The sequence below is a fragment of the Salvia miltiorrhiza genome, chromosome 4 (genome assembly GCF_028751815.1).
Source record: "Salvia miltiorrhiza cultivar Shanhuang (shh) chromosome 4, IMPLAD_Smil_shh, whole genome shotgun sequence".
NCBI classification, from domain to species: domain Eukaryota; kingdom Viridiplantae; phylum Streptophyta; class Magnoliopsida; order Lamiales; family Lamiaceae; genus Salvia; species Salvia miltiorrhiza.
The window spans coordinates 45,283,632-45,427,810 of NC_080390.1; the positions used below are offsets into that span (position 1 = coordinate 45,283,632).

A 144,179-nucleotide genomic window follows, 5' to 3' on the forward strand; every position below is an offset into this window, starting at 1 on the left:
TCTGTGCATCGATCCAATTTTGCACATTTTTTCATGTTAGATCTAGTGAGATTGGATTCAACTTTATGTCTTTTTGTTAATCTTAATATTCTAATTTTAATTTTGGTTCCACTGTTTCTTAAAAAATTGAGCCCTTTGTTTTTTCGTGGACGTAATGCAACTAAGCTGCCGGATTCCGACCGAACACACAAGTCAAAAGTTTCCAAGCAATCGAAAACCACAAATAAATAGTCACGCCTCCACCCTAAATCCTTCATTATATTAATTACATTTTATTTTTCTACTAATTAATCTCGACATAATCAGGCATCAATTTTGATTTGCTTGTACATACTATATATTATGCCTCTGGAAATTATTCCGACATTGAGATAGATGATCTGACACAGAATATGTCTAGGTCCCCACCATTTTATAATAAACCTTTTGAAACTATCTAAATTGAAATGGTTTCAATATTGCAAATATATATATACCCAACATTTTAATTTGTTGTAGGATAACCCCTAAATTTTTCGGCCACAATCTTTTTTCAACAATTTATTAAAATTTTAATTTTAAACCAATTCTTGTCATTTGGACCCCTTAATTTGAAAACTTAAAATCTAAAATTTGGACTCAGAACATTTTGACATAGTTATTGACCTCCAATTAATACTTTATTAAATCGCAATGAATTTTGCTGGAAAACAAGTATCGGGCGTTCTTGTCAGTTGTCATAGTTGCAACAATTTTCATGCTCAATATTTAGGCATTTGATTGGATAAAAATTTTAAAGGATAAATCTTTACGGATCAATTTGATCCGGATCAGTAGGGGTATAAAAGTCCAAAAAAAATGACTGAAAATGTGTTTTACCTTAAATGCCCCTTATAAAAGTTTATTATTTTAAAATACTAAATTTAATATATTGTGAATATAAATTGAATGTCTTTTCAATTTTCTAGGCCATAAATTAAGTTCAAGAACATATGCACTTAAATCAATACATTGAACATATATAGGATACATAAAATTCGGTGCTATGTAAAATTGAACATTTCATTTAATTTTTTTTTATAAAAAATTAAACAGTTCATAATTCGTAGCATTTTTTATTTAAGAAAATAATTAGTTTGGTATATATAAATAACTTGTTTTTTAATATGTTTTTATGTTTTATCTGACTTTTTTGTTTTTGTAACATTTTTTTATTTAAACACCCCCGATCACTATAAAAAGTATTTCAATTTAAAAATTTAAATATTTATATATTATTATTATTATTATTATTATTATGTTGGATAATATATCTAAATTAAATTTCTTTACATAAATCATTAATGAGTATTGTAACATTATTTATCAAGATTATAAAAGTTTGTAACATTTTTTTATTTAAACACCCCCAATTATTATTATTATTATTATTATTATTATTATTATTATTATTATTATTATTATTATTATTATTATTATTATTATTATTATTATTATTATTATTATTATTATTATTATTATTTATCAAGTATTGTGTATTTTTCAACATCGTCTTGATTTTAGTATTTTCCATGAGATCGTAATTATTCGAAACACAACCAAAAATATAAAAAGTCATAAAATGTAATATAATATATATTCTAATTTAGGATTGTATATATGTATATGTATATCACATAATAAAATTAGAATATTTTGTACAAGTAATTATTTTTAGTATGAAAAAAAAATTGTGTGAGATTGAGCCTATTGTAATCTCCAATGAAATCATGAATAAATTAAGAAGAATTTGAGTTTACTAATTTTAATGTATGTGAGATTGAACCTATCGTAGATCTTGATGATCTAACGGGTGAAAATAATTTATTTTCGGCAAGTTACCATACTAAAAGCTACAAAACTAATACAATCACTGTAGTTAAGCCGTTTTTTCGTATATATTAAGCAATAACTTTTTAATGCATTAAGATATCCACCGAAACAGAATGAAAAGTACACAATATATTTTTAAATTATGTTGGCGATCACTAAAGCTAAAATTGTTATTCATATATATTTGTGAGCAAGAAAAATATATACTTCAATTGTAGCAATTGGACAAGAGGTGACAATTTCATTTACATGTATTTATTTTTAAATATAAAATTTTGACTCTTTATTTTTAGTTAATAAATATAAAAATTAATTATATTTCATACAATATATATATAATTTATGAATTATGTGTATATTTAAATCACTTTACATATTATCAATCAAATGCGTACGAAAACTTTAGCTTAAAGAGTGGTGACATTATTTAATTACCATCATATATAATTTCGTTTTTTGCAAACATATATGAATCAAATATGTAAGTTAAATTTTGGCTTTAAAATAAAATAAACTAAAGCATGTTAATTAACAAAAAAAAATAACAGATTCATGCATGTCATGAAAATAATAGATTCATGAACTTAATTTAATTTATACACTCAAAATTAAACATTTCTTTTCATGAATATTTTATGAAGATTTTAAGTTTTAACTAGGGGAATATAATTCTATCAAAAAAACTAGAGAACACTATTTTTTTTTTTTTTTGATCAGAAAAAATTTCATTAAGATAACTGTGGTACCAGGGGTACCTAAAAATTCAAACAAGAAGAGAGAAAAAAGGAATCAGAGCACCAAGAAATGAAGCTCGATTCCTTTGCAACAATACCAAAAGATTTATTCCAACTCCAAATTCTTCCTTTAATTTCCAGCATCAAGTTTTGGATCCCCCACGTTTTCCCTTCAAATCTGCTCTCGTTACGTCGTTTCCAAAGAAGCCACACCGTGCAAATCCAGACCGCCTTGAGCATGTTACCGCTCTTCTTTCCTTTCCCAAGATGAATGAACCAATTGTAGTGCTGCTCCAGCTTCATGGGTCTCGCTGAAGAGATACCAATCCACTTCTGGATCTCATCCCACACTTGTTGAACTTTATGACAGTGCAGGAACAAGTGGTTTGCTGTCTCTTCACTAGCCACACACCCATTACACCAAGACTCCTCAACATTCACTGCCACGTTTCTCTTAATCAAATTATCACACGTAGCTAACCTGTTTCTCAGACATCTCCAGGCGTGGACTTTGGCCTTATGAGGGATGGGCGACTTCCAAACCGTTGCCAGAAGATCTACTGGAGTGTTTGTTGTGGGCTCTTCAGTTATTGTAGTTGCAATAATTTGATACGCAGATTTTGTCGAGAATTCTCCATCTTTAGTCGCCTTCCAAGTCCACTTATCCTTCTTACCTGCACAAGGAGCAAAAACAGACAAGTACTCGCTCAAGGACTCGATCGCCCCCCTCTCCCTCTCAAACAGCTCCCTACGCCAAAGAAACTCCCACTCCCATTTACCCTCAACCCACCTGCCCGACTCCCCGATGGACGCCTCCTTATTATCACATAACTGGAACAATCTAGGGAAGACAAAGCGTAACGGTTTTTGTCCCACCCACCTGTCTCCCCAGAACTTGGTATCAAACCCATCACCCACTAGACGTGATAGGTTTTGAACAAACCAATTCTCGGACGACCCCCCACAGCCTTCAACAATCTTTGGCCACCATCCCCCCTTCGGATGCCTCTTCCCCAACCTCAACCTACCCTCCTCCCCCCACTCCACCTCCCCAAAAATAGATCTCACCACCCTTGCCCACAGAGACTCCCTTTCTTGAAGGTACCTCCAAACCCATTTCACCACCAAGACTCGATTAAACTCCTCTAAATTTCTAAAGCCCAACCCACCTTCATCAAATTTAGAACAAAGATCACTCCATTTAATCCAAGCCAAAGACTTCGATTCACCATTCCCTCCCCATAAAAACTTGACAAAGATAGAATTGACACGTCTCACAATGGTTTTAGGCATGAGAGAGAAGGAGAGCTGATAGATAGGAATGGCTTGCAACACCGCTTTAACCAAGGTAATACGACCAGCTAAAGACAAATTCCTCACCTTCCAGTCTACAACTTTCTGTTTGATTTTATCGGCAATGTTATTCCAATCACCGACGCTATTGCTTCGGCCACCTATTTTGATACCAAGATACTTGAAAGGCAATGAGCCAACTTTGCATTCCAGAATATCAGTCATCCTCCTTACCTTCGCCTCCTCGACCCCCACTCCAATCAAACTGCTTTTTTCGTAATTCACCTTCAACCCCGAAACAAACTGGAAAAGATGAAGAATATTCTTGACAACAGCTGCGTTCCTCTCACTACCATTAAGGATAAATATTGTGTCATCGGCGTATTGAAGATGAGAAATCAACACATTCTCGCTCCCCACTTCGGCAGGGAATAACAATTGCTTTGACGTTGCTTTCTGTATCAGCGAATGGAGTCCTTCAGCTGCAATAAGGAATAAAAAAGGAGACATCGGATCTCCTTGGCGTAGACCTCTTTCCATCGAAAACTCCCCCGACGGCGATCCGTTAACCAACACATTTGCCGACGCGGAAGAGAGACAGCCATTAATCCACTTCCTCCACTGAGGATCGAAGTTAAGTAATTCCATCATGGCGTCAATGAAATCCCATTCGATCGAGTCATAGGCCTTTGCAAAATCAATCTTGAAAAAGATTCTGCCGAGCCTCTTCTTTTTTGCCTCATTAATCAGTTCGTTCAGTATTACTACACCATCAAGAATGAATCTTCCACAAATGAAGGCGCTCTGATTGTCGGAAATGATTGAGCCCATGACTTCTTTCAATCTCCTTGCGAGGATCTTGGCAATAATCTTATAAAGGCTGCTGATCAACGAGATGGGTCTGAACTCTTCAATTGACCCTGCTTCTTGCTTTTTTGGTATGAGAACCACGAACGAAGTGTTACACCCTCTTGGAATTTTACCATTAGCATGGAATTCCGCCATCACCTGGACGAGGTCTCCTTTGATAGTGTCCCAAGAGGCCTTCCAGAATGTGAAATTAAATCCGTCCGACCCCGGACTTTTGTTCCCGTCGCTGTTCCAGATTGCTTCTTTGATCTCGTTTTCCTCGAAGGGTCGGATGAGCCATCTACTATCATTGTCATCCAATTTTCTTTCCATGAAATCTGAAGGAAATCGCGGCAGATTCCTTTGTCTTTTCTTGAAGAACTGTTGAAAATGCTCCTTAACTTTGCTCTTGACTATCTCCGGCTCTGAAATCCATTGATTGTTGAAGGAAAGCCCTGAGAAATCAATCATCTTCATTCGGCCCGTAATCACTCGATGAAAGAAACTCGTATTGAGGTCTCCTTCCCGAAGCCATTTTCCATTTGTTTTCTGATGTAGCAAGCTTATCTTGTTTTTCATCTGTAGAAAGATATTGGCTTTAATTTCATTCCTTCTGATTATTTCCGACTCTTCTAACCCGAGCGTATCATCCAAAGCATCCAGCTGCGAGAGTTCATCTTTAAGATTTTGGATCCTATGTTCGATGTTGCCAAAAGAGGTCAAGTTCCATTCCTTCAAAGCTCCCTTCAACTTCTTAAGTTTTTCTTTTACTACAAAACTCCTCCATCCATTAACCTTTGTCTCCCCCCACACTTTTTCCACCAGCTGCGCGAACTCTGGATGGGAAGTCCACGCATTGATGAAGCGAAATGGCCTCGGGCCCCAATCCGTTGATTTGGTTGTGAGAATTATTGGGCAATGATCCGACACTGATCTTTGTATCCCCCGACTGCTGGTTGAAGCCCACACTCTAAGCCACTTCTCATTGACAAGAAACCTGTCCAATTTGCTCTTGCAGGCTCCACTTGGCTGATACCAAGTATACTTCCTCCCTTGGGTACGAATCTCCATCAACCCACCCTCTGTAATAAAATTGTCAAAGTTCCTAATTTCTGCTGAAATGTTCATCTCCCCACATCCCATTCTCTCATCCGGTTTCCTTACGGCATTGAAGTCGCCCAACACACACACACAAACATCCTCATTCTGTTCAACAATCAAACCAATCACCTCCCATAGTGCTGCCTTCTCACCCGAATTTGCAGGTCCGTAAACATTAATGAAACAGTTTTTAATATTACCTTGTTTCCAAACTCCGTTGACGATCACCGCTCCTGGAACATTCCAAGTGCTTGATGCCTCAAAAACCTCTCTATTCCACACACTGGCAATTCCTCCCGATCTTCCGTCGGCCATCCGGACAGCGAAATCGACGCTATTCGATCCCCACCAAGCTTTGCATACATCTTCCTTGAAGCACTCCATCTTAGTTTCCTGTAAAAAGCACAAATCGATATTCTGAGCTTTGATGATATCCCTCACATCTTTTTGTTTCATACTGCTTCCCAGGCCTCTAATATTGTAAGACACTATATTCATGGATTCACGATTTGCTCATCTCCCAGCTTTTGAACCTCACTGGCCTTCTCCCTTTGTGCTTCGATTTGTTCAACAATCACTTCCTCCGGCAATTCGGTTGTCAAACCCAATTGTTTCCCCAATTTCCAAATTTCGCATCCTTCGATTTTGTTGAGTAGATCGGTCTTTTGAGGCGCCTCGTCTCGTTCTTTGTCTCTTCTAGCGATCAACTCGCCTTGTTCCCCTTCATCTTGAGCGATTTGAGAGATGAAATCCTTCCATCCACTTTTTTCAATTTCTCTTACACAAGCCTTTTTCTTCTTCTTGTTTCTTCCTTCACCTTTCTTCCTCGGTTGAATGTCCTCTCCCCTGTTTCGCATCGAGCTCTCGACCACCCCGGAAGAGGCAAGAACTGTTGAACTGGACTCCAGCGACCCGAAGACCCAATTCGCGTCATTCCTTTGTGCAGAGACGACGGATTTCCTTCCTAAATTTAGAGCTGCCTCCCTCGGATCCAAAGTTGCGGTAATTGCGGCCACTGAAACAGACAGCCGGCCTTGACTTGTTTGTTGGTTGTCATCGTGACTTGTGGTCCCCTCTTGTTGGACGTGGATAATGGGTTGCTGCGAGATTGATGGATTATTGCAAGGCCCAAGATCATTCCCATCATTCACGTGGTTTGGGAAGTCACAATATTCTTTATGGACTCCCACTTGTTTTAGAACCTTTATGACCCCACAAGGATTCCCCATCTGCGTGAAAAGCTCCCCCAAAGCACCAGAATTATTATTAAATTGTATCCTCCTCTGAGACCCTACTTCCACCCACCCGACATTACCATCCTCGGTTTGGAGCACCCCAGCCACGCTTAGCTCAGGAATCGAAGATGTCTTCTCCTGGTTGACTGAAATATCTTTTTCATGATTGCTTTGTTCCTCTCCGTAACCGATGCATGCCTCCGCCGGTACCTGAGAATCCGCATCCGACGACCAGTCGGACTCGGTTCCTGATTCCTCAAACTCCTGGGAGATCTCCAACTCCGATCTCCTCAAGTCGTGCAATTCTTGGATCCTGATTCTAAAGCAGGCTCCTTCGATTCTACACTCCATCACTCTGTCAACCGGTGCTAGCCCTGTAGAGATTTGGATAAGGGCCTCATCCAATTTCTCTTTTTGCTTTGTTTTTTCGTTGATCTTAAGAACCATTCCGAAACAAGCACTTGCGGTTTCGAAAAACCTAGGACACCATGCGTGAAGCGGGACTCCGCTCCATTTGGTCCAAACCACGCGTTGCTGCGCTACATCCACATACTTCCAAGGACGGTACCATTGGAACCAGAAGTCACGCCATTCGTCGAGCTCCTGTAACGCCTTCTCCACCGTAATCTCTCCGTTATTTTGAATAAGCACAAGATTACCCCCCATGGTTGTCACTTTGAGTTTGCCAGCACACTCGCAATTAATCTCTTCTCTAATATCATCCCAGCAAAAGTCAGACTTGATAAACCCAGAGTATGTTCCTTCCAACCACGACTTTTCCGCTTCCGAAGGTTGGAACTGCAGCAATTTCGTTACATGTGTATCCATACCTTTGTTTCCCACCAAGGCGTCCTTAAAAGTGGTTCCCGTCGTTCGTTTGTTATCTGAAATGATCCCGCTTTTTTTATACTTCGGGTTAGCCTCAAACTTCGTCTCCTGCCTTTGATCGCTTGCCACCTCCTTTTCTCTTTCGAATCTCGGTTTATAAACTCTCAGTTTATAACTCCCAATCCAAAGAGAATTAAGCTTTGCAAGAAGGCTCTCTTGGTCATCAACTCTTTCGAACCTAACAAAGCCAAAAGGCTTACCCTTTAAGTCCAATTTTCTCGGACAATATACCTCGACTGGTTTCCGTACTGTACCAAACTTTCTTCTCAGGAAATCCACGCTACAATCTTTAGGGAGATTATTGAAGAAGAAGGTAGTCATTCCATCCCTTCGTTTTGCCAAAACCTCGCCTCTGTCATGATTCCGACGTCCATCAGCGCCATTCCTCCCAGCAGCTCTCCATGCATGAAGGTTAAGGTTCGTAGGGTTTGGGGAATTTTGATGCCTCACCGGAATACGCTCGGGACGGGACCAACCTACCCCTCTCTTCCTCACCACTCTCCACTCACTCTCCATTTGTGATTCTATTTTCTGAGTATCTAATTAACCCTACTCTCTCACTTTTGTGTTCTTTTTGAAGCATACTAGAGAACACTATTAATAGAGACGTACTTTTTATTTTATTTTTGGACATGGAAATAGTACATACGTATTAATACAACTTTAGTATACTTACTTTGATATCTATGTTTTTATGTTTTGTTTCATATTTTTGTTTTTGTAATATTTTTTATTTAAATAAAGGGTGTGTTTACAAAAAAGAAAAGCATACATAACAAAAATAAAAGTAAAGAAACACTTCAGGAAAATAAAAGTAAAACATGTTAACAAAAAAAATAAAAAACGTCAGATACATAAAGAATATCAAAGCATGATAACAAATGCATGATTGAGTAATTAAATACATTCATGTTGGTTTACAAAATATATTATAAATTAGTCAAACTTCTCATTGAAAATACAAACGTATTTATTGAAAATAATGTTCCCAATAATATATATACATATTTTATTAACATTAAAATGAAAAATACATAAAGGGTAAATATGTCTTTTTATGTTGAACATTAATTATTTTTTGGATTTGATCCGGATCAAATTGATCCAAATAGCAAGGTCCAATTTTAAATTAAGTTTGTTCTAACTTCCAACATAACCGTGCATTTCCTATGATTGCTACAAAGTAAAAAGGGTGGCACATTTTGCATTGTGAAGTAGAAGCTTCTTTCCCATTATAAATAACAAATAAATTAATGTGAAACAATAATGCATCAAATAGGAAACACTCCCTCCGCCCATAGAAAGTGTGTGGTGAAGTAGAGATGATGAGTTTTAATAAAATGGTTGGAAAATATAATTTTAGTATTAAAAGAACCCACAAAAAATAATATTTAAGAATTGAATTCATCAAATTATAAAAGTAAAGATGGTATTTTGTAATTATTACTCCCTCTGTCCGCCAAAAGTATTCCACAATTACTATATTTGGCGTCCGCAAAAAGTATTCCACTTTCCTTTTTAAGTCATGGTCCCACCATCCACCTTTATATTTTATCCTTACAAACACTCTTTATTTACAAAAAAACCCACCCCAAATTCAATCTCAACCACACATCTCATAAAGTGGTGAGACTCTTTCTCCACTACATCAACATCATCTCCAATTTTATTAAACTCCGTGCCCAGCCAAAGTGGAATACTTTTGGCGGACGGAGGGAGTATATTTGTATGAAGTTTAAAATATAATAGAGAATTTTTAATAAAGAAAAACACATTATTTATAGAAGAACGAAAATAACACGAGAAGTAAAATACTATTGCTAGTCAGAAACACAGAAACCCAAAAAGGGGGAAAAGCACATAAAGATTGATTGATGAAAAGGTAAAAGAGACAAGACTGCAACAAGTGATTCTGTGTGCCACGTTGGAGTTTCTTTCTTTCACGTGGTAAAAGTAGGACCCATTGAAATTACATTAATATACTTTTATTAATTTCAATTATAGTAATACTCCCTCCGTCCCACTCCAAATGTCCCATACCTTTTTTGGCAATACACTATCTCTCTATACTTAATATTTAAATAATTTTCACCAACCCACTTTATCTACTTTATACACACTTTATCTACTTTATACCCATTTCTTAATCTCCGTGCCCAAAAGTAAAGGGACATTTGGAGTGGGACGGAGGGAGTACAACGTAAATCTTCGACCCTCACAGTTACATTTGGAGATGTCCACAGCCGGAAACCATCGGTATAGGACTTAAATAGGCAATTTACGATTCGTCGTCGGAAAGGTGATTAATAATCAACCCGTGAAATATTTTGAAAGGGCCGGGCCTTGAATCGACGATTTTGGAGAGGGCTAGAAATCGACGATTTAAGGCCTGAATTGACGGTTAACCGAGTTATTTTTTTGTTTCATTTTTTTTTATGTATTATGTATATTTTTCTTTTAAAATTATGAAATGCATTACATGTAATAAAATTATTTATTATTGAATAAAGTCAAGATGAAATACAATTGAATAAACTATAGTATAAAGTAAACAAAATAAAATTATATTACCACAAAAAATATAAGAAATTTCATATTTTTATTAAATTCAAAGTTAAAAAAATTACATGTACAAATAAATTACAAAAGTCAAAATTGAAATTACAATATTAATTGAATACGTAAACTAATAAACTTATTACAATAAAGTTTCTAAACTATTATACAAACAACTAATTCTAAAATAAATTTATTGCCCTAATAAAATGACAAGGAAAAAAAATATTGAATTAAAGGCTTGAGCTAAATTTTAATATAAATATTAAAATTGAGTGACTTACGTATCTTTATTGAATAATGAAGAATAAAAGCTCACGTAATTATCTTACCTTAACTTAGCTAATCATCAAACCCATAGGCGTCGGATTTTTCGGAGTCGGTGACTTCATCATTTGGACTTTCGTTCGCTTGATCCCTTTGGTTCTCTTGAGCTCTTATGTCGGCTTTGGACCAATCATCAAACAACATGGTGGCCTCCATGTTTCGAGTATCTATGTTGCTTCTTTTTTTCGTCCAATACAATCCCATCAATGCTAAATGTTTGCTCAACCGAGTCAGTGGAGGCCGTAACGACAACTAGCTCTTTCGCCATAATGGAGAGAATGATGAGAAAGTCTTTCTCGTGAATCGACCACTAATATATATAAGACCTCGATTTGATCACATGTGTCTTCAAAAATAGAAGTATTAGACAAAAATATACTTCCTTCGTCCGCGAGATAAACTTCCATTTAATGCTCGACACGAAAACTAAGAAAGCTAATAAACGTGTTGTGAGTTAAATAAAATGGTAGTTGACAAAAGTGATAAAGGTGTTGTGAGGTGGGTCCATTAGCGATAAAGGTAGTAAATATAGGAAATAAAACTGATATAATTGTCCAAAAAGCATAATATGAGTTTATTTCATGAACAAAAATTTAAGGGCAAATGAGAGTTTATTTCGTAGACGACGGAAGTATCTAATTCATTAGTAGATCGGTTGCTACTGTATTGTAATTCAACAATGATGATACAACTTGAATTAAGAGATTCGTATCACAAGCAACTAAGGGGTTGTCATAATTTTGGCTACTATTACTAGCAAGTAATATTCCGTCGCTAACTTTTAAAATTAGAAAAATTACTACAAGAAATTGAGTTTTCGCCCACACACGTAAATGTGGTTAAAGGTATGGTTATGTGTGGGTATAGATAATTACCCACACATAATGCAAATGTCAACATGTGTCACAATAAAAATGTAGAGAAAGGTTTTTACCCACATATATATTTATGTGTGGATAAATCTAATAATATTGTCGACACATGTATATGTCACTAAAAGTGTCTCTTATGTGTAAATAAATATATTTTTATCATAATATAATGCCGATGTGGAAATTATGTAGATGATGACGTGGCATTCGATATTGATACGTCACAATTTATATGTGTAGGTAATTGATATAATATATGTGTAGGTATAAATTTTAATAAAAAAATTAATATTTAAATATTAGGAAAAAATATTACTTTGTGATTATAAATATCAATTTAATTGTGTATAAAATATATTTTATGTAATTTTTTTTTTGTATTTTTATTTCACAATCTGGTATGTGAAATAAAAAATAAAATATAAATACAAAAAACACATGAAAATGCATCTAACACAATTATAACATAGAAATTTTATCAAATAATATTACATAAAATCAAAATAATATGTCAATTGCAAACATTCCAAAACATTTAAATAACTAAGGTGCCAAAAATCTATTATGTGTCTTGAAGATAAACCAAGCTCTTCATCTTCATCGACTTGTCGTATTGCAATCCATTTCCAAGCTTCAACCTAGAAATGAGTATTGAACGAAAATAGCAATAATTAATTAATGGAAATGGTAGTTGAGAGGAAACCACAAACCTCATGAAATTCAGTCAAATAGGAGAAACAGAGGATATGATGAATAAGAACAAAATGGAGCGCAATAAATGAACTGACCTTGTAGTTCCTGACAATCCACACACGCTGGCAAAAGGGGCACTCGTAAAACACGTATAACCTTAAATAAAAAGGGGAAGAAAACAATCAGGCTAAAAAAATTTCAGATCAAACTACACATACAGAATCTATAATCCTTCTTCTCCACATCTGTATGTATGCGTGTGTAACTAATTGAAAGAGAGAGAGAGTGGTACCTAGTGGTTCCATCGAAGAGTGGTGGTGGATCAAGAGAAGTTGAATTGAAGAGGAGCGGAAGAACTTCTTGCACGCGGCTGATGGAGCAGAGCGGCGGATGGTTCATCGATATGTGAGTTCTGTTCTAAATATCTCCTAGTTTTGTGGTTAAGAGGAGATGAAGTGGAGTAGTGGGACTTCTATTGGAGGGAGTTTTGAAAAATGGCGTTAAACTGAAATAAGTTTGGAAAATAGAATGAAAAGATAATGTGTTTGAATAGATTGTAAGATTTGGTTGAGAAAATAAAGGGATTGGAATATATGAAACAATTTTATAATGGAACATAACTAAGTATTAATTTTATTTATTTATTTGAAACAACTTAATAATCGAAAATTTGGTATTAGCATGTAATAATTAATTCCTCCAAATTTAAGAATTAAAAAATTGGCGTCCCAAATAAACAAGGAAAAGAAAAAAAAAAGGAAAAAAAAAATAATTTAAAATACACGTAATTAAGTAGATTACATTTAGTTTGAAAGTTAATCTATGATTAAGTTAAAAAAAAATTCCCACGTATCTTACATGTCAAGAATAAATAATGATAAAAATTTATTACCCACACATAGATAAATTATAATTATGTGTGGGTAATTGATTCACCTACACATTTTTCCAAAATATATATGTGTGAATAATAATGTGCGGGTAAAACATCAATTAAGATTTACATAAATAATTAATTAAAGCCAAAATATAAATGTGGCTAAAAATATTTTCTCACGTTTAGTACATGTCAAGAATAAATAATGATAAAAATTCATTACCCACACATAGATAAATTATAATTATGTGTGGGTAATAACTTTTATTAGTTTGCCACGTTGGCAAAACAAATTCAAAAATAAATTTTGTTACAATAAATAAAAAATAAAAATAATCATAAAATAATAAATGTCACGAAAATATTTTTGCCACACATTTTAAATGTCAATAACTAATGAATTTTTTTTGTGTGCATTACCCACACATTTTGAAATTATGTGTGGCTAAACTACCACACATTATTATGTGTGGGTAATTATGTGTGGGTAAAAACTCAATTTCTTGTAGTAAAGTAAAAAAATTGAATTAAAAAAATTATAAAATAAAAAATGAATTTTCTGTTGTTAATCCATTGCCAAGGCCGAGTCTTTGATGACAATGATTTCTTTTCGTCGTTAATATCGAGTTTGTGATGATGTCAAATTTTTTTCCGTTGTTAATTCGTAGTTAAGTTCGAGAATTTGATGATGTCAATTTTTTCCATCGTTAACTTGTGATTAGATCCATAATTTGTAGTAAAAGTTTCAATATCCTTATCATTTTTATTTGTCTAGACTAATTCTGAAAAATAAACGTCCCATTTGAATTTATTAATATCTAATTAAGATATATCAATCAAAATTAAGATAAATACCCGTGCATCTGGATGCTCCGGATTGTGTCTCTATAATAATTTGGCACATTTTAATTTCTTGAAAAGCGTAAGAAGAATTCATGATTATATACATAAAACAAGTACAGCTAGCCTGCAATTATGTAATGCAACGAACAAGATTCACACACATTCTTCTCGTCGCAATTGCTTATCATCGGATCATATCTCTACGACTGTTAATTTTAATTTTCCCAATTAGGGTGTGTTTGTGTCGGCGTAGGGATTAGCAAGCATGTGAAAGGAACATTGCTCCTTTTGCAGTTTATACAGTTAAGAAAGCCGCCAATTGGAAATTGGATTGTGTCAGCATGTAGTTTGTTTCGGTTGGGAAGAGATCAAAAGATCCCTAACCAAACACACCTCAGGTGGTAATGCATCGAATTACACGCCACCACGTGGACAACGCAAGCTCAGATTCCCTACAAAGGACCAACTACCAAGCATCGGATATTTTTCTCTCACATACACATACATACAAATTTACTATATTTACATTAATTTTGTCAACATTTGCATGACCACTATGTCTATTAACACATTATTTCTAAAATATTCGAAATCCATCTACCTAATTATGATTCGTTCTTTAGTACTAGATCAAATGGTTCAATTCGGCTCGTGAAGTCGGGTGCTTGTGCTCAAGATTTCTCGAATTTAATCACCGAAAATTTTAAAATCTACTAATAACTTAGAGATTAAACGATGCCATACAAAATATTATTAGTAGGATTTATCTTTCTCGTGTATTTTACAAATTAGATTAATTATACTCAATCATGCATGACTTAATTATCTAGCTAGAGCCCTCCTTGTTAACGGTTGTACGAGTTCATCTCGTCATGAAAAAAGAGAGTTTACCCTAACTTTTAAGGCCATCTTTGTGTTATGATTAATAGAAGAGGATCTATTTTGAACGATATATAATTTTGTACAATTCTAAATTCTATCAAATACTCAGTTTATAATTCTCAATAGGTTTCATCCTATGTTGGCTAACTATAATTAATTTTGTTTACTTTGAAAATATTCCAAACTAAATAATAATTAGATCTAAAATTTTAAATTAATTAACAAACCCAAAATAGGATTTCATTAATTAGTTGTGATTTAAAAGTAGCGTGGTGTAGAACTAATTAATTGGACCTTGTCACGGAATGCATTTAGCAGTATACGCGTTACATATAATAATTCAATATAATGTATGATTAATGTATACGTATTTGAAAAGAGGGGGCTTGAGAAGAAAGACTAGTAAAGAAAGCAAGATATAATAGGGAGCTAGGATCGAAAATAGTATTAATTTATTAAAGATAAAGTGGGGGTGGTAGGGGGTGGCCGCCTCCCCACATTGCTTTTTCATTATTATACTTCTCTATTCCCTTTTTGTTCTCTTATCAAAACCCCCCCTCTCACAACTCCCAACCCCTCAATCATCTTCTCCTTTAATTTCTGTGCCTCATTTGTTCTATTTCCTTCCTTTGGATCTTCTGATCAAGGTCCTCCCTCCCTCCTTTATACTCTCTCTCTCTCTCTCAACTTGTTGGAATTAATTAGGGTTTTCATCTTTGTGCAGTTGTATAGTTCTTGATATTTGGAGAATAGGTACACATTTTGATCAAGAATATTGATCAGAAGTTCCAAGGGGAAGGAGATAAGGCAAATGGCACCGGTTTCGCTGCCTCCCGGCTTCCGGTTTCACCCCACCGATGAAGAGCTCGTAGCTTACTACCTCAAGAGAAAGATTAACGGCCGAAAAATCGATCTTGAAATTATCCCAGAAGTCGATCTTTACAAGTGCGAACCATGGGACCTTCCAGGTATGTATCTATTTCATTATAATTAACATCACAAACATGGATATATTATGATTATAGCCAGGAATTAAAAATGTTAATTAAGGTTGAAAATAATTTAAGTAGCAATGAAGAAAGGTATAACCATGAAATGAAACCCCACAGTCAATCACAACAACTATGCATGTAAGTTTGAAAAACCCTTGTACATGACGATTGATTAATATTACTAGCTTTTAGTATTGATGGCACATAAATAAGCACAGACACGTGTGTGTGTGTGTGTGTGTGTTTAGGATATATATGTGCTGCCTGTGTTTTGTGCTTTTAATATATAACTTTCAAACTTAAGTCAAAATATAAGAATTAATATTGATGAGATTTTGACAAAAAAAAGAATGTTGATGAGATTTCCATGCATGAAATTTAACGACTGGGAATGAGGAAGCTTCTTGATGGTCCCTACATATTTTATTGTCATACCGTTCACAAAGATATATGAGGCCATACAAATAATTTCTCTCCAAAGTCATAAAGCAATAGAAAAAACACTCGATTGAAGCATAAGATCCTACTTTAATTTGTCCCTTTTTGGCCTCCTCCCCTTTATCTAATCACACAATAATTCACCCCACACAAACAACCAAAATATACAGATTAGTCGAAGAAAAAATACAAGTAGCTAGCTAGAAGTAAAAAGGTAATAATTAATTGATTAGTTTCTTCATTTTCAAGTATAGCCGAATAGGAAGCTGGATAAAGAATTGTGATCCCATTTTAAGAAGAAAGATTCCCATTCAACTCTCTTTCCACATATATATAATCTGGTTAGTTATGTGAAGCTAGCATTAAAAGCATAAAATAAAGAGCATCGACAAAAGTGATATAGAGATCGATGAGAAGATATAGAGAGACTTTAATTTTTTGTATATATAAAATGATAGTAAGTAATAAAAGTGATGATGGATGAAAAACAGGAAAGTCGTTGTTGCCAAGCAAAGACCTAGAATGGTATTTCTTCAGCCCGCGGGACCGTAAATACCCGAACGGGTCTCGGACAAACCGGGCAACGAAAGCCGGGTATTGGAAAGCGACGGGGAAGGACAGGAAGGTAAATTCACAGACGAGGGCGGTAGGGATGAAGAAAACCCTCGTTTATTACAGAGGCAGAGCTCCCCACGGCGCTCGCACCGATTGGGTCATGCATGAGTATCGCTTGGATGATAGAGAATGCGACACCCCCTCTTCCGGCCTTCAGGATGCCTATGCACTTTGCCGCGTTTTCAAGAAGAGTTTGAATATTCCCAAAGTCGGAGAGAACTACGTCACTCATCCATCCTCCACCCCCAACTACGAGGATCCGCCCGATCCCTCGTGGCCGCACTACTTATCGGAGGAGGCTTTCGCCTTCACCAATAATCCATACCCTAACTGCGCCCCTATCTTTAACCCTCCCTCAAAGGTACTACTAAACTTAATTTCACTATTTTGCTGTAATGTTTTTCATTACTTAAAAAAAGTGTCGTGTCGTGTCATTATCAGGTCGATATAGCACTGGAATGTGCCCGGTTGCAACATAGGTTTTCGCTGCCCCCGCTGGAGGTCCAGGATTATCCTCCGGCCGGTTTTCCGATGGATCAGAGAATGCAGTATTCGAATGCATTCCATGGGAATACAGATCAGCCGGCTGATATTGTGCAGGAGATTCTTTCAGTTGCTCAAGCTTCTCAACAACTTCAAAATCAAGAGACCTTTACTGGAAATTACGCTCTCTCAGATGACTTTTCCTTTCTTCTCCACGCTCCCGACATCGGCTCCTCTAGATATTTAGACAACGTAGGAGAGGGACATAATCAGAGGTCAATTGATATTGGAGACAATGATCAATTCTCCCAAACAGGGAGGATGGTGGAGAATTTGAGATGGGTTGGAATGTCCAACAAAGAACTTGAAAAGGTCAGCTCTCTCTCTCTCTCTCTCTCTAGAAATGAAAAATTGTAGTAGTAAGCTCTAACTCCTATTTGATCATGACAGGCATTTGTGGATGATTTCAAGACAGTCCCAATAGAGAACATTTCCAATATCCCAAGAGACTATCATGATTTCCAAGGTACATATATGTCCCTTGCCCTAATAAACTTAATAGCAATCCCATTTAATTTCAAATATCATTTTCCACATACTATAAGATGTAACCAATTACCATAATACATAAATAGATGAGCGTAAAATAATATATATAGGTTGATTAATTGCAGGAGAAAGTAGCAACCACAACTTCAACACATTCATCAACACTGAAACAAATGACAACATCTCAATTGCCCCTAGAGATGATCACCACAATGTGAGCAGCGACAACTTCTTGGACGACGGCGACATCGACGATTTCTCGAGCACTCCGAACTTCGAGGTGTATGGGAAAGTGGAGGTGAATCACGGATTACTGGTCTCAACTCGTCAGACACCCAACACATTCTACCACAAAGTGGTGCCATCCAAGACCGTGCAAGTCCAAATGAACCCTATTATCATCCCCATCTCCAAATCGGGTTTTCTTGCATCACCTAAGATGGGATCGAGCATGCTGAAGATGATGAAATCTCTAGATGAGGAAGATGGAAGTTCAAAAGGGAGATTGTGTGGTGAGGTGATGAAGAATATTAGGTCTTATGTAACATTTGCAGTGGCATTGTGTGCCATTTGGGTACGAATTGTGACTCCTTTTGCTTGAATTTGTTTTATTTAATTATTAGGTGTACTAATAATTATTAACATGAAAAGGGGGTAAGGTTAGTATACTTTTCAATTTATTTTATTTTTATCTTTTTTTGGGGGCGGCTAGCTAATTGGATATAGGAATATTAAATTGGGGTGGGGGTTGGCTTATTATATTGTAACTCAATGTAATTGATATACTTTGATGAAGTCAAGTATAATTGTATAATTTGAAGATCTCGTTCTTGAGTGATCTTTATAAGGAATATAATCAAATGGTTCAATGTTTCTTTCCTTTTCTTTTTTCAATTTCTTTTTTTATCGTGTTGATATTCATTACTTTGTGTAGAAGTAAGCCATTTCAACATTTTCCCTTCACTATTAGGTCAATTGCAATGTACGTAGTACCTCAATAAATAAAAGATGAATAAATAGTTGCATGCAATGTATCTTTAATTTTCCCAGAAATAACTAAGATGTACAATACTTGGAACTATTTAATATGCATGCAGAATTCTAAATAATTAAAAAGTTATGAAGTACAGCAAGAATCTTTCGTTATTGTTGGAAAACTAACGAATTCCTACTTTCTTTAATTCAATAATTAATTTCTGTATTGATAAACCAAGCAGAGTTGAACTTCCGAGCAATTAGTAATTAATAGCCATTCTCCCTCTCAACTTAAAAAATAAAATAAATAAATAAATAATAATAATAATAATAATAATAATAATAATAATAATAATAATAATAATAATAATATAATAATTGCAGAGTTAGGTTTAAATCTCAACAACATAAATAAATAAAACGATAAAAGACATAAAGATTTGCGTGGTTCGATCATGGTTTTTAGACGTTTTTACTATAGTCAGAGTGTTTACATTTTACATGGTGAAAAAAATCAAAAAGAGCCTCCTAATTCATAACCAAAAGTGCTATTTATAAGTGTAAAATTAGCCCTAAAACACATGAGCCTTTTTAACTCTAAAGCCCATTAATATAAGTTTTTTGGCCTAAACCCATTAATTTGCCACGTGTCCTTGATACTTCTTTAACTCTGACTCGCATCCTCAGATCTAACTTCTCTCTTTCTTTGGACTCGATGCAACTCTGAATTATAATATTCAGCTCTGTTAGACCTGGATTTATGGCTGCTTCAGATTTGCAAGTAACTTTTGAATCTGCACCAATATCAAAATAATACAAATATAATAGTTTAATTATAGTCGTGTATTGCTCATATTTGAGCCTTTTCTTAGAAGGGCGGGGATCCCTAATTCCATCCTCATAATAATAATAATAATAATAATAATAATAATAATAATAATAATAATAATAATAATAATAATAATAATAATAATAATAATAATAATAATAATAAAATGCACATTCTCCAAAACAAAAAATAAATCAATTGTCATTCTTAGGGTGATGAATGGATCGGGTACATGTAACTCGAATCCGAAATACGGATACCCGTATCCAAATTTAATCAATTTTTGGTACAAAAAAAATAATCTTTCTTATTTATTTTTAGGGTAAATATCATGAAAACCCCTGAAGTTTACCCGCTTTATCAAAAATACCCCGAAACTTTCAAAATGTTCTCTAAACTCTCAAACTATCAGATTTTTATCAAATATATCATGCATCTATTTTCGATCACCAAAAATATGATTTGGCTCACCGGATGCCACAATGTAATTTATATTCTTTTTTTTTAAAGATACAATGGCAAAAACGAAGTCGTTTCGTATCATATCATTTAAAAAATCCACTCTGAAATTTAAAATTCACTTCTACCGTGTTTGAAATTCACGCTAATAACCTAGAATTATGGATAAACACGATAGAGTATGGTACGAAACGAAGTCGTTTTTGCCATGTCATTTAAAAAAAATAGAATATAAATTACATTTTGGGATTCGGCGAGCCATATCACATTTCTGGTGACCGGAAAATAGATGCAGGATATATTTGATAAAAACTTGATAGTTTGAGGGTTTAAATAATATTTTGAAAGTTTCAGGGTATTTTTGATAAAATGAGTATAGTTCAGGGATTTTCATGATATTTACCCTTATTTTTATTTCTCGCATGTTTAGACTCAAAAAACAAATATCAAAGTTTCACTAATCAACAACCAAATATCATTCTTAAATCACAATTCACATCAAATAAGTTTCAAAACATACCTCCAATAAAAAATAAAAAATAAAAAAGTCCTAGAAAGGAACGACACAAATTTAATGGAAATGATTGTATATATTGGGAGTAGAGAAATAGTCTCACATAAATGGTATTGTTTCTTTTTGAGGAAACACACCTAAAAGATATTATTAATAATGATAATTAATTGTATTATGGGTCCACCATGTGATGGGGTATTGTCCATAAATAAAAATGAACTAATTTGGTGGACGTTCCAAAATAACAAAATAGACTATTTTTTGTGAACAAATGGAGTAATTCATAAGTCTCAAAACTCACAATCCACATCAACAAGCCTAAAAAAATAACATTATAAAAATAAAAAATAAAATCACAACACTAATTCAAAGCTATCAAAAAAATCAGTCCACAACAAATTTAATGGGTATAGTTAAATTTATAAATTATACTCCCTCCGTCCCATTAAAAGTAGTCTGTATTTTATTTTGGGTCGTCTCACTATAAATAGTCTATTTTCATAAATGGATAAATTTAACCTTAAAAAGTGTAGGTTCTATCATTGTTGATCAATTTACACATTTTCCTTAATTCTCGTGCCGAAAAGTTTTGAGCCATTTATAATGGGACGACGAAAATAATAGTTATTAATTGTTAGGATAATGTGGGTATATATGATCGATACCTGAAAATTTATTAAACCATGTCCGTTAAATGCTCCATTAGCCGACAAATGCGATTAACGAATACTTAAATACCAAACTGTTACTTATTGATTAAAAATGAGTAAATTTGGTCTAAAATCATAATAAATTTTTAAATTTTGGTTTTGTCTAGGTTGCCAATTTTTGAAGAGTGGGCTAACTTGGGCTAAAAGTGGGCCGATTTAAAGCATAATAATATCAGTAATATCAAATATTTTGAGCCCAATAAATAAAGAAACTGCAGGTTTGAATATTTCCTTGTGGGCCCAGTTCATCTCATACCCTGCACTGTAGGTGCCCAACAGCACACCATTGAATTTTCCTTTTCATCAACAAAAATATTTTTTTTAATAAAAAGTGTACTCCACTCCATCAGTTTTATCTAGCTTCAGAGAACACCGAAAATTAACAGCAAAAAGAAAAAAATAGTCTAGTTGTGAAGTGGTTAATGCATGAGTCTAAAGGTGTTGGAGTCCATATTTACATGATCTTTAGAATTATTTATTTATTTATTTCATAAAAATAAAATAAAATAAAGTGAAAAAACAAACAAAGAAAAAAGTAAAACGAGCATGTCGAATATATAGAAAGTATTAGAAACTCAAATATATGACTTATGCTTATTGGTCAAACTGAAGATAGTATTTTTGTGTTTGTTAGCAGAAAAAGCATTAGTAGGGAATGTTGAATACCAATTTGGAGAGATTGCAATTGAAAGTGGAAATCCAGGTAAAGAAATAAGCATATGATGTTGCGGCTAAAATCTAACTGTTTTTGGCTTTGCCTTTTGTCTCCAACTACTTGTTACAGCAACTGCACCCCTTTTGTCAAGGCTTTATCATTTGTAAATTCGCATGCTCTGTTACTACACAGTCTACATGCAGTCTACACTTATATTCTGTAATTTTATACTGTTAAATTATTTGATTTATCCCTTTCCATTTGGCTCTTAATACTTGGTTATACGGGAAGGTGCACATTAGAGAATCTAGATCCTCTATTTTTTTTTTTTTAAGTATTCATTAAAAGCTTGTGGTTCCAATAGTACAAGTGTAAAATTTATAAATTATCCCATCTTTCAACATTTTTTTCTTAATTATCCCGACCTTCCAAATTATCCAAAATAATTTTGTTCATCAGAACTTAGTCTTTTGAAAAGCTAAAAATAAAAGTTGAAATGTTGAACTATTTTTGATAATTTTCAAAAGTGGAAATAGTTTTTAAGAAGTAAAGAAGTGGAAGTAAACAGTATAATAGTATAATACCAATCTCAAAAAATAAAGAAAGCACGATTTTGATTTTTGAGTTGTCTAGTAATAGTGGGAAAGGTGCGCGTCACATGGTATGGAGCAGGTGGAGAAACAAAAATGGGCAGCCGAAAAAATAAAAAATAAAATTGGAAAAAAGAAGATGACAGAAACAAAGGCAAATTTCGGTTCACGGGTCTCTAATGGATTAACCACTAACCAACAATCTCCCTCTCCCTTTTACAGATCCCAAACAATTCTCTCTTCAAATCATTAATATTTTCTTTCTCTCTCATTCACACACACACACACACCATCTGTATATGCATGCGTATTGCTGAGATTTAGAGAGAGAGGTTTTAAAAGATGATGATGATGTTGCATTTGCAGATTTTGTTGGTTTCAAGCTGTTTGTGGGTGTGCAGTTTTGTTGAAATTGAAGCAGCTACTCCAACTGTGAAACTTGGGAACATTTCACAAGTAGAAGATGCAGCTTATTTTAGGATTTATTATGGACAGACATTCAAAGTCATCAAGAATGGCTTTGATGGCAAGAGTTATCTTCTCATTCAGGTTCATTTTCTTCTCTCTTTTTTTTTTCTTATCGCGTTCTTTTTTTATGTTGTACGTCACTTTGTTAATTTTAGTGGCGGATATACAAAAGAAATATGCTAAATTTATTGTTTGATTTTTGGGTTACAATTCCATCTCAACCATATATTATTTCTACAGAAAGTATATATGCCTCATTCCTATATTTAGTTCTACCAAAATACATCAACTATCAATGTTATATACATTGTTTTTCCTTCCAGAAAAATTGTTGTAATTTATTTTTAAATTAAACGAATAGCGACTTGTATTATTTTTCCTCTATTAAATACTAATAACTATATAATGTTCTTTTTTGGGGTGATCAAGTATGCATTACTTATTTTGTTTTTTCCTTAAGATATTTTGCGTCATTCTCATTGAGCAGTGGCCCATTAGAGGACTTCTTGTGCTTTGCTTTGGATCTATGTGGCTTATTCACGAATCTAGCATTGATTAAATACAAATATTATATATATATATATTGTCAAAATGAAGAAAGTGAGGAAAGCCTACTGTACAAACACAAGTCACATATCAAAGAGAAGTAAAATATTTCAAAGACATAAAGTTGGTCCACGACGATTCAACATTTTACTCCAACACTGCGAGGAATATATATATTCTGAATACATAAGTTTTGTACTATACACTTACTCCACCACACACGCACGTCTGTATTTCCAAATTTATATTTGAATACCAACCGTGATCACTATACATTTTAAAATCCATTTTTAAAAAAAAATTTGGGAACTTGTGTTTGTATATACAAGATGTGTGATTTTTTGTTCGAAATAGTTACAGCCGCTTAATTTAAAAGACATTGATGACATGTGAACTCATAATTTTTCAATTACTATGAGATTTGTGCATTTAGGTTAAGAAGGGTTAAAAATGTCCTCATCGACAGTGGTGGTTTGTTTATTCTTTTGGAACTTCATGGTTTCTCTTTGCCCTATGTAATTATCATATAGTATTTTTTTTTATAAACCTATTTTCGTTTCTCAAACACTTATTCTTATCTATAAAAAATAAAATAGAAGATCATTCTCATTCCATTTTTACGAACCAATAATAATAAGGGTAATTTTATACATAGCCTCCATTTTACTCATCATAGCCTCTTATTTTAAATAATTATAGAAAATATTAATAAAATTACTAATTTATCCTCTAACCTTATTATAATTCGTATTAAATTACAACTTATCACTGTATTTGCAGCCCTCATAAACAAATCACGTGTTCTCTCTCTATCACTTCCATCTGAAGCATTTTCTAGGATCTTCATCTCCGATGATTTCATAAAATTTTACATCCATCGAAAATCACGAAATTTGGAGAATTGATTTCCAAATACATATTTTTTTCCTACTGTAATATACCATTCTTCCATTCTCTCCTTCTTCTTATCTAAATTTTTGCGAATTTACACTTCAAAACTAGGTTTTTTTATATTTTTTTTCTAGACATTGTCTCAAATTCATATCAATGGAAAAAGTTTCTAATAGCTTGAGATAGCAAAGCGCACACACACACAAAAAAAAGGGATGGAAAAGGGTAAACGTACTTTCAAGACGTCAATTGCTATTCCGTAATACTAAGGAGACGTCTTCGAATTTTTTTAAGAATTTTTTGATCAACTTACAATCCCAGAACAACAGTTCATTCTTTCTTCCTTAAAAATTTCACAACTCCTAAACACTCAATTTTCTATCAATTATGCAAATGTTTAAATTCACCTGGCTCCAATCAAATATGCAAATATTCAAATTCACCTGGTTCCAATCAAATTTACATTTAAAATTTTTCATTACAATATAAAATTCGAGAGGCTCTTCATTTGCCTAAGGAATAAAGGCTTCATAGATGCGACAATAACTGTTGCGACTACCTCTGAGTGCCTTCTAAGTTCGTATGACACTGCTTTCTAGTAATAAATGTTTCAACTAATTTTTATCAATTCTATGATGAGAGTTGTATATGAATTGACACTGCTTTCTAGCGCAATATTGAATTTGGGAGAGATGATGAAAGAGAGAATATAGGCAGCGTTTGGGGCTATTTATACAGAGAATGAGTGTGGTGTGTGGGGGCTATAGATAAATAAAGTCATTATTTATTAGTGATTTAAATTAGGGTTATTAAGGGTAAAATAGGTAGTTAATAATAATATTATTATTATTTTTAAATAAATGGCTATAGTGAGTAAAATGGAGGCTACGTATATAATCACCCTAATAATAATCCACTTGAGTGGTGATGGGCCTTTGCTCATCAAATGGGCCAAAACTGGATCTTTGAGGTAACAAGTATTTTCCAGCTAGTGCATGTACTAGCTAAATATAGATTTTACAAAGACATCATATTATTATTTTAGTGAATATGAACAACAACAAAAATAATAATAAACATGAATAATAATCTGTTTATTTGAAAATTGAAGTGTCTGGCGAAATTTGTATAAAATATTTATGCAGAATAATTCAAAGATGGCGACTAGAACAAAATACTGCACGTCAAGGATAAAATCATTTGTGGTTCCATTAGCCAACTACTCCATAGACGCCGATTTTTTCCCAGGTAATTAATTGATCATTTCAAACAGACAATTGGTTTTGAGTCACAGTGTTAATTAATGAAGCTGATGATAGATTTTTTTGAAATGCAGTATCATTTTTTGAGGTGAGATTTGGCAAGTTGTGTTGGAGTATGGGAATTGTATGAGTTTGGATAATGAAGATGTGGTTAATTGGTGCAGCTTCTAGGATTAGTGGGGAGTTTGAAGGGTGCTACCTCAGATAATGTGGTGTCTGAATGTGTGCTCAAAGTGTATAATGAGGGACAAGTGCAGCTGATGAACAGAAGCAGCGCGCAGCAGTTTGCAGCTCATTTCATTGTCGATACAAATCAGCCGCAATCCTGCAACTTCGCCACTTTTCTCTCTGCCGGTGAAGACGCTCCTCTTCAGGTCACATTTGCTGCTACACACAAACAACAAATTTCAAACTTATATGCTTATATATGTATGTGTGCAGAGAGCTGAGTGGATCAAGTATTTGGGAGTATTTGCAAATCTTGAAACCAGAGCCAACCAAGTCTATGATACAGTAACTCAAACCATTACTCATCATCTATGTATCTATATATCATAATAATTAATCCTAAAGAAACTGGAGGCATCTTGTGTTTTGCAGATCAAGAAGAACTACATGTGCTTAAGTAAAGCGGCAACTACTAAGAAAGCAGAGTTCAAACCTATAGTGGCTTGGATGCAGTACGATAATGATGTATGTATGTTGTTAAAGAAATTAAAATCTGTAAATTCAAAATTGATTAATTAGTATTGGTTGGTGCAGGGCGTTTGGTCTTTCACGGAAGAGGCCATAAAGCTAAAGGTAGTGAAATTGTCATGTTTATTTGAATTTGGTAGCATATATGTGAATGTGAATGTTTTGGCATGGCAGTACGTGGAGGATGCAGGCGGCGAAAATATTGACGAGTCCATCAACAAAGCCACCTACAACATCTCCACACCAGATGGACTAGAGGCATTCCATGCCATTCTCTGCGTATGCACTCTACTCTAATTAATATGATTATGATTATGATTATATATAATGCATGTATATATGCAGACCGTTGATGTGGTGATTGATGAGACGTACGCCTCCGATCCAACGGCCTACACAGCCTCCACGTTTCTTCAGAATCTCAACATCCAAGATCAATCTTGCTTCGCCTTCATCTCCACTCAAAGCCTCTGGAGGTACGACAAACGACTTCGTAACTCCACACTTCTTGGTAAGTATGTATATCCGTTAATTAATTCTTAAGTTTTTAATAATTAATTAATATTTGGACATATAGATTGGTACGACGGAGCAATTTCGCAGCCTCAGCTAGTTCTTGCGGATCTGATTGAAGCAATATATCCATCCAACTACACCACCACTTATTTTAGAAATCTAGCCAAGGTCCGCTCAACATTAATTCAATTCATAATACTAAATACTTAAAATTAATTAATGTTGCATTTTATTTATGTTGCAGGGAGAAGGAGTGATAAGCATTGGCCCAGAAATGTGCGAGAGGGATACCTCACTTCCCATGGAACCTTCAACTCTAACTTGCCAATGACACTCTCATCCAATCACATAATTTCTTCTCTATCGCCCATTTTCCTACATATTAGCTCTTATAATTCCTCGCTTACGGCTATACTATAATAACTTTAATTTCCAAATGGGTTCAGACTCTCACTAGAAGACCTGGTTACGTTCCAGTGTCAGAATCTTAGGATATCGGCATGTTTTGTAATTCGCAAAAGGGGGAGTATTTAATGTTTTGCAATAATACAATAAGGAAAAAAGTTTAGATATTGTAGTAATATTTGACTTATTTCTCAATAATATCACCATTTTTTATTTATTTATTTATTTATTTATTTATTATTTTTTTTAATATATATATAATTGTATACCACATTTCAATGTTTTGTCGTTTATATTCTGAGGTAAAAATTTCGGTATTGGAAAATTTATCCGGCACGCCAAATCTGATATGATATACCTATATTTTTTGTAATGCATGCATATGCATGTGTATTTTACTCGTCAAAATCTCAAGTGTCACATGCATGACTTTCAATGCTTGAATATAAACCTCGTGATTAATTTAATTGAAAAAATATCGATCTAAAGCTTGTGTACTAATATTTCAAAGACTATATTATTGAATATGATATAAAATGTTTTATATATATATATATATATATATATATATATATATATATATATATATAGGATAGAGTTTAATGGAGACTACTCCAATATATAGAGAATGAAAATCAAATCTTGTGCGTTGATTCTAGAATATCCTACGGTCTTTATTTGGCTTAAATTTTTTATAATTTTCGTTTATTTTATTGCCAAAAGGTTAAGTTGGTCATTTGATTTTCTCTCTCTCTCTCTCTCTCTCTCTCACATACTTGACAATGACGATGCTGCTCCTTCTCGCCGTCCTCTCCGCCGCCGCCGCCGCTGTCACAGGAATTTTGGAGGGAGGCGGGTCGTCGCCGCCGTTCTTTCACACTTTTTTAGATCTGCGCCGATCTCCTCCTCCTCCCACTGCTCCTCGCCTCCATCTCATCCGCCATCCCCTCCGATACCGCCCCCGTCCCCTCTATTCCCTTTTCCCTCGCCTCCCTCTCCAACCTCCGAACCCTAATCCTCCAGCCTCGATCCCCAAAATCTACCACCTCTAGCCTCGATTATCCGGCGGCCGCGGCCGCGCCCACGCGCAGCCTCCAGTCGCCGCCGCTCTTTCCTTTTTGTTAATCTGCGCCGCCCTCCTCCTCCTACTGCTGCTCCTCGATCGCCTCTATCTCCTCCTCCGTCTCATCCGCCGTCCCCTCTGATACCGCCCCCGTCCCCTCTATTCCCCTTTCCCTCGCCTCCCTGCCAACCTCCGAACCCTAATCCTCCAGCTTCCAACATCGATCCCCAAAATCTACTTCCCCTATTTTCAATTTTGAGAGATGAATTTTACTATTTTAATTGGTGGTTTTGTACTACAAAATCAATGTTGGTAAATTCTGTTGGTTTGTAAAGTCCAGTTGGGTGTTTAAAGGTAGAACCTTTGTATAAATTCAGTTGGTTGATTTCTACAAAAATAATGCAAAAATTTGGTTGATTATGGAGTTTGAACCTAATGTTCGTAAAAAATACTAATGAACATACTAATATTTGTTGATATGTTCGTAGAAAAATGAATGAACATACTAATGCTGGATGATATGTTCGTAGAAATTAAAACTAAATGAGCATACTAATGTTCGTCGATATGTTCGTAGAAAAACAAATGAACATACTAATATTCACCTATTACGTTAATTGACGGATCAGGTCCCAGAATGGGAAGAGAGGAATTTTCAGAATTTGTTCAACGTGATCCCAGATTTCAGTGAATTTGAGTGGACATATTTACCCTTTTCGGATTAAATAAATGTAATTAACCAATATTTAATTACAGGAAAAATCAAATCATGAAATTATATGAATCGTTAGATTAAGCAAGATCGACGCACAGAATTTGGTCTTTGTTCTCTATCTAGGGGAATGGTTGTCATAGAACCTAACCCTATATATATAGGGGGCCGCTCCAATGAGACCACCCCCTAATTTTCGTGTAACATGAGGCACGATCTAGAGCATCTAGAGCATTTATTTAAATATGTCCTGATATTGTATTTGAATGGAGATTTTTTTCACATGGTTCGAATCCTGGAGGGAGCAGAATATTTTAAATTTTTTTATTCATCAGTATACATTGCATTGTTCACCAGTATATATGTCTTATTCATTACCAATTTTTAAAATTTTATTTTTCATCAGTATATACATCTTGTTCGTTAGATATACGTCTTGTTCATTAGTATTATATGTCTTATTCATTGTCCTCATGTTACACGAAAAATAGGGGGTCTCACTGGAGCGCCCCTATATATATATAGGGAATGAGTTATACTAAAAATGCTATCTTTCGTAAGAAATAAGAATAATACATAATTCAGTATATAGTGTTGTATAAGCTGCTTATAATGACTGCATAATGAAATTTAATTAATTGATACTCCTTTCATCCCTCAAAAGTTTGTCCCAAGGGAAACGGACCGAGTTTAGATAAAAGCTGGTAAAATTATTTGATGGTGGGATCATGTACAAAAATAGAAAGTAAGTAGATTGGGACAAACTTTTTGGGACCGTAGCAAGTAAAATTTTCGCTTCCTTCAACATTCGAATCCAGATTATATAAAATTCGCCCCCCTCTAGATAAATATTAGCCATAGGATTTAAAAATTAATGTTACAGATTCATTTTCATTTATCATCACATTTGTCCATTTTTATTTTATCTTCTCCCTATATTTGAAAATATTAAAAAGATTTGACTAAGAGAATTTTTAAAAACGAGTCTTCTCTCCACCACATTCCGCATTTTAGTTAATAGTTCAATTGATAAGCTTTCAAGCAGTTAATATAATTACTAATTGATTCATAGTTTGAACGGTTGCTTTCTCTATCTTGTCAATCTGCCTATTTTTTTCATAATGTGTTAATTTTTTGCTAATTAATCAGTCTTTGCCAACTAACTCATTATCAGTTTAGTTGTTAAACACTCTGAAAAAGCGAACAAAATTGTTAACTAATGTATTTTTCCCATACAACAGTACATGACGAGACGATTTTTGTAATTCATGAAGGCTTTTGTAATTTTTAATTGTCTGATTTAGTAATTAATGTATATATTAGTATAATATTTGTTTGAAATGAATCCTATGCCTAAACAAATTTTAAATTATACTATCTGAAAATCGGTTTTTTAGTCTTAGCTCCCTGGGCAACAATTTAGAAAATGAATCAATATGTGAATTATGAAAACAAAATAAACTATAGTGCATTATTTATATATATGTATGTTAATTAATTTTTATTGATCTAAATATGTCAACGATGAATTTTAACTTGAACAATAATGTAGTGCTAACTTAAGTAATAATGTAGCGATTGAATCCTACATAACGTTGTATTTACTTGCCATTGTTATCATGAATGTCAAATGAATTTAATTTTACTTGTGCATGAATTTAATTTTAATTATGTAGCCATATGAATGGATCATTTTTTTGGCCCAAACGAAATTCTTAGAGAGCATCCTCAATGCAAGAGACATTTTGGGGCTCAGAGACTTTAGAGAGCCACTTGCTATAGCCTATAGAGCCACTTCCTCCATAATGCGGACTTTACAAAGGGGTTCTATAGAGTTTTCATCCCATTTTTAAAAATTGAAATCTAAATAAAATTTAAAATCAAAATTTTTATTAAATTTAAATATAAAAATTAAAATAATCTTAAAAAAGTTTTTTAAAATTTATCCTAAAGATTAAAATTAGAGGCTCCATCTTCAACATTTCGCAAATTTATAAGTCAAATTTATATTTTTTATCCTAAATTTTTAAAATTGAACTTATATATATATGGGTGGGCTAAAATAAAAACACTTCTTAGAATATACAATAAGAACCATTTTCAGCCCTTAGATCATCAAGATCTACGATTAATTCATCACCTTGTTGGATGAATTCATGATCCCGAGTTCGAATTTCATAAGTAGCAAACAATTTGAGGCTCGAGATTCAGTGTACCACATTTTATTTTCCACTTTGTGTCCCACTTTTAATTCTGTTTAATTTCTTATATATATTTTCTTTAATTTCAATTTTATATGCTTTAGTTTAATTTTGTGATTATTAACTAGGGTTTTTATTCCATCAATCTAGGGTATATAATTATTTTTTATCATTTAATTTCAGTTTTATTAGCTAATAATAGGTTGATAAATTCAAAGTGATGGTATATACTTTTTAAAAAATTTATTTTTTTTTGAAATAAAAATTAAATATAATTCATAGTATTATAATAAATTTTATTTTTATAAAAAATATTTTTAAAATAATAGATATATCATTGGGACACAGTGGCACACATAAGATTATGGGACACTGAATCTCATCCCCATTTGACAAGTGTTTAATTGGAAAGTTAATAATTGGACTAAAATTATAAGAAACTGAAGCCTGGGAGTACCAAACTTTTTTTATAGCATAAATCTAATAATAATGTTATTTGAATAAAATATATTCGAACAAAATATATTAGGATAAAAGATAATTAAAATTTTTAAAAAATTAATTTATTTAAAAAATTTAGTAAAAACTAAACAAATGATTTAATTAGTTTTTTCTCCACATTATAGTTTTCTTTGTAACTTTTTAATATTTTCATTATTGTTTTTAAGAACAAAAATAATAAAATTAAAAAAATATTAAAAATTATGTATAAAAAAACTACAATGTGAAGAAAACAATAAAACTAACTAAATTCTTTTCAAATTTGAACGAAAAATTTTAAGTAAAACAAGTTTTAAAAATATTTAACTTTTTTCGTCCAGACATATTTTATTTAAATAGCACCGCTCTAAATCCAAACCTCGGCAGCATGAATTCACACACAGTGACAAAAAGTGGACCCACCGTAACTTTTTCTATAGATTTTTTCACTTATCGTAGTTATATAATCTCTTCGTCCACGAAAGAACTTCCTACTTTTCCTTTTTGGGACGTCCACAAAAAAACTTCATATTTATTTTTGGACTATACCCCATCACTTATAAATATCACATTTACTCTTACTTTTCACCTTTTCACCACTCTCAATACTAATTAAAATATTGTTCACCGTTCTAAATACACTTAACAATTTTTCCTCCACTTTCAACACACTCAACAACTTTTTCTTAAAACTCGTGTCAATCCCTCCTAGAAAGTTCTTTCGTAGACGGAGGGAGTATAAAAAGTTTGTGTTAGAGTATAATGTAACAAAAGTTTGTTCGTTATTATTACTATTATACTTGTCTTTTAATAAAAAAATGTCTAAAATGTAACGTAAAAAAACGTCTAAAATGTACGGGAAAAATGTCTAAAATGCTACCGTCGTTAATAAATATTTTAATTTAAAATTATTTTTATTTTTATTATTCCCGTTGTTAATTAATATTTTAATTTAAAATTAATTTTATTTTTATTATTCCCGTCGTTGATCCATCGTTAATTAATATTTTTCTAGTTTTTTAGTTATAAATTATTTTTATAATTATTTTTAATGCACAAATTATATATTATTATTTCTATCGTTATCATTGTTAATTACTAGTTTTATATTTTTCTATTTTAAAAATAATTTTTATTTTTCTATTTAATTTTAAAATAAGTTTATTTTTAATTTTGTATTTTTGTTATCTTCGTTAATCCATCGTTAAATAATACCTAGTAACTTAATTTAAAATTAATTTTATTTTTGTATGTTTTTTTATAGTAGTATTTTTTTTCCTATTCTAAAATCGATGATAATTTCTCAAACTTTTTTTAACGATAATATTAATTATTTATAATAATAAAATTTAACAATTATATTAATTTTTCTATTACTTTAAAATCGATAGTTACTAAAAATTAAGAAGTTTTAATTATACATTTCGGCATAGTTTAATAGTATTGCATAAATAAAATTGTATATTGAAAGTGAGTTTAAATGAATTGATATGTGATATTATATCAATAATTTGTCTCTTCTATATTGGCGACCATTCGAAATAAATTTCAAGGTTAATTGTGTTGACCTAGAACACTATTAAGATGGGTGATCCACTGGAAAGTATTCGAATGTATACACGAGTGAGTGTCAAATACGTTACAAAATTGAAAATAAAATCTGTTCAATTGAAAATTAATAAAATAAAACTAAAATAATAAAAAAAATTTAAAAATAATTAAAAGAACTTCGAATTAACAACTGAAATTTTTGTCGTTAATTGAGTTTTCCATAAAAGGATTAGCGACGGAACGAATCCATCGTTAACTATAATTAACGATAGTGTTTTAGCAATGAAAATTTTCGTCATTAATTTACTACTTTCTTTTGTAGTGTATATATTAAAATTATTACTATAATTAGACCTCTGCTGGGAAATCCTAACTACGTTAGAACTTCATACTCCTATATTATTAGTTTTTCTAGTAAAGCCTAAATTTCAAATAAATATTAAAAAGAAGTCCAAATGTAGAGTTCTTAAATGACCTAACATGTAAGTAAACTGTCAATAAATGACTTCTTTTGGCTAATTAATAAGCTATATATGACTACAGCTTACAGCATCTATTAAACAAGTTGAATGCATTCCAATTAACATACTTGGCGAATATTCATTTCGGAGTTAAAATATCTATTTTACTTAAATAAAAATTAATATTCCCTCCACCCGCCAAAAGTGGACCACTTTTACTATATTGGACGTCCGCAAAAAGTGTACCACTTTCCTTTTATAGAAATGGTCCCACCACCCACTTTAATCTTCTATCCTTACAAACACTCTTTATTTACAAAAAAACCACCCCAAATTCAATTTCAACCACACATCTCATAAAGTGGTGGGACCCTTTCTCCACTACATCAAAATCATCACCAATTTTATTAAATCTCGTGCCTAGCCAAAGTGGTCAACTTTTGGCGGACGGAGGGAGTAGTAGTTATTACTACAAAATAAAAATATACTTAGAGCATCTCCAATGGGTGGGTCTTAGTTTCGGTCTTAGATGGTGGTCCCCACCTAAAACTCACCCCTCTCCAATGCAAAGGTCTTAGTTTTAGGTCTAAAATCCTCATTTTCACCAAAATACCAATTTCAACACATTTTTGCTAAAATATTTAATTTTCATTGAAAATAAAATTAAACATTACATTAAAACTATAAAATTATATAATTTGAATAATTAAAAAAAATACATAATTTAAATAACTAAAAAATTATGAAAAATTAATAATTTAATATTACAAAATTAAATTAAGATAAAAAATTACAAGTGGACGCACATTAGCTTATATTTTTAAGTAGGACACAAAAAATTACAAGTGGACACAAAATTAAAATAAAAAATATCTACCCCACCGACCACCCCCTTCTCTCTCCCCCATCCCGGCTGCAACTCTTCTTCCCCAGTGAATTCAGCCATTTTCGCCCAGCAAAAATTAAGAATCGCGCTTGTGTTACACGCGCAACACACCTCCCCCTCTTCTCCCCGGATCTCTCGCTCGACTCCGCGTCGCACTGCCGCGGGTCGCCAGTGCGCGGTGCGACGCTCGACTCGCTTCGAACCTCCCCTTCGACCTGAGCATTGGAGATGCAGATGCTCTTAGTGCTCGTTTGGTTCAAATAGAGGAATGGAAAGGGAATGGAATCAAATAAAGGAGTGAAATGGTAACAATAACCATTACTTTTATTGATTGTTTGGTTTAACAATGGAAATGAATCATTAATAAGGGATTCTTTTATTTTGTTTCCCATTTATTTTGAGGGGTAACAAATTAGATGATTGGATTACCCTCAAGTAAGGGTAATGGTTAACTCATTACTCAAACCAAACAACAAATAATGGATTCAATTAATTGAATCCATTTTCAATCTCTAAAAACACACAACCAAACGTGGGCTTAATTAGAAATGCTCCTACTAAAATATCTTTTTATTTTTTTACATAACAATAATTTAAAAATTAAAAATCTAAATTTTATTTTACAAAAGTTTAAATTAAAAAGAAAAAAATGGAATCCCCCAAGCCACCCAATTCCCGTCCGACTCCGCTCCATTTGCTATTCGGACGGACGTATGTTTTCTTTTTTTGTTTTTTAAGTTTTTCATTTATTATTTTTAATTTTTATTTTTTTATATTTTTAATTTTTTTATTATAATTTATAAAGATTTATAAAAAATATTATAGCTAATATATTTTAGTTTTATAATAATTATTAATATTTTATTAAAAAAAGTTATATTAACACTTTATTTTGCCATATCATATATGTCGAATAATGGGCATCAATTCAGCATATCATGATCGCCTATATATATGAGCATATTTCATGGGAATTTTGAATCAAATAGATCTGAATATATTACTAGCATCGAGAGCTCAATATGGAGCTCAAGTTGTTAATAGTGGTGGTGCTCTCATCCATATTCTTTTCCACCACTTCCGCAACTATATGCCTTCCAAATCTTCCTATTCCCCTTCCCTTTTGTCCATCACCACCGCCACCACCACCAAGGTCTCCACCGCCACCATCGCCTCCACCTCCGCCCTCTCCACCTCCGCCATCGCCGCCACCTCCGCCATCGCCGCCACCACCCCCTCCACCTCCGCCGTCTCCACCACGGCCATCTCCACCTCCTCCACCGCCGTCTCCACCTCCACCGTCTCCACCGCCGCCTCCTCCTCCACCATCTCCACCGCCTCCACCGTCTCCACCACCGCCACCGTCTCCACCACCTCCTCCGCCCCCTTTATCGCCTTTATGCATAAACTTGCCCATCCCATTGCCAGTCCCAAACCCTTTTCAAAAATTCTGTCCATCTCCTCCTCCTCCTCCTCCACCGCGTTCCAAATAAGTTTAGAGTGTGTTACAAAATAATGTCACCACCAATAACCATACATTCTCACACCTATGTATGCTTCTGTCATAATAATAATAATAATGATACCACTTTTTTTTTTTTCCCAGTAATTAGCTGCTTCAACAAATAAAAGCCACAAGCCAACGATATTGCAATTCTGTAACCTTGTTGAAGAAAATAGCTGGCTAGCTAGATTTAGTTCAGATATCTCTAGCTTTGGACAATGTTATTTCCCATACGGCCGGGATGATCTAGCTAGCTAGTTACTAATTTCAAGAGCAAGATTGTAATATGTACTTTATATACAATAAATAAATAAATTTTACGTGTTTTAATTTAAAAGTTGATTAATGTGCACGCTCCCATGCACATTTGAAAGTTTGCATGCAATATGGAATAGAAACTACCTACATTTTACAAAAGTGTCTATCAAAACTATCCGAATTTCATATTCTTTATACCCATTTCTTTTTAATTATTTTTATTTTTGTTGGTTACAAAATATCACAGAGTAGAATGTGATATGTGTCAGTAACAAATCATTGTATCGTTGACTGTACGATAATTTGTACTCTCTCTGTCCATTAAAAGTGGGGCACTTTAGCTGGGCACGAGATTTAATAAAATTAGTGATGATTTAGAGTGGAGAAAGGGTCCCACCACTTTATGGGATATGTGGTTGAGATTGAATTTGACGGTGGATTTTTTGTAAATAAAAAGTGTTTGTAAGGTTAAAAGATTAAAGTGGATGGTGGAACCATTTCTTTAAAAAGAAAGTGGTACACTCTTTGCAGACGCCCGATATAGTATTTAATTAGGTTCTATTTTATTTGTCTTGATCAACAAACTCTGAATTTGGCGCCAAGAAATTTGTATCTAATGAGTAACATGTGCCGAACATATGCGCTAATAACATTATTTAATTTTCTTTATGAGGTTATGGCCAAAAAATACACGAAAATTTTAAAAAAAAAAGTTATAATTTTCACCTAACTTTCAATTAAATAAAAAATACATGAATTTATATTTTTGTTGCATGACGAGTCCAATTTTTTGTGCTTTTTTGTGTCGTGTCTAGGTCTAGATCAAGTCGTTTTTCTTTATTTTTTATTATTTTGTGTCTGGAAGGACACACTGATGAGGCAGGACTCGAAGAGGCTGGAATGGGCACAATGAAACACTTATTTAAGATCTGAGAATGAGCTGGAGATAGGGCTGAAAATTGGGTCAGGATCGGGTACCCTACCCGAAAAAATCGGGTACCTGATCCCGAATAAGCCTAAAACCCTATACCCGACCCTGACCCCGATTAAAAAATTGGGTACCCTAATACCCAACTCGGGTATTCGGGTACCCTAAATTACCCGATCAAAATTGAATTTTTCAAAGTCAAACTATGAAAATCGGGTATTAGGGTACCCTATTACCCAATTAAACCTAATTACCCGAAGGTAATCAATCTCCTACTGTAATAATTGATGGCTTGATTCAATCAAGCTAAGTGTTTAAAGCCTAATTTTATTGATTATAATTTGAGTAAATTGAATGGCATAAATCCGAAAAAAGAGAAAGGGTGAAGCAAACCAAAAAAACAAAAAAGAACTCTGTAAAAAAAAAAAAAAAAAAAAAAAAAGAAGAAGAACTTAAGAAGCATACATGTTGGAGCTCAGAGGCGGCGCGGTGGTCTGGTGGAGGCCTGGAGTGCTACGCGGTGGTCCGGTGGAGGCCTGGAGCTCAAAAGCGTCGCGCCGTCGGCTGTGGGAGGCACGCAAAGGGAGTGGGAGGGTACGACGAAAAATGGAGATAGAGAGTGGGAGGCGGGCGGAGGGAGACGACAAGCGGGCGAGGGGCGCCGGCGCGCCGCTAGGTCGCTGGCCGGAGGTGGGTCGCGGGAGGCAGGGGGTGGGACTATAGGAGGGGGGACGCTGGGTCCCTGAAGTTTTGCCGAATTTGCATTTTTTCCTTGACCTTCAAATTTCTTGTTAAAATCCTTGAACTTAATTCTGATTCTCGTTTTTCCCTTAATGATGTTGTCCGGCAACTAATTGCAATGACGTGTCACCTATGTGGCAAGCTTGTGCTAAGTCATTAAATTAGGACCAAAACGTCGTCGTTTTATACACGAACAGTCCCTTCTTACTCCTTCTCTGTCAACGCCGTCAGAATCGCACACAAAATTCTCGAAGAGTAAGCAGCGGGGAAACCACCGCCCCACGATTCAATTTCAAAACGAATTGTCCAAATCTCCGACGGAAGAAACCGAATAAAATCCAGCTCGGCAGCTTCCAACCGAGGTTCTTCATTGAAATCGACGCACTCGGTGTATAAAATCCTAGGTAAATTGAATGATGAAGGCGATTGAGCAGAAGGTGTGACAGGGTCGGGGCAATTCTGGTAGAAGAAATTATTGGTCGGGGCATTACAGGCAACGTAATTCTCAAGAGAGACTAGTGCACACAGAGTAGAAATGCAGCGGAATAAAAGAACACAAGTATGTGGACAAATTTCTTCAAGTTATAAAGTAACTTGAAGAAACCTGATGGCAAAAATAACTAAAACGAGAATGAACAACTCAGTCTAATACCTTTACAATGACTTAGGTATTGAACTCTGTGACACTCTCACTAAGAAACAAAAACTGAGTTCAAGAGCTATACTCCGAAACTCGAGCAAACTAATGAATTCTATAAAGGATGTTAACTTAACACTCAAAATAACACTCGTACACAGATCACTCAAATACTCGATTTTGCTCTTCAATTTTCGGTGATCTGAACTGAGGATCTTCCCCAACTTTAATAGACTCTTCCAGCTTCCAAGTCGTGGGTTAAGTAGTGGATGAAGAGATGGTTGTTGTGGTTTGTTGGAGACAATCCACTTAGCCCACACTTCCTTGATTTTGGGTTAAGTTGTGGATGAAGAGATGGCTGTTGTGGTTTGTTGGAGACAATCCACTTAGCCCACACTTCCTTGATTTTAGCAACTACTAACCACCTTCCTTTTCTCTCTCTCCTTCCTTTATCCGTTGAATCCCAATTCTTCCAGTTTTTGACTCAGTCCAAAACCCTACACAAAATGTGGAGAAAGGCAAAATAAATCCAACCAAAAAACTAATAATCGTGAGTTTATTATGGAGTTAAAAAACAACTCCAACAGACCTATCTTCGCTCACAATAAATTCAACAATTTTTACTAAGAGTATCCACAATGGTGAGCCCCAAGTGGGTGCACAATGGTGGTCCCTACTACTATTGCACCCACTCTCCACAATGGGAGAGCCCACCCTTGACTCTCTAAATTTAATTTTTATTTTCTATTTACTTTTATTCTTATTTTTAATTAAATTTCACATTAAATTGGAAAAGTAAAATTTCATTAAATTTAAAAATTAATCATACATTGATTGAAAATTAAAATTGCAATACAATCAAATAAAATCCTAAATTACTTACAATTTAAAAAAAAACACCCTAAAATCTATGGAATATTGTTGCGTTGCTTGATTTCCGCCACCTTGGCTAAGTGAAACACCAACTCGTTGGAATTCATTTGAGAGGTGTCCTTACTCATCAACATGCTATCGGCGAGGTCGCCTGGAGTTCGGGAGAATTGGCCCATGACCTTGACCATCTCCGCCATGTACCCGAGAGCTTGAGCATTGGCTTTGGATGTCTCGGCCTTTTTCTTGCCTTTTTCTTTGTCTCTCTTCGCTGCCTTTTGGCCTTGGGGCCTTGTGGAGATACTTTGGTCGCTAGAAGTCGTTGTGCCGTGACCGTCCGAGCCCTTCGAGCGTTTATCCGAGTGGATATCCGAGTGGACATCCTCGCTGATGCTTCCGAATTTCTTGGACTCATGCAATACCTTCCATGCATACGGATACCTGAACTTAGCACGAAACTCGACGATCCACATTTTTTCTGTTTGCTCGATGATTTGACCATCACTCATGCCGGATGCCCAATTATCGCGGAACTTTTTGTACAAGGCCTCCCACCTCTTGCAGTCCTTCGCCACGCGTTGAAAGTGTGACTTGATTTGCTTGATGTCGCGTGGAATAGCTCCTTTGGGCCTTTGAGCATTGTAGGCTGTGCAGATGGCGCCCCAATACTCATTTCCTTTTTGATCGATCCCCACCACAGAGTCGTGGGTGTGCTCGAGATACAAACGACATATGAGTATTGTTTCCGGCGGATAGTAGTTTCCACGTTGTTTGGTGGTCGCCGGCATAGAAGTAATCTCCTCCACGTCGGGCTCGGGGTCAGCTGCCGTGGCAAATTGAGCGTTCAAATTGGTGGCCGCTTGAAAGGCATTTGATTCTTGCGTGAACGGCGAGAATCCTTGGCCGGATGCATTTGATTCGCCGGGAGATGGATTTTGGGGGTGTTCACGCCAATAATTTCTCCAATCACCTTCCATGGTTTTGTCAGAAAATAAAGTATAGAAGATGAAGAATAATAGTAGTAGGAGATGAAGTAAAACAATTAATGGGGAGTGAATGAACGTATTTATAGAAGAAAATAAGGGGGGAGGGGGGGAAAGGGAAAAAATGGGCAACGGCCCCAAAAAAATGGTCAGCCCCCACGTCTCTCTGCCAGGTTTTTTTTTCGAATTTTTGATTTTTTTTTTAATGTAAAAAGTGGAGAAAATAGGGAGGGGGAGACACGCGCGGCGGTCTGCACCGGGCGCGCAGGAACGCGCCGGCTCTGCGCACCGCGGGTGCGGCATTGGGGGCGGGTGCAAAGGAGGGGGGCTCGCACCGGCTAGCGAGCCCCCATTGTGGATGCTCTAAAACACGTGTCGTCCTCTTTTAGGACTATTTTTGTGAACGAAGGAAGTATAATAAAAGTGGGGGCTCCATTATTTTTTATTTTTTATTAATCATTTTCACTTAAATTTTCGTGTCGAAAAAATAGTAGATAGTTGTTATGAGAGAGAGGGAGTAGTACAAATTGACAATATGGTGTTTAATTTTTATTTTAGTTTTGTTGCGAGGAATTAGGAAAAATAAAAATAGAGACTCCCGGTACGTAACTCACATTTTCAATCACGGAGTGATCCATTACTTTTCATGTGCAAGTCACAAAGAGATGCCATCTTGTTTACTTTGGTCACATTTTTTTAACATGCCTTAGTGCTAAATGGCAATCGGCCTTTAATTTGGATGTGCTGTCTACTCCAATTTCGATCAACACAATGCTACGGCTAAGACTAATCCAAGACATACTATCCATATCCGCCATCATCATCTTCACCTTCTTCATCTTCTGCAGCATCAAATACACCACCACCAAAATCCAAGCCTCGCCACGGCCGCCTCCCTTGAGCCTCCTCATCGGCATCCTCACCCTCCCCGATAAATACGAGCGCCGCCACTTCCTCCGCCTCATCTACGGCACACAGCAAAACTCCCCCGCAACAATCGACGTCAAGTTCGTCCTCTGCAACCTCACCAAAGCCGAGCAGCGCGCCTTCATCGCCCTCGAGATCATGCGCTTCGACGACATCATCATCCTCAACTGCTCCGAGAACATGAACAGCGGCAAAACCTACACCTACTTCTCCTCCCTCCCGAGAATCCTCCCGGCCAAGTACGACTACGTCATGAAGGCCGACGACGACGTTTACCTGCGCCTCGAGCCGCTGGCCTTGTCCCTCGAGGCGCTGCCGAGGTCGGACTTGTACTATGGTTTCGTCATACCTTGCCCTAGCATGAATCCCTTGGTCCACTACATGTCTGGCATGGCCTTCGTGCTCTCGTGGGACCTTGTTGAGTGGATCAGCACCTCCGTTATCGCCGCCAATCATACGTTCGGGCCGGAGGATAAGATGGTGGGAGAGTGGCTGAATCGAGGGGATAAGGCCAAGAATAGGGTTTCTAACAAGCCGGCCATGTATGACTATCCTGGTACCAATGGGAGATGCTCGCATGAGCTTATTCCGGATACCGTCGCAGTTCATCGTGTCAAGAGGTGGGATCAGTGGCTCAATGTGCTTACTTTCTTTAATGTCACTAACGAGGTTAAGCCATCCAAGTTGTATACTCTCTGATTAGACTTAATTCATTGCAATTGCTTGTGTTTGTTCCATCATTGTTTCATTAACTAGTCATCATATATACAATCAATTTGTGTTTCTTTTTCTTTATTGGATTGACTACGTACAATGTTTTTTTAATTGCAACAAACTCGTGTAAAATATTGAAACATGTGTCTCAGAGCTGGCCGGTGCTGTTCATGTTCTTGATTTTGCTTCTTTCCTTTAGGCGCCAAACAACCTTGACATGGAAATTAACTCATTTTGTTATTCATATATATATTTATGAACAAAAAGTTGGAGTATATATAAATCTCAGATATGGATTAGTAGTCTTACTTCTGCAATGTCGACTGTGATCGCCTGCGGTATCATATCATTAAAATTAGATGTGAGTTTCTTGAGAAATGTGTTTTCTTTTTAAAATCTTAAATTAAATGAATTAATTAACTCAACAAGAATCTTGCCTGAGTGAGGGCTGTGGCTTAGCTTTCTGCTTTATTTCCTGCTGTGGAGGTTCATCCTTTTTAATTGGCATATTCTTGGCCTGCATCAGTTTTCATCAGGAGTCTTTTCATAACTTAGTTTCCTCAACGAAAACAAAATCGATAAGTCAATAATGTACCAAGTTCTTGAATTGAAGATTGTAAAATGTCTGAATATATCTCCTTTTCGCTTGCTTCTCCGCCTTGTACAGCTGTCTCCAGAAGCTATAGACGCACCCCATATTCAAGACTTTATTTGCATAAATCTTCCATGTATAGCTTCAAAAAACAAGGCAATTAATCTCAACATCATCAGTATGTGGTAGTGTGTGTGAATATGCAAAGAATTTTACCACTCGTGTATACGTTGCAGCCCTTGAAGAGAAACTCTGTTCCAAATCTCAGGATCCTCCTTGCACTTTTGGAAGAAGTCAGCAATCTTGTTGCTAGACTCAGCACCATTGTTGGGATCAATATGAAAACCAGAGACCCCATCAACTATTATCTCAGCGGGGCCCCCTTGGTTGGTTGCAAAAGTCGGTAACCCACAGTTCATGGCCTCGATCACTGTCAGGCCGAATGCCTCGTACAGAGCTGGCTGCACGAAAGCCCCCTTCGTATCAGCAATGGCACGGTACAGCTCACCGTTCCTCTTTCTGTCAGTTTGAGCAGCTATCCACCTTATCTGCCCTTTCAGCTGGTGTTTCTCTATCAACTCATGCATCTTCTTTATCTCGGCCGCCTCTTCTCTGTCTTTGGATTTGGAAGGATCAAAGAAGCCACCAACAATAACCAGATTCACTAAGCTCCTCAAGCGTTTGTTGTTTCCGTACCACTCTGTTAGTCCAGTGATGTTCTTCACTATATCCAGCCTAGCCATGGAGAATATGATAGGTTTCTTTTTGTCTTCCAAATATCCACTGTAGCAAAAAAAGTGTTAAAAGTCATATTTGTAATAAACAGCTGGCATAGAAGAATGGGAGATGAGATGCAGCCTAACATGTGCTCAGCATTGTCTACTTTGCTAAACAGAAGTTCATCAATGGCTGAACGAAACATAGTGAATCGCTTCTGTTTCTCCGTGTGAGGGAAGTACACGGTCTGATCTGCTCCGGGAGAAGCAATGTTGAACTTAGGATCAAAGACATTGATACCTGACACCACTCTATGCAGCCCAGGCAGTGTAAATGCAGTATGGCTTTCGTACTGTCCTGGCCTTTCTTTGCTGCAATGAGACAACGAGTTTTTAACCATCACGTGTGTCCAACAATGTAGAAATCGAGTGATCTAGATAGTGTACCTTCCAGCAATCTCCTGATATGTGCTTGCAATGATGAAATCTGCTGTGTTCATTGCAATTAAATCAGCTGAAAACTGGCATGAGAAGTGGTACTTGGCATCCAACTCCTTCCATTTCATGTCCGAATCTTCATACTTTGTCTTCTCCAAAGCATGTGCGATTGTTCCCTATTCGAAGATGCATAATCTCAGCAAATCTTCAATTTTGATAAAAGTAGAAAAATGCTGAGCATTAGGCAAGTTAGGTACCAAGGTTGTGTCTAGTTTACTAGCCATGAGTGATGCCACCAGGTTTCCATCAGTGTAGTTTCCAATGATTAGGTCTGGTTTTCCATCCATGACTTCCATTATTTTGCTCGTGGCGTCCTTTTAAATCACGAAAACAACAACAAAAAACAAATAAAGTTAAGGCTAGATCAGCACAAACATATTGCAGAACAATGATCATGAATGTATGATCTAGCTCAAACCTGAGTAAACTTCTCGAGGTAAGGATAGATATCAAATCGAGAAACCCATTGTTGAAGAACTCCGGCTTCTGTGTTGAATGGGACTCTAAGAATGTGGGAATGCTTTGTGTTCAAGACTGGCTCCAACACCATGTTGCATTTAGTCCCCTTGGCATCAGGGATGAGTCGAGTGACCTGCATTATCACGAACGAGTATGGTTTCATATTTGTTGCTCAAATCTTCCATCTTGTTGGAATGCCACTTACCACAAGAATCTGAGGCTTGACATTTAACCCTTGCTGCTTAATTCTCGCAAGTAATTCTTCCTCCATAGCAACCACTTGATCCAACACATAAACCACCTGTCAAAGAAAGGCAAAAGTAACTTGAGATCCTTCTTAATTACTATGCAAGAATTTTATTTTGAATCATTATTAGGCCATGAAGAAGTTCCTACCTGGCCACCAGTGTCGGGCAAGCCAAGAACGTCGGCCTGCCCAAAGTATCCGTGAACAGAAAAGAGCACGACGTTGAAGATTATAGGAAGCCTTCCAAAGAATCTCTCCATGTGCAGTGGATCAGGAGCCTGAAGTATTTCAGAGAGCGAGTGCATTGTTTCCTCGACTCTCTCAGCATTATCGCCCCACCCTTTCTCGAAGCCCCACTCTTTGAACCTGCATTCCAAACACACCATTTCCTCATTCTGAAAAAAATCAAGAAATGAGATGCAAAAGAGGGCTGATTTAATCACCTCATCTCAAAGCTCTGATAAGGCGTATCCTTAGGCAGAGAAGACAGAGCTGCTTCAGCTATTATCAACGCACCCTGAAGCTTACAAACCGTGTTGAGGTTCTCATTTATCATGAGTTTCTGCAAATTCATCACCATATACAATTTTTCATCAAAAGTTGGGCTAAGATATACAAGTCTGCACATGATGAGATGATGGTGATGGATGATCATACTTCTCCTTGGTGGTTGAGAGTGAGCAAGTAATCGACGAGAGACTGTGCTTTCCAAGGGCTGCCATCCAGCTTTGAGGTCAGAAACTTGGAAATGTAACTCACACCATTACCAACGGAGGAAGGCAGAGTCAAGTGAGGCAGAGAGACGTCCGTTGCTCCAAAATCTATCTCCAACGCGTTCTCATCACTCGCCCTGCAATGCACGCACCAAAACAAGCTCAAAATTCATTAAAAAAAAAAGGCACATACTTCACCATAAAAATAGAATCATTACCAAGCCTCATCAACTGTCATCTCTTTGTATTTCAAGTAGTCGGTGGCCGTGATGCCCTCCACAGAGAGATCATTTGCACTGACTTTAACATACTCCCAGAACCCGGGAGATGGCCTAATGGCAAAGGCAACATATGGAGGAACAACCGCTGCTTCCTGCACAAACAAAAACGACAAATCCATTGGCAATCAAGAAAAAAAAAAAGTTAGGCAGAAAGAGAGGGAGAAGATGATGTTTGAAGGTCCTACTTGAGTTGTGCACAAGATGTAGCCAAGCAGTCCTTCCATCAACTGGCTTCTCTCGGAGTCGTCGTCGATGACTTGCTCCATCTCTGTCATGAGGTGGTGGAGCTTTATCAGCCGCTTCCCTTTATCGGTGTACTTTGCGAAGCACCTCTTCATGTGGTATCGGCTCTGCCTCAAAGCCTCCGGCATGCTGTCAGCTATCGACTCCGATCTCTTCAAGGCTGCTGCATTCGAAGGTGCCGCCATTTTTTAGAGGATGTTGTGATCTTGCACAAAAAAAATGAGGCTGGTTTCGATTCTAGATACTTGTCTGCATTTATAGATACTTGTCTGCATTGCAAACGAGAAATGTTGAGATGGAAGAATAAGAATTAAAGAAGATTCTTTCTGGTGATGAAATTGCAAAAGAAAAGAATCTTGGTTTTGGTATCATTCTTTTCTTTGAGTTTTTTCATTGCTAGTTCTATTCTGGCAAAGCAGCATTTCATTGGAATGATGATGTTGCATTGCCAATGAAATAGGAATGAATAAAAAGTGCGAAGCTTATCAAGTGAGCAAAAGGCCTTTTGCATCTTTTCCTTGAGTACGAAACATTGGTAAACGTGATCTAATACCATAAATGGTTGTGAATCATTTCGTGTGTGCTAACTAAAGGCTACAGATTTCTTGATGTCAAATACTCCATAAGAATGTATTACTGTAATTTTAAGAATGTATTACTGTAATTTTATGTGGTGAAATCATATTTTCCATAACTAGTTTCTAAAACTGTGTCTAAACTCTCTCTCAAAAAAAAAAAAACTGTGTCTAAATTTAATATTTGAATTTCTTTTTAAGTACAACTAGCACACGCCCACTCGTGCGATGCACGATCAGTATCGAAACGAAACGATATTTTAAATAAAATAAATATATATAGTATATATAATTGAAATATAAATTTAAATAAAAAATTGAAATTATCCACGATATAATTTTAATAAAAAACATGAATTCGAAAATATATAAATTTTCAATTTTGTATTTTCAATTACCAATTAATTAATTTTCATTGATAATGTGTATAAATATATAAAGATATGTTTATCATTATATAAATGATAATAAGTATCTCATAAATAAATTAACCACCAAAAGTAAGTATAAATGATAATAAGTATCATTATATATCATATAATATTCTAAGATGTTCAAAACTATTTATTAGCATATTGTTTAATAGTATATTTTTGGACTGCATGTATGTTTAAATACAAATTCTAAAATAAAGTTTCTATACAATACAAAATATGAAAAATGAATGAAGGAGAAAGAACCGTATAATTAAAAGAAATTTGAAAAGAGAAAGGAGAGATCAAAGATGAGAGAGAGAAAAAAAAAATGTAACTTTAATTGATAATAACTTATTCATTTTAAATTTATTTTTAATAATTTTTACATCAAATTAATGATATTTTTGTTATCTTTAATTTAGCATCTATGTTTAATATCTTTTTACTAATCAAAGTTGACGATTTTTATAAAAGAATCAAAACAAAAAAAAACAAAAAAAAGTGATGAGAGAGAAATTTTGATAGGAAAAAGTAGTTGTTGTACTCTTTTATATATATATATAGATTTTTGGATCCATAATTAAATTAAATTAATTGTCAACCGTTAAAAAAAATCGTCTCTTAAAAGTTTAAATATATTATTGTTTAAAGCTCATGATTAAATATCCCAAATTCATTTAAAAAAAATTAAAAATAAGTACACATACAAATATATTTTTATTAAAAGTTCATATTTAAATAGTCTAAAATTAATTAAAATTAATATGGTCAAATTTAAATAAAATATATACAGTGTAATAAGCTATAATTAGTATTTACTTAACATTTTTATAGTTTTATTTGCGCATACGAAGTTATTTTTAACCCAACTAAAATATTTGTGGTCATTCCTCAAAAAAAGAAAAATATACTTATACATAGAAGCCCACAATTCTTGCCTCGAAAAAAAAACCCACGATTCTTAAAATGCAAATACTGTCACAGCCCGGCCTAAACTAGTGTATAGTTAAGCTAGGGAAAGGTGTGACCGGAAAACAGAGAAAGAAAATGAAAAATAAAAAGGTTTCAATAAAAAAATAATTATCCTGCTTAAGCAATACTTTACCATAATGTCTGGTAATCATATACAATCACTTTTAAAACTCACGAGTAGACAACTTACAATAACACAACGACAAGTTGTCTAAGTGATATAATTCTCGAAGCTATTGTTTTAAAATCTCTACAACACATCAATAAAGTAAAGTACATTAAGTGTTGCAGCGGAAATAACTCAAGTGGATTACATGTATGAGGACATGAAATCCCGAGCCTAAATTATATATATATACACCGAGTGCTTTGCTCTGCTTGCAACCATCTGCATCACAGCTTAACCTGCATATTTAGAAACATACGCAGGGCTGAGTACCAAAAAGCACTCAGTGGTCATGCCGAAATAACTTTAAAGCTTGCTCTTAGAGCTATATATTGAACTTGCCGTCTCAAACATCACACTGGAGTTTTATTTAAATAACCTGTGTATGCAAAACTGTAAAACTTCTCTATAATTATCATAACATCATATACGTCAGCAGACAATTAACATGTATGTACCATATCTACGCATCATATAACTCTGAGTGTTGAGAAGTAGGCCTCCTTCTCAAACACGATGACAAGCTAACACAAAGGTTAACTGTCAACTCTGTGTACACAAATCCTGACTCGCTCAGGACCCAAATTCGTTGTTCTATGTAGATGGTATCATACAAATCTCAAACATTGGCAAGTCAATAATTTGAAAATAAATGCATACACTAAACTTTATATTAAAGTATGCATCTTTATCTCTTGAGTTAGTAAGCCCACCTAATATACTTAATGAAGTAGAAGACCTTGCTTGTTCACTCTATACTGCCACTCGAACCTTCATTATGATGAGGTTCCCAAGGTAAGATTGGATAATAAGTAAGTAAATAGAAAGTAAATCTTGAATGAAACTTCTATCACTTGAAAGTTGCATCCTCTAATCTGAGTATTCTACTTATATGGACTTAACTAACTTAAAGCAAACAATAACATCATATCTCTTGGGATATCTCAAGTTGAAAAAGTATAAGAGTAAACTAATCCATTCTATATAGATTAGCTTACAATTAATAACTAAAATATCAATTCAAGAATTGACCAATGACTTAAGCATAGATTTACTCAACTATCCCAAGTAAGTAACTTCAAATATGTAATCTATTCTATAATACGATTAAGCTTATCCTATGTGGCAGCCCTCAAATCACTTCTTTTCAAATTCCTTAGCCTACGTGGCATATATATAGAATTCATATTACACGCTTTAGGTTATATTCTCTCTTTTTGCTTGGAGGCTGGAGCGTTGACTACCAATTCACCCAGTCGTTTACTGCCTCAATCACGGTAGTACTTTCTGACTTTTGAAAACTCGCTCTGCTTTCCTCTTCCACCATCGCCTGCCGACCGCAGCAGTAGCGCCGTGAACGGCATGTGCTCGGTATGAATTTCAGCTCCAACTCCCAATCCCCGAGATCCCATGAATTCCGAACTCCACTATCTCATCCTTCCCTCTCATAATCCCGTCGAACCCCCCCTCCACTCTCTCACCCCCTCCCCACCCCCTCCCCACCCCACCAAAACAAACTCCCATCTTCCTTCTCCACTGAACACTCCTCTCTCCCCAGAAAATTCAAAATTCAATCTGCCATGACACAATCATAATTGCTTCTTCAACACAATTAGATTTAGGAAATTGCCACAGTATTTAAATCACAAAACATCATATCCCCAAATTTCCAATTAGCAATTACTGATGTACTTTTACATAGAAGGAATCATTGTAAAAATGGAATCAAAATCATGTTTACTGGTAAAATTTCTTCCTCAATTTCTGGCAAAAATTCTTCCTCAGTCGCCAACAATTCAGTCCCCCCAAATTTCTCCCCTTTCCCGCTAAAAAAACCACTGTCTTCCTCACCTCCGGCTTCTCCGGTGGCGTCGGGAAGGCAGAACATATAAACCCATCTACAATCGATTTTGAATGAAAACGCAGAGGGGCACTTAGGGCATTTTTCTATCGCAGATTCAACATAGCAACCGTATCCGGGGGAGGATCGGATGGGTATTATAGCGTGTAGTAATATATACTATGAATATACTATAGATGTAAATGTAAATCTTTCCTTTTATTTAAACATATATGATATATGTATATCATACCATTTGTTTGATAAAATGCCTAAGAATATAAGTGAGATTTTACAAAACTTGATTTGTTTGGCATTGTTATATTGTGTTGGTGTTTGTTATACATTTTGTGTTAGATTGTGTTGCTGATGAATTTGGTGATTGAAATATTTATAGTTGTTTTTTATTGTGTTGCTGATGAATTTGTTGATAGATTGCATTTCATCGAATATTAATTGGTTTATGACTTTTTTTATAGCTGTCCACATGTCGACGACTAATGGATGTATACGCTTGAGTGCCCTCGACGATAAAATGAGAAATAAAACTGTAACTGTCAGAATCCTACGCTTGTGGATTCAAAAGGACATGTCAGGCAAAGAAGGCATAGAAATGATTGTAGTCGACGAATGGGTAAAATTTTAGTGTAAATTCACTGTCATTCCAGTTTTAGACGAGATAATTCTCTTTCAAGTTTTAGACAAGATGATGCTCAGAAGTTAGAGATCTGATCTGTCAAGTTTGCGACGAGATGATGCTCACAACTTGGTTGGTCTTAAAACTCCAAATGATACGATGTTCGATAAATTAGTTATGGTCTTTTAAATATCAGGAGATATTATTTTCATAATTAGTTATGCTTTTAGAAGTTCAGAATTATATGATACTCACAATTCAATTATGATTTTCAAACTCCATATAAAATTATGGTCAAATAGCAAAATAAAAAAAATTAAACAAAATTAATAAATCTTGTAACAACAAATGCAACAAATCAATCCTTCATCATACCAATGTCAAATTTATATGTATTTCTACTCTCTTTTTTTTCTTACGCGTCAACTTTTTATAAAATTTCATATGAAAACTAATGGGTATTTTTATGATCTCAACAAAATTAATAATTTAATTGCTAAAAGTTGTCAAGATTAATATAATTTAAAATGTATTACTAATTTAATTTAATTAATTATATAAATAATTTACATAAAAATTATTTTATATAATTATCATAAGAATAACATAAAATATATAAATTACAAGAAAATATGTACCCGTCGAATTTCGACGGGTAATACACTAGTCATATATGAATCTCAACTTTGAAATATTATATAAAATCAACCTCGTTAAAGAAAAATACAAGCTTTACATTTTTAGAAATCTGCTAAAGTCTATATTTATTGGGAATTTATAAAAACACAATATCTCAAATGTATAAGAAGTTATTATACCATCAAAGACAGAATCTGTCACTGAACTCTGCTGCTTCGCGTAGTACATTTCAGAAAATATCTTGACATATCTAAGGGTGTCGTATTTAGCTTAATTTTTGCAGACACGTACTGCTCGTTATGAAGTTATTACTGTAAAAATTTCAAGTCATTTGGACTATGGGAACATCATCAAAATCATCCCGCAAAACACTGTTCTGCCAAGTTAAAAACTGACAGCAATGTATTCTTTGTTTCAATTCAACACATAACTCATACTTTGGCCAAATAAAAAGTGTAGAGACTCAAATACATGATCATAATACATACTAGAATGCTTTAACTTCAAACTTAACTCATGTTTAACACAACAAAGCCAACAAGTTATAGCATAACAAGTCTTATAACAATTTTCCATACATTAGAGCCTTACAAAAAAAATGAGGTAATAGGACTGTTCTACTCTCCCTACTTGATAAAATCACATCATAATATATCTATATTCATCAATTAATAGCATATAAACCTTCTTAACTCAAAAGCCCTAATTTCCCCTAAACTAACAAAATCAATCTCACCAAACTATGTGGTGTAAACTCATAATTTATTCATCTATGACATAATTCCATCTTAAAGACACATATGTGAACTCAATTATTCAAGAACATAATCACAATTCTCAAACTCAACCTAGGGTTCATATTAACTTGAGCAAAACTAAAATCAAGTGAGAATTAACACAATTAGCCACCATAATCATGCTTAGGACCATCAAAAACATAATATATCTCAATATCGAAATCATACTTCAACTCTAGTATGAAATCCCCAAATTTTCGAAACCCTAGAAGTCAATACATAACTTTTCTTCAAGCTAAAATCACAAATAGATATAGAATCAAAGAATTCACCTTTTCTTTCAAATAGTACAGCTATTGCCTCGAGATTTCTCTACGATTTTCAACTTGAAGAAAGAAGGCGATGCTTCTGTTTTTGGGGAAAATAGTCGATAGTTTTGAGAACAAGAAAAATGAGATTTCTTCAAATACCACTACACCTATTTAATTATACATCCATTCTATATTGGGAATTGTGCAGTAAATAAAAACATTTGATACCATATATTTGAGAGTCCAATTTGGTGGCCTATTGATCGGCCCACTTGAGGGAGAAAAATATTAAATATATGTGCATACCTTATTTTATCTTAATGGAAAAATATATATACCTTAATGTATAAATAAAAGAAATTCTTCCAAAAACACACTTAGATAAATATTCTCAATAATTAAGAAATAATAATAACAATAATATTGAGTCATCACTATTAAAATAAGGAAGCTCATAGATAAATAATTAAATAACATCTGTCACTTCAATTAGTCGAGCGATAAGTCGACTAATAATATTTTGTATTTATCACCATTCTCATCTCTGAAAATAATAAAATAATCCATTTACTAGGAATTACAAACTTGCTTCAAAGAATAAAATTAATAAAGGATGCAAATTAATAGCTCAGGATATTATAATAATATCCCATCTCATCTCTGTGATTCTACTTCTCTTTCTTCTTTTAGATAATAGAAAATAGAAAATAGAAAATAATATTAATAATACATACTAGTGAAAATGCCGAGTGTTACAAATACAGAATATAAAATGCAAAATAATGAAAAGCCCTAATACAATTATACTTCACCCATTCGGTCATCCCAATCCAACGCCGCTGCGTCTTGTTCATCATCTTGCGTTTTTCTTTTTTTCATCATCTTGCGTTCTTTTTCTTCTTTTCTTCCTGCGTCAAGGAGAGCAACAGCCGCAGAAAGAATAAGCAAGATCTGGCAGCCACCACACTGTAGAAATTGTCGCCGCCTCTCACCGGATTGACGATCAAGAAGAGCCGATCTAACAGCTGGAGGAGATTCCGTACCGAAAAGGTGTCGCCAGTGATCGAGCCGTCTTCGTTCATGATTTTTGCAGTCATCGGTGCATAGTTCTTTTTTATTTTAATAAAAATTTTGCCTTTTGTATAATATCTTTGTGGATTGATGTTAAATCTTGTGCATAATTAGGAAAATATTATGGAAATCAAGCATCTTTTAATAAATAAAAAAAGTGAGATCCGAAATTTGAACAAAATTCTTGATTTGAAGATGTTAGAATGAATTTGTTTGTGGATGCTGAACTCCACTTCTTTTTTTGTAGATCAACACCACGTTTTTTTGAACATGTCTACAATTTTGAATTGAAAAAAACTGTCAAAAGATTTGCCGGGAATTTGTTACCGTTAAACTCTTGTTTTATATAATATATAGATGGCAAATAAATCTTATCTGAAAGTTGCGAACTTTTACAAAAAATTCTAGATTTATGTGAAACAAAGCACTAAGTAAGATATTTCCTTTATTTTGTGTCTCCTGTATTGTAAAGGTAATAAATTTGTTGATTGGATTACTCTCAAATAAAGATAATGATTAACTCATTGCTCAAACTAAACAATAAATCATGGATTCATCAATTAATTGAATCTCTTTCGAATCCAAACATGGGCTAATCAAACATTGGGAAATCGATTTCCTCCAATCTCGCACCCATAGTGAAGCTACCCAGATCCTTCTTCTTAGCTTCATAGGCAGCTCGGCGCAACACTCATTTGCCGATGGAATTATCTCCACTTCATTACTCTGTTTCTTGGGAGAGACAACTTCATTCTCATTCTTGCCATGCAATGCCTCAAGTGGGGGCTCCTCGACATTCACCTTCTTCAAGTCTTGAATTTTGCAGGAAAATAAATACTCCCTCCGTCCCAATAATGGTTTGTTTTCCACTTTGGGTTGTCCCACAAATAATGGCATGTTTCCTTTTATAGAAATAATTAGGGCTTCAAAGATGTTTAATTAACTATTGAATTTAACACTAATTAAGGCAACAAAAAAACAAAAAAAACGCAGCCTCTTTATTTCACTCTCTCTCTTCTGAATTGGGGAGTCCCTTCATCAAACCCTAGTTTCCATTGCCATCTTCAAGAGGCGCCGCCTCACTTACCACCGATCTCCACCGTGCACGGCCTCTCTTTTCACCGATCTCCACCGTGTGTTGCCTCCATTTTCACCGATCTTCACCGTGAGCCGTCAATTTTCACCGATTTCCACCGCTTCTCCGTTCTTGTTTGAAGCCACGATGACGAAAATTCAGTTGGTCGGTTACCTGAGCGGTGAGTTCGTCCCTAACAGTGAAGATCCGTGCGATTGGGGCTCGGTGCCGGAGACGGATTTCCTGGAATCGTGGCTTGAAGTCTCTCTCCTGAGTTTGTGGCCTTCACCGGTGGCTGGAGAAGGCTCTGTCCGATTCGATGAGTCGGAAGCCACTCCAGGAGTCGGCGTTGTTCCGGACTCACCCATGGCTACAGTTTTCCAAATGCCTATGAGGTCGATTTTCCGTAGGCCTTCAAAAATCCATCGGCAGCCTTCTCAAAATGTAAGGGCTTCACTCCCTTCTGAAAAATCGAGGCCTTCACCACATGATTCTAAAGTTACTAACACTGATCTACCTTCTTTACTATGTGAGGAATCATGGGATGATGTTGTGTCCGGTGAGTGGTTGCTAGCTTACACACCGGCTGAGCTTTCCATGTTGAAGATATATTTACCTTGCTTATTCTGGGTGAGATCTGCCAATTTACCTACTGTTCTTGCTGTGTTAAAGCTTAATTGATAATTGCATGTTGTTCCTGATTATTGGGCGATGGATTACTTTGGTTTTGAGATGATAAAACTTTGCTCACCTATGTTTTGGTATTTGAATCATCAATGATTGCTATGGATGATAGTATGAGATGTTTATATGCTCCTAACTTGTTGGCTATGATCTGTTGTTTGTTGCTTGTGCCTTATTTGGTGCTTTAGCCCTGTATGGCAGTGTATTTTATGCCCTGTGTGAGCTTTGATCTATTTGCCCTGTGTGGCAGTGTGTTATTCGCCCTGTGTGGCTTTGTGTGCTTAGGCCTTGAATGGCTTTGTGTGTGCTTTAGCCCTGTGTGGCAGTTTGTGCCTTTGCCATCTTGTGCCTTGTGTGCCATTGCCATCTTGTGTCTTGTGTGCCCATAGTTTTCAATAAATTTCATTCATTCCAATACTTAGCCCTCAAAACCAATTCTAATTACAAAATGCAGTCAGTAGGTATCCAATTACAGCCCTCAAAATGCAATCTCTTGCTATTACATAATGCAATCTATTGCTATTCAAAATGCAGCCCTCAAAATCACCCTAAACTACTTCATGGCTCTTGAATACCTAAGTTAGTCATTAGGTATTCAATTCCATCTAATGATATGGATCCTATGCCTAGATCATTCATTAGATGGTCCATGCCCTCCTCACATCTATTGTCAATAAGATATTGCAAGCATTCCTTCACTAACTCATTAGGCACTTCCAAATTAATTGGAAGTTGATTTTGCCTAATGAGTGTGCCCTTCTTCATATGTGGTACTTTATATGCATTATGACCCTTCACCTTTAAAATCTCCACCATGCATCCTTGAAGACTCAAAAACACATTGTTTAGAGTAGTAGGTGAGAGGTCTTCAAATGACTTCTCAACTGCAGCCACTAGATCCTCCACATTGTTGCACACACTTTCTGTTTGCAAGCTCTGAATTGCTCTAAACCATCCCAAATCGTTGATATTTGTGTCTGGACTGTTGGGGGGTTGATGAACAATCCTAATGTCAAAGCCATCAGAACTTGCAACTTGCCTAAAATCTGGATCATCATCCTTGATGTGAGGCCTTGCATTGTCTTGTTGAATGAAAATAACTTTGCTTGCAAATTCTGGCCATTTTCTCTTTATGGTTGGTACCATCTGTGCATAAACAACTTCTTTCATTATAAATTAACTTGAAATGCAGAAATTAATGCAAAATACATATGCATTCCTTGATCACTGGCTTTCTTATGCTCTGGATTGGTTTTAACTCCAGAGTTCCAGCTTCTCTGTTCTTGCCGTTCCTTTTAGCAGGCACCATTTCTGTAAACGAAAAAATCCCTATTTTTCCGTCGAATAACACGCTGGCATCTTCTGCAAATATGGGCCTACATACCGCACACATGAACATCACTTTCTTGATGAATTTCTTTGACTTGCATGTTCTGTGTGGTTCTGCCTCTTCAGGGGTTAAGTAGAACCTGTGATTTGTTTTTATGATGTAAAACCACTTCTCGTCGATATGCACAGTGTTGTGCATATTTTTAAACTGAAGTACCTTGAGAATACGGTCGTATTCGATGACTTCAAGGCTGAATCGCAGACGTAGAAGCTTGTTAGGAGCAGTTAGGTCGGGTCTAATTGCACTTGTGTGAGCTTTGATCAATCATTTGTTTATCCATCGACCCACTGTGCTTTTACTGCAATTTATGCCACCTGCAAGCCTGCGAATCGTTGATCTTTTGCTTAATTCCAGGCTGGAAATTAGCTCTAGGTCGATTTGCACTCTCTTTCGATGTGGTCGATGTATTTTCATACTTGCCGAATGAATATGCTCACCTCTTTCTTGTTGTTTTTTTACCGCAGCCCAAAGCCGACTCACGGTTCGCCTCGGGCTTCCAAACTTGACGATGGCTTCTTGGATTTTCCCTCTCTTCGGCTTGCCGTTTTTGCTATCTTGAAGAAGGAATTGAACAATAGTGTTACTTTCATCATTAGTTAGATCATTTCTCCTCATTTTCACTTTCTTTTTTTGTTTGTAAAATATGAAGTATTGAATGGTAAAACTGAATCTGCCATGGTGAAGTATTTATAGCTCACTTTTGGTTGTATTGAGAGGGAAATTCGAATTCAGTGAAAATTTCAATGAAAAGTTGTGTTGCAAAATTGTTTAAGTATGTTGATTTCTTTTTGGTGACAGATTTGATATGAGCAAAAGTGTGTTCAATTTTTTTTTTCAGTTTTGTATTAGCGCACTAGTGTTTAGCAGGTACCAAAAATTTAAAAATAAAAATAAACTTAGCTGGTACCGAAATTTTTTTTAAAAAAATTAACTTAGTCAGGTACCGAATTTTTTTTTAAAAAACAGAACTTTCTTCAATTTTAAAGTGCTGCCAGAAATTACTAAACAAAAAAAATGAACTTAGCAGGTACCGAAATTAGAATAAAATTAAAAGAATATTGAATTTGTGAAAAAAATAAAAGTGGTCCCTATTTTTAATGCTTGCAATTACTTTTACTAATTCAATGGTTAAATAGGTGGTCCCTACAACTTTTCTCCCTAATTCAACACTCATTAATCTCCATGCCGAAAAGAAACGTGCCATTATTTATGGGATGGAGGGATTATAATCTTTGAAAACAATAAAGTTTTAAGTTTAAAATTGAAAAAATATGAAAAAGAAGAAGAAGAAGAAGAAAGGTGAAGAAATGTGTCTAATATGTCAAGAAAATGACATATATACAGGCACATGGGATAAATATAGTACAGAATTTGAAAATACTGATAATAGCCCAAAAATTCAAAAAATGCGTGGAAAACAACGACTTCGGCGATCCGGCCGGCAATCGCCTCATGGGTCGCCACCCACAGGCCAAAATGTCTTCTTGAGACGGTGGTCGTCGGCTGGATCGCCGTGAGGGTCGCCGCGACTCAGCTGTTGCGCGTCGTCAATGGATTGTTTTTCATTGAATTATTTGTTTAACTCGTTAATTATTATTATTATTATTTTAAATTGGAATCCAATCCTTTTTAATTAATAAAGAGTTAAGTCGTAAAATTTTAAAAACCCTATAATACAGTCCTTACATCATTTTTTATTAATTTTCATTTTTAGTGTATGTACTTTTTTGAATCAAACCATTTTATTATTTATTTGTATGGATTATATCTAGGGATGTCAATCGGGCCAACCTACCGGGTTTCGGGCCAATTCTATTGGGTTTCGAGCTAATCGGGTGCGGGCTAATCGGGCTGAGAATTTTTTCGAGTTATAAATTTTCAACCCTAACCCTAAACGTTCGGGTTTCGGGCTAGCCCCAGCTTAAATGTGTAAAAATAAAATAATCATTTGTATTTTGTTATTTTTAATGATATAATGTATAATGTATAAAATATACATATAAATCAAAGATATAAATTATATAGCAAGCATGAAATGCAAAAACATAAGATATTGAAAAAAACATCAAGATTACATAACATATAAACTAATTTGATAACAATAAAATGTTCAACTTTGTTAACAAAAAAATAATAAAATATCCAACAATAGTTTGAATTTATAGAATCAATGCATCTCAAAAATACAGAAAAGTGAAATGACGAGACTTTATAATATTTTATCATTTTTTTATTTTTATATCTAAATATCTAATACTCCCTCCGTCCCACTGTAAGTGAGACATTTTTTTTGGGCACGAGAATTAAGAAATGTGTATTTTGTGTATAGGTGAAAAAGTGAAAAGGTGTTTAAAGGGAAAAAAATTTACCCAAAAAGGAAGAGTCTCACTTACAGTGGGACGCCCAAAATAGAAAGAGTCTCAGATACAGTGGGACGGAGGGAGTATTAAGTATTCGGGTTTCGGGCTAGCCCATCGGGTTAGTCGGGCCGACCCTATCGGGTGCCAGGATATTCGGTTACGGGCTAATCGGGCTGTAATTTTTATCGGGTTTAAAATATTCAACCCTAACCCTCTCGGATGTCGGGTTAATCGGGCCAGCCCACGAGTTTCGGGCTAGATTGACATCCCTAAATTTATATCTATGTAATTATTTATTTATTAGTTTTATTGTAAGTAAAGTAAATATGAATAATTAGATAATAAATTTCATTTATCTTATACAAAAATGGTTCACATAATGCATAAAGTCAAAGGTCTTGGGTTCAAGTCTTTTATAACCCGTTCTTTAAATTTCTTTATTTAATACTCCCTCCGTCCCAAACGAAATGTCATGTTTTCCTTTTTGGGCTGTCCCAAACGTAATGTCATGTTTCCTTTTTTGGCAAAACAATACACTTTCTCTCTATAATTAATATTTAAATAATTTCTACAAACCTACTTTATCTACTTTATACATATTTCTTAATCTTCGTGTTTACGGCGACGGCGTATAACCGACCGTATAGTTTTCTTTATTTTTTATTTGAGTTTGTTCCAGCTCACGGCGACGGCGCCTAACCGGCCGTGTAGCTTCTTTTCGCTGGGTAAGAGCCGGGATTGTTTGGGGACGATGGTTAGGCCGGAGTTCCGGAAACTTTCCCTTCCGCTCTTCCCTATTTTTCCTCTTTTGCTTTTTAGATGAGTACTCTTTTTCTTTTTCACGGTTTTCCCCACTGGGTTTTCTGTGGAAAGGTTTTAATGAGGCTCGACCCTTAGTCTGTTTCTTCTGTGCTTTCAAGGGTTGTTTTTAGGTTTCTTTTTCTTTTCTTTTTCTAATAAAATCGCAATTTAATATTTCTTAATCTCCGTGCCGAAAAGAAATGGGACATTTCGTTTGGGACTGAGGGAGTACTATATTACTATTAATTTATTTTTAAAAAAAAAATCGTCCGACCCCCCAATTCTAAATTAGGGTTTTGGCAAAACCTTAGTTCCGCCTCCTTCTTCACGCCTATATATAATCTAACCCTCTTTTATCTCTCACATCGCACGATTAATGGCGAGTGCCTCAGATCTGCCGCCGACTGCTGTCTACCCGTCTTGAATCGATCTCCTGATTGTTACGCACTTTTTGATTTCGAATTCTTCAGTTGCTATAGCTAATTTTCTCATCTTTTGTGTATACGTGCGTCGAAATACTGATTACCAGCGCCATTGATTCAATGGGCGTTGCGTATGAGCCGACGCAAAATTTTGCTCTACCTGCTTCTGCATTTCTATCAGAGCTCGCTTTTTCGAGCTTTATCCTATCAGAACTGGTGAAATTTCATTCTAATTTTCTCGTCTTTTCTAAATACTATCATTTAGTTTTCTTCTGGTTTGTGGAACGATTTCTTTAGAGATGGAAATGATGATTTTTTCCCCAGATGATTCGACGCTGAAATAACTGAGCGCTCCTTTATTTTCTCCCTTTGTGGAGAAAATCCAAGCCAAAGTTCTGATCCATCTCTTATTATCAACTCAAATTTGTATATTGCTACGTTTTCTTTAGTTTTAATTATCAAATCTTCCGTTCCTTATTCGTCTGGTAACACCAGGGAAGGTTTTTATCGATTGAAATATAAGTTTTTTTTTTACAATGATTGAAATATAAGTATTTAAGTATTATGTTTCAAATTGATCTAGCTTAGTCCATCTGTCTAATAAAATTATTAAATTATGAATTGTAAAATGGAGGTGATGAATTTTTCCCCAGATGATTCGACGCTGAAATAACTGAGCGCTCTTATGTTTTCTCTCTTTGTGGAGAAAATTCAAGCCAAAATTCTGATCCATTTCTTTATATAAATTCAATTTCATTAGTGTATGATAGGAAAAAAAAAGTTCTGTTCTGTTTTACGAGCAATAAAGAAAAATTTTCTCGTCGCTATTGTCACTTATCTGCCTCTTAATTTATATTCACATGAACATAATAAAATTGAATATTGAACTGCGTTAGCATATACAATGTCTGAAATATTGTAATCAATTAGTTGGATGGAGGTGATGAATTTTTCCCCAGATGATTCGACGCTGAAATAACTGAGCGCTCTTATATTTTCTCCCTTAGTGGAGAAAATCCAAGCCAAAATTCTGATCCATCTAATTTCAAATTTATTTTCATTAGTTTTGAGTAGAAATTGTATTTTTTTTCTTGCATTACGAGCGAAAATAGGAATAAATTTATTGAATTCTGAAATGATTTACCATACATTATTGTCAAAGATAAATGAATTAATTCAATAATAGATAAATGAATTAATTCTTTGGATGGAGGAGGTGATGAATAAGATAGATGAATTAATTTTTTGGATGGAGGAGGTGATGAATTTTTCCCCAAATGATTCGACGTTGAAATAAGTGCCCTTGTATTTCTCTTTTGAGGAAATTCAAGCCAAAATTTTGATCCATCTTTTTATGTAAATTCAAATTTATTTTCATTAGTTTTGCGCAGAAAAAGTCTATTTTTTTCCTGCTTTTACAAGCAAGAAATAAAAGTTTTCTTATGATCATTGACATTTTATCTACGTTGGTATTTATTATGCACCTAAGCGTTATAAATTTATTTAATTCATATAGGAGTATTATTTTAAAGCTATTGTAAGTATTTTAATGGAGGTGAAGAATTTTTCCTCTCATGGTTCGACGCTTAAATAACTGAGCGCTCTTATATTTTCTCAATTCGTGGTGAAAATCCAAGCCAAAATTCTTATCAACTATAAATACAAATTTATTTTTATCTACAATTCTATGGGCAAGATCGAAATATTTTACCATGGTCGACTTGTTTTTTCTAGTGAGTTTTTTACGAGCAAAAAAGAAATTGTTTCCAAGTCATCTCAGATTTCTTTTCCTTATTAATAATTTTTCCTCGTCAAATATTTTTATATATATGAATTGTATGGAGAATATTTAATCGTCGTAGCAGCACTACCCAGTTAATAGCAACCCTATCTTGAATTTGTGCTACCCAAATAAATCGAGATCAACTTTCTAAGAGTGCTCACCGGTAGAGTTTAAAATGCTTGGTCTTGAATATACTATTAGGGGGTGCTTACTTTGGTGGATAAAAATAATAAGGATAATGCCTTGTTTACTTTGATGAATTGTAACTTTGGGATATCCCAAAGTCCTTGATTATTTTTATCTTTCAAGTTAGTTTTGCTTAATTCTTATCCCATCAAAAATGTGGGATTGGAGTAATCCTACTTTTGAGTATAAAAATACTCAATCATGCAAAGTAAAAGTAAATGTCCCCTATATGGATAAATAAATAAGAATGTTATGAAATAATTTATTTTTACTCTATATAAAATAGAATAGAAGGTTGGAGCTGCATTTACAAATTCTACTGTAAAATAGAAATAAATGGAGAACGCAGAGAGCGCATGCTATTGATATTTAAAATGAATGAAAGGTTCATGTCCAAATATGAAATACTATATGCTATTAAGATAATTAATCATATCATTTAAAAGTGGTGTCATAATAACACGGTTATGGACTTTGTTTGTTTTTCGTTCTAAACATTAGGATGCTTGTGCTATTTAATTATTCTTTTTTCTTTTTCAAAATTCCTACTTTATATCTTGAACTATCAAAAAATGTATTTATTTTTTGATTCGTAATTAAAATCGAACTAAAATTTGGTCCGTTCTCCCTAATAAAATTGAACCGAAAATCGACTCAAACTTCTTTGAACCGAGTCGAACTAAAAATGATTGGTTATCTGGTTTGATTTTTGCTCACCCCTAATAACAGTAAGCAATGAAAGAGTAAAGTACGCATAATGGATTAATTTTATATTGCAATGTTAATTAATTGCAAGTGTGACTTCATTGTAAAAATTCATTTTACAATGAACTACACGAAACTACTCAATAGAATTTCTTATAATCCTATCAACAATGTTAGCAACAAGTACACATTTAACAAAGCTAATCTATAGATCACAAACATATAAATCTATCATCTAGTCTTAGACATACGATTCTTCCACTCAAAATACGATAGACTAGATGTTGAGGTTGATGTTGAAACAATGTAGCTTCTTTAATCCTGCGAATTCAGCACTTGTAATTTGCATTGTATGGGCTGGTGATGAATACACTAATCTTTGCTACTTTTTATATATGCAATGTATGCTTTGGAACCGTGAGTATGAATAAATGGGATCCTTTGTCCCAAAATATACTGTATACCTGCTGAAATGGAAAGTTTATTGAAAAAAAAAGCAGAAAACCCTTGAAAGCACAGGCGCAGACAAATGAGTGAGCCTCAGGAAAGAGAGCTCAAAAAGAAACAAAAACCCCTAACTGCAGAAAAGAAAAAAGAAAAAAGGATCAAAAAACCATGAGAGCACATGCAACAAAGGACCGGATCACAGAGGACCCGAGAAAAAACAAACGTCTCCATCCAAAGAGTCTTCATCGTCCAACATGTCTCCCCATTTTTTCTTAGGCCGAACAGTGTCAGGAGGAGAATGAGACATTACACCTCCAGCCACAGCCGACATAGCTCGAGCTGCATCAGACTGAGAGTGAACCACAAAATTCTGCATAATTCTGCCTTCAGCTTGAGCATTTTGCACTTTGTTCAAGAACTCAGTCGGCACGGTTCCCTGTAATACGGCACCCGCAGCAAGGCCAGCTGCTTTTTGAAAATCTGTAGACATACCATTCTTGATTATACGCTGGAGCCGGTGCTTAATAGAGGATTCTGAAACTTTCCCCTTCTTGGTAGCCCCCTTTGGACGCCCTCGGCCTCGATGCCCCACCAACGTCTCTGGCGTCACAATCTTAGCCATATCTGGGCAGACAGTATCAATCTGTGTAACTAAAACAGTATTCGTAACCGTTGGTTGTGGGGAATGAGAAGCAACCTCTGTTATAGAACCCATGGCAACCGTGGCTATTGCAGGAACCGCCGTGGGAGTTGCCCGTTCAGGCGAAGGAATAGCAACAGTAGGCTGGTCATCCTCCCCATAATTAACTGGGCGATCAAAAACCGAGTTGTGCACCGGCTGCCTGAGGGATGCTAGAATATCCGGACCAGACGTGTTTTGAGCAGCATCGCAAGTAACGTGTTGAGGCTGCGTCTGCGGAAAGGTGGTCGAAGAAGCAGGCTCCGAATGAGCAGTAGCCACAGCGCGCCCGCCAGGTATTTGAGAAGTGCCAGAACCGAGAGGAACTCCCTCCTTGCTCCCAGAAACTCGCCCCATTTCATGAGTAGCCTGCGTGTCCTTTTCATCATCTCTATCCCTTGCAATAGGGTTGCTGCTCTTTCCAGAATTTCGCCACTGTGGCTGCTTGTGATTTTTCTTGTGAGTTACCATAGTGAAACCATCATTTTTCCGTCCACTGCTATCTCCTCCTTTATCCGAGTCAGGAGGAGCATCCTCTGTTGGAGCAGATTTTGGCCGCCGCCGGCAGTGCGTGACCGAATGACCAATCATATGACAAAAACCACAGAAGTGAGGAAGATTCTCATAACTAAATTCGATATCAAAACAATCCGAGCCTCGGCTGACCGGTATGGTGTAAATGAGCTCCTTCGAGATATCAATCTCAATCAAGATTCGAGCAAAATGACCCACATCGCCGTTGTAGGTAGGACCGTCAATTTTGATAGGTGTGCCGATCGCACGAGCAATTCCAGTGAGAAACTCAGGGTGCCAAAAATCATGAGGCAGATAGTAAATTCGAGTCCATACTTGTGAAAGAGAAGAATTCTGCTTATAAGGATCGAATTTTGGTGACCAATCTTTGATAATAAGTAAACCATTACGAAGTTTCAACGAATGATGTAACTTAGCTTTAGCGTAGTCATCCATGGACGAGAGAATGAGAGAGAAAAACCCGCGACCTAAAGGGATGACACGGATCGGTAGAGAGGGCTGCCAAATGCTAACGAGCTCGTCATGAATGTCTGCTGCAAAACGAGGTAGATCTCCCTTGCGAAGAATCAGTCTGGCATGAAGTGCAAAAGTATAAGTTTGCATGCGTTCCTGATAAAGACTTTCCGGCATCTCAACAGAGCGATGGCCGTTGATCATCGTGGGATGAACCGCGTTGAGCCCGTGGACGAAAACCTCCGGAGGTTTAGGGCTGCGGTTGCCCAGCATCGCTGCCTTGAAGCTTCGGGATTTAGGGTTATCTTGAGAACCCTTCTCCTTAGTGTAAGGATTAGGGTTAGGGTGTGAAACCCTAATTGGCGGCGGCTCAATAACAGGAGGAGCCTCTTTAACCCCCGAAGGTGATTCAGCGGCTGGAATTATCGAGCCGCCAACAGAAGGAGGGTGGGAGTCTTTCTTGGATTGACGAACTGCCAAGGCGGAAGCCCCACCGCCGGCGCAAGAGTGGGGATTATCAAAGTTAGAAGATACTTTCGGGAAACCTTTAGAACTCGAAATAAGAGATGAGCCGCCATGAGAGGAAGAGGTCATGGCGCCGGAGAGACACCGGCGAAGTCAGCGGGGTATCGGACCTAGGGTTTTCGTGACAGAGAGCATTTTTCCGTAGTTCGTAATTCAATCAATGGTCGAGCAAATGGCCAAAATATACTGTATACCACGTGTATCACTTTTCATTTTTTTATATTTTTAAATTATTTTTTATTCAATTTTATTTATTATGCTTTTATATAATATAAAGATAATTAACAAGGGTTCACTCATCCATTTAGGATTTATAATTATTTTTTTATATTTATTTGAATTAATAATAGATTATTTGGGTTCATTAATTCAAAGTTAGGGTATATAATTTTTTAAATTTTAATTTTTCAATGATAAATACTAATTAGAGTTTATAATATAATAATAATTTTTATTTTTATAAAAAATAATTTATAAAACAAAGAAATGAAGAGTGGTACACGTGGTACACACAATATTCCGGGACAGAGGATCCCATATGGAGTATGAATCGTGGCTTCTTAGATATTATTGGAGCCAAAATATATTTGTTGGTTGAGATAATAACCAATATCTCTAAATAATAGGAAGATCAAGTCTTGGCTGATTTTTTTCTTCAAATCCCTTCTTTATAATATCCAAAAATATCTTATATTAATGCTCTTATTAATTGACTTCTTAGATATTATTGGAGCCAAAATATATTTGTTGGTTAAGATAATAATCAATATCTCTAAATAATAGGAAGATCAAGTCTTGGCTGATTTTTTTCTTCTAATCCCTTCTTTATAATATCCAAAAATATCTTATATTAATGCTCTTATTAATTCAATTAACGAAGACGATAAAATCAAGGATTTATTCAAATTGAACAAATAATTATGAGAGTTGTAAATTAACTCTAACAATTATTGTATTATTATATCGTATAATATGATTAGTAATTCGAGCTCTCTTAATTTGGATCCTACATAGCATCTCTTACATCATTTTATTCATATATTTCATATATTTTTTAAAATATTGAATTCCACATTGAATTTTTAGTGATCATCATAAATTGAAGAACCTATATAAAATTATCAAAACTAATAATATAAAAATATAAGTCAATCATCGATCTGTACTTTTTTCATTCTTATTTATCTCAATTCTCAATTTAATCTCGTTATATTATGGATATATTCATATCAATATTTTGGTTAGAAAGTTTGTATAATTTTTTTATTTATATTAAATGATTAAATTTACATAACAAATCTCTTTATATATATATATATATATATTGAATTAAGTGAAAATATTATTTTTTCATGAGAATTAGAATTCATATGAATAAATTGTTTGTAAATATATTGGATTAAGTGAAAATGTTATTTTTCCCTGAGAATGAGAATTTATATGAATAAATTGTTTGTAATACACGAATAGATATTCAAAGTTTGGTTTAAATCCTAGAGGGGCGAAAATTTCATCAATTAACTAAATTACGGCTATACGTGCCATTACAATAAGCTTATTTATGAATTTATACTGGCTTCTTTGTTATTCTCATTCTCACGAAAGTTAATAATCTCATGCTTTCGTGCAATACTTTGATTTATTCATAAATTTTATTGACTTATTCGTTATTTTCATTTCACATGATGAATTCGAATAACTATCAGTTATGTGATTTTAAATATCTCACATTCTAGATTCATTCTAATTTATCACAAAAGATAGTATTCCCATTGAATCAATTTATAGCGATATGTATGTTAACCCAACCTTATATAGGAAATGGTTATAATTAAAACTCCATTTTTGTTAGAACAATGGAACAATACATCAATTATTAAAATTAATGCAAGGTGATAAGTGTAATGCATTCAAGAAAAAAACAAATTGTTATTTTCTCCAAAATTCAAATTCAAATTCAAGTTATGCATTCATCTAGCAAGATGATTCATTTACCGTAGATTTTAATGATCAAATGACTGAAAATGATTATTCGTTCTTATTTTATATAATACTCCCTTCATCCCCCATATTTAGGCATACCTTTCCTTTTTGGTATGTCCCTCAAATTTATGCATACTTTATTTTTGGACACTACCCCACACATAATTCTTACAATTTTACCCAATTTACCCACAATCTGCTTAACAATACTCTCAATGTGGAACCATTTCTCCACTATCATTACTACAAGTCTACAAACAACTTTTTATTAAAATCTATGTCAGAGTCAACCATGCATAATTTTAGGAAACGGAAGGAATAGTTCTTATTTGAACATCTCCCTATATTTAGTTATAATGAGAACTATATTTTTCGTGAAATCTTAAGAACAAGTGAAAATTAATGCACTAACAACAAACAAAAAACTTCACTCCAAAGAAAATTTCACCATTTCTCATTTTTTCTTTCCACTTCAAGAGGGGATAATATTATCCCACTATTTTTTATGTTACAAAATTATCCTTCATTGAAGTAAAAAAGAAGAATGAGACATTGTGAAATTCAATTTTGTAGAAAATAAGAAAAAAGAAAAATGGAATTTAACGGGAGAAATTTCTTTTATGCCTACTTTTTTTCATGATAAATTTACAACCACCCTAAGGATATGAAGATGATGATGATAACTGATAAGGTGGATGTGTGCATTTTGTGTTAAGTTGTGGTAGGAACTTTTTTTTTTTTTTTTTTAATTTAGGGTGAATTATAAATGATGGGGAAAAATAAAAATAAAATTAAACTTGACATTTATTTTAAATTTCAATGAATGTGTGCAACATCAGTTCTAAACCTTGTGTATTTCACTGCAATTTTAGCATAACTAGCACACGTCCACTCGTGCGATTGCACAATTAGTATGAAAATTGAACAACATTTTAAATATATATATATATATATATATATATATATATGTATATTAAATATATATAATTTAAATATAAATATAAATCTAAATAAAAAATTAAAATTATCCACGACATAATTTCAATAAAAAACATGAATTCGAAAATATATAAATTTTCAATTTTGTATTTTCAATTGCCAATTAATTGATTTTCATTGATTTTGATTGATAATTAAATGAAATTATAAAAGAGAAAGGAGAGATAAATGATGAGAGAGAGAAAAATAATAATTTTATAACTTTAATTGATAATAACTTATTCGTTTTAAATTTATTTTTTATAATTTTTATATCAAATTAAAGATCTTTTCGTTATCTTTAATTTAACATCCATGCTGAATATCCTTTTATTAATCAAAGTTGACGATTTTTATAAAAGAATCAAAATAAAAAAGAAAAATGAGGACATAGAAATTTTGGTGGAAAAAAATAGCCGTTATACTGCTCTTTTATAATATATAGATAATATATGCATTTAATCTTATTAACTAAGGTTTCTATATTTTGTAAGACGCATTTCATAGTTCTCTAGAGTGAGTAAAGAGCAATTACAAGTTACAACATTCAACAGGAAGAAAACATAAAAAAATTCTTCATGGAGCGGAAAGATTATCCAAAGTCTTGGCACAATGTGAAATGCAATCAGATAGAATTCTTTTGTACTTGTATCTCCACTCAACAGCCAACCTCCACCTTGTAATCGACCTTATTGTCTTTGTAGGCAGTTCCCCACTCGTAACAGTATTCATCTCCAAGAAGGCACCAATCTCATCACGTAAAGCCAGGGATGAAGTCTCTGCCTCTCCACTACATTCTCGAATTTTGTCGATGATATGCAGCAATTGCATATCTTCATCTATTAAGGTCAGGCAACTGCTCAACACCACCTGGCATCTCTTGGCTGTCCATTCCATTACTGCAACCTCATTCTCGACTGAGATTCGTTGCCCTGAGTATGCTATGTGCTTAACTGATCGTCGCTTGCCAACAGGAGTTGCCCACAAACGGAGAGTGGAGAGGAGGGCAAAAGACGGCTTGCCACCTTGAGAAATATACAATGAATCTTTGGGCCACGAACAAAGGGAATACATTTCACTTTCCAAGGAAATAAAAGCCTTGTCATTTGGGTTTTCCTGCAGAATGAACCCATAATGTTCGAGAAGCTCCAAGTTTGTGTATGTCCCGTAACTCAGAAGAACCTGCAGATAAGAAAATTAACAAATCAATGCCTTATGTGGCTATGCCTATATGTAGATAGTGGCTGCATTTCTTGAAAATCATCATTTTAATGGATCACTTTCTGAGTCCTACGACTTGTATGCATGCACACGCCATTTGCTAAATCATAAAATAACTACTCAGAAAGCTTAGGGGGTGTTTGGCTAAGCTTATTTTAGAGAGCTCATGAGCTCCAACAACTTATAAAATATTTCAAGAGTTAGTAAAATATGTCTCAAAAGCTTATTATAGGTTGTCAAAATATTTGAATAATCGAGCTTAAAAGCTAGAGAGAGATTTGTCAGTTAGAGAGAGAAAAATCCTAATTAGAAAGAGAAAATTGTAAAGAGAGGAAATTAAAATATATATGATGGAAATAACAAATCATAATAAGATTATTTTTGTAAAATAATTGTTTCTTATAAGATTATAAAATAATAAGTTGAGGTTAAGGAACTTATTTTTGGGGAGCTTATAAGTTATTGGAGCTTTATTTTACAGCTTATAACCTGATTAGGAACTTATTTTGCCAAATACTTTTCAAGCTCTCTTAGCCCATGTTTGGTTGGGTGTTTTTTGGATGTTGGAAAGGGATTTAATTAATTGAATCAATTATTTTTTGTTTGGTTTGGGTAATGAGTTAACCATTACCCTTACTTGAAGGTAATTCAATCACTCAATTTGTTAATCCTCAAAATAGAGGAGAAACAAAAGAAAGGGAATTCCTTATTAGTGATTCATTTTCATTGTTAAACCAAACACTCAATAAAAGTAATAGTTATTGTTACCATTCCATCCCTTTATTTGATTCCATTCCCTCATCATTCCTCTACTTGAATCAAACGAGCACTTAGGAGGTGATTGGTATGATGGAATGGAATGAGGGTGGAATGGAATGAAGGTAGGAATGGAATGAAGGGGGGAAAGGAATGACAAACCTTGGTGATTCCTTTGCTTGGTATGCATAAGGAATACAAAAGGAATGGAATTGTAATTCCTTGTTTGATTCCATTCCTATGATTGGTAGCTAAAATAAATTCTAGGAATGGAATGAAATTATTTTGTTTTACTAAATTAACATTTACTAGTAATTTTTTTTTTAATTTTTCTTGCCACCTCCACTACCACCCAACCCAACCCCAATTTTTTATATTTTTTTATTTATTTTTTATTTTCTCGCCACCCACCCTCCCCGAATTTTTTTTTTCTCGCCACCCCACCCCACACCCCACCCCCCCCCACCCACACTCACAATTTTTTTTAATTTTTCTCGCCCCCCCCCCCACCGACTCCTCTCCCCAACAATTTTTTTTTCTCGCCACCTCCCACCCCTCCCCCAATTTTTTTTAAATTTTTTTATAATATTCATTGTTCTGTTTTGCAATATGCATAGTTCATTTTTTTGTTTAGGGATGGGGGTGGGGTGGGGTGGGTAGGTGGAGGTGGCAAGAAATATCATGCATATTGTGTCAATAAACATGACATATTACAAAACAGAACAATGCATATTATAAAACTGAACCATGCATCTCGAGTTAATGAAGCTTGGAAAAAAATGATTTTTCGACAAAAAAAATAATAAAAAAAAATTATTGGGGGGGGGGGGTGGAGTGGGGGTGACGAAAAAAAATTGGGGAGGGGGGGAGGGGGTAGAGGGTGGGTGGGGTGTGGGTGTGGCAAGAAAAATTTTTAAAAATTTTGGGGGGTGTGGTGGGGGTGGGGTGTAATACCTTAATCCAATTTAGGTTTAAATTTTATAAAATATATTATATATAAAATATTTAAATAATATATATATATATATATATATATATATATGGGTCGGTTCGGTTCCGAAAACCGAACCATTTTTTCCTAGACCGAACCGAATAAAAAAATATCGGTTTGGTCGATTTTTTTGGTTCGGTTCGATTTTTGTTCACCCCTACCCACAAACTTTCATTCTTGTTTCAAAATACATAATAAATCACTTTTTTCAAAATTTCCGATAGTGTGATTTTTCAGCGAATTTTTTAAATGACGTGGCGCCGAACTTGAATGATGTGACATATTTAAGGGTTATGTATCACTTTCCCCCTCAACGTTGACACCCCTATCGCCTTTAACACCCTAACGTCAGGGTTGACGTTGTTTAGTACCTCAGCGTTTCAAAATTAAAGCAAAATGCCTCCACGTTTTAATGGCCACCTCAAGCGCAGCTCTAACGGAATCAATCACCGTTAAAATGCAGGGGGCAATTAGATTGTCATGTCATATAATTTCCATGTAATTACATTGTATTGCCACATCATTTAAATTTTTGATCAAAATCAGTCACCGTGGAAAATTCCAAAAAAATGATTTATTATGAATTTTGAAACAAGAATAAAAGATTGTGGGAAAAACCAAAACTTAGAAATTTATTATGATTTTATACCAAATTTACCATTTTTTTATTGCATGTCCAGGTTCACCAGCAAACTTTTCCCTAAGAACTGGATCTTGAGTTGCAATACCAATGGGGCATGTGTCTTTGTGGCATTTCTGCATTATGATGGATGGGTGTGGGTGTGGCTGGGGTGGGGGTAGTGAGTAAATTAAAAAAAAAATTGTGTGGATGGGGAGATAAATTTAAAAAAAAAAAATTGAAGGTCCCCACCTTCAATTTTTTTTTTTTTAAATTTATCTCCCCATCCACACAATTTTTTGGGTTGGTTAAGGGGTGGCGAGAAAAACTAAAAAAAAAAGTTAATTTTTTTTGGGTTGGTTAAGGGGTGGCGAGAAAAATTTAAAAAAAAATAAAATGTTGGAGGGTGGGTGGCAGGTGGGGAGGGGAGAAAAATAAAAAAAAATTGGGGGGGGGGGAGGGGGTGGGTGAGGTGTGGGGGTGACGAGAAAACTTAAAAAAAATGGGGGGTGGGGGGTGGGATGGCAAGAAAATTTTTTTAAAAAATAAAAAACATTTTTTTTGGGTGGAGGGGGTGGGGGTGGGGTGGGGTGGGGTGGAGTGGGGGGAGGGGAGGGGGTGGGGTGGGGTGGGGGTGCAAATTATATAAGGATAATTTTGTCAAAACCTAAATTTAGGTGAATTAGAAATGGAATGGAATGGGTAATACCATGTTGGAGGGAAGGAATGATGATTCCTATATGTAAAGGAATAGTGATTCCTTTAAGAATGGTGATTCCTAAAATAAAATTATACCAAACATAGGAATGGAATGGAGGTAGGAATCACCATTCCATTCCCACCTCCATTCCATCATACCAATCACCTCCTTAGTATCTTCTATGAACAAAGTTCCAATTATCACTCTATCACATGCGAGAGAATTCTTAGACTGTTCCTACCAGCAACCACAAGCAAAGGTGGACTGCCACATTGGTTTATTGGAAGGAGGTCATTAGCTCTGGTTGGGCCTAATGCACCTCTGTGGAATTGAACTCAGTACCTATAATGTTCCTTTAGGGGCGTTTACTTTGCTTGATTGAGTAACTTTATCCTCAAAAGTAGGATTTCTCCAATCTCACTCTTTCAATGGAATAAGAATCAAGCCAAATTAACTTAAATGATAAAAATAAGACCTTGAGATATCCCAAAGTTCTAATCAATCAAAGTAACCAAGGGATTAGCGTTTATTATTTTTATCTATCAAGGCTAATCCTCCAAAGTAAACGCCCCCTTAGAGATTACAAAAGCAATCCACAAAATAAGATAAACTTGAACCACAAATAGTTGATCTTGAAGCACAAAAATGAAAGAAGCATAAATTTTCATACGGAAACAAAATGCATACGCTAAGGTAAACAAGTGAAAAGAATATATGACCAATATACCTGATCTCCTCTTTCATAGTTTCTCTTAGCATGGAAGCAATAGCTAGCAAGAGCCTCATCATAACCGGCATCTGTTAACCTATCTGTCTTAACATCTACAAGCTCTTCTGTTGACTTGTCTGCTTTATCTCCTTCATCGATAGAGGTTATGTGTAAAAATGAGTCAATATCATCAGCCTCGGACTCACCCAACTGATGTGGGTCTTCATCAGGAGGTGCATAATTAAAGAAGTCTCCAACAGGACATAAACAGCCACCAGTATCCCAGGATATATGCATAGTGCGTGAAGATATCTTCCAAAAAGATCACGAACAAATTACTGTCTTTGATTTCTGTGAATATTAATGATGACAATTGCCACAAACAAAAGGGTGAAAGCACAATCATTTCCATCCTTTGAGAAATATGGAAGGGATAACTGATAAGGTCCTAATACCCCCTTGAGGTATATCACGGAAAGCAAACATATTCCTAAATTTTGACTTGGAGAAATTACAACCTCTTTGTATCTAATTTCCGGCAATCAACCTCACTGACTAACGGAATGTTAACATCTGTTAATAATTTTGGTAAAACTATATTTGGGGTTAACTTCACTCCTATTATGATGATAGATGAATTAATACTTAATCAATTTAACTATTGTTAACTTATATTTAATCAGTAGTTTTTTTTGTGTGTGTACTTTAATTAATGTCTTTAAATAATTTATAAAGGAACCAAAAATAGCATTGTAACAAAGTAAGAAATTACTGCTTTTTGTGTCTAAACGAGTTATAGCCTTATTGAGCCTTCCTTGAGAATACGACTTGTGTTGACTTACCGCACTATATTAACCTCGTACGATTGCAAGCAACTTTAGGTGCACTTTAGTCGAAACATATTTGCTTTTCGAAATATACCTCAAGGGGTATTAGGACCTTATCCCAATATGGAATAGTGAAAGTAAAATATTTTGAAGATCATAAGTTTGAAGTATAATCACCTTAGACAGCAAAGCTATGAATAAAGAAGTTCTATTTTCGGTAAAATGACTTCATTGGGGGGGGGGGGGATTATATATAGGAGGAGCGCACCAAAAACGTATAAGGATTGAAAGATAAGTGCTTACGGTTGCAGAAGCCCATAGCCAAGCATTAAAGGTAGTGAACTGAGGCTTGAAGTTAAGTTCTGATAGGACTGGAGTAATTAGTTTCCACTCCATTTTACCTTTATGAACAGCCTTTTCTGCAGTCCAAATGGCATCATCAATCTACAAGTAGTTTTACACTGCTCTTAAAACCAACGGTTCCTCCAATGATTGTGTTTATATAATTTTTTCTTGAAGGAATAACACCAGATATTGTAAACAAATGTATCAACCAAAACTAACCTGCAAAGCTTCTATCTCAAAATGGGAAAAACTTGTGAGCAAGTCATAACTTCGAGGCAACTGCTTTAGGTAAGGATGCCACCACGAGCTTCTCCCCTTGTTCACTTCGTTTAGTAAAGCAATGCACAATATCTGCAAAAAGTTTAAATTTAGACAATACACAAATTAGTTATGGATATTTTAAGTGCCAAATATATACTACCTGTTTTTTTGCTTAATCGTTACTCATCATAAAAGTCTTAGATGCATCTCCAACATACAATCTTAATTCAAGTACATTTCATCGCACAAGGCTACTAGCTGTAGACAAGTAAATAAATCGCTAAAATGTGATTTTATCTCAGAACAATTTCAGTAACAAATTCATCTGGTTACGGCTAAAAGCATCAAAATTATCAAATTTACCCCTATTTGTTACAGGTAAAGGCACACTCACATCTAACATCATTCTCTGAATCACGAAAGAAATTAACATCCTTGCGTAAAACACAACAACTAAGGTACCTGAGCAGGAGAGAGAAAATGGAATTTCCCCAAAGAATTAGCCAACTTCTGATCACTGCTAATCAGGCAATCGCTCGTCATCAACGCCTCATTGGGAACCCTCAGTACCAATTCCCCTTTCTTTAAAGCGCGCGTAGCAGCTAATCCTCTCCTGCATCAATAATCACTCTAAGTTCACAACTTCAGCATAATTACACAGAGAATAATGTTTGAACTCTACCCGCCGGCTTCAGGAAAATGAGAAAGGCACATAGAAAGGCCGAGACAAGCGGAAGAAGCGCCGGTGGAATTGGGAGAATCCGAGATTCCTAGCGCAGTCGCCCATTTGAGAAATCTCGCTAGGTTTGCTCCTTCTTCTCCCTCCATTGTCTCTCTGAAAGAGAATATTCTCGACCTGCAATGCACATCAATATTTTTACGTCAAATATGGGCTTGGGCATTCAATTCGGCCCGAAAGGGGGAATACCTCTCAAGATTGAATGTGGGCTTCAAAAATCGTAATCAAAATTGCATTTGGCCCAAATTGTGGATATAGGTTTTTTGTTACATAAAATAAATAGACCCAATTAAATCAATTTAACCGACGACTAACCGTAGCTTAGTTGATAAAGATGTTTGTCTTTCATCCAATAGGTTAAACTTTAAAGGTTCGAGTCATCAAATAGAGAAATAAAAAATCATTATTGATCTTCTTTAAAAAAAAAAAATAATAACTTGACAAAAAATGAAATGAAAGTCTTGTACATCTCTTGCTTTCTAATATATTATTCCCGACCATCAAATGAGTACTCATATTTTTTTTTGTTCATTCACCGAATGAGTATCTATTTTTTTTTAGTAAGTGTACCATACATAATTCACTCACAATAAAAATGAAATTCTTATTCCACGCATACACAATTAATCAATTTCTTAAAACTCTTGCCACCCTAAATGAGTACTCATTTAGTGGACTGACGGAATACTTCTTTTATAGGGGTAGGAACTCGTGTTGTTGTGTATTGTTTCATATTGACACGATAGGGATGGATACTTTGAGTGTTAGGGTCAGCTGAAACATTACGATCATATATTTAGTATAGTTTTTTTTTTTTCTAACATTTTTTGTGTTCAAAAAAATTTAATTTTAGCTTATTAAAACTATTTATTTATGTCCGCTCCTAACATAACGTAACAAGTCCATATTCAAACACGCCATATGAATATGTCGGAATGAGATCCATATTCCATAATTTTATGTGCGTCATTATGTCCCACTCTTATATTTTAATAATACTTCCTTCCGTCCATAAAAAATAGTTACTTTTTGTCATTTTAGGACGTCCTAAAAAATTAGTCTTTTTTTTTTGAAAATTTTTTATCACATGGTGGGCCAAATCTCCACTCACAATACTATTAATTATCATTATTAATACTACTTTTTAAGTAGAACCCCTTCTCTATTTCTCAATACACTTTAATTATTTGTATTAAAACTCGTGTTGTCCCCTTCTAAGACTATTTTTGGTGGGAAAATGAAATACTTTTTATAAAAATAAAATTTATTATAATACTATGAATTATACTTAATTTGAATTCCAAAAAAATAAAATTTTAAAAATGCATATACCATAACTTTGAATTTATCAACTTATTATAGTTAATAAAAGTGAAATTAAATGATAAAAAATAATTGTATACTCCAATTAGATGGAATAAATCATAGTTGATAATCACAAAATTAAATTAAAGCATACAAAGTTGAAATTGGAGAAAAAATATATAAGAAAATAAACAAAATTGAAAGTGGAACATAAAGTGAGATATCAAATGTAATACACCGAATCTCAATCCGAATATGACTAACATGAACTCACAAAGATGTTTTACTTTATAAAATATAATTGGTAGTATATAATAACAAATATTTATGTCTCCACCCTCATTAACAAATATTCTATTCAAATATTTTTCGTAACGTGATTGTTCGCATAATCACAAAATGCATTGCCAAATGGCGAAAGAACATCCTACATCATATCATTACCCTGAACTATAGCGCTTTTTTTTTCGGGGAGGTACATTACCGACAATGTAATTAGCGCTTTTGATAAATTTCATTCAATGAAGAAACAAAGAAAGGGGAAGCATGGATACATGAAGTTAAAAATTGATCTTAGTAAAGTTTATGACCGCGTGGAGTAGGGCTTTCTTCGTGAGGTTATGAACAAAATAGGCTTTTCACAGTAATGGACAAACAAGATCATGTCATGTGTTAGCTCAGTTACATATACTTTCTCGTCGACAAGGTGTTCCTCTCTCGCCCTATTTGTTTCTTCTATGTGCTAACGTCTTCTCTAGACTGATCCTAAGGCCCGAATCGAAGGATGAGTACATGTGATTCGTGTGGTTAGAGGCACCCCATTGGTTACCCACCTTCTTTAGAGCCAATAAAGTGAACTAGAAGTGATTCAGGACCTCATCCAAAAGTACGAAGATGCATCTAATCAGAGGATTAACAACAATAAATTCGAAATAACAATGAGTACTAATATTTCACAAGATGGAGAAGCTATGTCGGACAGCGGGAGCTTTGAACGCAGCAAATACCCAAAAATATTTAGGCCTCCCTACCGTCATCGTTCGATCGAATAAGCGTATTTTCATGATGATATTGGAGAAGGTACAAAGCAGTGAAAACAGTGGAAAGAGAAATATCCTTCAAAAGTTGTAAGAGAAATTATGGTGAAGGCAGGGCTGCAAGTTATCTCTACATATCTAATGAGCTATTTTTTATTCCCAAAAGAGATCCTTAATAACATTGCGAGGAAAATTGCTAAATTCTTTTAGGGGGCAAAGGATGATTAGAGAAAAATTCATTGGATAGGATGGGACAGAGTGGTCAAGAGAATGGAACAAGGGGGAGGATTTAGAGACTTGAATTGTTTTAATCTTGCAATGCTGGACAATCTCTTTCAAAAAATTTAAGGCGAAGTATTTTTTACATGGGATTAAGCTTCTGGCGGGGCTGGGCTACCAATCGAGTTACTTGTAGAGGAGTTTGATGATTGCGGCTAGAGAGCTGGTGGTTGAAGGCTTGGCGTGGCGTGTTGGTCATGGAAAATTCATTGAGATTTTCACTGATAAGTGGGGGGCATGTTCCCTACACGCCCGCAAGAGAGGGGAAACATGAACGAAAATGAGTGGAAAGTGGTTGATCTAATTGATTATGAGGGAACTCCTACCGGAGAACGCAGACCGAATTTTAGCCACGTCATTCAGTCACCGGATGCCACCGAACAGTTTAATATGGGGAGCCATCTTTTTCCAAAGATGGGCAGTTCTCCGTTTGTTTGGCATATCCGGTAGCGATGTCAAAGTTTAGAGAGCAAGTAGGATGCTCGTCATCAGGGCAGGGTTGGATATATTCAATGTAGACTCATATCTCGAACCTAAAGCTTCTTCCCAAAATCTCGCTCTTCATGTGGTAGGCATGCCATGAAGCGTTGCCTACTCTCTCTAATATTGGAAGAAGTGGAAACACATAGTCACTTGTTCCTCAAATGTCGCATCACTCAACATATATGGATGGTGAGTGCCTTAAGACTTCATGAGATGAGCACTATGGGATCTCTTCGTAGCCTGTTTGGGGCCTCGGTGGGTCAGTATCTGTCTGTCAGATGATCCAATTAATTGTAATTGTGGTCTGGCATATTTGGGGAGCCACGTAACAAGTGTGCTTGTGGAAATAAACATTGGGACGTCGTGGAGACTCTTGTGGTAAAAAAAAATTGACGTACATACCCTTTCAATTTTTGGTTGTGAAACCGTGTTCATTGAACAAAATAAAGAATCTTCACTTTGTTTTTTCATCTGCTCCATTAATAATAGCTCAGTCCAAAAAAGGAAATCAATTTCTTTCAAAAAGTTGTGAGCTCCACCACTTTCTTTGTCCCATTAATAATGGTTCATTAGTGTTTGGCGCACTTATTAAGAAGAAGAATGATTAAAGGATAAAAGTGATAGAAATTCAACCGCTTAAATACCTAGCATTGGCGTTGGCACAACTTGGAGAGGATAAGTTTCATGGGAATGGCGTGGAGCATGACTATGTTTTTACGTAGATTAATAATATATTCTCTTATCGTATTAATTCATTCTGGTCTTAATTGTGCAGAATTAATGGCGTGCAGGGGTAGGGGTATTAAGCATGACTATGTTGTTACGCAGATTAGTATTACCTTCTTTTGTTGCATTAATTCATTCTGGACTCAACTGGTAGTTGCTTGGTGTAGGAAGTATGACTATGTTGTTACGTAGATTAATTAATAGTGCTTTTTTTTGTTGCATTAATTCATTCTGAACTCAGTAGTTGCTTAAATTTAGGCAGAATGGCGTGGAATGTTTCTTAAGCATGACTATGTTGTTACATAGAAGATTAGTAATGCCTTCATTCTGAACTCAATTGTTAGTTGCTTATATTTAGGAGGTAAAGTTTTAAAAATGTCTTTAATTAATGTTTAAAGGATTGTATTGTTTGTAGCCAACGTTTGGCTCAAAGTCGAAAAAGTGTTTATAGCATTGTATTTTTGTACCCCAAAAGTCTAAAATTGGCCCGAATCTAATTTTTGAATAAAAAATCGACGTACCGAACCAAAGATTAACATGAATTATTAATTAATTAATTTGTTTCCAAATATTTACGAGGATCATCCTTCACTTTAAAAAATGGTATTGCTATAAGGAATTGTTGAAGAAAAATTCAATTATATATGCATATGATAATTTTCTTTTTCTACGCATTTGAATTTTTGTTTTTGCTGCATAGATTATTAAAGACAAAACTGTCAATTTTGTATCTCAATGAACAATTATATACACACACTTTAGACTATCTCATAAAAATTTAGAAAATGATTATTCCAAGTAAACTACGGCTCGCCCGTTGATTCTTTATTCTGGAAAATCAAAATCGGAATATATTTTAGATTAATTTAGACAAATGTTGGGTAGATAATGCAAATTTTTAAACGTTGGGAAATCTTTTGGACATTTTAGACTAGAATTATTAACGATTGGTCTTGCATGATCAAAACTAAAAGGCAAGAAAAATGTTAAAAAAGAAGAAGAAGAAATGTAAAAAGATTAAGGGGTTTTCGCAAATAAAATTATAAATTATCTCGAATTTGTAATTTTAACGTGACTTTTTGAAGTGTGGCGAAATAAATCACCTTCTTTTTAATTTTTGCAATTCCGTCCACCTAATTTTTTTCGGTCGCCAGAATGTTGAATGGGAACTTAATTACGTAGATTAGCAAAGACGTACGTCGTTTTTGTTAGGCATAAACTATGTTGTTTCGTATAATTTTAATTAAAATTTTCTTCAAATTATAAAAGCAATATCCTATATTTGCACCATAATTTTCAATACCCAATAATTTTATAGAAAATAACGTCGTAACATGAATATTATGTGGCAAACTAATCCACATAAATTCCAACTCAACAATCCGACGACCAAAAAAAATTGGGGGGGATGAAACTACAAAAATTGAAAAGATGGTGATTTAATTTGTCACACTTCAAAAGTCACGTTAAAATTACAAATTTGAAATAATTCATGATTTTATTTGCCAAAACCCCAAAGATTAGTAACTGGTAATGCATGGGAGAGGCATACCAAATTAAAGAATTTTAACTTTTCCATTTATTACGATGACACATGACATTTTAATTGGAACTTTAAATTATTTTTTATTAAAAAGGTTGAGTTAGTATAGGTTGAAAATGTACTAATTCAATATACATGAAATCTCGCACAAACAATAGTTAGAACATGCAGAGACATAATGACAATAAGTATACTTGAAAACGTAAATAACAAAGCACCAAGATTGGTTATCTAGTTTGGTGATAAAACACCTACATTTGGGGGGCCACGTTCTGAATGAATTATTCACTAAGAAGCTAAGATATACAAAGGACTTACACGCAAATACTCGATCTTTTTAGTCTCTATATCTTCCCAAAACTCCACCAAGGTGAATAATTGAGAGCAAGACAACAACTCACCCTCTAAGCATGAATGCTACACATTCACCACCTAAACCCAACAAAACAAACTTTCACCAATAAGCTGGTGCAATATATAAATGAATAAACCAACCAGCCATGCTTACAAGTTGAAATAAGCGAACTACAAGAGAGCACACGCACACATTGTATGCAGTGAATAAAAGGTACGAAAAATACTTTCAACAAGCAGTAGAATATAAATAATAGCGACAGCCTTTGTTAGGTCCGGAGGGTCTCGAATAGGTGTATGGGGGGGGGGGAAATACACCTATGGACTATTTTTCTCCTCTAAAACAGAGGGATCTCAAGATAGAGATCAAAATGAAACTTTACACGCAAACTATGACGCTTGTTAACTGAAAAGAGTTTTGTCCAAACAGGGTTGACGACTGATACTGAAAACTCTTCAGTAAGGAGTTATCAGTTAAGTTACTGGAACTTAACTGATGCACGTAAGGGCTTCAGTCGAGTTTGCTAAAACAGAGATGATAACACTCTTCCTTACTATCAGAGGATAGATCAGTCAGACTGATATCATACGCAGCGGAAATAAACTTAGTTTCGTAATAGCCTTGGTTGAGCACGTTGTTAGTCTTAGGTTTCTCTTTGCAGTTATTCAGTATTCAGTTTATCAAATGAAACAACCCAAGTAATAATGTAAAACTAAAAGCTGTAAATAACACAGAGACTTTTACGTGGTTCGGAAAACACTTCCTACATCCACGGTCGGTTGATCAGACCAACAATCCACTCCGCAAGTGCTTAACTGGTGCACTGCAAACCGAACTGTGTGCTTGCCGGGTGCACACACTACTACAAAAGTTTACATACATAACAGTGAATAGATAACGGTTTTTTTCAAAAACCGTTATGTATGAGCGCACTTTTAGGAATAGATAACGGTTTTGCGAAAATCCGTTATCTATGTAGTGTTGTCTAAATGCATAGATAACGGTTTGAGCAAATGCGTTATGTTTTTGCGTTATCTATTAGTTGCATACATAACGGTATTACAAAACCGTTAAGCCACCGTTATCTATGATCATCTTTTATAACGGTTTATTAAACCGTTACGTATGAGCGCTTTGAAAATTGTTATGTATAAATATTTCTTTTTAATTTTTTAATAACTTATATTATGTCTGAATATGTTATATTCTTCCTCACCAATTTTCACCCCAAGAAAAACAAAGTTGCGTCCCGCCGTCTGAAGCTAGCAGCCGGGTCGTCCCGCCGCCCTCCACCACAATCTTCGTCGGACTGCTACTCAGCCGGAAATCATTATCTCCTGCTGTCCGCCGCCCTCTGCCACAATCTCCGCCAGATCTGCGATTCCAATCGCCGGCAACCAAGATGTCCACTCCGCATGTCGTCTTTCCCTTGCTGTCCAAAGTCACCGCCGCCGTGAAGAGCCATCAACGCGAAGCCTCCGCCGCTCTGCTTCTCTGCCGGAAACCATCTACTGGCTGCCTCCGCCGCTCTGCTGCTTTGCCGGAAACTGTCGACGACCTATTGTACATTTTTGATATGTAGTTACAAGGTATGATACGAACATGGAGTTACAAGGTAATAACGATTACTGATTTCTGAATTTTAAATTTTCCCCTATTTGAAACCCTAATTGAAAGCTGTGGAAGAAACATTTTCCCCCTTTCTGTTATTTTCCCTTTTCAATTTCCCCGTTGAATTCGACGCTTTGATAGTGTTATTTAGGGCTCAGAGGCTCCAATAATTCCAAGGCGATGCTCTCTTCTCTGCTGAACAAGAGGGAAAAGCTGCAAGACTAGCTCCGGAGTGTTGAAAAGCAGGTTGTTTAACCCTCTCTAATTATGAGATTTGGATTTGGTTTTGGTTTATATTCTGAAATTCGTGCTATATAAGTGGTTGAAATCAATAGATTACTTCACTCGAGTATTCAATAAATTTATTTTTATTTTATGCCAATTTCCTTGAACTTGATTCTCAACCACTTCAAAATTAATACTGATACTAGTTTTATCCAAAATTGTTCTCAACTGTAGAGTTAATTCCAGTTCATTTTTTGGTTGCTTTGTTTATTTTGGTTTTTTGATACTCAAACGTAAAGCTGTCGACTTTAGTCGATTATCCACTATAAATTTAATCTCGAATTTGATGAGATATTTTGAAATTTTCGTTTATTTGATTCTCAGCTCAAGTGTTGTTGTATTACATGTTGGTTGATCAAGATTTTGTAGTTGTTCTAAACCCGATGTTTTGGTAGAGACCATTATGTCCAAGGTAGCTCTTTCTATTTCCAAATGGCTCTCTTACTTTGGAAATTTTCTTTTGTTGGAGAAATTAAATATTTTTGAATTAATTTTGATAAGCTTCCGCATATACAGTCTCTTTGTATTCATGAAATGGTTACGCGAGCTTATAAGCATGTAGTTCGAGCTGTTATTGCTTCTGTTGAGAGCATGGATAACATGTCTGCTGCTATAGCCACAACATTAAATTTCTTGCTGGGGTCCTGCAATGCTTAAAGCAGCGATCAGACTCTTAAATTGCAATGGTTGCGGGCAATTTTGGAGAAAAGATTTGGTTGGAAATTGAAAGATGAACTACAACACTTGAGAAAGTTATCGATTCTGAGGGGTCTTTGTCATAAGGTACTATTTCTTGTTTATTTTCGTAACTTGGAAGGGTTTTATCGAATACCTCTTTCATAGGTTGGGTTAGAGCTGGTGCCTAAGGACTAAGATTTGGAATGCTCCACCCCATTCACAAATTCTGATATTATCAGCCTAGTGCCCATTTGCAAGGTAGGAGCACATCATGTAGCAAATGAGTTTATGTAGTTTCTAAACGATGGTTTCTTAGCGACTTTCTTCACTTCATGTTTACAGCGTGTAGGGTGCTCTTCTGCTGATGGGCGAACTCTACTTGAGTCATCCAAGATTGCTCTAGATAAAGGGAAGCTGGAAGATGCTGTGAATCATGGAACAAAGGTATTAATTTAGTGGTATATAATATAATTTGGTGCTCCACATTATCATTTAAGTCATGTTTTCATGACTCAACATTGAATTTGCATTATGTGAAACTAAAGGCTCTGGCAAAGATGATAGATGTCTGCGGTCCTTATCATCGTACAACTGCTAGTGCTTACAGTCTTCTTGATTGTGTGTACAGTTGGATGATGTTTAATATAACTCCTCAAGTTCATTGTTATCGGAAATTCTGTTGTATAGGCGACTATATATCAGCAGAAGGCATTGGATATCAATGAAAGAGAGCTGGGGCTTGACCATCCAGATACAATGAAGAGCTATGGGGATCTATCAGTATTTTATTATCGCCTTCAGCATATTGAATTGGCTCTGAAGTGAGTTGATACGATTCTAGATTGTTCTTTCTTGTCTCGATCTTTAACTTTGTTTTCCATAGTGCAATATCTTTCAAATATAGCAAATTCAGTTTAGAAACTGAATCTCATTTGTAAATTCTGTGCTTGTAGTTGTCTCTGTCATACTTTATCACCTAAATTCTTTAGTATTAATTGTTTTTGACTTTGGACAGATATGTCAACCGTGCATTGTTTCTTCTCCATTTCACATGTGGGCTTTCTCACCCAAATACAGCAGCTACTTACATAAATGTAGCTATGATGGAAGAAGGCATGGGAAATGTTCATGTTGCTCTCAGATATCTACATGAAGCCCTTAAGTGCAACCAAAGACTATTAGGAGCGGATCACATCCAGGTCTATTTTGCCCTTTCTATATCTCAATCATACAGAACACCATGTGACAGATATTAAAATATTAATTCAAATTTTAAAAGTGGTCTTCATCATCTAAAGGTCCTCAACAATTCCTAGGTTATAGCTGAAAACCAATCGTTTTCTGTTATTCCCATTCTGAGGAGCACAGAAGGCTTATTTTTCTTCTTTCAATTCCTAGGCTTGAAGAAAACATTAATCAAATTATTTTATTTTGATTTTTATTGTCTTGTGCAGAAAATGAAAGAAGAATTGAAAAGATTGAAAGATGAGAATACTACACTTACAAGAGATCATGTATGCAGTTATTACATCAGTTAGTACATATGCAATGATCATATGTACTTGATACTTGGTTCATTTGGATGGTAATGTATGAATATTTTGGATGATATATAATATTGTTATTGGTGATTTTATCATTTTGTTGTTTTAAAGTTATTTATTTATTTCTTGAGATAAATAACATAAAAATCGAGAAAAAATATTAAATATGCTAGTTGTAGTTGAAATACATAACAGTATAAAAAGTACAAAAAAATCGTTATGTATTTCTATCAAAGATAACGGTAAAAACCGTTATAAAAAGTAAAAAAAACTGTTAACTATGATAGAAAAAAAATAAAAAAAATACAAAACATAACGGAAAAATCCTCATACATAACGGTAATAAATCGTTATGTATAAGCATTATAGATAACGGTTTCATACCGTTATGTATAGAAAAAAAACTATTAACTATGATAGGAAAAAAAAACAAAAAAATACAAAACATAACGGAAAAATTCTCATACATAACGGTATAAACCGTTATGTATAATCATTATAGATAACGGTTTCATACCGTTATGTATAGAAAAAAAACTGTTAACTATGATAGGAAAAAGGGCAAATTGCATGAAAATACCCCACTTTTTTTCAAATTTGATTTTTTGACAAACTTTTTTTTTGTTGCAAAAATTTGAACGAGCTTTCAATTTGTTGCAATGTCCGGCCCGTTAAATTTTCGGGCCAAATGAATGCCAACGTGGCATTAAAAATGCCACATCACACTCACAAACCCCCCCACGTCACCCTCTCTCCCTCTCTCTCTCTCTCTCCACGACCTGTTTCGCCCCCCTCCAAATTCTCCCATCGTCTCTCCCGCTCCCTACTTTTCTCAAATCGCCGGTTCTCATCGTCTCTCCTGCTTCCTCATTTTCTCAAATCGCCGGTCGCCGTTCTTCTGAGAACAAAACAGGTAGTGGTGTCCAAATGGAAACCAGTGCCGCCGCCTGAGAAAATGGGGTGAGCCCTAATTCGCTTGCTCGCCGCTCTTCGGCTAGAGAAAACGTCGGCCCTCAAGCCGGTGGACCCGAGAATTTGGGCGGTGGAAAACAGGGAGTCGGAGATGGTGATGTGGGGAGACCCGAGAATCTGGACAGATTTGGGCGGAGGAGGAAGTGGCGCGACGGGGTTGAAAGGTATTTGGGGCGGCGCCGCCCCTCTGTAAACCCTAACCAAGCAGCGCCGCTGCCCCTCGATTTTTCTTGAAATCCTCGCCGGGAAAAAGGTCGATGATGAGATGATAACATCTCTGAGACCACTCCCCCTGAAATTCTCGATTTTCCTTGATTTAGGAGCATTTTTTTGAAGTTTTTTTTTTTCTAGAATTGAAAGTTTTTCTTCTTCATTCTTCAATTTCTGATTTCGGGACGGCGTGGTTGTTGGGTATCTGTGGCGGTGGAGGGAGGAAGTCCGGCGAGTTGTTTGGAATTTGGGGGCGGTGACCGTTGCTGTGGAGGTCCCAGAATTCCGGGAGGAAGTGGCGGCGATGTTGTTTGGAGGGGGCGGAAACAGGGCGTGGAGAGAGAGAGAGAGAGAGGGAGAGAGGGTGACGTGGGGGGTTTGTGAGTGTGATGTGGCATTTTTAATGCCACGTTGGCATTCCGGGCTGCCAACTAAGATTTAATTTGGCCCGAAAATTTAACGGGCCGGACATTGCAACAAATTGAAAGCTCGTTCAAATTTTTGCAACAAAAAAAAAGTTTGTCAAAAAATCAAATTTGAAAAAAAGTGGGGTATTTTCATGCAATTTGCCCTAGGAAAAAAAACAAAAAAAATACAAAACATAACGGAAAAATCCTCATACATAACGGTATAAACCGTTATGTATAATCATTATAGATAACGGTTTCATACCGTTATGTATGAGCGTCTCGTACCGTTATCTATTCTCACATACATAACGGTTTTTAAACCGTTGTCTATGATACGTATCATAGATAACACCACTATACACAACGGTTTTTTTGCTCATAGATAACGGATAAAATCCGTTATCTATGAGCGTTTTTCTAGTAGTGACACAACCGTACCACTGAATAAACCACTTCTTCAGTACCCACACTTCACTCATGTCGGATTTATCACACTTAGCACAACCCGTGCTAAGATTTCTCAGAGTCAGAGTACCTTCCTGAACTCTGAATCACTCAAACACTCGGCTCTTTCTTTCGAAAGGAGGTTTGAACACTTGCCAACTGTACTTCAAAGAACAAGTTCTTTGGAGCAAGTTTGACCTTGGCTTCTGGGTAAACAGAGGTTTGCCTAAGGTCTAAGAGAATGTGTGTAATCAGTAGTGACTGATTTTGGCTTTGGAATTCTCTTCTTCGATTCAAGCTTTGGGGAGGTTAAGCTTTTGGCTGAGAAACTATTTTGGCAGAGTTTCAGCTTATGTCGTTGAATCGGTGAAGATTGAAGTGATCCTCGAACGCTATTTATAGGAGAGGTCTTCAATAGATCCGTTGGCGGAGAACGTCTTCAAGATTTCTTCCTTTGGAGAGCATTTTGAATTTGGGCTGAGGCTTCAATCTTCGAGGTTCCTTGTTTGGTGGGAACGACTATCTTGAAGAGCAGGAGATGTGACGTCTCTGATAAAGTAGCCACCAAATAGGAATGACCTCTGCAGAGAGAGGAAGATCCTGAGATCTCTGCATTTAATGCGACTGTACTTTTGTGAGTACGTGGCTTCCTTTGAACGTTGGAAGTTCAGTCCGAGGAAGAATGTTTAACTGATACTTGACTTTAGTATCAGTCCGCTGAGTCCACGCAGCACGCATTAAGTAATCAGTTCCGAACTGATTTTTCAACTGATACTTCAGTTGGTAACTTCAGTCTTCAGTCTTCAATCCTTCGTCCTTCAGTCTTTAGAACCGCAAGCTAAACTAGAAACGAACTCTAACACTTGAGTTCAAAACAGCTCTAGTCTATTACAATTAAGACCTATGGATTTTGGTATCATCAAAACAAGGATTATGATATTCCACAAGGTTCCCAACAGCCTTCATGAGTCCTCTTCATCATCGCATATATATAGAGAAATCCTAGCAATACTCATGCTCAAAGAGGACTCTCTGAACGAGTTGCAGTCTTGTTGAAGTCTATCTGATAATACTTACCAAATATTCTCATCTCAAGTTGTAGATTTGAATCCATGTTTATCCACAAAACATGTAGAAGATAACTCTAAAATATATCGCAAAATCGTAGGGTATAAGGTTTTGAATGTTTCCTTTACTACTTAGAAAATTGAAGCAGAGTTCTAACTTCACAAAAGAACAGTTGGAGACACACACACTTTGTCTATATAATGATAACAAATGTTAAGTATAGAAAAATACTCTAACATAGGTTGTTGATAAACTATAAATAAATGTTATATGATTGAGTTGAATTATAAGTTTTGTAAGTGAAAGAGAGATAAATGAATTTTTAATTAAAACGTTGGATTAATATAAGTCGTTGATAAACATAGTCTTTTTTTGAAATAGGTTGATAAACATAATCTTAGATAAATAAAATGTAGTGTTATTTGCCTATAGAAAATAGCCAAGTCAACTTTCAAGTTTTCTCGATGCCAATATTGTTATCATCAGGTTACACGCTCGAACTTTTACAACTCAAGAATTACAAAGTACAAAACTATACTAAGAATTTAGAATAATTAGCAAACCAAAAGGATGAAAACTGAATTACATAGAAGAACAAACTAGGATGCCAAGTCGAGAAGAACTCTTCCCACAAGAAGAATTTTGCCCCGGTAGTGCTCGTGGTTTGGCGAATCTTCCCCAAGGTAAAACGGCAACGTGTCGACAGATGTAGCACCACAATTTCGGCTTCAGTTTTCTAAACTGATTTGAAAACTGAAATATAGTTGGACCTAAACACCACCCAAAGCACCAATTGCCAAGATCCAAATCCTTGGCCCGTACTAGGCCGTCCGATCGATCTTCAACGCTCAAAGCCAAGGCCTTCATCCAAGCCCACAAGTTATTAGCTCCATGAGCATTGTTATTCTTATACATGAGAATACTTTTCTCATTTTCCAATGTAAGACAATAAGCAATTCCCAAGTGTTATTTTCCTACACAACATCCAAACTTTGACATCCAATATTTCACTCACCGGAAATCGGTTTTGAGAGTTCAAGTATACCACGTTCATCTACTAGAGACGTAGATTAACATCCAATAATTATTTCAATTAAATAATGAATATTTAGATTGATCTTAAAATCAATATTTCCAACAAATACCGGACTTACGTTCTACCTTCCGAAAACTTTAAATTAAATACAATGATTAATAAAATCACAAATAGGATTAGTTGTAACACGAGCATTTAGCATCTCTTCGATCATTTTGTTTTGGATAGAAGCGTCTCTTTAATCATTAAGTCAACTCAAGGATCTCTGGAATAATTTTGACATATACATTTTCGTAAAATGATCTTGCGAGGAAAAATATGGAGTATTTTAGTACCCATGAGTATGGTTGTAACATTTTTCTATTTAACAATTCAAATATTATTTTACAGAATTGGAAGCGTGTTCATTGGTATGCTATTGTATGATTTGTATATATCGCGCGCGCTCCTATATTCCTTGTCACCAACAACTATTTATGAATAGTCTTATTTGACGTGCTGTGGAAAGGAGTAGCAATATTTGACATATACTCTAATTAAGAAATCTAATATGGCTTACACGTGGGAGGATTGAAGAGAAACAGTTTCTATGATATTCGGCAATTTCTTGATTTCTTAATTTAATAGTTCAAACTTCAAACATGTTTTCAAATAATATAAAAGGGTTCATTATTTGTAAATGCACGAAATTTATTCAAATTGTGATTATTAACCAATATTATTTTTTAATCAATTAATACATAAACTTTAAATTTTTGAAATTTGACATGAATTAAACTTCATACCATATTTAATCTTGCTTAAAAGTCAGAATTTTCTTATGAGTTGTTAGTCAATTAATACATAAACTTTGAATTTTTTAGAATTAATTCGAATTAAAATTCCAACAATATTTAAATTGCCTTTTATTTTATTTTTCTTTTTCTTTATTTTTGGCTCATCTTTTCTACTTCTTTTTTTTTTTCATTTCGTTGCTTCTATTAAGATTTTATTGAAAGAAAGGAAAAACGAACCAAAAAATCCTTGAGAGCACAGAGAAGCAAACTAAGGGTCGAGCCTCATTAAAACCCTTTTAAGATAAATTCGGGAGGGAAAATTCTTAAAAGGGAAAAAAAGTACTCGTCTAAACAACTGTGAGGAAGCGGAAATGAGACAACTTCAGAGACTCCGGCCTAACCATCATCCCTAAGTCGCTCGGCTTCCAAAAGCAACAACACGAAACATAAAATAAAAGATCCACTCATCTTTGTAGTTGCTTCTATATTTGCTTTTCATGTTCCCTTTTTTTTTTTTTTTCTTTTAAACGCATATATTCTTCTACTCACTTTTAAATGCAATTCATAATTAGGGTTCATTATTTATGTAATTTAATTAGTTTAAGTAATTTTGAGACAAAGATGGAATATTTGAATTAGTGCATAATGTAAAAGAAGAAGAAGACGAAAAAAAGGAAAAAGAAAATAATAGCAACGAAATGAAAAAGAAGTAGAAAAGGAAAAATAAGAAAATGCAATTTTAAATGTGACCAAAATTTAATTCGAGTAAAAAAATTTAAAAAGTTCAAAATTTATGTATTAATTGACAAAAAATAATATTGGTTAAAAATCAAAATTTGGGTATACTTCTAGTATTTAAAAGCAATTAATCCATTTTGTGCAACACTATACAAAGAAAATTTAAACACATTAACGTCAATTAAAACATAAAATTATATTGTTCCTTTAGGAATAAACTTATATATATCACCCAAGATATGAAGTCTGATGTTCTTAAAGAATATTAATTGTGCTATTTCCATAGCAACAATATACTATGGGTCAACTAAATAAGCAATTTAATAACTAAATAATAGAAATACTGAAATAAAGTTTAAAATAAAAATGTAATCTCAATATTCTAATAATCCTTCAAAATACTAATTTTATCACGTCATATTTAATATATGAAGAGATATCATTGTGTTTCATCAAAAACTTCAGCAATTTATTTTCTAATAATCTTCCAAATTATTGTGAATTGTAAATTTATGTTTCTTCGAGAAACTATATACTATAGTATTAATATATACAATTTCATATCAATAATAAATAAAATAAAAAGTTACTAGCGTCCATAAAGAAAATAGTACGAAATGACCAAAAAATGGGGGAAAATAGTGATACAGTTCAATTCACGGCAGAGCATTTTGAAGCATGGATTTAATTTATTTAGGGTGCGTTTACTTTGATAGATAAATTTATCATTGGAAAATGAGAGATAACAAAAATTTATACCTTATCTCCTTTCTTTTTCAACATTTGATACAAAAGAGAAGTTCACCATTTTATCTTCCTTATTTTCACTTCAATAATAAATAATATTATCCATCCATTTTTAAAGTAACAGAACAACTATATAAGATTATATCAATTGTCATTTGAATTTTGTAGCAATGGAATCCAAGAGTTTTAACAATTTCAACAATCAACAAAAACAAACTTATTAGGATATATAATAGTACCTTGAAGTAGTCTAGAGACGAGAAAAATAGAGAATAAGAATCTATCAGAGCATATTATGAGAATTTAAGGCCTCTATATATAATGATACAAGATTAAGATTTATGGTTAGGTCATCATTCTATACTAAGAAGGTTAAATTTGTATATATTTACAAGAAACAATATACTCACATGATCATTTTGAAGAAGGAAACACAATATTTGGTCACTAATTGAAAAAACACAAAATCTAGCAATTTTTTACGTTTTAGAACTATTTTGTCCTTAATTAGGGCGGACCAGATTTGGGTCGGATTCGGGTTTGGCACACATGGCACTAATTAGTGTCATATACTCAATGCTGCACGAATGATACTTATGATCATATTAATGTCATTAGTGCCATACGAATGGTACTTATGACCATATTATTGTCATTAGTGTCATATACAAGTGTGCTAATATTATTTAGATGGGTACATTTATATGACCATTTTAAACACCTCCCCGTAGGGTTTAGATTATCATTTAGAGTTTAGATTCCTCATTTCGTGTGCTGCACAAATGATACTTATGGCCATATTAGTGTCATTAGTGATACTCTCTTATGTAGTGTTGCACAAATGATACCTATGATCATATTAGTGCATTTAGTACCATATACCCATATACTTAGTTTTTTTTTTTTTTTTTTTTTTCGGTTGACACATATGGCACTAATAGTGTCATATGTGTCTAACTCACGCGCAAACCCAAATTCGACCCTAATCCGATCCGCCCTAATTAAGGGCAAAACAATCTTTACACGTAATAACTAATAAATGCCAGAATTTGTGTTTTTTTCAATTAGTGGCCAAATATTGTGTTTCCTTCTTCAAAATAATTATTTCAAAAGTGCTCTCTATTTACAATATCTATATATCATAATGTGTTATTTTCATTATATAATCTTCTAATTTTATCTCTTTCAATTTTATCTTTCTAATTAATATTTTCTCACATTCAAAATTCTCGGATAAGCCAAATTATTTAAATATTTTTTATAAATTATTAGAGTTTAAGAGTAGCAAACAATTAAGTATCATTCATATGTTAGGGACATGTCAATAACAACATCGAACGAAATCGAATGAAAAATATTACTCCCATCGTCCCGGTTCAATAGTCCCATTTCTTTTGGACACAGAGATTAAGAAATTTGTTTTTTGAGTGTAAAAGTGTGTGAAGGTGTGTGAGACCACATTGTTTATAGTGTAAAAACATTATCAAAAGTCAAAATGAGACTATTGGAGTCAGACGTCCCGAAAAAAAAAATGGGACTATTGGAATGGGACGAAGGGAGTGCTATATTTCTATAAACTAGTATACGCCCATTCGTGCGATGCACGACGGACATCGAAATTAAACGATAAATTTAAATAAATAAATGTAAATAATAAAAAAAATAAAATATAAACAAATACAATATATGTTTTAAAAATATAATATAATAATTAAGATCAATTACTCAATAAAATCTTGAATATAAAAGGGTCAATTGCATCAAAATACCTGACCTTTACCCAAAATTTGGTTTTTTGACAAACTTTTTAATTGTAGCAAAAATTTTAGCTACGTTTCAATTTATTGCAATGTCCGTCCTGCGTATATTTCTGGCCAAATCCATTCATTTCCGGCCAATTTATTTTAGCTACGTTTCAATTTATTGCAATGGATTTGAGACGATAATGTTTCATTACCCGGCACGACATGCCACCTAAGCTTTACGGAGGTCCACCTCAGCATGGATTTGGCCGGAAATATACGCGGGACGGACATTGCAATAAATTGAAACGTAGCTAAATTTTTTGCTACAATTAAAAAGTTTGTCAAAACACCAAATTTTGGGAAAAGGTCAGGTATTTTGATGCAATTAACCCAATATAAAATTATAAATTTTCAATTTATACAAAGTGTAATGAAAATTTGCATTATGCATATTATTATATAGTATTATACATCATAATAAATATTTTCATACACAAACATAAATAAAAAGTTGTAATTTTTTAATGAAGAGACAAAAAATAAAATAATTTATGCTTTTCATAACTTATTCGTTTTAAATTCATTTTTGATTATTTTTATACTATATTGAATTTAAGATACATATGATTATTTTTTCACGAATCAAATTTGATGACGTTTAGAAAATAAATAAAATATAATAACATAAAAAGCAAAAAAAAAAAAGCTGAAAAATTGGTGGAAGAAGAGAGAAAAAAGAGAGGGAAAACATGGAGGGGAAAAACTCCTCTTTTATGTACTATATAGATATAGATTGTCAATTCTCAATCTAATATTAAATTTAATTAAGACATAATAATAACAAATATGTTAATATAAAGAAATATAAAAATTCATACAAAAAATTAATAAATCTAAATCATATTTGAAATTAATTTTTTAAGATTTAATTAATTAATTATCTATAAATTTATATTAATATAAATTTCAACCTTTAAAATTTATTTTTAAGCTAAATAGTTCTAAAATGAACAAATATAAGTCTAATCTTTTTAGTTACATTAAATTGTTATAGCAAAAAAAAATAGAAAATATTAAAAATGATGTCTAACAAAAATATAAAAAATAAAATAAAATAAAAAATTAAAAAAGGAATGAAATAGAAAAAAAAAATTGCACATGTTATTCAAAGAAAGGAGGTAGGAGAGAGGAGATGATAGATGAAAGATGAGAGAGAAAAAAAAATTGTGACTTTAAATGATAATAATTTATTTATTTTAAATTTATTTTTAATAACTTTTACATCAAATTAAAGATCTTATTATTATCTTTAATTTAACCTCCATATAAAATATTTTTTTATAAGTAAAAGTTGATGGATTTTAAAAAAGAATCAAAACAAAAAATGCAAAGTAAAGAGAGAAATTTTTGTAGAAAAAATTCGTGCATGTTTTATATATATAGATTAACTAATAGATATTTAATGAGTAAATAGTGGGATAGATTGTGGGAGAGAGAATATAGTTTTTTTATAGGAGAGAGAAAAATTAACGGTAAAATTTTACCGTTAAACTGCTCTTTTATATTATATATAGATATATAGATATATAGATATACATTAACGTGTCCATAGCGGACCGAAAAGTAGAGATATGGCAGAAGCACCAAAAAAAATTAATTGCAAGTGATGCATGCCACGGGGCTAAGCGCATGTCCAAACCCAACAAAGTAACAAGAAAAAGATCCGGATTGATGTATAATTTTGTCATTTTTCACCAAATTTTGCTCACCCTCTATAGCAGTTTGCAACTGAACAAAATTCGTGTCCACGTCGCCCATTTAATTAAGTATTTCGTGTTGTTTCCATACTATGAAATTAAAAAAATGACCTCCTTTTAATTTTTATATCAATATTATTATTGCCCATCAACAATACAATGTTTTGGGACCAAAATCAACTTGGTGAAAAGTGTGCCAACTAAGTCAATTTGAGCGGGAGTGAAAATGACCACGTGGCGTTTTGAGAGCTTATGATTTATTAAGATGTCTCCAATGATAAGCGTTCAAAAATTAAAAGCCACATTTTACACCATTGAGGGGCATTTATTTTAAAAAATTAGTCTTAAAAGATAAAAATAGAAAAATTAATTTCTTATTTATTTTGATAGATTGAAATTTTGGGATATTTCAAATAGAGACGGATCCAAAATTTTCTTATTATAAGGGCATAAAATATAAGCATACTATAAATGGCAAATTGCATAAAAATACCTGACTTTATACCAAAATCTGATTTTTAGATAATGTTTTTAATTGTAGCAAAAATTTGAACGACGTTTTAATTGATAGCAATGTCCGTTTTGAGTAATTTTCCCGCGCCCAAATCGATGCTGATGTGGATTCTCGTAGAGTTCAGGTGGCAAGTCGGGCCGGTTAATGAAACGGCGTCGTCTCCATTTATATAAACAACGCAGTTTTAATCGATTTTAAGCAAATTTGAAATATCAGATTTTATAAACGATGTCTCAGTGCGCTATGACCAATATACAATCCTTTGAAGACTGCCCCATCACCCAATAATAACCTATAAGTCCCCTTCTTATCAACCCTCATTAATTCAGCTACATACCTCCTAAGCAATGCATAATGCCTTTCAACAGATCATCTCATCATCTCTTGGGCAATAGACATTGCCCTATACAATATGTCCCTACCTACAATGGTCTTATGCATATTCCTAATGTCCTCAGCTAACAGTCGAATAAGTAAATTGGGCTTAACCCTGAAAACATTCTGGTACTTGGTTGCTATCCATCTAGAACTGACAAGCTTGTTATTATTTTTCCTTGTACAAGTGTGGTTGGGGATATAGTTCTTGATCATGAAAGTGTCATGAGCTTGTACAAGAGAAGCACAGACTGTCCATTTACAAGGGGGTGTGCATGTGGCTCTACAACTAGTCTTTGTAACCTTCCCAAACCCGATGTGTTTGCCATTTGATATAGCATTATCCCTAAGAGCTTCCCTGCACTCAAACCCATCTGCAAATCTTATGCCTAACTACAGATTAAGCTTCTTGGGTTTTGTCCTAGGGTCATAGGTAGATTTGAACTTCCTGTTTCTCTTGCCCTCTAACTCTTCATCTGTAGAAGCAGAGTCTTGATCACCAAAGCTTGCATAATCAGATTCTGCATTCTCATGTTCATAAACAAGATTGAAAACCATCAATTTCTCAGGCTCCTGATCAACTAAGTCAAATATATTTCATCTAGCCTTAACATTTTTTCTTGAGTTCTCATACTCTTCATCATTTGATACGAGTTCATCATCACCCAACTCATCATCAGATAATTCACCATCTTTGGGGAAGTAATCAGAATCATTAGAACCATCCTCACCAAACTCCTCATTCCTAGCTACAAGATTATCCACTAACTCTCCATCATCCACAACAGTTTCATTTTCTTCAAACTGTTCATCCTCACCCTCTTCATTAACTGCCCCCTCACCATCTTCATTAACTTCATCCTCACCATCATATCCCCAGGCACCCTCATATATGTTGTCATTCTCAAAACCTGTCAACTCAGCCTCATCCTCACCATTACCCTCAACTGCCTTACTACTACTCTCACCCTCAAATTTCTTGTCAGAAGGATCTTGGGTTGATATAATCTCACCATCAACATAAACGTGCAACACTCTATAACTTGGATTAAGACAACCAAGCATATCCATGCAATTTTTATGATTTTGAAGGACTCTAAATGTCCGAGTTCTAGGATTTTGATAACACAACTTTTTCCAAGAACCGTAACCCAGATTCTTAACTAAATCTTCAACATCGAAATACCCAAATCTATGTGGACCATGCTGAAAAGTACCCTCACATTCGCCCCCAACATATATATCTTTATTATCAAAATGTACGAATCTACCACCGTGATGAATATAGACGTCAAATAAACTATAAAAAAACCCCTCAAAAAGAAGAAATCACAATAAACACTAGAATCGACTACACCCAATAATAACCCAAGTTCAAAAGTAATTTTTATGGCAGAAAAGAAAAGGTAATAAAGCCCTACATGTTCCCCATTTATCTCGCAACCACTGTTCTCTTCAAGTGGGGAATCGAGCAATAGTTTATTCTGAAAAGTGATTTAGCATGGGACTGAGGCTTTCGAATTTGACAAAGACGTGTGATTCTGAAGAAGGTTGTCGTGTCTCATCGACTTTTAGAGCCCTAATTACAAACGACATCGTTTGGCTCTTAGATCCCTCCCCACACAAAATGGCGTCGTTTGGGTTATTTTTAACTTTTTAGTATTTGCTTATTACACGTCTTCAATGCCACGCAATCAGACTAATTACACGTCGTTAGCCACATTAGATACTAATCACACGTAAGCATTAACCCTAATTTAATTTGGCCAGAAAATTACTCCGGACGAACATTGCTATCAATTGAAACGTCGTTCAAATTTTTGCTACAATTAAAAAGATTTGAAAAAAGTCAGATTTTGGTATAAAGTCAGGTATTTTCATGAAATTTGCCCTACTATAAATATAAAATACGTTTAAAAAATTACTACATAATAATTCAAGTCTATTAGAATTAAAATCTACGAATTTTCATTGACTAAAACATTTATATCATGATTGACTATCAAAAATATTTGTATCAATGTATCCAATTAAACTATCATTCATCCATTAGATTCTATAATATTCGTGGCAAAAAAATACGGTAAATACCTTTTCAAACTAAGTATATATTTATTGGGGATTGAAAATTTAAAGATTTGCTTATAGTACATTATATACTTTTACTGTATACACACACACACACACACACACATATATATATATATATAATTAGTAAAAATATAAAAAAAATTGTGGGGGCACGTGCCCCCACGAAGGGTAATGTACATCCGTCTCTGATTCCAAAGTCCTTGATTATTTCTATCATTTGAGCTAGTTGTTTGATTCTTATCCCATTGAAATGAAGGGATTGAAAAATCCTACTTTTAAAGATAAACATATTCAATCATGCAAAGTAAACGTCTCCTAAAAGAACAAGAAATTAGTTACCAATAAAAATTAAAAAAATCAAGAAATTATTTCCAACTCAAAACAAGCTCCTAGCCACTTTTTTATGTGCTCCATCTGACACAATACAACTCTCAGCCATAACAATAATAATAATAATTTTGTGTATTTTAATAATATCTTCCTTCAAACTCATCTAAAATATACCGAACATATATATCATATTAAAGTTCACTACGAGAGCTAGAAATCGTAAACATCTTTTTTGGAGAATTAGGATAAATAAAAATGCAAAAATATATATAGTGATGCAACATAAGAGTATTCCATTTTCCTATTATATATGTGATGAGATTAATACTTATTCTCGTCCTAAACCTATAAGAAACTTATCCGTGAATTGTCTACGGGCAGAAACTTATCTGTGAATTGCCAACGGGCACCCTCTGTGTTCGAGATCGGGTTCGAAATTTTAATCCTTATAATGAAATCTCTTCTTTATGCCAGGTGTGGGTTCGCATTTACTGTCTTCCGGTGGAATATTGACCCCCGAAATTCTTATCGGAATTGGGCGCACTTTGGGCACTCCGGTCAAACTTGATAGTTAACTCTGCCCACGGCGAATATGATCATTACGTTAGAATGTTCATGGAAATTGATTTAGCCTTGCCGCTTCAGGTAGTTATGAGTATAGTGTGTTTCTTGTGGAATTTGGGTATGGAAAGCTGCCCTTTTATTGCACTAAATGTAAAATAACAGGGCATACTTTGGAACAGTGCAACAAAAATAATAATAAGGATATTACAGTTCCTAAAGGAAAGCCTCATGGAAGAAGGGTTTGTGCAGGTTACGAATGAACCTCGACAACATTCCCTGCCCATGGAGGAGGGTTTTGTGCAGGATCAGCCTAAGGTTGGTACTTCGCTTATGGAGATCGAGAAAAGCAAGTGCTTGACTGGAAAAACAGCAGGTGGAGACCGAGATCAGCAACAGTTTCAGTATTTTGGCTTCTAAACTTGACACTAATGCGACGACTATTTCAGGGCCAAATTTATTACAGGCGGTTTTGGTGCCTGTTGATGCGTCAGATGTTCACTTTACTGAGCAAGTTAAAAGGGGACATGTTGAGGTCTCAGAGTTGGACAACAGCTCTTCAAAGGAAGAGGAAATTATTGTGGATAAGGAACCTTATAATGAGGTTGAGCAGGCTGCCAATTAAGGCAGATTTGTGGTGGATATTTTGCAGAAGCTCAATCTCATACAGAATATTACTTCTGAAATTCTGAAAGGTTCGATTAGCCAGCAGCAGGCTCGGGAGGAACCTCAGGTGCCCACTCCTACTCAGGAGGATATTGCTAGTCGTATTAGGAAGTTAGAGGAGCAGGTTAGTTAGGGGATGAAAATACTCGTTGAGCAAGTGACGCCTAAGCGTGGATGAGATCGTCCTCCAAAGGGTATGAGTGTCCGTGCGTGCCACAGGCTCCGGAATATAGCATAAAAGGTCGCCTAAAAAATGCTGAGGAACTGGGTTATAAGCCGAGGGACTTTGTTGTTGATCATAAAAACAGTGCTAGTATGCGTGCTATGAATAATATCGCCAGTGGACGTTGGTCGAATGGAATGGAGTTGGATAACTTTCACACCATTCTGTGCAGCTGGCCACTCTACAAGCTAAACTCTGTGTTAGGTCCCGGAGGGTCACTGAACAGGTGTATGGGGGAGGGAGAATACACCTGTAGGCTATTTTTCAAAATTCTTTTGTAGTTAACTGAAATAGTATCAACTGATACTTAAAGAGTTTGACTGAAGTGAGCAGTTAAAGACAACTTCAGTTAAACGAAGGTGAGAGACTAATACTGAAGTAACTTCAGTATTTTGACTTCAGTTAGATTCAATACTTTAACTGATATCCATAAAAGGCTTCAGTCCGATTTTGAAACAGATAAGTGTTATGAATCTTACTGATTATCCGAAGATTTATCAGTTAGACTAATAACATTAGCAGCGGAAAACTAAACTTAAGAAATAGCCTTTGTGATTAGCACGTTGTCAGGATATAGTTTCAGTTTGCAGTTAATCAGTTTCAGTTAAAAAGGCGTTTGTGCACAGATAAGAAAGTAAGGCTGCAAGCGATAAACGACAAAAGATTTTTACGTGGTTTGGAACAAATTCCTACATCCACGGTCAGTTAAACACACTGACTGTCACTCTGGGTTAGTGCTTGCGGGTGCACAGCAAACCTTTAACTGAAACAAGGTTTCAGCACCAATACACTGGATTGGACTTCTCGTCTCCTTCTTAACTCGCAAATGAAAAGACTACACTTGTCTTGCGTGCGGGGGTTAAGAACTCTTGAGTTCAGATACTGGCTCGAACTCTCTTTCTCTCTCTCAAACTCTCTTTTCGCTTGAAAAGGGTTCAAATTACCAACTAGGTTACACAGAACAGACTCTTTGTAATCGGGGACTTAGGCTTTGAATTTTACTGAGTATTTGCCTAAGTAACTAAGAGAATGAAGGTAATCAGTAAACTGATTTAAGCTTTGAGTATTCTCTTCTTTGATTCAAGCTTTAAAGCAGTGAGTATGCTGAGTTACAATTTTGGCAGAATTTGAATCGGTGAAGATTGGGGTGTTCCTCGAGCACTATTTATAGCCGAAGTCTTGAATAGATCCGTTGGCAAGATGTTCTTCAAGAACGGCGTCTCAGGTACAAAAGGTAAGGCGCGTCTGAAAAGTTATCACCAAAAAGGAATGCTCTGCAGAGAAAGGACGATCTTCAATATCTTTGCATTTAATGCATTTGTACTTGAAATTAAGTGGCTTCCTTTTAACTCTGGAGTTCAGTTCGAGGAAGAATGTCAACTGATACTTGACTTGAGTATCAGTCTGCTAAATCCACATGACCAGCATTAATACTTTAGTCTCAACTGATCCTTCAGTGAGACTCTCGTCCAGTTAAATCTTCAATATTTGAATTGTCTTTTCACAACTAACTTCAGTTGAGAGTTCTTTGAACTTCAGTCTTCAGTCTTCAGTCCGTTGGTCTTCAGTCTTCAGTCTTCAGTACTCTGTTCTTCAGTCTTCAGTCTTTAGTACAACAGTTAGACTAGAGAACATGAACTCTAACACTTGAGTTCGAGAAGTTCTAGTCTATAAAAAGAAATTATAAAGAGTTTTGGTATCTTCAAAACTAGGGCTATGATATTTCATTAAGTTCCCAACACTCCGCGCCCTCAAAAGCATAATTATTAATCATGGTTCTAGAGCTTTACCTTTTACAATCATTGTTCCTAGCATCCAAGAAGCAAGTCATTAAGGAACAATTGAAGCTTGCGGAACTCCAAGCTAAGAAACAGCAAATGGATGCTCAACTCAATCTCGACAAGCTTCGCACTGAGTTCACGCAACGATACATGATTGAAGTTGATGCAAAGCTACTGATTACAAATGAGCTCCGACCAGTCAACATACGGATTGCTCAACTAGAGGTTGAACTTCATGCAGTCTGTGACTCTTCCAACTCCTCACTCATCCAGAAGATGTTCAATGATATTCAAGATCTTCAAAATTGCATGGATGATGTTGACGAAAAGAAGGCATAGTTTTGGGGTCCTGAACAGTCAATCGGATCAGTCGGCGCCGCCAGAGAATTACTAGTCGCTCCATCTCAATCCGGAGAATATAAAAAGCGACACAGAGCAAAAGAGGAAGAGCTGAGAGATTTTGAGCCAAGAGCAAAGAAAGCACTGAAGCTAGTTGAACCTGCACCACCTCATCCCACCTTCACACCTAAAGAAGGACAACCGTTGAAGCACTACATTAAAGAATATCTTCTTGTATCCTATTTGGAGAAGTGTGATCGAAATGATAAATGGGTACCTGAAGATATCAACGACTAGTGGGAAAGGTTAAAAGAAATGTATACTAAATGGATAGTCTTTGGTAATCTTAAACAAGAGCCGGAATCCCAAAGACATGCTTGGGTGAGAAGGAGATGGTGAAAAGATTGCTAGATGCAAAAGACAAAGCGAAGATGTCAATTATCCATATCATCTAAGAGCTTTCATGAGTCCTCCTAGGTACAAGAATCACGTCAACAGAGAAACCATCAAAAAAGAGGTTGCAGCTCTATGCAGAATCTGGGGAGTCACTGAGAGAAGCCACCCTGGCGATTACGATGGCATCAAGAGGGCAGTCTTTGACATCTACCTACAGAAGCCATAGTTGTTTGCTTTGAATTGTAATATTTTCTTCTTTTGCTTTGGCCGATGTCTGCTCTGTACCAGAAACTAATATCTCATCAGTTTTTTTGGAAATGAATATATTGTTCCTCTTGATCTCAAAAACTGATATCTCATTAGTTTTCTTGAAATGTACCTCCTGTTATCTCTTCAATATCTGAAGATGTATCCACCAAAGAAATGAGTTATAGTCAAGGGGGAATCAAGGCTATCAGTTAAACTGCTACGAGGTATCGACTGACTACGATGATCAGTCGACCAGTAAGTATTTATGTACTAGTTATAATGTTCAACTGAGTCTCTCGTATTTTTAGTTAACTAAACAATCGCCTCGCAAGTCATCTTATCAGTTTTATATCCCTTACTTGTGACTAATGTGTGATTTCAATTTTGCCTTACTCTCAAAAATCATTTATTTTGATATTGTTGAAAATTAGAAGAAATTCCTAAGTCATAATAGATTCTTTTCAGTAGTAAAAATCTTGCAATTTTTCTTTGAAAATCAACTGAGTTGACATGTGTGATAATTACCTTTTACTGCTTTTGAGGCACAAGTCACTCCAGTAGTGACGGCAGACGTGAATCTTGCATTAAATCCTCTTAAGGCACAAGAACTGAACAATTTTCTTCACCTCATTTTCTAGTATTTAAGTGCCTTAGTCTTGAAATATTTCTTCACCACAACTAATCATCTTCCACAGACATCTCTGTGAGAAAATCTCTCCTTGCAGAAATATTTTTCCAATCTTACAAACATGGAAAAACCAAGGACCAAGACTTCATGCAACAAGAAAATGGTGCTAGATGTTCTGATACATACAGGGTCATTCAACTGGGATGCAACTCGTCTCCAAACTCTTGCCGAGGAGAACAACGAAGCTCGTTTCCTCTTTCACTTGCCTCTAGGGAATAAGGTGTCTTCCATCGTAATGCACAACATTAAGAAGCCAACGTGCTTCTGGAGGATCGCACTTGAAGAGACTTATGCTTATAGGTTCTCCAAGTGTACTACAAAATTACCTCATGCATCTTACACACCACCTCCAACATCAACAACAACGAGTGCTCCCTCATCGTCTGCCGGGAGTCTACGCCGCACACGATCTTCTCAACATAGACCTGATGCAGGCGAATCGACAGTGCTAGTCCTCACGACTACCACTGATTCGATCTTTTCTTCTCACACCCTTCCCACGATCAAAGAAGTCGAAGACAACTGGTCCGGAGACTTCTTCCGATCCGTATGCAGAGCCACATTTTGCCCTACTTCTTTCACCTAAAGCTCTGCATACTCACTCCCATATGCCCCATTCATCTCTCCCAAACCCTCTTTCTCATCCTCTCCCTCATCATCTCCCTCACCATCTTCCTCCTCCCTCTTCCAAGGCCAATCTGCTCAAACTCATCTCGAAACTTCTCATGAGCTTTTACAAGCCTGAGAAACTGAGTTGAGTATCGGCTGATCATCATATGCTTTCCCGCATCAGTCACCTCCCCTTTTGATGATGCCAAAAAGGGAAAAAAGGCAAAGAAAAAGGTCTATTTGAAAAGAGATTGAAGCTGGTGAAGCGGTAGGATCACCAGAAGACCAAGGAGGAAGACCAATCAAAAGACTTCGAGTCACTGGAGAGCAAGAGCGGAAGAGCGAGCACTGCAACAAGAAGATGAAGATGGAGATCAATATCAACTCAATTGAAGACTGATGGAGAGCAAGGACACAAACCTTAGTTTGTATTTGTCCTTATGTTTTTATGTTTTCTGTATCTGCCTTGTGCAGTGTATGCTCTTTTGAAATTGATGTCTAATCAATTTTTCAAAGATTATATAAGAAAAGAATTTCTTCATCAACCTGATGACAACAACTCTTTGTCCAGGCTCTGATTTTAAAATCTCAGTCATTTGCTTGCATATGTTTTGTTGCCTGATCTTGAGTTGCATGTTTGTTTGAGTTGTAATTTGTTCAGTTGCTTAATTTGCTTTGACTACAGGTTATAGGTTTATGATGTTCAAGGGGAACTGACTTATCTCCCTTAGAAACCTGTTTCGGTCTCTTTACCTTATTAACCTTTGTGAGGTTTTGGTATCATCAAAAAGGGGGAAATTATTGGGAAATAGAAGAAATATCCTATCTCAGTTTTGATGATCCCAAAACCCTTAGTCTTCTTTTCCTAGACTAGCCTATGTATGTGAACTCAACTGTTAAAGTTCAATCTTTTAGCTAGACTGAAGGTTACATGTAACTGAAGTTTCTCCTTATCAAATACCGAAGAAACTGAAGACTGAAAACTTATAAGATCAAAGCATGACTGAAGATAGAACAACTGAAGGAAGACACTGGTGATACGAAGTACATCGTGAACTAGAAACGTTCAGTTAAATGGAAGACAATTTAACTGAAGACCACGACTGCTCAAGCGAAGGACAAAAGCTCTAACTGATTCTTCAGTTAGACTTAAGATCTCACGTGCAAACACGTGTAAACAACAGAGCTTCAACTTGAGTTTATCAATCAACATTCTTCATCAGACTGAAACGTTGACGCTCGCATTAAATGCTCTTGCAACAGCATTAAATGCACCAAATATGAATATTGTCCTTTCCAGTACACCAACTTTCCTTTTTCGTGCTACAGTTCAGAAGCACCCTGCTCCAAGGACATAAAGGATTCAGACCTTCAACCAATCAGGAGCTAAGAAGATTGAAGCCTCAGCCCAAAGCACATAATGTCTCACAACGGCTGAAATTCTAAAGACCATCTCTCCAACGGATATATTTGGGACTTCACCTATAAATAGAGCTCGAGGATCGCCTTCAATCTTCACCGATTCAAAGACATGCGCTGAAGCTCTGTCAAAATAACAAGTCAGCCTTAACTTAGACAAAACTTTGAATCGAAGAAGAGAGTACCTAAACGTTGTAAAATCAGTTTTATTGATTACCTAAACTCTCATAGAAATCTAGGCAACCCCTGTTTTATCCTAAGCCTAGAATCGATTACTTGAGAGCCTATTCTCAGTAATCTTAGTTGGAAGATTTCGAACCCCTTTTCAACCGAGCGAAAAGAGTGTTTGAGTAGAGAGGAGTTCAGACCAGGGCTCTGACTCCAGAGATCTTAGCCAAGCGCTACAAAGGCATTTGCGTGTCTTAGCGTGCTAAGAGCGAGCGAGAAATCCAACCCAGTATGTTGGTATTGAAAATCTGATTTTAGTTGTAAGGTTTGTTGTGCACCTGTAAGCATTAGTCCAGAGTGTTTGTCAGACTAATCATCTGACCGCGGACGTAGGAATTTATTTTCTGAACCACGTAAAAATTCTTGTGTTCTTTATCTGCTTTCAGTTATTCCTTATCTGCGCTAAACTTATTTTACAACTGAACTGGTTTAACTGAAAAGTGTGACTAAGGATTTTATTAAGTGGCGAACTCTTTCTAAAGGCTATTTGAATTAAGTTTAAATTTTCGCTGCTGAGTTATTAGTCTAACTGATCAATCAATTGATAGTCAGTAAGATTAGTAACTCTACTCTGTTTCACAAACTCTAGACTGAAGCCTTACGTGGATATCAGTTAAAGCTCTGTGCTTGACTGAAATCAAAATACTGAAGTTATTTCAGTATCAGTATCAGTCTTCAAGCACTTTACAACTGAAGTTTGGTTTGTGAGTTTTCGATTCGACAAAAATAGCCTACATGTGTATTCCTCCCCCATACACCTGTTCAGTCAACCCTCCGGGACCCAACACTATTTATTTCAAATACATTCAAAGTTAAGTATCATTTTATTTAGATTTTCAAATGGTAAAGTTTAATAATCATTTTATTTAAATTTTGAATTGTGAGATTTAATATAGATTCAATATATATGAGAATATGATAGATCAATTTGGAAATGATAATTTATTTGAAATTATTTTTCATGATCAAATTCAATTGAAGAATCTATTAATTTATTTTCAATGTATCTTAAAAGTAACCTTTTATTTACGTTTTTTTTTCATGATGAAGTTCAATTTAGATCAATGCAGGAATGATAAAATATCAAAGTGGCAACAATGATAAGCTAATATATGAATAGAGATTAAGGCTTTTATTTAGATATATCATTATGAAATTAATGCAGGAATGAAAATTTATTTCAAATTATTTTACATGATCAAATTAAATTGAAGAATTTATTTATTTCATATAGTATCATTTTCTTTATTTTATATGACCAAATTAAATTGAATAACTTGTTTATTTTAAAATACATTTAAGTATTATTTTATTTATTTTATATGACCAAATTCAATTGAATAACCTGTTGATTTCAAAAACATCTATACTTTTATTTAAGTTTGCAAATATTGAAATCTAATTACACTTTTTTTAGACTTTGAATTATAAATTTTAATATAAATTTAATGTGAAAAACTATTGCAATTATAAAAAAAAATGTGAAAATTTATTTATTTGAAATACATATTTTAAGTATTTCTTTATCTAGATTTTCCCATGATTAAATTTAATAGAATATCAACTTGGGAAAGATAGATGAGCTAATGTATTAATGGAGATTGGCCCTCGCGGTCATCTCTCTTTCGGCGTCAAGTCTTCTTTTTTTCTTACTTTGTGGCCTCTTTATTTTTGTGGGGGTGGTTTGTGTGTTTGTTGGTTTGAGCCGGGGTTTCTTGGGGGCAATGGTGATAACACTCATGTTTTCACGGTTTTTAATGTTTATATGATATTAATTTTATAGGAAATTGAGTGTTGAATGGTTATTTTGTGCTTATATTATTTTATCTTGTGAAATATGATACTCTTTGCTCGAACTTTGATGGAATTTACAGAAATATTTAAGCTGAATTTGGAAGAATAGTCTGAAATAAAGATTGTATATCATCTCGATACGAGTTCTCGAGCGCAAGCGAATCGCAAATCGGAGTTCGAATGAAGGAGATATGACCGAAACAAGAAAGTCGCGTGCAATAGTAAAAAAACAGCGAGCGCCGATTTTAGCCGTTCTGGTCGCCGAACACGCTGTTTTGTCCGCGTTTTTGCGGGTTTTTGGGCTTTATCAGTAATTTCAATCTGCACTGTATTTCTCCCCTGTGCCTTTATATAGGTCATTTTCCTGACCTATTAGACCTCTTTTCACCTCTCTTCACCTCTTTTCCATATTTTCTTTCTTTTAGAATTAAAAATTTATTGCTTTTATAGATTAGATTTATTTTCCTGCAAGATTGAAGATTTCAACATTCAAGCTGTTATTAAGATTTTTTTTCCGGCTTTTATCAATTTTATTTATTTTTGCTTTCTTATTTATTATGTCTTTGATTTATTTCCTGATGTCTAGCTAGTTTTTTTTTTCTTTCTTTCTAATTCTTGAGTTTGTGAATAGTTAATTAGATTTATGTGATTGATTTGTTGATACCTTTTTGCCTTCTAGTTTTTTTAGATTCATAATTTCTGGTGCTTGATTTCGTGTGAATTATCTGATCAATAATTTGCATGTCTAGTTATTCAGTTTGAAACCTGGCGGAGATAATTATTTAACGGATTCAAGATTGTATGATATGATTTTAACCTTGAGACCTAGCGGAGATAGGTGGATCATAGGGAGCTATTCTTGTGAGCTTTTGGGAGTTAGTATATTTTCTTGATACTGGATTAAACTGGTAATTAGGATTAATAAGTTGATTATGTGAATTTGATTAATGAATTTACATCCTTAGGATCAGTTGTTTAATTTTATGAATTTTTATTTGACTTTTATTTGCTTTGTCTTGAGTTTAGTTTTCATTTATCCATCATATTTTTGGTTGCCTGAATATTGTTAGAGTTCTTGTTAGGATTATTTAGGGTGATTTCAATTATCAGTCTCTGTGGATACGATCATCGATTGCTGTTTATTTGTTACAATTACACTGTGTTAGTTGCAGTTTTTGTTGCTAAGAAAATAGTGATCAAATGGTTAGGCCAGAGCTCCCGAAGAAACCTCATTTCTGCTCGTGCTTTTTCCTTCCGTTGGTTATTGTTACTAGACGAGCACTATTTTTTCCTTCTTCTGGTTTTTCCTTTTGGGTTTTCCAGACGAAGGTTTTAATGAAGTTTGGCTCTTAGTATGCACCTGCGCTTTCAAGAATTAAGTAGGTTTTTCTCTTTTGACAATAAAATCTCATTTCAACAGTATTCATGGAGATTGAGCCCTTTTATTTCGGTTATGAATTGATTAAGTTTGGTATAAATTCAATGTGGGATAGATTAAAATAAATGTAAAAATGTCATATAGTGTAGATTTGAGAGTGAAGCAAATATTAAATTATGAGAGTGCCACATAAGATAGAAAATAATGGAGAGCACTCCAAATATATCTCTTTATATAATAGTTAGATAAACTAAATACATGTTACCATGTATTTCAGACGTTAGTACATTATAAACTCACGATGTTTTCAACAAACATAAGTATTTTTTTATTGTGAATTATAAATTATGAGTCATTAGAGCATCCGCATTAGAGAGACAAGGTTATCTCTTAAAAGTTGTCTCTACCATTTCCCCATATTGGAGAACCAACACCTTGACTCTTAAAATTTATATTTTATTTTATCTTTATTTTTTATGTTTGTTTTCAATTAATTTTAATACTATATTTAATAAAATAAATTTCATTGAAATTAAAATTTAACACTACATTGATTGAAAATTAAAATTGCATTACAATAAAAATAAAGTCCTATATTACTTCAAATTAAAAAAAACATAAAAAAAACCTACAATTTATGGGAGATCATTGCGTTTCTTGATTTTTTTCCATATTGTTCAAGTGAAACGCCAACTGGTCGGGTTTCATATCGGAAGCTTCATTATCCAAGATGATGCCGTCCGCGAGGTCGTGTTGGGTTTGGGAGAAGACTCCATAACCTTGACCATTCGAAACACTGAAACAACCGTTGCAATTTTTGAATTTTTAATTTTTTTTTCTATTTTAATGCATGAAAAATTATCTTAATATTAATTTTTACGATTTCTAATATTGATGTTTTTTAAAACATTTTTATTATAAGACACTGTGTTACTTACTGATGCATATTCGTACTGTTACGAAACTTATAGTATTAAAAGTATAACAATAAGAAATAAATTATTGTTTTCTTTCTATTGAGTTGTGAAAGTGTAGAAATAAATCAAAAACACTTTGATTGAATCTTAAAAATAAAAAATTAAATAACCATGTATTGTGTGGGTTATAACAATAAGAAACAAATCATTTTTTTTTCTTTCTATCTAGTTAGGGGAAAGAGTATAAATAAATGAAATAGACTTTGATTGAATCTTAAATATAGAAAAACAAATAACATGCATTGTGTTTGTGTGGAACTGTGGATAATATACAGCAAAATTTCCAAAAGGGTCGAAGCAGTGGGGCCCATGTCGTCCACTCAAAGCATTGTGGGATATGCATGAAATTACATGGCAGCCACTAAGCTAGTGACACGTACGCCGTCTCAGCACTACGGCATTTGCATTTGATAAGGCTATCTTTCCGTCATTGGGGGTTTTCGTCACACGTGTCGGTCGGGTCGACTCACCTACCCAATTCTAAAACATATTATTGGAAAACTTGAAGCACCTTTTAACAGCATCAAAACAAATATATTAGACTTTCAAAATCTGCTATCATCGTGCTCGTCATCTCCAACCTCTTAAAAAATAATACTACAACAAAAAAAAAAAAAAAAAAAAATTGTCAAAAAGTTGACATGACACGGCCACGTCAGGAACGGGCTTTAGGTGGCACCAAAAGTCCGAATAATTGATTTTGGGTCCGAAATATGAGTATAAATATAAAAAAAAAAATTTAGTCCTCATTTTTAAATTTCGTAACATATAGTCATTTTTTCTAAAAATCCTGAAAGTTAAGATCATATTTTACCATTAGGTCCATATTATTGCCACTCAAATTACTCTTCCATCATCCCATATCAGTATGTTTCCACTTTTCACTCTTTCATGCTCCATTCAATGCTTTTCTATTATTCTCTCACTCTCATTAAAAGTGATGAATTGTTTTATTACACATAAAATAAAGAGAATGTGTGAATTGATAAAAAGTAATTAGGGCTAGAAACAAACCAAGCCGCTCGCGAACTATTCGGAGTTCGGCTTGAAAAAAATTCGTTCAAATTCGTTTAGAGAAGCTCGATAAATAAACAAATCAAACTTGGGCTTAGTAGTATTCGTCTCGTTAGCTCGTGAACATGTTCGTCAAGTGATTCAGCTTGAAAAATATAAATTATTAGTAGATACAACTTATATTTATCCACTAAAATTAATAATAATTGTATTAAATCTCTAATTAATTTTGTTTGTTATAAGAAAATAATTAATATATTTATTATTTTGAATAAAATAATCAATATTTTGAATATAAATATAAATTTAGAAAGTTCGTATAGGCTCGATTAGGCTCGTGAACTGCTCGTGAGCCTCAAAGTATTCGGTAGGTAAAGTTTGGAATTCGATTCGATACTAAACAAACCAAACTTGAGCACACCACTATTCGATTCTGCTTGATTCGATTACACCCCTAAAAGTAATAATAGGGCCTATATTTTTCTATGAGTTCAATTTTATCATTTATAGACAAGCCACTTAATGAGACAATCTAAAATAAAATATAAATAATTTTTAATGAGATGGAAAGAGTATTATTTGTTATTCATTTTCAAAACTATACCTCGATTGGTCTATATCTTTGTTTAGAGTACGTTGAAATTTTCTAATATAACTCTACTTAAATAATTTTTGTCGTTGATATTTATATATCATTCTAGGTGAAAATATGCATAATAGTACACCGGTAAATTGTGTCACTCTAGTTCACTTATAGTAAAATGGAGTAGTATTTATTTCATAAGTAATGTCATATATGGCGCTGATGCGTATGTTAATGACGGTTTGCCTTATATATATATATATATATATATATATATATATATATATATATATATATATATATATATATAAAATTAATAGTGATGACATGAATTATAGAAGGCAATTTAATATTCTTCCGTCCATGAAAGAACTTCATAGGAGGAAGTGACACGTGTTTTAAGAAAAAATATTGTTTAGTGTATTGAGAGTGAATAAAAGATAGTTGAGTGTATTGAGAGTAATGAAAATGTGTTATAATTAACATTGAGAGTTGTGAAAAGTGAAAAGTAAGAGAATTATAGGTGATGTGGTATAGTTCAAAAATAGATAGGAAGTTCTTTTATGGACGTCCCAAAAGGAAAGATAGGAAGTTCTTTCGTGGACGGAGGGAGTACCAAATAACCCCATCCCCTACGTATGAAATATATCATTTAAAAAACATTCCTCCAGGATGGGAAATTATTATAGGTTTCTTAAAATATAGTATTAATTTTTTTGTGCAATTATACTTCTTTTATCTATGAAAATTGTAATACTAATTTGAGGACGCGCATTTTAATAAATAATTGAAAAGTATGTATTAAATGGAAAAAAGGGATCAAAGTTGAGTGAATTTTTTTTATAAATATTGAGTGTGGATAAAATTTAAAATATAAAAGATAATTTTTAAAAATATTATAAATAATAATAATATTACAATATTTGTGGACGAATGATATAATTCATAAAAAAAAAAAAAAAACCATTGTTACTAGTCCCTACAAGAGAAAAAATTTCTACCAAAACCCTGAAGGGGGTGCATTATTGTAAAAACTCTCCTTTATGTGAAAAACTAGAATGTCCATTCGTGCGATGCACGACGAACATCGAAATTAACGATATATTTAAATAAATATAAAAATATATTTTAAAAATAAAATAAAATAATTCACGTCAATTATACAATAAAATCTTGAATTTAAAAATTATATTAACAACTTTGTATAAATGTAATAAAAATTATTCAATAACAAAAATTAGCATTTACACATTATTATTATAGAGTTACATGTCATAATAAATATTTTCATATACAAACATAAATAAAAAGTTATAAAATTTTAATGAAAAGAGAGAGAAAATAAAATAGTTTAAAATTTTCATAACTTATTCATTTTAAATTTATTTTTGATGTTTTTATACAATAGTATTAAATTTAAGATGCATATTGAAAAAAAATCATGAATTAAATTTGATAATATTTACAAAATAATTAAATTATGAAAAACTAAAAGAAAAAAAGAGTGAAAAAATTGATGGAAGAAGAGAGAGAAAAAGAGAGGGAAAAGATGGAGGGAAAAACTCCTCTTTTATATATTATATAGATAAGAACAAATACTTAACCATCGATATAACAAAAATGGCGGTCAAGATTTTACTAAAATAGTTGTCCGAGTAGAAGGTATTAAAAAATAGGGTAAATATTATTCACATGTCTAAACTATGGGTTGAGTCATAAATATATTTTAAATTAGTAAGCAGTCGTCGAAAATTTGATGGAAATTTATTATTATATAAATTTGTAAAATTATTTAATGCAATTTTTGATTTATGAATTTCATTTCACTAAAATAAAGTACTGAATGAAATAGTTTTAAAATAAAAAATTGTAACATCTATTAGAAATTAGCATAAATTATATTTTTTTATGAAATGCATATCTAAGCATATATAGTATTGACCTACAAAATTTTGAAAGAGAAACATCAACATGTATTTGAAATTTACCTAAATTAGATATACGTAGCTGCAACCAGTCACTGAAATATATATATATATATATATATATAGGGGGCGGTTATTCAATAAACCACCCTTATTTTAAGAATTACGAACCAGCAAAAATGCATGAATTTTATGTATAACACGCATGAATAAACTGTATAAAGGTATGAATTGCGAAAAATAATTTTTTGCTACCTTTGGGATTCGAACTCAGGACCATGAATTTATCCAACAAGATGATGAATCAACCGTAGATCTTGATGATCTAAGGGCTGAAAATGGTTCCTAATTTATATTTTAAGAGGCATTCTTATTTTAGCCTTCCCCTATGTATATATATATATATATATATATATATATATATATATATATATATATATATCAATAATGACTTCAACTTACAAAGTCTGAATAAATTATTAAATTCGAAATAACCTCATAATCTATCGGAAATTTCATCATATACCATGTTATTGTGTCATGCGTACTCTCATCAGATACTGAAATCTTTCAACCTCTTTTCTAGTGATTTGTTAGATTGGCACGTACAATTGTCCATGATCAAACACATGTTTCGTTAGGTATAACACTATATTTAAAAGAGATTGTCTCTAACTCTTGTTTATTGTCATAGCAAAACAAACACTTATACAGAATTCCATTTTCTGGAAGTGAAAAGAAAATTTAGTTGTTATCATAAAATATATTTAAACTTACAATAAGATGAAATAATTAAATAACAATGAAAAAACTCAATTAGAAAATCTTAATTGTTTATTTATTGTGATAACAATTATAAATTATATTTATCATATCAATGTATATATAAATGTTTATATAGATTTTTTATTGGGTGGAGTTTGATTAGAGGTTGAGATTAATTAGAAATTTGGAAAAAAAAAATATTAGAATGAATGTGAATTGAGAAAATTAGAATTTAGTGATTATACGACGCCATGTAGGATACGATATATTTTCGTATTTCATATATATAGGGGAGGGCTAGGGTAAAAACAACTTTTAAAGTATAAAATAGGAATAGATCTACATCATTAATCTACCCATAATCTAATGATTGAGATTTAATCTTAGAGAAATCGTATGTAAATGTATGAATTATGTGTAGAACATGTATGAATTCACTGTATAAATATATGAATTGCGAAAATTAAATTTTTGCTATCTATAGAATTCGAAATCATGGCCATGAATTCATCCAACAATGTGATGAATGAACTGTAGATCTTGATGATCTAATCACTGAAAATGGTTCATATTTTATATTTTAAGAACCATTTAAAATATGGTTCCTATATATGAGCATCATACGTGTCTGGGTCTTATATATATACACACTGATCACTATTTTATTAACGACAAAACTGCAACTAGAACAGTGTAATTATAGCACATAAATAGCAAGCAGAGTATCGTATCCACGAGGACTAAAATAACAAATCACTCTAAATAATCCTAAGAAAACTCTAGTAATATTCAGGCAAAGCAAACAGAGAAAATGTTTTAACAAAATCTATTCTTAAAACACAACAAATAAAATTCAGGTATAAAATCAAATGATAAAACGACTGATCCTAGGGAAGTAAATTCATTAACCAAATTCACACAATCAATCTATTAATTCTATTTACCAGATAATCCAGCTATGATGAGAGATCACTAATTTAATCAATTACTCTCGTTAAAGCATCAATGACAGTAGATTAGTAAATTATCTATCTCCGTTAGGTCTTAAGAAAATCTACTAATTCCCAAAAGCTCCTAGAAATAGCTCCATATGATCCACCTATCTCCGTTAGGTCTCAAGGTTAAATCATATCATACATTCCTTAATCCGCTAAACAGTTATTTCCGTTAGGTCTCAAACCGAATATGTACAAATTGAAATTATTGGCCAAATAATTCACAAGAAATCAAGTACCAGGAATTATGAATCAGAAACTGGAAGGCAAAAATGTATCAACAAATCAATCGCATAAATTTAATTAGTTATTTACAAACTCTAGAACAGAAAAGAAAACTAGCTAGACATTAGGAAATAAATAAAAGACATAATAAATAAGAAAGCAATAAAAATAAATGAAATTGATAAAACCTGGAAAGAAATCTGAATAACAGCTTGAATGTTGAAGTCTTCAATCTTGCAGGAAAAGAAATATAATTTATGAAAACTGTAAAATTCTAAGTCTAAAACAGAAAAATATGAAAATAGATGAAGAGAGAGGTAAAAAGAAGTGTCTAATAGGTCAGCAAAATGACCTATATATATAGGCACAGGGGAAAAATACAGTACAGAGCTCGAAAATACTGATAAAATTCGAAAATCCCGAAAATTCGGAAATTCCCGTCGGCACTATTCACTGCTGCGCGCAACTTTATTATTTCAGTAATATCTTTCTCGTCCGAACTCGGATTTGTGAACCGTTTGCGCCTACGAACTCGTATCGTGATGATCTACAACTTTCATTAGGACCACTAATCTAAATTCAGACTCAAGATTTTTGTAAAATTCATCAAAGTATGAACAAGTATCATTTTTCACAACATAAAGCAATATAAACACAAAATAATCATCCAACACTCAATTTCCTATAAAATTGACATCATAACCATGAAAACATGAGTGTTATCAACTCCCCCAAACTTAAGCCATTGTTCGTCCTCAAATAATGAGAAGAACACAATCAATAATACGAATGGGTAAGAAATCTAGATCATCAATGCCTCCAAAAAATAAATAAAAAGATTCCCTCAAGCTCTCGACAATTAAACACAAGAATCACCAATAAACACGATTTAAAGAAAAATCAACCTTGACATCCAACAATTGACTCTCTAAAGAATGTGTATCGCTCAACTCTCAATTGATAGAATGAGACGTGTATGCTCTCATCGAATTCAATGCAATGCAGATCTCTTACCATAAGGCTTGTCAATCGTCTACCATCTTCATCGCTAAAAGTGTGCCAAGACTAAGATCAAATAGGTCTTTATTTTGGGTTATAATGTAGGGACATTGGTTAAGGTATGGAAATGTAGGCTAAATGACTAAAAATAATTCAAGAACATCAACCTTATAACTTCACAAATCAAGTATGGAATAAATTTCATCTTCCTCCCAACTATGCCACCATAATCAACACAACTAAAGGGATTTAGACATCACAAAATAGAACTAAACACTCTTTTATGCTCTCCACTTATTTTCAACAAACAAAGTAGATTTTCTAACAAATTTCTCAATATACACTCGACTTCACACTTTTTTTTTCAAAGCTTATAAGAGTGCATAGCAACACAAAATATCCCTTCTTTTCTACAACTCACTAACAAAAATTACCACATCAAGATTTTCATATACTACATCACCCTTATCATTCGACTAAAGAATAAAAGCTAAATAAGCTTAAAGTAGATAACAAAGGATAATTTTTTCGTTAAGGACAATGTTTGGGTAAATATGTGACTAACAAATGATGGCCTAAAATCATCTTCTAATACTGGGCACAACAACAACAATCTCGACACAGAAAACATGACAAGTTCTAGAAGATCACCACATGCATGAAATACAAGCCCCAAGGCACAATTGTACGCGACGTGAAACAAATAAAGTCTCAATTTCAACGCGTGCAAAAGGAAGTGAAGTTGTGGGAAGCAATCTACGACAAGTGTCGGAAGCATTAGGCTCCGGCATGAGCGATGATCAAATTACTATTCGAGCTTTACAAATGTACACTTTCGAGCATTGTACTATATATAAGTACCCATATTTAAGTACCCACATGCGTGGCTTGTGCTTCGCGAATGTAAAAAATTCACGAGGATTGGCGAGAATGTCCACTCCTCCAAACGTTCCAAGGGCTCGTATGGTCGCTATACAACCACCTATAACGAGCAAAGTGTGTCCACAAGGCCCCAAGGGCCAAAGGCGGCGAAGAAAGACAATGACAAGAAAAAGGCGGAGTCGTCCGACGAGCAAACTCGAGCTCTCGAGGCCATGGAGAACAGTGTCAAGGTTATGAGCATCTTCTCCCAAGCCCAACGCAACCTCGCGGACGGCATCATCATGGGTAAAAATACATCTGGTATGAAATCCGACGAGTTGGCTCACCACTTCAAATTGGTAGGAGATATCAAGAAACGCAACAATCTATCATAGATTGTAGTTTTTTTATGCTTTTTTAAATTGAAGTAATTTTTAATTTTAATGAAATTTATATTAATTGAAAACAAATATTAAAAATAAATACTAAATGAAAATCAAAATTTAAGAGTTGGGGTGAGGCTCTCCCATAGTGGAGAGTGAACTTTTAAATGGCGGGGACCACATTTAAGAACCCACTTTAACTCTCTGTAGTGAATGCTCTAATACATTTATCATTAATGGTCGACCGTCAACTTGAATTGATTGAGCATGTTGAGCAAAGTGATTTTCATTAATCGAGCAAGTTCGTGATTCGAGTAATATAGAATAGCGAGTTGAAGTTTCAAAATTATTAGGTAAGAGCAACTTTGTCCTTTTAAGTTCAAAAGTAATTTTATAATGAATAATTTTTTATTTTTTATTTATCTTTAAAAATGGGTAAATACTATAATTAACCTATTTAGTAATATTAAAACCAAAGAAATAAACACGGTTATGATACAGTACATGCCATGGAATCTAGTTTAGAAAGAAAACAAGATACCCGGTTCTTGGTACCAAACGAAACGGGTCACAAACAGAAGTGGGACCCACTTGGGAAAAAGCTCCAATGTACAGCTATGAATCTTTCGCACTCATTAAAATGGCTCGAGATTTACAGCAACGAATATGAATCACTCAATTTTAAGTCATCGTCTCAGCGAGAAAAATGCCCATCATTCAAATTATTGCTCTATAAATTTACAAGAATTACTGACGAGTGCTTTGTTGAACTTCTGGAAGAGTATAGAGCCGCGTTTTGACAAATTCTCTTCTTTCAGTGGCTTAACCTTGTTTTCAACAATATTTAAAAGGTTTGTTTTCATGATTTCAGGTCGCTGTTCTTGTTTTTTATTTTTTATTTTTTATTTGTGTACTGTTTATTACTATGATGCTTTCCATTTTATCTGGTTATACTTAGTGTTGCGTGTTTAAAAAAATTGAATATTTGCGATATGAAGATAACCTTTTTACGTGTATGGACAGCATAAAAATAGGTTATTGTAGTTCAGTTGACTAAATATAGAAAGTGCTCGTAGCCCATTACATATATAAGCTTGACTGACGCATGGTGATTTTTGGCTTATTTTATTTTGAGTTGTTTCTGAGGCGTATTTTTCTGTTTCTTGTTCTGGTAGGTGCTGTTGTTAATGGGAAAATGCCTTTTCTTTAATGGGATTTTAATGGAGCTAATGTTGTTGTTTCCAACTGTTGTAAATGCTGATTGTGTGATTGGTTTCTTTTGCAGAAACCTTTACAACAGATTTCGAATTGCTGTCAAGAAGTGAGTCCCTGCCTGAATTTGGAGCTGGTTTCTTCATTTTCTGGTAGGACTGCATCAGAAGCCAACTGATTAGCTTTTGAAGCTGGGTAGATTTTAGTGGTTGGTGAATCTTATTTAGTTAAGGAGATAAGATACTTTATAGAAAGTTCAGAATCAAGAATTTGTAGTTGAAGCATGTCTGTTGCTATGTTGTGGGTGGTTTCTCCCAACTCTGAGGTGTTTCATGGAGTCGGGTTCATGGAGCAAGTTCGGGATGGAAACCCGATTCTTGATTCGTTTAGGTATAGTTCTCGGTGCAAAAATGTGATTATCGGTGGCAGCCTAAACAAGGGTAGGAAGAAAAGGCAGAGCTATAGCTCTATGAATGCAGATTTGAGGTATGCCTGCTTGGGGGGTTCGAGCATGGAGAATGGAGGTAGACTCTCTCTCACATCGAGTATGGTAGCTACTCCAGCAGGGGAAATTGCCTTAACATCCGAGCAGAAGGTCTATGATGTGGTTTTGAAGCAGGCAGCCTTGGTTAAGAGGCAGTTGAAACCTGACGAGGATTTGGATGTGAAGCCGGATATTGTGCTTCCGGGATCTCTTGGTTTGTTAAGTGAAGCTTATGATCGGTGTCGAGAAGTATGTGCTGAATATGCCAAGACATTTTACCTTGGTTAGACCTCTTTATTTATTCCCTGTTTCACAAGAACTGATTAAAGTAACAACACCTAATTATATATCTGCTTCTTTGATAGGTACACTGTTAATGACCCCAGAGAGGCGAAGAGCAATCTGGGCGATATACGGTAACATCTTGTCTCGTGTACTAACTACTAAGCCATCTTGTATCAGATCTTATTATGGATGGACTTGAATTGTTTCGTCACTTTGATTGGTTTATTTGGCCTTCAATTGATTGATATTTGCTTGTGATTGTTCCATGCCTATCTGATATCAATTATGATAATTGTACTGCAGCTCTCGCCCTTCATTTTCAACTAGCTACACCATTGGAATGATCAGAAGTAAAACAAGTTATTATATTCATTCATTATTGGCACCATATCTATGAGGAGTAATCCTTTTCAATGTTCAAGCAACAGTTAATAGATTGCTGATTCCTTAATTAGTCACTATTGCAAGTTCCAAAAAGTTTGTTAACAGAATAATTAGTGTTGACTGCAAGCCTATTTCTGTTGTGGCGGCTTCCTTGACCTTTGAGATACAAAGTTCACTTTGACCTTTGACATACAAAGTTCAGAAAATATCTGAAACCTGAATATCTTTTTTTTTTTTTTATAAATTAACAGTATTAAATAAAGAAATTTAAAGGCCGCGCCACAGGGGACTCGACCCGAGACCTTTGGCCTTAGGCATTAACCCCTTACCGGTTGGCCATGGTTGAGTATGAGGTTCTTTCTTTAACTTAGGATTTGTAAGTTGATTAATCTGAAAATCTATTTGACTAATTAGAGTAATAAAACTGTTGTAGCTGAACATGGATCTCTTAAAAAGATCCATGTTGTCTTTTCCAACTCAAAGATTTGGCTTGCATATCATTTCTTGTTGTCTCACCTGGCTGTTGTCGTTTGTATATTATGCAGTCTGGTGTAGGAGAACAGATGAGCTTGTTGATGGGCCAAATGCATCACATATAACCCCAATGGCCTTAGATAGGTGGGAAGCGAGGCTGGAAGATATTTTTAGAGGGCGCCCTTTTGATATGCTCGATGCTGCTCTAGCAGATACCGTTTCAAGGTTTCCTGTGGACATCCAGGTTATACCACTTTGGTCTTTGGCAGTATTTGTGTGTCTTCGCTACCTCTTTTGATTTCCTTGATTGTTTTTGTGGAAAGAGACTCCATACACATAATATTATCTCTTCATGCATACTGTCATCTACCGAATCATGAACTGTTCTCAACTTATTAAGATTATTGGTATATATATCATTTAATGTTTTCATACAAACCGTCGTATGTTTGCTTGAAAAAGAAAATTTATTTCATTTCAGACGTGCCAACTGATTGAGCTTTAACTATTTCCAGATGCTAGAAATTATTCATTTTTATTGATGACCTCCTTTACTCATGGAAACCGAGAGAATTACTATCTCCAAAGAATTTGATTACAAGTCCTTTCGTGCATTTAGCCGTTTGCTGTCGTGTGTGTATGTTAATATCCATATACCCTGACTGCAGCCATTCAGGGATATGATTGAGGGAATGAGAATGGACCTGTGGAAGTCGAGATACAAGAACTTCGATGAGTTATATCTCTACTGTTATTACGTGGCTGGTACTGTAGGATTGATGAGTGTGCCGATTATGGGCATAGCACCCGAGTCCCAGGCTACGACAGAGAGTGTGTACAATGCTGCTTTGGAGTTAGGGCTTGCTAATCAGTTGACCAATATTCTCAGGGATGTTGGAGAAGAGTAAGTATTTATTTGAAACTTATTATACACATTATGTCACTATAATCTATGTATTGATTTGTAGTTCAACTGTATTCTATTAGTACATATACATTGGCATGTGAGTCGTGAGACAAAATTAGCAAGAAGATCGGTTCTTATGCAGTGTTTTCGTTTGGTGTAGTGCACGGCGTGGAAGAATCTATCTGCCTCAGGACGAGTTGGCACAGGCGGGGCTATCAGAGGACGACATATTTGCTGGGAAAGTAACTGACAAATGGAGGATTTTCATGAAGAAGCAAATCAAGAGGGCGAGGAAATTCTTTGATGATGCAGAGATTGGTGTGAAAGAGCTGAGCTCCGCCAGCAGATGGCCGGTAAGTATTTTAAGCTCGACTGACTTAACATAGCTCGTCTCGTGTTAGGGTGTGTTTTAAAGCGTTGTGCTGGTGGTGCAGGTGTGGGCGTCGTTGCTTCTGTACCGACAGATCCTAGACGAGATAGAAGCCAACGACTACAACAACTTCACAAGGAGGGCTTATGTTGGCAAACCAAAGAAGATTTTAGCTTTGCCAGTTGCATATGCCAAGTCCCTAGTTCCTCCAAGAAGCTCATCTTCTCTTCTAAAGGCTTGATCCATCATCAACTCAATTATACATCATTATAGATATATTATCATGTACATGGCAAATTATGGCAATGTAGCTGACAATATATTTCACCCCCTTTTTATTACATAACAAAATGCTTCCTTAATTTCATTGTGTCTATTGTCTAATTTTGAATAGTTGCACAGTAAAATATAAATTCAAAAACGAGCAGTTAACAAAGTTTCTTTCTGGAAATGAAGAAGCTTCTTGATTTTTTATTTACGTTGCTTAAAAACCAAACACGTAGGCGGTATTCCAAATTTAATTAATATTAATAAATATGCATATGCATAGCAATTAATGACAATGTTTTTTTTTTAAGACAATTAGCATACCTGTTAGGTACGCAATTATAAAATAGCATCATCTGGACATAACTGTTTTTATTAATACGCTGAACAGACATATGCATCTGACTACTAATTAATAATATAGGCTATAGGCATATGCCTAACAAATACTGTTTGCAGAGTTTTTATTTATTTATTTTGGCATGCCTAACAAATACTGTTTGCTGAGTTTTTATTTATTTATTTTGTTGATATTTCTTGTTAATTAATCCACCTAAAGCTGTTATGAATTTGATAATTAATTAGGGCCTGCCTTTTTTTTTGTCATTTTCCCTTTTGATTTGGGGGAAGGTCTTTTTTTAAAAAAATTTGGGGAAGGGGAACGGTGAGGTTTGAACCCTGAATCTCACTGTTCATAGACAAGAGTTGCACCGTTTAATGTCTCATTGGGAACAATTAGGATCTGCCTAATAATCCCTTCTGATGTAGACTGATTTGGGAATTTGGGTGTGTAGTTAATAGTAGCATCAAAACCTAGTTAATTTTATCAACAAAACGTAGTTACAGTAAAATTAAATGTATGACAGCCATAAATTTAGGTAATTAGTAGGAAATGTAATTGGGGTTTGGCCGTTTAGAAGATGATATACCCTAAATGGGACACATGATCATTTTTATTTGATCTTTTTTGCATAAATGAATTTTATTACTCCAACTCGTAAAAACTAAATTCATACAAATATTATTATATATATTTGGAATAAATGTGTGACAACTGACAATAACTATTTAGGACTTGAGCGCGGAAGAAGGGGGAGAGAGGCGCGTGTAAACACCACGGGAGTATGGGGCGAGCCGAGTTGTGAGGTGGGGCTCGACGGCTACATAGCCCTGTGGCTCTGAAGAAGTGGCGCACTTGCTAAGCTGGAAATGAGGCTCGCTCACTGTGGATGTTCTTACTATAAATAAATACCTAAAATTTTTAGGTGATGGCTGATATGTAGAAATGAAATTAGATGGTAATAAAATATATGATCCCTATGACTATGACTGTTATCTACAAGGAATGGATGAATATGAATAAAATAGAATTAACACAATAATAATAATAATAATAATATTAATAATAATAATAATAATAATAATAATAATAATAATAAGTACTCCCTCCATCTTGTGAATTTTGAGTCAATTCTTTTCGGCACGAGAATTAAGAAAATATATTTAGTTCATTAAGTGTGATAGGTGAAAAAGTGAAAATGTGAATACAAGAGATTTTTTTTGCTATATAAGGAAATGACTCAAGATTCGTGGGACGACCGAAAAAGGAAAGTGACTCAAGATTTGAGGGACGGAGGGAGTAAATTATTATTATTATTATTATTATTATTTATTATCATCATTTTACTATTATTATTATTGTTTATCTAAGTTTTGCTATAATTTATGTGTATGCATGATGCCGTAATGCTATATATTTGCTCAAAATTGTTGGCATTATTGAGTTTACTTTGGGTTGGTGTTAGGATGGTAGAAGAAGTGGGTCTAAAGGGGATGAGAAAGAGAATGGCCAAGGAAAGAGCACTGGACTCGCACCATCTCTCCCCCGTAGCAGCACCACTCAACGACCCTTTAATTCAGTTACTCAGTTTTAACTCAAAGGAGGAGACGAGGACGAAATAAGTAGATCTTTGCACTTTGAATTGGAGAAGACAATAGATTAGGATCGTAGATTGTAAAACTTGGATTTCTTAGATGCTGTTATTTTGCTTTCCAAAGTTAACTTCCTCGTTTGTGAATTACATGATTTCTCTGTGTGATTTATCTTGTTCAAGTTATTTTACCATGTTTATCATTAACGTAAGCTTTGCGCTATGTAATTATGCATTTACCTTCTGCGTTTTCTATGAGTGAATTAATTAGGGATTTTTCAATTTTGAATTTAGGAATTAGAGTTAGCGTAAATGTTAGTATTTGTTTCTCATTTCTTATTGTCTCTGCTTTATGTTTAGATTAAAAGTTAACGTAGAATTATTCCTGCTCTATATGTTTCGGTAATTATCTTTTCTGTAGCAGTAAATTTATAAATTTTATGTTTTTGATCTGTGAGAAATCTGTGTCAGACCCAACACGCGATTAGAATGTTTAAGATTCTTTTCTTTTTCTGTGTGTAATACAAGTTTTCTCCTGTTTAGCTTTTCCCGAGATTCGACTTAGGTTAGCTTACATTATAATTGATCTTGTTCTCTTGCGAGTCAACTTAGGTTAGCTTACTACTAGTTCTGGTAATACACAATACCATGGAGAAAGGGAGGAGCGACTAATCTCATATTCATGAGAATAGGCATCCCATCGAGAATGACGATTTCCATTTCAAAAATCGTAATAGTCATAGGATTGGAAATGGATACAGGAATCACCATTTCATTTTCATTCAATTTTTGCATATCAGTCATACCCTAACCTTTTGTTTGGGGAAAAGAGTTTTCTTTTATAAAAATAAAAGACAAATTTGAAATGTGTCACTACTACTTACACGTTTGGCTTTTTATACTTTTTTTTGTTTATTTAACTAGTATTGGACCTATGAGATGCACATTATAAATAGGGTTAATTGCCCATAAAATACTGAACTTTCGTCCAATTCTGGTTTTGCACACAAACTTTGAACTGTAGCGTGAAAATTACTAAACTTTAGATTTTACATGTTTTTGCTACTAATTCAAATTCCGGTCAAATATCAGGCTAATATGACGTGCTAATATTTGACGTGACGTATTTATTGTTAATTTCTTATTAATAAAAAAAGAACACAAAGCAAATAACCAAAATTATCAATAACTTACTATATCAAATCAAATAATAGTATTTTTTTTATTCTCAAGTTTAAATCAATTTTTTTTCTAATTCACTATTACACAACTGATTACTCCAATATATAAAATAGAAGTCATTCAAATAGTATAAATATATATAGTTTATAAAAAAAAACTTTAGATAATGAAAATTTAATAAACTTTATTACTTAGCTAAATAATTTTTTTATATATTAAGTTATTGATAATTAAAATATTTTTTGGCTGACACACCTAAATTCGAAGAATCCCCTTACTATTATTGAATTTATTCAATTAATTAATTCAACTAAAAAAAATACTATTATTTGATTTGAATTATTAAATTATTGACAATTTGAGTTATTTACGTTGTGTTCTTTTTTTATTGATAAGAAATTAAATAAAAAAAATATTATTTTGACAACTAATTGTCACGCAAGAATAAATACGTCACGTCAAAATTGACACACCATATTATATATTAGTTTGGTATTTGGCCGGAATTTGGATTAGTAGCAAAATCAGATAAAATTAAAAGTTTAGTAATTATCACGCCACAATTCAAAGTTTGGGTGTAAAACCAGAATTGGATGAAAGTTCAATATTTTATGGGCAATTAACCCTTATAAATAATGTAGAATTTTTTACATACTTTGTGAGTGGGTGATCATGCTATGAATCTGAATGACTTCATACCCCAATTGAAAAAAATAGTGATTTTATAAAGTACACATAAATAATAATTGTACAATCACGCTAATTGAGTTTTACTATTGAATGATCGATCCAGGTGAATATTATATTTCATCAACCGTAATTATTAGAAATAAAAAGGGATAATATAACTTATATAAACAATAATATACAAAATTAATTATGAACAATAGTCTCAACAATTTTATTATTTATTTAATAGTAAAAAAAAATACTCATAAGGGATCCTCTAAAAAGATATACTTATAAGAGGACATATGTTCCACTTTCCCGTCTAATTTTTTTCTAAAAAATTCTTGTGTATTAGTGTATAAATATAATTCTACTAAATTCACTCATTCGAACTCTCTTGTGTGGATTATTTCTAGATGAATTTACACAACTTTTTTATAATTATATTTTGAGATTAATATTTTATTCTTGTATAAAAAATAAAATCATTCAACGTAATAAATATAAAATAATTACTCCTTCCGTCCCATTGGGCTTGTCCCATTTGATTTGGGCACAGTTATTAAGAAGAGTATTATTAGTGTAGTAAAGATAGAGACCCACTACTTAAAGAACTTTATTAACTAAATGAATCCTTCCCTTAATTAAAGGCATGTGCATTAAATCGATTTTTCAGTTGACCGAAAAATTCAAGGATAACAGGCTGTAAGCCTTTTAATTTGGCACAATTTTTGAATTTTGGGGATGCAATTCCTGCCAAACTTAAAATAAGGAATGAATTTCAAACTTCTTTTCATTGAATTTTTGGGAATGCAAACCAGGTAACAAATGGTAGACAAAGGATATGAAATTGGGTGAATGACCCCTCAAGCCTGGTAATTCCAAGCCTTGAAAGGAAACCACCTCATCCCAGTTTTCCTCACATAGAATAGAATAAAGAACCAAGTCAGAGTCCATAATCAAATGAGAATTAGGGGAGGGCAAAACAGTCTCACGATTTAGCTTCTATCTCCTTACGCCCGATCGACGCCGGATCTACCTCGAAGAATGTAGCAGACCAAGGGAAAAATACAACGGAGGCGAGCCTCAAACACACCGTGAGTTCTCCGTGTCGGGAACAAATTCCCCGCTCAGATAACCTTCCCAATGATTACTCATCACAGCGTTGAAGATTGTAGGCGGCGAGTTAGGGTTTAGATCGGCCATAGCAGACCAAGAACGATGAGATCGAAGAAGGCGCCACTTAAGGTTTTCGCACTAGGGCAGTGAAGAACCACCGACGAGGTGTAATAGAAGAGAGCACTGCTAACTGACGACGAGATAGTAGGCGGCGCCGTTTGATCTCCCCAGATTTGGAGTTTTCTCGGAGGGAAAGGGGGAAGGATCAGGAGAGAGGAGAGAGCTGCATGGAGCGAATGAGGGGGGTAGGGTAGGTTTTAGGGTATTTATATTAGGGATTAGTGGGATTTTAATTATTTTTAGGTTAAGTGTTAATTGTTCCCTAATATTATAGCTATTTATAAAAATGGGACAAGATCTGTGGGACAAATAAAAAAGGAATACGGGACAAGATCAATAGGTACGGAGGGAGTATTTTATTCCCATATGCAATTTTGTAAAAAATAACCACCAATTTGTAAGGCTCATGACAGTAGCTATACTAAACATAATAAATATACTTTCTTAAGATATCATAATAAAAAAGCGGGAAAAAATGAAAAGTAAATATGATTGCAATTATATTTCATAGTAACTAAACTTATACAACATCATTGCTAAATATATAACTTTGTACTTGTGTGTTACAACATATGAATATCTTATAGGATTTCTTATGTATAATGGAATATCCATATGATAATTTCAAATATTATAAGACATGCATTACAATATATATTAAAATTATACAAAATATATTGATTTGTCCATTAATTAATTATAGGAACCCAAAATATTTTTAAAATTTAAACAATATTATATTATAAACATAAATTATGAGTATTTTATGCTTTTATTTTTAATTAGTGGCGACGCCATTAGAAGAAAAGGTGCTCATAGGTCTCCAATTCCAGATTGCATAAGCAACATGTTTTGTTTATATTAAGATGCTCCAACTTGTCTATGGTCTTGAGGCGCCTTGATCACTATTTTATTAGTAACAAAAATATTGTAATTAATATGGTGCAATCGTAGTATAAACAAAAAATCGAGTGTCGTATCCACATGAGTTAACAAACGAAAACATAATGAATAATTCAACAAAAATACCTACTCAAAATTCGGGCAAACAAACTAGATACGGTGATGAACTAGAACTAGACTAATGCAATGTAAATAAATAAAATCAGATTATGAAACTCAAGAATAAAAGTTAGATCATAGGAAATGCAATTACGTTAATTAAATCTACACAATTAATCTAAGTAATTCAATTACCACTTTAATTCAGCCCTAGTGTAAGATCACTCATATAATTACGTACATACTCTTGCTAGAGCAATCTATGAAAGTGGATTAGTAAATCCCTATCTATGCTAAGTCTCTAGAAAATCTACTAACTCCCAAAAGCATATAAGAATAGGTCCCTATGATTCACCTATCTCCGTTGGGTCTCAAAGTTAAAATCATATCACACATTTTTGAATCGATTAAATAGTTATCTCTGTTAGGTCTCAAATTGCAAACTATTGATAAGATAATTCACAAGAAACAAACACCGGGAATTGCAAGTCATAAACTGGAAGGTAATATGGTATTGCTAAATCAATCACATAAATCTAAGCTATAAAAACTAAAGAACAATGGAAAATAAAGTAAAGCTAAAACTTAGGTAATGAATTGTATCTAAAAAGTTGTAGGTGATTCCCCAATACAAAGCCTTGAAGGATTTTTATAGATGAAAGGGGAAAAAACGCGTATGGGGCCTACTTTTAGGGATTTCCGTCTTTTGCCCGTTGTCACAGACTCGGTCGTGGGGTACAACCGTGGGAACCCTCTGTTTTGTACGTGTATGGGTAAATATGCAAAATGAGAAAAAATTACTAGTTGAGTAATTTTAGTAATTAAGATTTTAAAGTTTGTGTGCAAAATGAAAATTTATTGAAAGTTCATTAATTTATATGCAATTAATCCAAATAAATATTGGTATAGTTTGTAAGGAGTATTACCATTATTCGATATTGGGTCATTCATAGTATTACTATACATTCCCTATTCCTTGCGGGTGGTTATTTATTAGTATCGATTTAGCTTACAATGCATTTGAAAATCCTCGATCAAATGAGTATTTCACAGAAAAAATCGATAAGAAATTTCATTAATAGCTAGCCATTTTAATTCTTTAGAACAAGTCGATGAATTTAGTAGATCGCTTTAAGAAGCACCAATCAAATGAGTATAGATATGATACCAATAATAAAGGAAGTGAAAATATATCTAAAAGAAAAGAAAAGGAAAATGAAAATATAGAGCATTGGAAAGGTGGACAACAAACAGTGGTGCTTCATACAGTTTCCAGTCAAAAGCAAAATGAGTACTCTTTCAACCCACTTCAGTGAAGCAAGAATTTTGAAAGATCTAAAAAGCAACTGGAGAAAAGGTTATGGGGTTATTTAATACACTACCAATACCAAATCAGGCTATTTAATGCAAAAGAGCGATGCTAAAACAACCACATTATAACTACCCATAATTTACTTAAATAAAAAATAATTTAATTTATTTTTTAAAATATAAATAAGATTTAATTATTTTACCGTATTTTCTACATTATAGTAGTTATTTTTTGCAATTTTTTGGTTATTTTTTATTTTTATTAAAAAATAAATTAAAAATAAAAAATGCAAATAAATAAATAAATAAATAAATAAGTACAATGTAAATAATGTAATTAAATAATTAAATTCTATTTTTATTAAAAAAAATTAAAAAATTCAAAAAATTTCTTATTATATTAGTTTGTGGGTGGCCACAATTCATGTGGCTGCATAGATTTATTGAATGCAAAAACTAAGCCTATCCCAAACCATGAAATTTCAATTAAAGCCGATCCAAACAACTATTCTTCGGTCCAAACTTTTATGAAACTAATAATTAATTAATCAAAAACTATGGTGTTTGAATTAAAAATATTTAATTTTTGAGAGTTTATATAGATACAAGTGTTTGAATTTCCCCTGACACGTCAGCCAGTTGTTATGGGTTGGCCACTTAAATTTCACATTATATATATAATTTTTAAAATGCTTAATTAAATTTATAACAAAACTAAATATTACAAAAGTTTAAAATGAAATCAACCACAAGATAGCACATATAAATCTTTTAGGTAAAATGTGCCCCGCTTGCCCCATATGATCTATACCTCACGCGACAACCACCACATGAGGAAGGTGATTGGTAGGTGGATGAAAACATGAGTACGCGCGTTTCAATAAATAGAATTATAGATGCAGTGTTCTCTTGTAAATATATTCATAACTCATAAGAAATTATGTTAGATTATACTCCATCTGTCCACGATTTAATGTTCCACTTTAGTGTGGACACGAAGACTAATAAAACTGAAAAATGTGATGTAGATGAAATATAAGGGTAGTTGACTAAAGTGATAAAGATATATGACTAAAGTGATAAAGGTATTGTGAGTGGGTCCACTAGTGATAAAGTGTAATAAATATAGAATATAAAAATAATAAAAGTATTTTAAGATGGGTCCATTAGTGGCAAATGGTAGTAAATATAGAAAAAGAAGAAGAGTAAAATTGTACAAAAAGCAGAATATGACATCAAATTGTGGACAGATTTTTAAAAGCAAGTAGGGCATTAAATTGTGGACGGAGGGAGTAATAATTTTGGTAGGTATCTCGTTCATCCTCGACTATCATATTATGTATTATGATACAAGCCATCATAATTTTCCTATCAAAACTTTGTCCCAAACAAGACATGAGAGTCGTAGAAATGCAAATCGAGCTTGTAGAATTCCAAATGCTCGCTCAACATCTATACGGACAGACTCTTGGTGTTGAGCAAACAACTTGTGTTTGCGGATCTATAGGGAAGTAATTGACTTGACAAATACAGCCCATGAAGGATATATACCATCAGTTAAATAATATGCCCTATCATAATGACGACCATTCACTACGTAATTAACCTTTGGTGCTCGACCTTCTAAGACATCATTAAAAACAGGAGTTCGATGGAGTACATTAATATCATTGCACGAACCTGGTGTTACAAAGAACCCATGCCATATCCACAAGTCGTATGAAGCAACAACTTCCAAAATGATCGTTGGTTTTCTACTTCTCCCAGTATATTGGCCCGCCTATGCATTAGGACAATTTTTCCACTCCTAATGCATGCAATCAATTATGTCAATCATGCCTGGGAAACAACGTTGTTCTCCAACATAGATCAGTCTTGTCAAATCTTGTTCATTAGGCCTTCTGAGATACATACCACCGAAGCAAGAAATAACACCTTCCACAAAATGGACTAAAGCATCACTTGTCAAAGATGAACTCATTCGTAGATACTCATCGACAACATCGGAAGATGTCCCATACGCCAACACCCCCATGGCTCCAGTATATTTTAGCAATGATGAACGACCTACTCTGCCGGTGGCATCTCGTCTCTATTAAAAAAACTCATCATAGCAATAACAACTTCCACTATTCGAATGAATAGCGATTTCTGCATGCGAAATCTCCGCCGAAAGATTCTGGAGTATACGTTGGGTTGTCACTGAAGTAGTCGTTGATCAAACGCTCTGCACAAAACTCCCGTTCCCTATCACAATATCTCCTACTGGCTGTTGGAATTTGATGTCCTACAATCAGATTATGATTGTTTAGGATCATATTTTGGATGATGTTATCAAAATGACGATTTTGTTGATAATCTCGTTCTTCCCATTCATCAAGATCATTGGAATGGGAAACATCAGAACTTGAGTCTGAATCAACTGAAGAGTTTTTATTGACAGACATATTTGTATGAGAAATGAGAAAATAATAGGGTAAATGTGTACTTGAGCAAAGAGTGAGATGTGTTTGTGTTTTATTGAGATATGTTTAATCTGGCATTTATAGAATACATATTAAAAAGTTGGATAAGATAGCTAGATTTGAATTGATACAATTGCATGTGATCTAGTCTGTCAAAAATGACATATGCATGTGAATTGGAAATAATGTTGTGTCAGAATGACAAATGCATGTGAATTGGAAAAAATGACAAGTGCATGTCAATTGGACAAATGCTTTGTCAGAATTGGCTAAATGCTTTGGGAAGCTAAACGGATCCAATGCTATTCAATTTTAAATGAAATTCCCTTTTTCATTAATTAAATATAAAACAAGTACATAACACAGTTTGCCAAAACTAAAATCATACAAATAGAAAGCACATAAACTAAAAGCACACAAATAAAAAGTATATAAACTAAAATTACATAGAAAGCACATGATTAAAATACATTTTCTCTCCAAACACAATTTTAATTAGTTGACATTTCATCTCTTCGTCTTCTGGAGATAAGTGCTCTTTTGACAACAATTGAAGCAACATTTTTTCTTTCATCTTCGTTGCGTTTCTTTGCAACTTCTCGCGCTCTAGTTCGGTTCGAGTCTTTATTAACTCAGCTTCGACATCTCTCGTGAGTCTCATTTCACGAATTTCGGCAGCAACAACAGATTCATGAGTATATTCAGATTGTGAGACCTTATATTTTCCTTTCTTTTTGCCTAACTCTTTCAATGGGATGAGTCGCAGTTGACTATTCAGATGTTGGAGTTTCTGGATTAGAAGGGATAGAAAATCCCCCATCTTCTGAAGTCTTTGATCTTTTCGAACTGCCACCACTTTGCTGTTCATCAACATTTTCCCTTTGACGACAAAAAACATGTGTGGTATCATGAACATTCCACTTGGGATGTTTACTCATAACTTCATTAAATACAATCAAGTCTAGAAACTTGTTTCCACCTGCTTCGTAATTGGAATAAGCTTCTTTCTCAACATCGTTGTCGCTCATCTCACTCCTTCTTCGAGCGTTTGCTTCCATGCAAGCAACAACCCATTTGTTTTCTTTTTCGTTAAGACGTTTTCAGCAACCTTTCATCGATTCAATGTTTCGTTCGTTGAGCTTATTTGGATTTTCTGCTTGAATGTTGTGATACAATTTATGAACACGTGCCCAAAGCGATTCCCCCTTTTGATTTTTTTCTCGAACGCTATCTTCGCTAGCATAGATCCAAGATGACATAAGGGCAACATCTTCTTTCACACACCAAGCTACATTTTTTGCCCCTTTCTGATTTTTGTTTGGGCGTTGAACACCCATAAACAAATTACGGGAAACCTTTTCAGATGTGGAAATTCTTTGAGAGGTAGGAATTTGACATAAATTTGGAGAAAATTGATATTCATAAATTGAGAATTTGGTTGATTTTCGAAATTTGCAAAAAAATGAGAAGCCGGATAATATGAAAAAATTGCAGAATCTTGAGTGTTAAGATAATCTTGGGAGTTGATGATTTTGAGAATTTGGATAATAATAATTGGGATGGTTTGGATCCATAACTTAAAGTGGAAACAAATCTGTGAGAAAAAAATTCAACGAAATGTGAAATGAAGAAAGAGAGAGTTTTTGTTTGGGTGTGAAAATATAGTGAAATTAGGCTCTATTTATAGAGCTAAAAATAAGAAAAATTTTAATATCATTTTAATATATTTTTTATAAAGAAAAATCATTATAAAATTTTATCTATCAAAATATTTAATACACCAATCACAATTTGACATGTGGCAACAATATCTAAAAAGTGGGAATGGGTGACTTGGGGCGGCAGAGCTCCCGGGTCACGTATTTTCCATGACCTTCAATTATTTTTTTTCCATTCTGTTTTGTCCCATTCGCGTGACCCGATGTGAATGTCACTGTTGGCGGTAGTCTAAGGGGTTAATGCCTGAGGCCAAAGATCATAGATGCATTAAACTTTTAAATTTATTTATTTAATAATATTAATTTATTAAAAAAAATTAAAAAAATCCTTTATTCATCTGTATAAGCAGGACCTCTCGTAAAACATAATTAATTCACAGAGGCATTAGTAATAGTATTTTGTTTAACTAAATCAAGATATTTATATGACAGTAAGATAATATTGAGAAAACATATTTACATCGTACATGGTTTATACTTGATTTTTGAACTGAGAATGAGATCAGTCAATAAAGAGTTAGCTGAAAAGTTGTCAGATGAGGATTAACTGGAGGCTGAATTCAAAATTATCAACTGGAGTATTTTCTAATGTCGGTGCATTTGAGGAAAGTTTTTCTGTTCAATTTTAGATTACAAAGAAGTTCAATAGACTAGAGAAAACAAAGAAAGTAGTAGTCAGTGTTTTTGGTTTGAGAACTACGAGTTTTTTTTGTTCTCTTCGGTAGATATGCTATCGTAATTTCTATCAAAATTTAATATGTCCATCTTGTCCCTGCTTCTTGTGAACGTAGATTTTATAATTGATCAATAAAATTCTTGTGATTTTTTTTTTGTTTCTTAGAACTCCTAATTGAACCATCTATTTTTCTGTTATAATTAATAGGGTTAAGGTGCAGATCCACTCTTGAAGTGGAGGCCCTTAGAGCGTTGATCCCCCATTTTCGACCTTAGCTCAAATACCCCCAGAGTCCTTAAAAAATATGCATTTAAATCCAGCAAACAGATGGTTGTATGTCGTCGTTTACTTAATTTTTTTTTTTCTGAATTAAAGTCGTTGGTGGTGGACCCACTCAGAAAAAAAAAAATTAAGCAAACGGCGACAAACTGCCGTCTTTTTGCTGGGTTTAAATGCACCCTTTTTATGAATTCTGGAGGTATTTGGACGAAGGTCGAGAATGAGGAGTCAACGCTCTAGGGGCCTTCACTTCAAGGTGGATTTGCACCTTAACTCTAATTAATACTCATAAAATAATTTTTTTTTTCTGAAAATAACCAAAAAACAATTTCCAACCAACTAAAATAAACAAATAAATATAGAAGGGTGAGTAGAACTCCTGCTCCGTGCAACCAACCAATATGAGGATAACCACCCCAACCCCAACCCCCACCCGCTTCCTCTATATATGGCGAAAATTGGACTTATATTTTGGTAGCTAGAAATTGCGAAGCATTTCATTGCATCAAATATAGAAATACTTTTCTAAGCTTAATTCATTGTGCAAAATGGTGGTTAAAGTGTATGGTGCGACCTATGCAGCTTGCCCACAAAGGGTTTTGACTTGCCTTTTTGAGTTAGGCTTTCAATTTGAGCTTGTACCAATTGATCTTCAATCAGCAGAGCAGAAAAAGCCACAATTTCTATTAAGACAGGTGATTCTTTTTTTTTTCTTTTTTTTTTAATGATAGACAGGTGATAATTTACTCCCTCCGTCCCACGAAGCATGACACAGTTTCTTTTTTGGTCTGTCCCACGAAGCATGACACGTTTCTAAAAATAGCAAAAAATTTACCTTTTATTTACATTTTCACTTTTTCACCTACCACACTTAACACACAAAATATCAATTTCTTAATTCCCGTGCCAAAAAGAAGTGTGTCATGCTTCATGGGACGGAGGGAGTATTATTTTACCTATAAATGACTTTTTTTTGAAGGATTACATATGACTGACTTATTTATATAAGAATGTCAATTTGAAGTACAACATGATTGACCTAATAAATAAAAAAAAGCTCATCGTCGTGTCGCGTTTATACATAGATCACCTTACTCATATGTAATTCTTGCTTTTATGGAATCTCACATGAACAGAATTTTATTCGATTTAATTATTCGCACATTTTTTCATTAACTTTATAATCAAACAATTGTTCCTCGTAATTTGCAGCCCTTCGGACAAGTTCCTGCGATAGAGGATGGAGATTTCAAACTCTTCGGTAATTCACTATGTACTTCATTCATGCAAATCCCCCGTATACAATTACAATTAGTAAATTCCAAAATAAATAAGGATATTTTTTGTACAACACCAGAATTTTCGACAAATTCTGATTTTTTTCATTATCTTTGAAGTTTGAGAAAAAAACATGTCACTTTTCAATTTTTTTAAATTTTTTTCCACATGTATGAAATACTCAAAATAGAAGTTGATTTTAAAACTTTTCACTTAGACTTTTTGATACCCAAGCATAAGGAATACTAAAGATGGCATAATAAAGCTGATGTATTTGTGAATTGAAAATCCCTTAGGCTTAAGTATAAAAAAATAATGTATCTTTCTTCAAATTTTATAGATCATGAAAAAAAATCAAAATTTATGTATTTTAGCGCAAAAATAAACATAAATTTTGGGTTACAAAATCCATTGGGAGCGCAGAGTCGAGGGCAATAATCAGGTACTACGCAGCAAAAAGCATAAGCCAAGGTGGCACAAATATATTGGGCGACACATTGGAAGAGAGAGCCTTGGTGGAGCAATGGGTGGAAGTAGAAGTGAACAACTATAATCCATTGATTTACACAATGGTCCTCCAACTTGTGATATTGCCCCAACAGGGACAAGTGGGCGACATGGAATTAGTCCGCGATTGCAAGGGTAAATTGGAGAAAGTGCTCGACGTGTACGAGGACAGGCTGTCGAAGAGCAAATATTTGGGTGGGGAGAGGTTCACCATAGCTGATATGACCCACCTACCAAACACAAGGTTTCTGATGGAGGAAGGAGGAATGGAGGATTTGATCAAACGGAGGAAAAATCTCCACAATTGGTGGATAGATATTTCCAGCCGTCCATCATGGCAAAAGGTCATGGACCTCCGAAATTAAATTAATCGCTCCTCCTTTTTCTTAATGCCTGTTTCCACTATTTTGTAATATTTCTTATTCAAATGAACTACTAAAAAAATTCTATTATTAAGTCAATAGTTTTTATTGTCGTATTTGCAATTATGTTGTTAAATATAGTTTTTTGCTGGTCTTAGTGAAACTATCCGACCTCAAACTTCCGTATAAAAGGAGAAAGGCTGTTGATTATTTCAAATTATATTCTCAGTTATTTAATTATATAATTAAATAACTAATGAAGTGTGTCTTTTAAAATTGAGAGCAATTTTATGTCTAATCTCTGTTGAATGCATAACTGTAACAACATTAGTTTTTTTTTGTTTTTGTTTTTGTTTTGAGAAACAATACAAGTGTATTAGAATCATTAGATAGAGGGGTTCTATGTTGTGGATATATAATATGGGCCTAAGAAAACCAGAAATTTAATAAAAGCAAGCTATTAAGGCCCAAGTTATGCAGCCTAGTTAGCTAAATTTCTTTAATAAATTTAGCTAGCAATGGTATAACAATAAATCTATGCAACTAGTAGTTGAACAACAAATTAACTAAATAAAAATAATAATTTATTTAATTTATTTTTTAAATAAAAAATATTTTAGTAATTTTACTGTATTGTTTACATTATAGTAGTTCTTTTTTTGGTAACTTTTTGTTTTTATGTTATTTTAAAACATTGCAAAAAAAAAATAGTTACAATGTAAATAATATAGTAAAATAATAATTTATTATTTTATTTGAAAAAATAAATTAAATAAATTAAAACTTTCTCTATTTAACTAATTTTTGGCTAGCATCGCTCATGATATAAAGCCAACTTTCCAGGTACTGATAGTCTTTTGTTCATTGGTCCCCTACCAATTTTCATGTATTCTGATTTTGATTAATTGAAAACTTGCTTAGTGGTTCTCAAAGAAAAAAAAGAAATTGTTTAAAGCCATCTTCTCAACTCATTTGCGTATTTTTTTTTTTGAAACAAACTCATTTGCGTAAATTTAAAGTAACTATTGCCACCACCCTTATGTTTCTATTAGTTGAAACCCCCTGTTTTTCTTTTTTGCTTTTAACTAATTTTCAGTTTTCTTACTTGAAGTATAATTCTTTTTACATGTTTGCACCACATATATTAACGTTTTACTTGTAAAAGAACTCTAGGGGGCAAAAATCAAATAGATTGAAAGTCATTCGTGTAAAATTAAAGATGAATACATTCCAAAACTACTTAGCTGATTTATGTATACAAAATCTTGTAACCTATCAGACTCGAGATTTTATTTGAGAAAAGAAAATTATTGTTCTAATAAGAAAATAAGATTATTGAAAGTTTTGCAAACCCAGATATGTTCAGTAGCATGATCAAACAATTCACTCAATAATCTATAGAAAAGCATAAATGCAGCGAAAAAATAAAATACGCACAATCGATTGGTTTTATACTGCAATGTTAATTAATTGCAGTTGTATATTCACTATAAAAATCCATTTTACAATGAATATACATGAACCACTCAATTGAATCCCTCTAATTGAGTGGAGTTGAAAAGAAAAGAAATATCTTCTATATAATCCTATCAACTAATGCTAGCACTAACTAAACTTTTGATGAAGTTAATCTATGAATATCAAACAACCAAACCTATCGACTAACACTAACAAACGAGTCTCCCACTCAAGGTCTGTTAGAAACACGAGTCTCTCACTCAAGGTGTGTTTTGAACTAGCTAGATAGCGTGTCAGATGTTTGAACATTAGCTTCCGAGCTCCAACACTTGTATTTCTTCTTGTTTAGACTGGTACCGAATGCAATAAGCTCTACCTCTATTTATAGATGAATTGTGAGCTTGATGAGCAAGAAAACTTGGCTGAGTATTATGGTTTCGAATGCCATATGGCTTTGTAGTTGAAATTGCGCCTCAAGATTAGGTGTTGGTTAATTAAGAGGTTTAACCAACATCCTTAACCCTAAGGAAGACTTGGTCTTCTTTGTTTCTTCTTCAATCATAGCAGCCGGTCTTCACTTCATTCTTCAAGTCTTGATTTAAATTCCTACTTCTCCACTCCATAATTATTTCTTGGTCCTTGAACTAATTTCGACTTTTCAATTTAGTAGTCGAATTTTGGAACAAGTTAATTTTGAAAAAAGTCAAAATTAAATTCCTTTGAATAAAATAGGACCGAAAATATAAGTAACTATATTAATTCTCTTAATAAGATTATTTAATGAAGAAGATAAAACCAAAGTATTAATTCATAAATTGAATAAATAAATTATTAGGGCATGGCTGGTATGCAGGAATGGAATGAGAATGGAATGGTGATTCCTGTGCTTATTCCCAATCCTATGGTTGATATGATTTTTGCTATGATGCACGGATTCTTCAAAACTTAGCATGTACGGCGAATCGGATTCTTTTAGGGTGCGATTCTCTCGGATTCTCGTCGGATTCGCACCCGATTCGCCACGTGGCGTATCTTTTAAAACAATTTATAAAAATAAACCGGATTCGCAAATTCCATAGGCGAAATTCACGTATTTCATGCACGAAAGGCCTACACAAGGTTGATTTTGATAATTTTATTGAACTAATAATATTTGAATCGTTATATTGTTGCCCAATTAACTTATATAATTGAAAATGCTTAACTTTTGGGTAAAATAAAGTGTAAATTACATATAATTAATTTAAGAAAATTTAAATTGTATATATTTTATAAGCATTATATATAATAAAATTTTAATAATTAGATGTATCATTGCCGAATCACACCCTATAATTTTTTAAAAACCCGTATCCCCGTACTCGTATCGTATCGCCCCCGCATCCGCACCTATGCAACATAGGATTTTTGTAATAGAAATCGTCATTCTCGATGAAATGCCTATTCCCATGCATATGGGATTAGCCATTCCTCCCCTCCCCCATGGTATTATACTATTATGTATTCCAACGGATATGAGATTACTCTATAATAAAAGTTTATTATTTAAATTTAATAATAATAATAATAATAATAATAGTAAAATAATTTAATATTATTAATATAATAAATAATAATTTCAAAAATAATAAAATAATTTTAATAATAATATAATATAACAAAATTAATAATAATAATAAAATAATAATAATATTTAAAATAATAAAATAATAATAATAAATAAATAATATTAATAGTAATAATAATAATAAATAATAATAATTGTAAAAATAATAAAACAATTTTAATAATAACAATAAATGAATAATATTAGTAAAAATAATAAAATAATTTTAATAATAAAAAAATTAATTAATTAATTAATAGTAAAATAATACTCCCTCCGTCCCCAAAATAAGTTCCTCTTTGGGGACGGCACGGGTTTTAAAGAAAATGGTAAAGTGTATTGATAGTGGAGAAAAATATGTTATAGTAATTAATATTGGGAGTGGTGAAAAGGTGAAAAAGTGTTATAATTAGTATTGAGAGTGGTGAAAAAGTGAAAAGTAAGAATAAATAAAGTATTATTAGTGGTGGGGTAGTTGTCCAAAAATAAAAAGAAAGAAAGAGGAACTTATTTGAGGGACGTCCCAAAATGGAAAAAGATGAACTTATTTAAGGGACGGAGGGAGTAAATGATAATAATAGTAAAACAATGATAATAAATAATTAGAAATAAATAATAATAATAATAATAATAATAATAATAATAATAATAATAATAATATTATTATTATTATTATTATTACTTTCATTTATTATTATTATTTTTATTATTATTATTAATATTATTATTATTATTATTGTGTAAATTTTATTTCATTCCTATCCATTCATTCCTTGTAAATACCAACCATATGAATCATATATTTCATTCCATTCCTTTGCCATTGTCATTCCATTCCAAAATCCATTACATTCCCTTCTAATTTCATTCCTACATACCAGCCGTCACCTAGAGTTAAAATAACTCTAACAATTATCATACCAATATTAAAAAAATTCAGTTGGTAAGACGTTTTTCCTCAATCGAATAAGTCGGGAGTTCGAGTCATCAAGTTGTGAAATGAGGAAACATTATTGATCATCTTTTTATAAAAGAAAAAAGAATATATTTGAATTTTTTTAATGCATATAATTGAACACAAATTTGCACATATAAACATATAAATATGCATAAACTTGCACACGGAAACGCAATGCACTAGGCGACCCGTAAGTACCTCTCGCCGCTTGAATTATGCATATAATTGAACACAAATATGCATATATATAAACACAAAAATGCAATTCAAATATGCATAATTTTTCACACAAATATATGCATGATGTTGTCACAATGCGCGATGCATTTTTGTGTGCAAAGTTATGCATATTTGTTTATATATATGCATTTTTGTGTTCAATTATATGCATTAAAAAATTTCAGAACAATTTTTTTTTAATATCTGAAATTTGTATTCCTATTTTATCTCTGCGTATATTTTGCCTTATAAGCCCTCTGTGACATGTCGCGTTCTTAGTGTACCATATGTACAAAATATGTGGTCCAAATTTGGTACTACATACTATCTAAGAGCACCCGCACCGAATGCGCGTCTGGCTTGCGCGAGCCCCTAGCCGCTGGATAGCCAAAGGGCGCGAGGAGCAGCTCGCATGCGCGCACTGGGTGCGCATGAAAAGATAGAGAGAGAGGCGCATACTTACTCTTATTAGTAGGAAAATTGCTTGTAAATAAATAAATTCTTCAAAAATCTGGGATGCAACAATTTGCTTCATTTTTCTTTAAAGATTTTGTGAAGGAGTCGTTGCATCCAACGACATTCTTCATTTTTTTATTATTCCATATTTTTCTTCTATAAATACTACACTCTTCAACCTTCAATTCACACAAATTTCTTTTTCATCATCTCGTTCACTCTACTTCTCATCTTCAACTTTTCTTCGCTTTTCCTTTTATTGTGATAAAAAAAAATGGAGCGTAATTGGAAAAATTGGTGGAACAATAATCTCCAAAATCCAGCACCGTCATCGGACAACCAAAAATTGTCCGAGCGAATTGGGGAAGCGGCATGAGTGATGATCAAATCATTGATCAAGCTTAAGAGATGTATGCCTCCGAGCATGGGGGTCACTTCAAATATACCCACGCTTGGTGTGTGCTCCGCAAATCTCAAAGATTTGCTTTCTACTGGCTAGGATGCTCACTCTTCCAAATGTTCGAAGGTATCGGACGATCAACGATTTCTAGCAAGCCGAGTATCACAACGAGGGCCCAAGGTCAAAAGGCGGCAAAAAGAGACAAGGGAAAATGGAAGAAGAAGGAAGAGTGATCAAACGAGCAACAAAGAGCAGTTACGGCCATGGAAGACATGGTCAAAGTCATTGATGTTTTTTCCCAAACTCAATGGGATCTCGCCGACTCAATTAATATTCTTATGGGCAAAGATACGTCGCAAATGAATCCCGCCGATCGAGTTTAAGTTTCACGTAAGCGTGGTTGCGCAAACTCATCGTCGCTGAAGACTTTATTTTTTAGTATTGTAGGATTTTATTTTTATTTTCATGTTATTTTAATTTTTAATTTATGTAGAATTTATTTTTATTTTAATGTGATTTTAATTTCTAATTAATGTAATGTTGAATTTGAATTTTAATGAAATTTATCGATAACTAATTTACTAGCAATCAAATACCCCAACTAACATGGTGCAATTGTAACATATATAACAAATAGAGTATCGTATCCACAAAGATTAAAAAAATCAAAAACACGATGAATAATCATAATAAGTACTAATGCAATATCCACATAAGTAGAAATATGGAGAAGAACTAAAGCTAGACTCAAATAATGCAAATAAATAAAATAAATAAAAAGCAAGAAAATAAGAGACTTATCTTAGGGAATGCAATTTCATTAATTAAATCTACACAATTAACCTATTAATCCAAATTATTAGATTAATACAGTCCTGATAAGAGATCACATAACATAAATAATCACACACTCTCACTAGAGGACTTTATGATAGCTGATTAATAAATTATTTATCTCCGCTGGGTCTCAAGAAAATCTACTAACATCCAAAAACTCACAAGAATAACTCCATATGGTCCACCTATCTCCACTAGGTCTCAAGGATAAAATCATATCACACAATCCTGAATCCACTAAACAGTTATCTCTGCTAGGCTAGACGAGGTGATGACTGGCGGCGGAGACGACTTCTCGTCGTTGGCCGTCTGACTGAGGCACGAGAGAAAGAGATGAGGGAGGCGTGAGTTGAAGAGCTAAATCGGGGGGGGGGGGGGGGAAGGGATTTCTGATTTTAGGGGTTTTGTTGAAAACATATAAGAAAAGGCGGATACATTACTGGAGAAAATGGCGACGCCGACCTCCACCACTGCATGTGCAACAACGATCCGCGGTTGTGTGTGGCGAAGAGAGAAGACAAGGAGAGGACAAGGAGAGGGAGGATCAACAAAGATGCGGAGGAGGCGTTGTGACAGTGGCTGACAAGGGCCCTCGCCGAGAGGAGGCAACGTAGTTGGTGTTTGTGTGTGTGTGTGTTTTGTGAGAAGAGAATGAGCGAGAGATTTGTTGGGAGGGTCGATCAACTGAAGATTAGAGTTTTCGATTTTTTTTTAATTGCAGATGGGTTCGGGTCTGACAGGGCGCGGGTTCTAAGTCACGGCACGAGACACGAGTATAACCCAATTGTATGATACAAATCATACAATTTGTTTCACAGGAGACCACCTCTTTTTTTTTTAAACATGTTTTCGAACTAAAATCAAATACACTTTATAAAGCATAAAAAAATATTCATATATGTATCAATATCAAGATTTGATTTGTTATTAGAGAAATTGATCTTGATATTTATCAAATTCAATATTTTATATCTAAATTTGAATTTCAAAAGATTTCAAATCTAATTGAATATATATAAATGAAATAATCTTTTAAAATTATGTTTCCACACCATCTACGACATATTCAGAGATAGGAACACAATAATTATTTGTAAATTAGTCATTCTCACTGTGTGAAGGACAAGAAGATATTAGTAAATGTGTGCCACACCCTTTTATCCATATCATAATCAAATACAAACTTGTGGTTCATAATATTTCATATGATGTTTCTTATGTTGTCATGTTGATATCAACTTTATGAAATTCATCAAGTCAAGAAAGTCGAGAGAAGCTTCAAACAATTCTTATCAACGTAACTAATTAAATAAAGTTTACATGTGTTTTG

General features: G+C 34.1%; 10 protein-coding genes, 3 long non-coding RNA genes and 5 other non-coding genes across 21 annotated transcripts; 12 read left to right on the forward strand and 6 right to left on the reverse strand.

Moving 5' to 3' along the window:
* Positions 1-12,151: 12,151 nt before the first annotated feature.
* On the reverse strand, positions 12,152-13,111 carry LOC131021985 (uncharacterized). Its single transcript, XM_057951318.1, has 3 exons — positions 12,692-13,111; positions 12,495-12,555; positions 12,152-12,344 (listed from the first exon to the last, which is right to left on the reverse strand). Exons 1-3 carry the CDS (start codon positions 12,796-12,798, stop codon positions 12,195-12,197), a joined length of 318 nt encoding a protein of 105 aa, XP_057807301.1. The 5' UTR covers positions 12,799-13,111; the 3' UTR covers positions 12,152-12,194.
* Positions 13,112-15,497: 2,386 nt separating this feature from the next.
* LOC131021986 (NAC domain-containing protein 54-like) lies at positions 15,498-18,953 on the forward strand. The gene is made up of 6 exons (XM_057951319.1): positions 15,498-15,648; positions 15,726-15,969; positions 16,923-17,407; positions 17,488-17,901; positions 17,980-18,055; positions 18,204-18,953. Exons 2-6 carry the CDS (start codon positions 15,813-15,815, stop codon positions 18,677-18,679), a joined length of 1,608 nt encoding a protein of 535 aa, XP_057807302.1. The 5' UTR covers positions 15,498-15,648; positions 15,726-15,812; the 3' UTR covers positions 18,680-18,953.
* Positions 18,954-22,930: 3,977 nt separating this feature from the next.
* LOC131021987 (uncharacterized) lies at positions 22,931-27,812 on the forward strand. 2 transcript variants are annotated; one of them, XR_009101118.1, is made up of 11 exons: positions 22,931-23,359; positions 25,861-25,963; positions 26,052-26,065; positions 26,142-26,351; positions 26,419-26,490; positions 26,578-26,670; positions 26,740-26,778; positions 26,848-26,952; positions 27,019-27,149; positions 27,251-27,357; positions 27,434-27,476. XR_009101118.1 is itself a non-coding variant. In XM_057951320.1 (11 exons), exons 1-11 carry the CDS (start codon positions 23,153-23,155, stop codon positions 27,518-27,520), a joined length of 1,203 nt encoding a protein of 400 aa, XP_057807303.1. In that variant the 5' UTR covers positions 22,940-23,152; the 3' UTR covers positions 27,521-27,812. The 2 variants fall into 2 exon arrangements, 1 of the variants encoding a protein (XP_057807303.1); XM_057951320.1 differs by having other exon boundaries at positions 22,940-23,359; positions 27,019-27,184; positions 27,434-27,812.
* A 12,112-nt stretch (positions 27,813-39,924) lies between these two features.
* Positions 39,925-40,863, reverse strand: LOC131023502 (uncharacterized). Its single transcript, XM_057953045.1, has one exon. It carries the CDS (start codon positions 40,861-40,863, stop codon positions 39,925-39,927), a length of 939 nt encoding a protein of 312 aa, XP_057809028.1.
* A 498-nt stretch (positions 40,864-41,361) lies between these two features.
* On the forward strand, positions 41,362-42,495 carry LOC131022807 (probable beta-1,3-galactosyltransferase 12). The gene has a single exon (XM_057952330.1). The coding sequence runs from the start codon at positions 41,641-41,643 to the stop codon at positions 42,493-42,495; it is 855 nt and encodes a 284-aa protein (XP_057808313.1). The 5' UTR covers positions 41,362-41,640.
* A 65-nt stretch (positions 42,496-42,560) lies between these two features.
* On the reverse strand, positions 42,561-46,496 carry LOC131022806 (sucrose synthase 7-like). Its single transcript, XM_057952329.1, has 14 exons — positions 46,202-46,496; positions 45,954-46,108; positions 45,680-45,872; positions 45,466-45,584; positions 45,172-45,388; positions 44,981-45,076; positions 44,735-44,908; positions 44,514-44,630; positions 44,266-44,432; positions 43,966-44,190; positions 43,319-43,885; positions 43,106-43,244; positions 42,820-43,027; positions 42,561-42,721 (listed from the first exon to the last, which is right to left on the reverse strand). The coding sequence occupies exons 1-13, from the start codon at positions 46,442-46,444 to the stop codon at positions 42,932-42,934; spliced, it is 2,508 nt and encodes an 835-aa protein (XP_057808312.1). The 5' UTR covers positions 46,445-46,496; the 3' UTR covers positions 42,561-42,721; positions 42,820-42,931.
* A 1,826-nt stretch (positions 46,497-48,322) lies between these two features.
* LOC131022808 (uncharacterized) lies at positions 48,323-52,841 on the reverse strand. The gene is made up of 3 exons (XR_009101433.1): positions 52,574-52,841; positions 49,102-49,159; positions 48,323-48,627 (listed from the first exon to the last, which is right to left on the reverse strand). It is a non-coding gene; the product is annotated as an uncharacterized LOC131022808 (long non-coding RNA).
* A 3,099-nt stretch (positions 52,842-55,940) lies between these two features.
* LOC131023503 (uncharacterized) lies at positions 55,941-56,691 on the reverse strand. Its single transcript, XM_057953046.1, has 2 exons — positions 56,611-56,691; positions 55,941-56,528 (listed from the first exon to the last, which is right to left on the reverse strand). The coding sequence occupies exons 1-2, from the start codon at positions 56,689-56,691 to the stop codon at positions 55,941-55,943; spliced, it is 669 nt and encodes a 222-aa protein (XP_057809029.1).
* Positions 56,692-60,278: 3,587 nt separating this feature from the next.
* LOC131022785 (uncharacterized) lies at positions 60,279-61,804 on the forward strand. Its single transcript, XR_009101419.1, has 2 exons — positions 60,279-61,571; positions 61,614-61,804. It is a non-coding gene; the product is annotated as an uncharacterized LOC131022785 (long non-coding RNA).
* On the forward strand, positions 60,655-60,759 carry LOC131023998 (small nucleolar RNA Z103). The gene has a single exon (XR_009101595.1). It is a non-coding gene; the product is annotated as a small nucleolar RNA Z103 (small nucleolar RNA).
* Positions 60,984-61,088, forward strand: LOC131023995 (small nucleolar RNA Z103). The gene has a single exon (XR_009101593.1). It is a non-coding gene; the product is annotated as a small nucleolar RNA Z103 (small nucleolar RNA).
* On the forward strand, positions 61,290-61,394 carry LOC131023997 (small nucleolar RNA Z103). Its single transcript, XR_009101594.1, has one exon. It is a non-coding gene; the product is annotated as a small nucleolar RNA Z103 (small nucleolar RNA).
* On the forward strand, positions 61,608-61,703 carry LOC131023999 (small nucleolar RNA Z103). Its single transcript, XR_009101596.1, has one exon. It is a non-coding gene; the product is annotated as a small nucleolar RNA Z103 (small nucleolar RNA).
* Positions 61,805-61,904: 100 nt separating the features above from the next.
* On the forward strand, positions 61,905-62,009 carry LOC131024000 (small nucleolar RNA Z103). Its single transcript, XR_009101597.1, has one exon. It is a non-coding gene; the product is annotated as a small nucleolar RNA Z103 (small nucleolar RNA).
* A 7,172-nt stretch (positions 62,010-69,181) lies between these two features.
* LOC131023730 (protein SET DOMAIN GROUP 40) lies at positions 69,182-75,927 on the reverse strand. Its single transcript, XM_057953293.1, has 6 exons — positions 75,740-75,927; positions 75,520-75,670; positions 75,016-75,147; positions 74,755-74,895; positions 73,643-73,936; positions 69,182-69,810 (listed from the first exon to the last, which is right to left on the reverse strand). Exons 1-6 carry the CDS (start codon positions 75,883-75,885, stop codon positions 69,205-69,207), a joined length of 1,470 nt encoding a protein of 489 aa, XP_057809276.1. The 5' UTR covers positions 75,886-75,927; the 3' UTR covers positions 69,182-69,204.
* Positions 75,928-84,681: 8,754 nt separating this feature from the next.
* On the forward strand, positions 84,682-85,242 carry LOC131023731 (uncharacterized). The gene is made up of 2 exons (XR_009101512.1): positions 84,682-84,919; positions 85,114-85,242. It is a non-coding gene; the product is annotated as an uncharacterized LOC131023731 (long non-coding RNA).
* A 33,226-nt stretch (positions 85,243-118,468) lies between these two features.
* On the forward strand, positions 118,469-122,391 carry LOC131023732 (phytoene synthase 2, chloroplastic). 2 transcript variants are annotated; one of them, XM_057953294.1, is made up of 7 exons: positions 118,469-118,764; positions 119,199-119,892; positions 119,975-120,025; positions 120,824-120,996; positions 121,421-121,656; positions 121,820-122,012; positions 122,094-122,391. In XM_057953294.1, the coding sequence occupies exons 2-7, from the start codon at positions 119,409-119,411 to the stop codon at positions 122,268-122,270; spliced, it is 1,314 nt and encodes a 437-aa protein (XP_057809277.1). In that variant the 5' UTR covers positions 118,469-118,764; positions 119,199-119,408; the 3' UTR covers positions 122,271-122,391. The 2 variants fall into 2 exon arrangements, with proteins under 2 accessions (XP_057809277.1, XP_057809278.1); XM_057953295.1 differs by lacking the exon at positions 118,469-118,764 and adding an exon at positions 118,793-119,084.
* Positions 122,392-135,154: 12,763 nt separating this feature from the next.
* Positions 135,155-137,014, forward strand: LOC131023733 (glutathione S-transferase F11-like). 2 transcript variants are annotated; one of them, XM_057953296.1, is made up of 3 exons: positions 135,155-135,463; positions 135,981-136,029; positions 136,470-137,014. In XM_057953296.1, exons 1-3 carry the CDS (start codon positions 135,317-135,319, stop codon positions 136,916-136,918), a joined length of 645 nt encoding a protein of 214 aa, XP_057809279.1. In that variant the 5' UTR covers positions 135,155-135,316; the 3' UTR covers positions 136,919-137,014. The 2 variants fall into 2 exon arrangements, with proteins under 2 accessions (XP_057809279.1, XP_057809280.1); XM_057953297.1 differs by having other exon boundaries at positions 135,241-135,503; positions 135,710-136,029; positions 136,421-137,014.
* The last annotated feature ends 7,165 nt before the right edge of the window (positions 137,015-144,179 follow it).

Coding starts and splice junctions, on each gene's coding strand:
- LOC131023733 (XM_057953296.1), top strand. CDS start 135,317: ATGGTGGTTAAAGTGTATGGTGCGACCTATGCAGCTTGCCCACAAAGG. Junction 135,464..135,980: donor CACAATTTCTATTAAGACAG/GTGATTCTTTTT, acceptor CGTAATTTGCAG/CCCTTCGGACAAGTTCCTGC. Junction 136,030..136,469: donor TGGAGATTTCAAACTCTTCG/GTAATTCACTAT, acceptor TTGGGAGCGCAG/AGTCGAGGGCAATAATCAGG.
- LOC131021986 (XM_057951319.1), top strand. CDS start 15,813: ATGGCACCGGTTTCGCTGCCTCCCGGCTTCCGGTTTCACCCCACCGAT. Junction 15,970..16,922: donor CGAACCATGGGACCTTCCAG/GTATGTATCTAT, acceptor GATGAAAAACAG/GAAAGTCGTTGTTGCCAAGC. Junction 18,056..18,203: donor AGACTATCATGATTTCCAAG/GTACATATATGT, acceptor GATTAATTGCAG/GAGAAAGTAGCAACCACAAC.
- LOC131023502 (XM_057953045.1), bottom strand. CDS start 40,863: ATGGAAGGTGATTGGAGAAATTATTGGCGTGAACACCCCCAAAATCCA.
- LOC131021985 (XM_057951318.1), bottom strand. CDS start 12,798: ATGAACCATCCGCCGCTCTGCTCCATCAGCCGCGTGCAAGAAGTTCTT. Junction 12,556..12,691: donor CTCTTCGATGGAACCACTAG/GTACCACTCTCT, acceptor TTTTTATTTAAG/GTTATACGTGTTTTACGAGT. Junction 12,345..12,494: donor GGATTGTCAGGAACTACAAG/GTCAGTTCATTT, acceptor ACTCATTTCTAG/GTTGAAGCTTGGAAATGGAT.
- LOC131021987 (XM_057951320.1), top strand. CDS start 23,153: ATGATGATGATGTTGCATTTGCAGATTTTGTTGGTTTCAAGCTGTTTG. Junction 26,953..27,018: donor CATTCCATGCCATTCTCTGC/GTATGCACTCTA, acceptor GTATATATGCAG/ACCGTTGATGTGGTGATTGA. Junction 27,358..27,433: donor ATTTTAGAAATCTAGCCAAG/GTCCGCTCAACA, acceptor TTTATGTTGCAG/GGAGAAGGAGTGATAAGCAT.
- LOC131023732 (XM_057953294.1), top strand. CDS start 119,409: ATGTCTGTTGCTATGTTGTGGGTGGTTTCTCCCAACTCTGAGGTGTTT. Junction 121,657..121,819: donor CTCAGGGATGTTGGAGAAGA/GTAAGTATTTAT, acceptor CGTTTGGTGTAG/TGCACGGCGTGGAAGAATCT. Junction 122,013..122,093: donor GCTCCGCCAGCAGATGGCCG/GTAAGTATTTTA, acceptor CTGGTGGTGCAG/GTGTGGGCGTCGTTGCTTCT.
- LOC131022807 (XM_057952330.1), top strand. CDS start 41,641: ATGCTACGGCTAAGACTAATCCAAGACATACTATCCATATCCGCCATC.
- LOC131023503 (XM_057953046.1), bottom strand. CDS start 56,691: ATGGTGCCTGCTAAAAGGAACGGCAAGAACAGAGAAGCTGGAACTCTG. Junction 56,529..56,610: donor TCCAGAGCATAAGAAAGCCA/GTGATCAAGGAA, acceptor GTTTATGCACAG/ATGGTACCAACCATAAAGAG.
- LOC131022806 (XM_057952329.1), bottom strand. CDS start 46,444: ATGGCGGCACCTTCGAATGCAGCAGCCTTGAAGAGATCGGAGTCGATA. Junction 45,873..45,953: donor ATGACAGTTGATGAGGCTTG/GTAATGATTCTA, acceptor CGTGCATTGCAG/GGCGAGTGATGAGAACGCGT. Junction 45,077..45,171: donor TGCCCGACACTGGTGGCCAG/GTAGGAACTTCT, acceptor TTTCTTTGACAG/GTGGTTTATGTGTTGGATCA.
- LOC131023730 (XM_057953293.1), bottom strand. CDS start 75,885: ATGGAGGGAGAAGAAGGAGCAAACCTAGCGAGATTTCTCAAATGGGCG. Junction 75,671..75,739: donor CATTTTCCTGAAGCCGGCGG/GTAGAGTTCAAA, acceptor TTATTGATGCAG/GAGAGGATTAGCTGCTACGC. Junction 74,896..75,015: donor TTGAGATAGAAGCTTTGCAG/GTTAGTTTTGGT, acceptor AACTACTTGTAG/ATTGATGATGCCATTTGGAC.